This window comes from Podarcis muralis, chromosome 2 (genome assembly GCF_964188315.1).
Source record: "Podarcis muralis chromosome 2, rPodMur119.hap1.1, whole genome shotgun sequence".
NCBI classification, from domain to species: domain Eukaryota; kingdom Metazoa; phylum Chordata; class Lepidosauria; order Squamata; family Lacertidae; genus Podarcis; species Podarcis muralis.
In genome coordinates, this window is record NC_135656.1 from 55,515,744 (window position 1) to 55,654,635 (window position 138,892).

The 138,892-nt window shown below is 43.0% G+C and overlaps 3 protein-coding genes across 11 annotated transcripts; 2 read left to right on the top strand and 1 right to left on the bottom strand.

Moving 5' to 3' along the window:
• The first annotated feature begins 3,836 nt into the window (after positions 1–3,836).
• On the top strand, positions 3,837–54,464 carry SEPTIN8 (septin 8). Of its 3 annotated transcripts, none has more exons than XM_028717976.2 (10): positions 3,837–4,174; positions 26,829–26,943; positions 29,847–30,042; positions 31,793–31,979; positions 36,643–36,804; positions 38,947–39,043; positions 40,914–41,082; positions 41,360–41,492; positions 42,838–43,028; positions 53,614–54,464. In XM_028717976.2, exons 1-10 carry the CDS (start codon positions 4,145–4,147, stop codon positions 53,666–53,668), a joined length of 1,335 nt encoding a protein of 444 aa, XP_028573809.1. In that variant the 5' UTR covers positions 3,837–4,144; the 3' UTR covers positions 53,669–54,464. The 3 variants fall into 3 exon arrangements, with proteins under 3 accessions (XP_028573809.1, XP_028573811.1, XP_028573810.1); XM_028717977.2 differs by lacking the exon at positions 53,614–54,464 and adding an exon at positions 47,548–51,201 and having other exon boundaries at positions 3,842–4,174; XM_028717978.2 differs by lacking the exon at positions 53,614–54,464 and having other exon boundaries at positions 3,839–4,174; positions 31,799–31,979; positions 42,838–43,032.
• Positions 54,465–55,990: 1,526 nt separating this feature from the next.
• Positions 55,991–73,815, bottom strand: CCNI2 (cyclin I family member 2). 5 transcript variants are annotated; one of them, XM_077924512.1, is made up of 8 exons: positions 73,217–73,799; positions 70,435–70,449; positions 68,590–68,746; positions 67,817–67,951; positions 66,842–66,916; positions 64,362–64,502; positions 62,830–63,060; positions 55,991–61,147 (listed from the first exon to the last, which is right to left on the bottom strand). In XM_077924512.1, exons 3-8 carry the CDS (start codon positions 68,701–68,703, stop codon positions 60,740–60,742), a joined length of 1,104 nt encoding a protein of 367 aa, XP_077780638.1. In that variant the 5' UTR covers positions 68,704–68,746; positions 70,435–70,449; positions 73,217–73,799; the 3' UTR covers positions 55,991–60,739. The 5 variants fall into 5 exon arrangements, with proteins under 5 accessions (XP_077780638.1, XP_077780637.1, XP_077780639.1 ...); XM_077924511.1 differs by having other exon boundaries at positions 70,435–70,491; XM_077924513.1 differs by lacking the exon at positions 70,435–70,449 and having other exon boundaries at positions 68,590–68,742.
• Positions 73,816–75,987: 2,172 nt separating this feature from the next.
• KIF3A (kinesin family member 3A) lies at positions 75,988–104,434 on the top strand. 3 transcript variants are annotated; one of them, XM_077924509.1, is made up of 18 exons: positions 75,988–76,151; positions 81,759–82,032; positions 83,489–83,633; positions 84,305–84,389; positions 84,784–84,889; positions 86,200–86,339; positions 87,285–87,482; positions 88,619–88,793; positions 90,233–90,334; positions 93,520–93,591; positions 96,345–96,501; positions 97,849–98,029; positions 99,047–99,157; positions 101,404–101,529; positions 102,193–102,246; positions 103,147–103,215; positions 103,369–103,493; positions 104,229–104,434. In XM_077924509.1, exons 1-18 carry the CDS (start codon positions 76,146–76,148, stop codon positions 104,275–104,277), a joined length of 2,175 nt encoding a protein of 724 aa, XP_077780635.1. In that variant the 5' UTR covers positions 75,988–76,145; the 3' UTR covers positions 104,278–104,434. The 3 variants fall into 3 exon arrangements, with proteins under 3 accessions (XP_077780635.1, XP_028573803.2, XP_028573804.2); XM_028717970.2 differs by lacking the exon at positions 93,520–93,591 and adding an exon at positions 95,227–95,235; XM_028717971.2 differs by lacking the exon at positions 93,520–93,591 and having other exon boundaries at positions 75,989–76,151.
• The last annotated feature ends 34,458 nt before the right edge of the window (positions 104,435–138,892 follow it).

Below are 138,892 nucleotides of genomic sequence, written 5' to 3' on the forward strand. Positions count from 1 at the left end.
CTTACTGTCAGGAAGGTCTTCCTAATGTTTAGGTGGAATCTTCTTTCTTGACTAGATGACCTGAACATTGTCCAGGTTGCTACCCGTCGATGGGCAACTCTGAAATGTCCTCCTCTCCCTCCTTGTGAGTTTTTTTTTAATCTGCAATCTGAGCTTAGACCAGGCAACCCTTCAAACTGAGGGCTGACTATCCTCTGGCAGTTCTTCAGGTGCAGGACATTGCTCCGTAAAAAATGATGCATGACCACCCTAACTAGATAGACTTTCGTCTTACCCAGGAGAGTTCTTCTCATGTCCTTATCCTCTCCTGCAATTTACATGTGGAGCAGAGGGTTGGACAAGATGGCATTCAGGATTCCTTCCAATTGTATGAGTTGGAAAACACAGTGGAGCAAGCCCTACCTGTTGCACATTGGCCAGGTATCTAAAGCTGCCTGTTTGCAAAGAAAAGCCTCAGTGTAACTCTACACCGAAGTGAATGAGTGAGAGTCTGTCACAGTAAATGTTGAGATGCCTGTGCAATAATAGTTTGTGAAAACAAGTACCTCACAACACAAACATATTTGCTTTACAGATACAAGTACCTAACTTCACAGAAACAAACGTTTCCATTATTTGTATGCTCTCTACACTTATCAGTCAATATCAACATTGTGTCGTAACCATCTTTACCAAGTGATCTCCTTGACAGGGCGCCATGGTTGGAATGTACTGCTTTCTATGGTGCAGTGATTCATGCTTCTCCTCAGAGCCGTCTTTCCCATAGGGCTTAGTGGTGCATCGCGCCAGGGCGCCGGCCTCTCAGGGGCACCCCAGCAAGTGGGGAAACTGTGCGGCTTTGCCGGCGGCCTCCCCTTTCTCTGCATGCCTGCCAGCTGCGCCCCGCCAACCATAAGGCTGGCGGTCTTGCAGCTTCCCTCCCAAGCCTCTGCAGTGATCACTCTCCTCCCGAGGAGGCTTGGGAGGGAAGCTGTGCTCTCCTCCCACGGAGGCTTGGAAGGGACACAACTTCACTCCCAGGCCTCTGTGGGGATTGCTCTCCCGCAGCGGCATGAGGGAGAGTTGACCCCCCCCCCCAGATGGCTGGCATTGCGCAGCTAAGGCCACCCCAACACTATCTCTGTTAATTGGGGGGGGCGCTGGACGGATATTTGCACCCCGGTGCCGCATCTGCTAAAGACGGCCCTGCTTCTCCTTTTGATGTAAACCACTGTGTAAGTGACTAATCTGGTCCCATAAGAAAAAGCCTCACAGAAACTTCTTCAACAGATCTTCCTTTTGTAGTAGTGAAGACAGGGCTTATTTTACAAACGATTCTGTCTGCATCTTCCATCTCCCAAACTGAATTGTATCTGATTTCCAAACCCTGAATTCTGATTTTCTTAATTGCTTTTAGAGATGAGTGGCACATCTCTGGTCTTGCTCACTTGAAAATTATAAGGACAGTAAGTATCCAGAACAGATTAGTGCATGATCTTGCATAGTCTCTAACACTCAATCATAGGGAATAACAGGTCTTTCTTTCCTATTATTGTAAGAAAGGAGAATGGTTATGACATGAGTATCAAAAGAAAACCTTTCACAGCCATTGAAATGTAGCTTAAGGTTTACTTGTGGGTACAAAACTTAAGTGGAGAGAAAAATACCCTCTTCATTTATGTGAACAAGTGAATGTTATTACATGATATATTTATTTATACCCTGCCTTTCTCCCTGACAGGGACTCAGGCAGCTGGAACATGGTAACTGGTTATATACTCTGTGATATCTGGCCTGTTTTTTTTGGTGTTCATCTTCAAGTCTGGAGGAGAGGAGAGGTTTGGTAGGATTCATCCATTACTAGTGGATGAGCACTTTTAGGGGTTTTATTGTGTTTTTATTCAATGCATTTTGGTTTTGAATATCAAGGTGTTTTGGTTTTCATGGATTTGTAAGTGCTTTGAGACATCTTCAAGTGAGACGATTGATGAAACGTATAAATAACTCTCTTACATTCAAAGTGGATTTTGTATTTGACAAAATGGTATCTAATCTCATCTTCAAAGGGGAAGATGTGAACAAGCTCACAGTGTATGGCTCTCATCTCTCAACTGGACAAAGGATTAGGCCAGGCCAGGCCTGCTTTGTTAGGATATTAATACCAGCTTGCTCTTAATCTGCTTGCTTAGGATTTGCTAGTTTTATGGTTGTACTGGAAAGGTATTGGTTTTATTTTAAATTTTTCCATTGCGTTGTACACCACTTCATTATTTTTTAAAGTGTGGAGTGACATAAAAACAGCATTTAAATGTTTATATTTGAGGCACCCCAAGCAGCTGCAAAGAAGATGCTGATCATAATATCCATTGCTTGATTAAATGTTTTTGCTTTCCCCCAAGTTACCACTTGGGCTGGCTCCGGAAAGAAGGCCATTTGAGACCCAGATGGAAACAGGCCTCCCATGCAGTCTTCATGAAGTGCTTCCCCACCCCAACACCCCTGGGACTTATAACAGATATTCAGCACAAACGTATTGTGATCAGAATACAGTGGTACCTTGGGTTACAGACGCTTCAGGTTACAGACTCTGCTAACCCAGAAATAGTACCTTGGGTCAGTGGCGTAGCGTGGGTTGTCAGCACCCGGGGCAAGGCAAGTAATTTGCGCCCCCTAACCCGTGGATTTGCGCCCCCTAACCCTAACCCCCAGATGTTGCGCCCGGTGCGCCCGCCCCCCCCGCCCCCCCCACGCTACGCCACTGCCTTGGGTTAAGAACTTTGCTTCAGGATGAGAACAGAAATCGCGCAGCAGCAGCGTGGCGGCAGCAGGAGGCCCCATTAGCTAAAGTGGTGCTTCAGGTTAAGAACAGTTTCAGGTTAAGAATGGACCTCCAGAACGAATTAAGTTCTTAACCTGAGGTACAACTGTAGTAGGATGGGCATTCCTATGAGCCCACAGAACTTTTGAATACTTGGTGCAACATAGTGGCTAACAATAAGTGGAGTTGTGCGACTGTTGCAAATAAGTCAACAAATGGGAACACCCTTGATTGAAAACTTCCAGTCGCTCTCAAAGGCTGCCCTCTTATTCCAAATGAGCCCCCTTTAATTCATTGGGGCTTCCTTCAGGGGCGGACTTTGGTAATCTTTGATAATATGGTGCCCTGAGAGAGCCCAAAATCTGGCATCCCCCAAATGGATCTTCTCCATTTTGCGCCCCCTCAGCTCAGCACCTGGTGCAGGGGAACCACCTGCAGAGTGATGAATCCAGTGCTGCTTTCTTCCCAGGAAACATCATAGGTTTTGAGCTCCAAGTGACCCTCCAGGACGATTTGGTCCTCCACTTCCCACCAGTCTCACCCAACATGGCCAATGCTGAGTGATGCTGGGAGCTGTGATCTAACAAGATCTAAAGGACATCTGGTTGGAGTGGATGGTGTTGAGGTTATAGACAAGCCACTCTTCCCCTCCCAGCAAGATAGAGAAAGGAACATAATATCAAGGTGCTTACGTTTTATGCGTCTCTTTCTTTATTGCCTCTGTAGCCCACCTTTTCTTCCAAGGAACTCAAGGCGGCGTATATTATTATTATTATTGCTTATTGAATATTGTTTATTGAACCACCCTATACCGGGGGGGGGGGTCTCATGCTTCCCGCTCTCTCCCTGCTACCCCCACAACAGTCCTGTGAGGTAGGTTAGGCGGCAGTGATCTCTGCGCTGATACCTGAGAAACTCTTGGAAGGAAAGCTGCGCAGCTTCTCTCCAGCCTCGCCGAATTCCGCCCGAAAACCGCAGCGACCCAATCAAGCCCCGGACTACAACTCCCAGCATCCTTCTCCGGACCGCGCACGCCGGGCAGCTGCGGTTCGCCGCCGCCGCCTTCCCCCTTGCCACTCGCGGGGCGTTCTCCTGCCGGACGGCCTGGGCGTCGAGGCTCCGTGGGACGAGCGGGCTCCCCGGTTCCGCCAGCTCCGCGGCGCCCCGGGCGAGGGCGGCGTCCCGCGTCCTCCCCAGCCGGAGAAGGGGGAGTTTCCAGGAAGTGGCCATATTGGATTCATTCAGTTGCCTCAGCCCAGGGAGGAGGAGCAGGTTCCCGGCAAGACGGCTGCCTAGAGCCCCAGGAGCAGGAACCCCTTCGCCCTTCGGCCCCCGGATCTCCCTGCCATGGCTGCGACGGAGCTGGAGCGCTTCTCTGTGAGTAGCAGCCGCAGCAGCAGCAGCCTCGACTCTAGCCAGGAGGGCAGGGGCGCCGCGCGCACGCCGCTCCCTCCAAGAGCTTAGAGACCCCGCTGGCGGGGGCTGCGCCGTGGGAAAGGGCTCGCCGGGGGGGAGTTTAGGGACGGGACTCCGGGCCGCGCGGGGGCTGCCCGTCTGAATTGGGCTGAGCCTGGGGCATCAGGGATCTCCCGGGGAAGGGAGTCGCCGCCTTCTGCAGAAGAGGCTGCGCGTCTCGGCGCACTCTCCAGCAGGCAGGCGTGTTGTCACTTACTCACCGGATTGCCAGCTCCGCCACGAAACACGCGTTTGCCAGGGTGGGGAGGGGGCAGGGAGGGGGCTTGTGCCTTTCTGCCAGGATAGATGGCGATGGAGGGACTGGAATGGTGGGGACCTGTAGTCCTCGGCGCGACTCTGGGGGAGCGTGGGGGCTAAGGCTGCGTTTCCCACCCCTCTTACCTGGGGGTAAGCCCCGCCGAATTCAGTGGGGCTTATTTCTGGGTAGGGTTGCAGCCTCGCGGGCGGGGGGGGATCCTCTATGGGGTTTGTTTCATTTGCACCAGGTGCCAAGGCTGCCGCCGCCGCCGCGTTTTAATACATGTGGCCTGCACCCAAGGAGTGGACTGTCGTAGGGAGTCGGATAAGACCCACCAGCCGACTTTCTCCTTCCGAGGCATCGGGGATCTTCCCATTCCGATGGACTTTTTGCCCTGCCTTGCAGTATTTGTTTAGTCTCTGCGGCAGGAGATGGGCAGCTGGCCTTCAGGAATGGAAACAGCAGCTGCAATTCAAAAAAAGGGTCCTTGCAGCTGGGTCCTGTGCATGTCTGCATGGACTCGACTCTCACTGCTCACCTCTGAGCAAGTCGCACTGAAAACAAGGGCTGTTTCTTGTGGATGTTGTGTGCAGGATCTCAGAGAGATGAGCCTCTTTCATTCTGAACCAGCTGTCGCCCAAAGGGGATTCTTCTCAGTGCATTTGATCTTAATCGAGTGGGAAACCTTTGGCCCTCCAGATATGCTTTTTAAAAAACAAAAAACCCTGCTATTGTGGCTCATGATCAGGGCTCATGGGAGTTGGAGTCAGGAGGACCACAGGTTCCCTGTCCTTGATTTAAGAATTCCTGGGCGGGGAAGTCAGATTCTCAGCAGAAGTATTACCCACATAGTTGGCTGCCAATATATTGCTGCGATTACTTACGCAACTCGAAACTTGCAGTGCATAACAGAGAGAAGCAAAAGTGAGCTTTTTCTGTTTGCTAGTGGCTTTTACTCTGTGTTAGAAACTGGGGGAGAAAAGCTAGGAGCCAAATGGTTCCTGGGTTGTGGACGCCAAAACAGAATGTCTAGTTGCCGTTCAGCAACACTTTTTATTTATTATTGTATAAGCGTGAACTAATACGCAATTCACATAAGTGACATATTGTCAATATCACATTTCTAACATAAATTGTTAATACACGTTTAATTTGGTGCTTACAATAAAAATACTGGTATATATTTCAGTTTTCAAAACACTCTACTGTACTCTTAACATATTGCCTATCCTTAGCATATACTTTGAGGCTTCAAAGCACATACATTTCAGTAATCCTTGAGTGTCAGCCATGTGCAAAAAAATGGCACCCAGACTTTTTGAGCTGCTTGCTAATGGAGAATCTTTATGCGTGAAATGCACCTGGCTCCCTGCTAATTTCAAACCCTGCTTTTACTCCAGTCATGATGAGCAGCTGTAATTATGGGCCGGAACCTACCATTTCTACTGAGGCTAAATAGTATCTTCCTATTGACATAAGTTGATTATAGAAATGTGAACTGTCTGTTGGAAGTCCCATATGTGATGTTGACACTGCACACACACACACACACACACACACACATCACATTATCTTGGACGTGAGAGTATGCAAACACAGTTCAGCTAATAGTCCAACCCTCTACCAGCCTTGAATTCCTCAAGTCTGTGATATGCATTCGCGCAACATGCATGAATGAAATTTCATGTCTATTATGCATTTAACCACTCTGTGCTGTCTCTTTCAGACACTTTTTATCTAGCTCTGTGAAAGAATGAGAGATCTCCTTCCCCATAAAACCCTGGGACATACTAGTTTTATGTATGCCTTAGTATGCTTACTAAAACAAACAACAATTTTTTTCTTTCAGAATAATTTCTTTTTTGAAGGCTGATTGTCAAACCTCTGTGTGTGCCATTATCCTGTCTAGAACACAGTCAATGTTTTGTTTGAGTTGCCAGATGTCTCTGGCCATTGCAAATCCTTAATTGTGTAAATGTTGGCATCTAAACAAGACAGAAGCCAAGGAATGGCTTTCTAAGCCAACACTGTGGGTGTCTCTGAATGGCAACATCATTTAAATGCACATTTATGAGGCACAAACTAAGACTGTGCCTTGTAGTGTGTTGGAAATGTCAGATGGAAAGTTTGGGAAGTGTTTTGTATATTTATGTTGGGTCTGCAGGAACCTCCTGTTAAGAAGAAATGAAACAATTACAAAATGTACAGCTGCTCTTATATATACATTGTGTACATATAACTGTATACATTGTATAATCTCATTGCACTCTATGAAAGGCACAGGTTAGTTAAAACGATCTGATACTGCCTTGCATCTATGGGTTTCTAACTGCTCATTTGAGCTATTATATTGTTTCCTTCCTGGCTTTTAGCTTGTGCTAATTCACACAAGCATTTTCTGTGGCCATCTGGAGATTTATTTATTGTGTTGCAGCCTATGGCATAAGTCAAGTGGAACTCTGTGTTATGAAAGGAACCAACTCCGGGTTGGCTAACTCCTGCACTGGGATTTTCTGATGATGCAAATTCTTTAAATGAATGTAGGGTCATATTCAGAGGCGTCTTTCTGCTGGCATAGCAGCCACCCCACTAGCCGGAACCCTTGCTAATAGGGTAGTCAGTGGAACATTCAAAACCGATGGATGGTGTGCGGCAACATTCGCATGTGCAAAATATATAGTGCAACTGCGGCTGTTATATATGACAGTTGAGCTTGTGCACTGCTGCTGGCACTGTTAAGGGTTAAGTTTGTTAGGAGTTGCTGGGAATTGTAACTCTGTGAAGGGCAAACTCCTGTGCCCAGAAATATTTGAGGGCAAGAATGTGCTTCAAATGTGCTTTAAAGGTACGGTGTGTGCACAGCCTGGTAGTTGATGCCTCATAGGGGGAAATGAAAAAGGGGGAGAGGCATTGTAATGGGTGCTAGAGTGAAATTTATTTATTTATTTATTTATTACACGTCTATACTGCCCTTCATCGGAGGATCACAGGGTGGGTTATGCAATGTAAAAACACAAAAATACATAACATAGTAACAAACAGAAACAATAAAAACCAGGCATGCACACACAGTTTAAAAGGCCATAGATTGTTTAATTAGCCAAAGGCCTGAGAGAAGAGGAATGTTTTTGCCTAGTGCCTAAAGATATGTCACAAAAGCGCCCGGCGAGCCTCCCTGGGGAGAGCACTCCGCATGTGGAATGATGGAAATTGCATTCATACCCAAGATATACCCAAGAGACAAACACTCCAGTCCAGTAAACTGAGCTAAACGGTGGTGCCTATATATGCCGGAGGACAAGAGGTATATCGGGACCTTCCGTGGAGTTTTAGTGTGGGGGCAAATCAAAGTGGGAGAGTTGAGATTAAAGCAAGAGCACGGTTAATCTGATGCGGAAAGCAGCCTGAATCAACAGGGCTTGCAGCATTTCCTCCTGAATGGAAAGCTCTTCCATGGGGGGGGGGGGAGTATCATGTGATGATCACATGTCCGCTTCACTGATGGCATGCACACATGTACGGAAGCTGCACTTGCCCATGTGCGCGCAATGAAATGCACGTGTACACGTCACACTGTTGGTTGCAGTCTGCATGCAGTTCGCAAAAGAGAGCATTTGAAACAGTCAACAGAGGAAGACAATCCAAAGTGAGAATGAAAGCATGCAGTTATGCGCAGGAGCATAAACTGCTGTTCTTGGGTACATCATGGCAGGAGGGCAAAACCTGATACTGGAACAGGCACTGTGGGATTAATGGGATTTCCTCTGTCTATGCACACAGCCAAACTGCGCATCTTGAAGTGCCTGCAACGTGGACCCCCTCCCCAGTCCATCATAACGATGGGATTTCACTAGTTATAGCACAAATGCCAAATAATTGTGGTAATGCCAATTTTTTTAAGGGGAGGAATAACTTAAAAGTTCTGCTGTTTGCTGTTAGTGTTGAAAGTACATCCATGTAGGCATTGATACAATGGGAATAAAAATAAACCGAGTTGAGGGTTTTGCTAAAACAGCAAGCTCAAGTCATTTGTATTCCCTTCCAGCGCCGATGCCTTGAAACCTTGCCAGAAACTTGCTCTCAGTGGTTACTTGTGTTTCTATTGAGAGTAATTAGCTCGGAGGAAAATTGTTCCCGTGATAATGTTTGAACCACTCAGAATGCAAAACAAAGCACAAAAGGGCTGCTCAGGTTTTTGCTTTTGTGTGGCATCAAGAAATCTAAAACATCGTTTCTATTAGGTGAATGGTGCAGGCAGTATATGCTGTATAATTGCTACCAGAAGCCAAGCTGGATGGGATTTGTGTAGGTTTAAAGCTGCCATTGGCGGTGTTCAAAAGCTTATATGTTACTGCAGAGTTATTCAGGAGGAATTACAGTGATGACCAACACCTTTTATTTTCATGTATCAGGACTAGCTTAACTTCCCAAGCTCAAGTTGTCATAGTTTGAGCTAACATAATATAAAGAAATTCTTTTCTCTCCATGGTTTGAGTGCATCCCTCCCGTAACATCTCCTCCTTCCCTTCTCAAATCTCTGAACAAAAATGTTGAGCATTCTGCATTAGTTTCAAGCCCTTATGCAGCGCTGGCTATGGGGAGAAAGTAATGCATGAAATGAACTGGGCTGTGACCCACTTATCTGAGTGCTGCACAGTCTATCCTTGGAAAATGTTTTTTGATTCAAAACTGGGTGTCTGGTGATACTGGATTCAGCAACCTGGCTTTCGCTCCTGCCCCCCTCCGTTACTAGGACCAATGCTAGTTTGAACATTAAGCGCCATTCCCCTGAATTGTAATACGTTAGGAAGGCCCTCTGTCAAGCAAAAGGAGCTCGGTGTTTAGTTATTATGAAATATATTGTGGGAATTGTTCTGCATTTTGAAAATTAAATTTAAAATATTGTTCAGAAGAGTTTGTTTTTCACTATCATAAATTTCGGGTATGTTTGTGTAAGAAATGGAATGTGAATACCCTCCCCCAGCCCCTGCCAGCCCCAGTTGTTATGTAAGATTTTGCTGGAGCATCAGTGTGTTCTGTCTGCCTGTGACCTTAATGATGGCCTCTAGAAGGGCAGATCAATCCTAATTTAATTAGAGATGTAGCCAAACTGAACATCCATCCCTGCACGACCATGAAGCTTGCTAGGCGGCCCTGAGCAAGTCACGATCTCTCAACTTAACCCATCCTACAGGGTTTGGTTGAGAGGATAAAATATAAATCTCTGCCCAATAGTGGCACAGACATGGATTCTTTAGTTTTGTTACATTCTCAGGGCTGATAACCGATATCTGCTGGGTAACTTGGTGCCCCTGAAGATATACAGTATACACTAAATGAAATCCAAGGCTGCATTCCTGTGCACACTTGGAAGCAAGGTCTAAGGACCTCCATGGAAGTCACTAGAAAGTTAGCATCCATACATACAGTTTGGCTGCCCATTATGTTGGCCGACTTTGATTTAGGTGCTGAATCACTTTCCTATCCTGTGATGCCAAAAGGGAGGGCAAAGAGTTGATTTGGTGCTCATAAAACATGGTTGAATAGCTACTTCACAACTGCACACCTGCTCTGACCCTACGGGAATTACAGTGCAAGCCTACATTTCTATACAGAAGTAAGTCCCATTGAATTCATCGGGACTTGCTCCAAGTTAAGTGTGTGTAGGACTGCAGACTTAGGATTTCACATTTTGAATGTTTTCATCTTTATTGCAATAGCTGGTTTAAAACTCTGGCTAGTTCTGAAACCAGGTAACCAGTTTCCCAGTTTGGATGGAATGAGCAGGTATGGTTAGTTGAAAACTTTCCAGCTTACTGCAGTGTATGCCAAGGAGTGAAAAGGTGGCAAAATGACAGAGAGCATGAGCAGAGGGCTTGTGCATATATTGGCTTGTTTAAGCTGAGAAATGATTGTCAGAACCAGGCCATTATGTTACTTCTATGGGGGAGTTCTGAGCTTCCTTTTTAAATACCAGTAGTGATCATTGAATCCAAAGCTGTGGTTGGAATAACATTTGATTCTCAATACTTCCAGCACTCCCACAGAAACCCTGCATGACCTAAAAGCCAATGTCATATGGAATCCTGATGAATAAGGACTCCATCTCACACAAACACCCAGTAGTTAAGGTCTCATTATTAAGCCATTATTCATGGTTGCAGAACTGGAAGTGTGGAATGCATCTATTAAAAATAATTGTAATTTAAGTGTGATATGAAGAGTGTATCTCTGCTGCTTCTCTGCAACTCATCTTGGTCCCTTTCTCCTTAAAGCTTGGAGCAACTTGGAGCATAATTTTTTCCCTTGAGCCAGCAGTTTGTGTTTAAGCTCTGCCCTGCAGGGCTATAGTTGGGCTTCGGGATATTTAGCGACCCTTCTGAGCATGTGTGAAGTGCCTTCTTGGTGCTTCTTTCATAATTCACATTGGGGATTTTGTTCTGGGTTTATGTGTTCTGGGTTGTTCACTTTGAGATGGCTATATTGTGTGCCTGATGCCCTTAATACACACAACAGATGTTCGTTGGATTGGACACCCTTATGAAGCATGTCACTCTTCCTTGTCAACTGTTGACGTTTCTAAACCTCCATCCCACATTGTATGGGTTTGGGGTTTGTTTTTCATTTTTCTTTGGGAAGCTGCCTTCACTTCCCACACTATGTTTAAAACAAGCCAGCCCCTCTCCTCTCTCTACCCCCCTCACCCCCACGTTGCTAAATGCAAAGTGCGATGGAAGGAACTATTATAAGAAGCTGACAACTGATGTGGCACAATCTGGGGAGCTGGGCTTGTTCTGCTGGGTCCCCCCCCCCCCCCCCGTGCTAATGGTTTTATGCTTCACCCTCAGCTGCTGAGGTTTGATGTAAAGCTCTTGAGATGATAGGGTGTTCTTGGCAAATAAAGGAGTTAGAAAAACATTTCAGAAATGTTACCAATAGCTAAGGCAACAGTGTGAGAAGAGGTCATGTGTCTCTCTCTCATTTCATAACAGACCACAACTGTGAAATGTTCTGTGGAGGACTGCTGTGGGAAAGTTGATGGCTGTGATTTCCCTTTTGAATTGCCTTGGAGCTTCTTACCTCACAAAAGGATATAGGGCAAAGAAGCTTTGCAGAAAAGGGAGTTGAGCCAGAGCTGTGCTCTTAGATTTCCCACCACCACCATGGGTTTGGGATGACATGAGCCTCCCTAGATGGAAAGGTGCCATATGTCATGTCCCCAAAGTGCCTGTTCTCCAATCACCATCCAACTAATTTAATTTGTTGGGCTGACAGCTTCCCTGAAGGGATCTGCATGCATAGGCTGGTGCCTTAGCCAGATTAAAATCCATGGTTGCTGGGACCCTGTACTTCCCCTACAAAGGGTACAGGTCTTGTGACCTTGGGCCAGTCACACTTCTTTGAAGTTTCTCAGCCCCACTCACCTCACAGAGTGTTTGTTGTGGGGGAGGAAGGGAAAGGAGAATGTTAGCCGCTTTGAGACTCCTGAAGGGGAGTGAAAGGTGGGATATCAAATCCAAACAACAACTCCTCCTCCTCCTCCTCCTCCTCCTCCTCCTCCTCCTCCTCCTCCTCCTCCTCCTCCTCCTCTTCTTCTTCTTCTTCTTCTTCTTCTTCTTCTTCTTGTATTTCCTCTGATGCCTCTTAGTGCTTGGGCACCTCCTACCAAGGGCAGCATGAGGGCAGGGATGGGGTTATGTTGGCAGGGACAGATGGGAATTGTAAATCAAGGCATCTGGGCATCACTAGGATGGTGAAGGCTGTTCTATCCTCTTCTTGAGCAGGGAGTTGGAGCACAGACATGGATCATCCCTACAGTTGCAAAGCACTTTCCAGGTTGTCATAATAATAATTTATTATATGTACCCTGCACATCTGGCTGGGTTTCCCCAGCCACTCTGGGCGGCTTCAAACAAAGATTAGAAATACATTAAAATGTCACACATTAAAAGCTTCCCTAAACAGGGCTGCCTTCAGATGTCTTCTAAAAGTCTGGTAGTTGTTTTTCTCTTTGACATCTGGTGGGAGGGCATTCCACAGGGCGGGTGCCACTACCGAGAAAGCCCTCTGCCTAGTTCCCCGTAGCTTCACTTCTCGCAGTGAGGGAACCACCAGAAGGCCCTTGGCGCTGGATCTCAGCGTCTGGGCAGAACGATGGGGGTGGAGACGCTCCTTCAGGTATACTGGACCGAGGCCGTTTAGGCCTTTAAAGGTCAGCACCAACACTTTGAATTGTGTTCGGAAATGTACTGGGAGCCAATGTAGGTCTTTCAGGACCAATGTTATATGGTCTTGGCAGCCGCTCCCAGTCCTAGAACCTTAGAACTGCAGTGTGACTGATACAATGCAACTTTCAACTGCTCCTTTCCTATCTCTAAACTTAGGGTGGGGAGAAGAGAGACGAGACTGGCACGCATCATGTTTACCACTGCTTGAGTGAATTTATGGATTCATGGCCCCTTTTTTCCGCTGCTTGGCCCTGCGGATTTAAGGCACACATCACCTACATCTGAATGACTATGTTTTATTTAATTTATTCATTTAATATATTTATATCCAAGGTGTGTTAACTCCAAAGATTTTTCAGAACTGCTTATGAAACAGACATTGAGATTAAAAGGGAAAACGCCAGAATATCAGCAACACAGGTAGTTATTAAATCCACATTAGCCATCTTCAGGGCGGCTTACTCCTAGGAAACTTGGTATATGATTGCAGCCTTAGCCTACATAATTGATACAGGGTACATACAGAACCTTTGTCTTAGGCTGCAACAGGAGAGATTTATTTATATTCTAGTGCAGACTTGTCTAAACCTGTGCCTGGGAGAGAACTTGAGTGAACAGGAGATGAAGGGCAGGACTACTCTTCCCCATTTGCGCCAGTGATAAGTGGATAGTATTTTAGTCTTGGACCCGAGTCCCCACTTGAACACAGTGCTTACCTTGGACTGCTGCTTTTCTCTGACCTGCCCTACAGTTCTGCATGGATAAACCCTCTCTAGACCACTCACCTTGAATGTCTTGGAATGGTGGGCCTTGGGGGAAAATGTCTAAATTTCCAAGGATTTGTCTTAAGAGTTTTGAATGAACAACTGCTTAAGGATTTGAAGTATTTAGATTTCAAATGTGTATCCTTGTGTTATTCTGTTGCCGAAGAGCTTTGAGACTGGTGGCGAAAGGTGCTTTTCGCTCCTCTGAAACTTTGCCTGAGCAGGGGCTTGCTAACAGAACTGAATGTGGCCTTTCGTTTTCCAAACCAGACGCTGTTTATCTTTTCCAGCATGTACTCATTTGGGGAATGGAATTCTTGTTCTGCTGAAATCATGAACTTTCTCATCCTTAAGGTCATTCTGGAGGAAATGTCTTTCATTTTTTTGTTTCATGGTTTCCCTCTGTTTTTCGCTGACTTCTCCAAGGTCCAACTTAGGTTTGCAGGAGTGTGTTCTGTGCAGCAGTGATAAGAGGCCCAGTTAATTTGTTATAACTGTCTGGCCTGTGCCACTTGGGGCTTCAGATGGGAGAGTCCCCAGATTTCACCGCTCCTCCAAATAAAAATACAAATAAATCCCTGAACATGACCGGGGGAATAGTGCTGGTATAACGTTCTTCCTTGTATGTTATTTTTCTAAGAACCGTAAAAAAATAAATAAAGAGCCTGCCTGCTGAAGTGGCCCAGGTCCAAGACAGGTTTACCACTTTAGTGAGAACTAGGCCAGAGCAAACCCTAATTTTGTTCCCTTGCGCTCTCGCAACATTAGGCTGCCTTGTATAAATACAGCAACAGATCAGAAAAACCTGATTAAGTGCAACATTCTTTCACTTTGTGTAGGGTGGGGGAGCATCATTCCTGAAGCCTTACCCATCTATACAAATACTTGGATGGCTATTCTTGCAGTGTGCACACATTGACAGGGGTTAGAGTTTTGACCTGATCTGTTTTTCTTTGGCTTATTTGTCTGGTCTAGAGAAGGGAAGAGGTACCATAATTCTGATCTATAGATGTCTGTCAGGTTTTACCATGAATGCTTTTAGAAAACATTGGCGAAGATTCTGGCGAGGGGGGTGGGTAGTGTAGAGATATTTGACTGCTCTAAAAATGTGATTCAGGCAAGAGAACTTCTAGAGATATTAATTAGCACCTCTTGCAATTTGTGCCAGGGGGAACAAAGGCCAGGGTTAAGAGAGACCTGCATAAATGTCAATATATACACACAGGGAGTTTCATGTTTCCCCTGCTCCCATTTAATTCCTCTGCACTGTGTTGCTGTTCTCCTCTGGAGGGGTTTCCCTGGCACCTTCTTGAGGATCACATGGGGCTGTAGTGAAGGAAGGGAGCACACAAAAAGTCTACATGAACAAAATGCCATGCATAGCCTTTTGGATCCCATTTAAACTCTCCTCTCCAAATTTGGAGGAACTTGGAGTCTATCCTTTGTTTAGGTAAGGAAAATATTATAATGCAAAATTCCAAAGGGTTTTTTAACTACTTAAAGCATAATGTAATCCAAGCATGGCCAGTTAGAAATATGAGTTTGTATTTTGGTGTTGTATTGATGTGTACAATACTGTCCTCTTCTTTTATAGTCAAATACAGGTTTTTTTTTTTTACTTTGCATTCATGCCTGCTATTGAAATTAAAAGCTCACCAAATGTCCTGTTTGTCAGTGTGGGAAAGAGAGAGCAGCTCTCCGCTGTCATGAATGGGATGGGCAACTGGGAGAGCATGTGTTTCTGGACTGAGCAGCTATTTCTTACACAACGTAAGTTTTTAATACCTTGATCATCCTTTAGCTATGCTTGGCAATGAAGAAGTCGGAGATTGAGCAATCCAGCACATACCTAAGCAAAGATAAGTGATATATTGTTTGCTTTTTAAGGTGAGTCCAGAAACAGCATTTAGATAAAGAGGCTCAAATGTAAGATCAGCTTGCTTGGTAAGAGCCCCAGCCCATTGAATAGCCTTCCATAAATATGCTGGGACTGTTGAGGAGAAGGCATTTTTGCCTTCCAGAGAACCCCATTTTGTCAGCATCAGAGAAGTGCTTCTAAAAGGTCTGAGTGGCATTGCTAATAAAGCTCTTGAGCAGAAGCAAAGATTTTCCTCTCAATGTTTGCTGTTCTAATGGGTACAGCAGAATATGAGGACGGGGTTGTTGTTTTTGATGCCTTAAAGGAAAAGGAAATAGCAAAGTAATGGGTTGGAACTTGTGAGCTTGGTGGGCCAACGAAGAGGTAGATTATCTTTACATTCCTAGTGAATTTGCAACATTCAGTGTGCATTTAAAACACATGGCTTCCCCCAAGGAATTGTGGGAATGGGAGTTTTTTCCTCACAGAGACACAGTTACCAGCATCCTTGACAAGCGACATCCCAGGATTCTTTGGGGGAAACCATGTGCTTTAAATGTGCCTCAAGTGCTTAAAAAGTGTGGTGTGGATCTGCCCACAGATGCCTGTAGTTAAAGGTACAAGAGGAGTATGAAATTTCTGTTGATACATTGACTGGAGAAGGGTAGGGGGAGAATCAGAGGAGTCAATAAACATCCCACTCTGAAGTGGTTTACCTAGAGGCAGACCTTGGTCTTTCACATTTCAGCGGCACATCGTGAGAGGCCAAAAGTCGTCTCCCCGGCCTCACTCCTTCCTATCTGCTCATTTCACTACATCATAGTCATGGCACCCTGCAGCGCCCCCTAGGCTCAGTACCCAGTGCGGCGGAACCAGTCACGCTGCCCAAAATCCACCTCTGGTTTACCCATTTGGAAAGCTGTGCAGTTTGTTACAGAAGCTTGAAACAAAGCTTGAAAGGTTTGGTTGCTACACACTCCAGATCAACAGAAGCAGCATCGCAACGAAGTTGTTTGGAAGATTCTCCCTCCTTCATTCCTGATCTGCATTCTGGGATAGTACTGCAGTTTGCAAATGAAGGAGCTGAAGAGAATGTTACCCTTCCTGTGTGTGTGTCCCCCCCCCCCCCCCATCTGCTCAAGTTGGCTACGAGTGTTGCTTAGCACAGATGCAGTCTGGGTTTTTGATGCTTGAAAGCGTTTGTTCCTGAATGGTGAATGAACTGATCAGTGACGTAGCGTGGGGGTGCAGGGGGGGCTGGCCGCACTGGGCGCAACATCTGGGGGGGGGGCTCGCACTCGAGTGCTAAAATCCGCGGGTTAGGGGGCGCAAATTACTTGCCTTGCCCCGGGTGCTGACAACCCACGCTACGCCACTGGAACTGATTCTTAAACAGCTTCATCATCATCATCATCAAATGGCTGATACCTACTTAGTTTCTGACAGCAAGAGTTCTGCTGCACAAAATGAATGGAACTTTGGATTTCACTGAACAAGCTGCTGTAATAACGTTAGAGGGCCATTGAACGTCCTACCAATGTGAAGGTCACATTTGGCAATTCATTGTGGGCCGGAGGACCACAGCTAATTAGCATACATAGCTGCATGTAATTAATACAAACCATTGCCTCTGGGCCACCCAAATTCCTCAGTAGCTGCATGCAACAGTCCTTCTTATGAGATATGTTTCTGCTCTGCTTACGCACACCCTGCCTTATGAAACAGTTCTCAAACTATTCTTCCTCCCCACCACCCTCCCTCTCTCTGTGTCTCTGTTTCTGCCTCTCAACTCCTGTCTTGGATTATGATGTGACTGCTTAACCAGTGACAATATCTTTTGCCCAATTACTGTACAAAATACCCAATTTATCCTAATCCTGTACTCTTTTTACCAGGGTCTGAATTATCCCACTGAGCCACAGGACGGGATAGTTTGCTAAGCTGTTAAAACCTTTCATTCAGGAAGCAAAGAAGTCCTATTTAAATCAATGCCATTCCTTTGGAACAGAATCAGAGTGTTTGAGGCATGTGCCACAGAAGGAAATGCAGAATGACTGAAGTAGTTTCTCTCCTGCTTTGCAGATGTTGTGGGACTGGAGGAGATCCTTAATTTCCCACTGAGCATATAGTTTTTCCAGTGCCTTAGTCCAATGTCTCGAAGTGGTGCTCAAACTATTTGCTCATAGGCGCAGTCTTTGCAGCCTTTTTTCACATTGAAAGGCAGAAACTGGCTTCCCCTTGTGTCCTTAGCTGGTATGACAGAGGGCTTTCCCCTTTGTAGGTGCTCAGGCCACTACGCATGAGGTTTGTTATGAAAAATATAATGAAAACCTGGTGGTATATTAAGGTAGGGGTTGGCACACAACAGATTGGGATCTACTGGTGTATTTCCAGGGGGTTGCATTAGATCAGCAAGAGTTTTTCCTGACTCCCAGCTGTTTAAACATTCGCAACAACTAAATAACCCCCCCCAAACTAAATTAGGCTGCTGAAAGGAAGAAAACTAACCAGGAATAGATATTTGTGTGAAAGGACTGTGCCCTCAGTTCAGTTTAGTTCTGATATTGAAAAATAAATCCCTAGGCTTGGAATGTAGTCAGAGGCACCCTGGTTTTTTTTATTATTTTAACCGCGTGGCTTCCGCTGGTAGTTCTAATAGAAAACAAAGTTGATTTGACAACCATGAAGGCTTCCTACCCCTGCATAAAGGCATTCTTGACACCTCTATAAAAGCTTGACAACAGTAAATGCACTTGCTTCACAATCAGTTCTGAACATCATATATTTATTGATGCTGGCAGATTTCTTAAAATAAAAAAAAAGTGTTGCACATGCTCACCCCAATGTAGCCTAGCAAGTCCATGATTCTTGAGTAGGGCCAAGGCAACCCACTCTTCCTCCATGAGTTCCCTCCCCTCATGGAACGTGAGTTCCCTCCCCATGAGTTCCCTCCCCATTTGCGAACGTTCTTTGGAACCCGAATGTCCGACGTGGCTTCTGCAACTTCCCATTGGCTGCAGGAGCTTCCTGCAGCCAATCGGAAGCCGCACCTTGGTTTCTGAAAGTTTTGGAAGTCAGACGGATTTCCGGAACGGATTCCATTTGACTTCCAAGGTACCACTGTATAGTGGTACCTCGGGTTACATACGCTTCAGGTTACACACTCCGCTAACCCAGAAATAGTGCTTCAGGTTAAGAACTTTACTTCAGAATAAGAACAGAAATCAGGCTCCGGTGGCGCAGCGGCAGCGGGAGGCCCCATTTGGTAAAGTGGTGCTTCAGGTTAACAACAGTTTCAGGTTAAGAACGGACCTCTGGAACAAATTAAGTACTTAACCCGAGGTACCACTGCATGTTGCATTTTTATTTATTTATTAAATTTATAAACCACCCTTCACCCAAAGGTTGCAGAGCAGTTTACAACATAAAAATGCAAAATGCAACCACAAAATACATAATATACAGTGGTACCTCAGGTTAAGAACTTAATTCGTTCTGGAGGTCCATTCTTAACCAGAAACTGTTCTTAACCTGATGGGGCCTCCTGCTGCTGCCGCACCGCCGGAGCACGATTTCTGTTCTCATTCTGAAGCAAAGTTCTTAACCCGAGGTGCTATTTCTGGGTGAGCGGAGTCTGTAACCTGAAGCATCTGTAACCTGAAGCATATGAAACCCGAGGTACCACTGTAATAGCAAAAAACCCAAATAGCTTAATAGCTCCCCCTCCCACAAACACATTTTAAAGACCATAGATTGTTTAACCAGCCAAAGGCTTGCTTGAAGAGGAACATTTTCCCCTGGTACCATGGACGGGAGATGCTTCCCCCTTCAAAATTGTGGATATGAGAAGGTGGCTATAGAACATGCAAGTTAAGCTGTAATAGAGGACATGTCACAGTGCTCTTGATCTTGGGACTGCAGCCTGCCCTGACAATTCATGCCAACAGTTTAGTGGTCTGAATATTCTGACCTGCAGCTGTGCTCTAATTGGGCACCCTGAGTGACATTAACCGAGTCACAGATTTCCCTACCGGTAAAGTACGGTAATCAATGGATCCTATAGAGTGCCCTATATCTCAGAGATAGTTACTGTGCATTATGACATTTGAATTTACAACTATTTTTCACTTTTAAAGCCAACAAGCCTAGCTGTTCTTTATAAAAATGAATGTACGTCACGCTGTGTGGACTGTTCCATCTGTGCAAGCGTATCAGCTTGCCAGCAGAACAATGTCTCCCCCCTCTCCTGCACACTGTTCTGGGGTTCTCTTGACCCCCAAGGGTGACTGAATACATTCGGGCACCACAGGCAAACCAGAAAATGGTGCCTCCTGCCAGAGAAGAAGAAGAAGATTTCCACCAGGATCAAGGGGGAGAGTGAAGACCAACATTGGGAACAAATGGAGGAATCCAATCAACCTTACCTGGTGGTTGAAGTGGGAATCAAAATCTCTCATGGTGCAGGGGGGAAAGGGCCCTCTCTGAATCAGACTGGGCAGGTGGAGACCCCAGAGGGCAGCCCCTGCCACTTCCTGCCCAGGCATGGGAAGAGACCAGCAGTGCCTCCTGTCACTATAGATGTGGCATTGGATGTTCTGCTGAGGAGGTGGCAGATCTGACCTCCAAGGAGCACATTGCACCTGGCAATGCATTCCTTGAAGGCTGGATCTTCTGCCTCAATGGATCCTGCTGCCTGAGGCAGTTGCCTCACTTTGCCTCATGGGTGTGCTGGCCCTGTCTGACGCACACCCTGGCTCCTTTTGACCAATCAGAACCTATGCCACATTGGGCAGGTAACTAGTGTGACACCTGGCCAGGAGTTTGGAAGACCCAAGACACCCTCTGAGACAGAAATAGGGAGTTGATAGAAATGGCAACCAGGATTTCCCAAATTTTCCTGCCAGGCAGCACTTTTCCTGTGGATTCTGGAGATGATGTGCCTCACTCAAGGGAAATGGAGGCACAAGGAACCAGGCTTTTTCTTCACATTGACAACATGGGCATGTGACAGTTTCCTGTGTGCTAGGCCTAAAGCCTTGCCTAGAGAGCTTGCTTACTTGCTCTGGCACACCTTTTTAGAATTAAAGGCCCTACATGGGGTCAAATGAGAGGACACTTAAATGTCAGCTGTTGTTGTTGTTGTTGTTTAGTCGTTTAGTTGTGTCCGACTCTTCGTGACCCCATGGACCAGAGAACGCCAGGCACTCCTGTCTTCCACTGCCTCCCGCAGTTTAGTCAAACTCATGCTGGTAGCTTCGAGAACACTGTCCAACCATCTCGTCCTCTTTCGTCCCCTTCTCCTTGTGCCCTCCATCTTTCCCAGCATCAGGTTCTTTTACAGGGAGTCTTCTCTTCTCATGAGGTGGCCAAAGTATTGGAGTCTCAGCTTCAGGATCTGTCCTTCCAGTAGGAGACTAGATTTTTATTGGGCAGTGAGTAAAAGGCTGGAGAATCAAGGGCTTAATAACTAAAGGCTCTTTACAGCACAATCAACAAACTAATTAGGTGGGTCTGGTCTTGCTGAGGCAGCACATCTAAAGTAGCTTATAAATAAAAGGTCAGTCAGCTGATTATAGTCTTAGTAAAGATTTAAACACATTTCTCCCTTTTGTGTGGTTTAGTTCCTTTGTGCAGTGTGTCAAAGACTATCATTTTCAGTTCCAAGCCCTCCTTGATTAGTTCATGTGCTGCAGTAATTCAGATATGTTGTCTGGTGGTTTTTTTCCTGCCCAAGGTGTGTAAGGTTTGTTTATCTTACTTATTTGTTGCATTTGTATCCCCCCTTTCCAACAAATGGTGCTCAAGGCTGCTAACAGCAGTGGTAAATGTTGCAAGTATTGTGTTTCTTGGTATCCACCATAGGAGTCAACTCCTAGGGTCTGATGTCTCTTCACCCTGCCCCCCAATAAAATATTTGAAGGGGCCGACACACACACCCCAGAGTTGATGGGCACTGGCATTCAAATGTGCTGGGTCTTGTGATTGATTATAGTGACAGACAGCTCCTGGCTCATCCAAAGAGATGTCCATGCAAGAACTGGAGCGGGGTTTCTATCGCCAGATGTGACTGGCTCTCCCACGTGCAGGAGTTGATCCACCTGAATAAGTCTGTGGATTGCTGGACCAAGGCCGTTGATTGAGCTTTTATTGACAACTGATTCTTCTGTTCTTTCTACTTCAGTCACAAGAATTGTTTGTTTGGAGTCAGATGGAAAACTACAACAGTAAGGCCACCGTTGACTTTCTCGTTGGTTTTACAGTATTAATTTTTGAGAAATGGGCTGAGTAATGCAGTCTTCTTTTTGGCTGCTACTCAGAAGCAACTGTGAACATATTAGAAGAGGAGGGGAAGCATAAAATAACTCCCAAAGCACATATTATCTTTTCATCTTCCCGTTTTTGGATTGTCTTGGTTTTGCGATTTGGCTTGTCTGAGACAGAGCTTTCTTATAAACTCATAATACTGATTCTGGCTGTTGCCTAGGAACATGTCTCTGGTCTTTCGGGGCATTCATATTCTAATCATAGCTCTCTGGCAAAACCTTGTTTACTTCCTTTCCAGGCAGTGTCAATGACACAGCCTTCAAAGGTTTTGGTTTTATGTTTATAACTTGTCTTTCATTTATGCTTTAGAGAGGGTGGGTGTGAGGAACATATCAGCCCTAGGCAATTTTCATTAAGAATACAGACTGCCAGCTGAAGTGATTGGATAGTCCTTAATTCACATTTTGTATTTTGATAGTGAAAGCAGGCTTGTAATAAGTCACTCACCTGGCTTCCTCTGGTGAGGAGGAACAGACTTCAGATGACCGTGAAGAGAAGCTTCTGTAAAATGGAAAAGATCTGGTTCTTTTCTCCCCACCTCCAGCACAAATGAATTAAGGGCCAAACTAGGTTCCTAGGAAGCTGTCTTGTATCCAGTCAGACCACTAGCCTATCCAGCTCAGTACTGTATGCACTGAATGGCAATGGCTCCCTAGGGTTTCAGACAGGGAACCTTTCCCTGGAGAGGCCAGGGATTGAACCTGGGACCTTTTGCATGCAAAGCTGATGCTCTACCACTGAGCTACATGGCACAAGCGTGTAATAATGCATTTTTAAAAAGTTATTTGAATATTTATTTAGCATTTTGTGCATCCCAACCTTCTTCCCTTTTGGAGCACTGGGTAGCTAATGACACACAGTAATAAAAGCAGCATAAAGCAGAACATAAATTATAATGGCTAACTTACAAAAAGACAGTAGCAATACATATCTATAGAATGCATCAGCTGCTGAAGAGGAGTGAAATTGTGACTGCAACATATAGGAAGGAGGATTTAATCCTTTTCCTGTGTGTTGCAGTCCGGATAAAAACCTCTGCCACCATCCTTCCATCCCTCAAGCTGAAATTGGCCTTGGAACAGAAACTTCCAATCATGCCAGCAGTGAGTTTTGAGTGTGTGGCTTACATCAGGGCGGTTGTGGTTGGGGAATGGTTAGACACCCCCTCGCTGTGCAATATTCTCTCCCTGCCTGATGTCATTTTCTTGCTCTCCCATCTCCATCCCCTCCTTGAGATTTAAAGATATCTTTTTTAAAATGATACCTTAGTTAGTGGTGTCCAAACTTTTTTCAAAGAGGGCCAGATTTGATGAAGTGAAGGGCCGTGAAGGCTGACCAAAGTTGTTGACCTTTTTTAAAGGATTGAAGTTGTTGAGCTTTTTTTTAGAATTTTACCCCAGAAATAAACTGCCACAGGGACTGGATTAGGCCCCTAAAACAGATTTTGGACATCCCTGCCTTAGATGCTCACATTCATTTAATATTTGAGCCTACCATACGTATGTGGAGTAGGTTTACAGGCTACCCAGTTTTTCTGGGCTAGTAACCTTTGTGAACATGGGACGCGGGTGGCGCTGTGGGTAAAACCTCAGTGCCTAGGACTTGCCGATCATATGGTCGGCGGTTCGAATCCCCGCGGCGGGGTGAGCTCCCGTCTTTCGGTCCCAGCTCCTGCCCACCTAGCAGTTCGAAAGGACCCCTAAGTGCAAGTAGATAAATAGGGACCGCTTTATAGCGGGAAGGTAAACGGCGTTTCCGTGTGCTGTGCTGCGCTGGTGCTGGCTCGCCAGAGCAGCTTCGTCATGCTGACCACGTGACCCGGAAGTATCTCCAGACAGCGCTGGCCCCCGGCCTCTTAAGTGAGATGGGCGCACAACCCTAGAGTCGGAAATGACTGGCCCGTACGGGCAGGGGTACCTTTACCTTTAACCTTTGTGAACACACTTGTACTGTGCATCAGCCCCACTTGCCATGTATTTGTTGAACCCCTATATTATGTCCACACAAAGAAATTCTATGTACAAGTGTGTGTGTACGTGCCCATTGGCCCAGGTTCCCTTTTCACGCTGCTTAGGGAGGAGGGAGCTTAACTGCAACTTCCAGCTTGGGTGGCATGCTAAGTGATACCATAACGTGGCTTACTGTGTTACACAAACAGGGAGTCCTGAAGTGATTCACTGGAACAGCAGCATATAAAATATACAGCTTTGAGTGATGGCTTCAATTTCTGCTGACAAACACAGTAGGTGTAGATGAGTTTTTAAAATGTTGATGGTGATAGTGGAGTAAACTGTTGTGGTCAGCCAGGGCTGTCTTAAGCATATGCGGCGCCGGGGTGCAAAGATCCACTCGGCACCCCCCCCCCCAGTTGCCCAGTCCCAGGTGCGTAGGAGGGCAGAGCCGGCTGCTCACCTCAGCGTCTCACTGGCTTGGTCGCCCCCAAACTCACGGCACAGAGCCGCCTGCAACAGAAGACCCCGCTGCAGTGCTCCGACCGACAACCGGGCTCTTCCCCAGACTCTTAGGCCCCGGACTCTAGGCCTGGCGCCCCTGAGAACCCAGTGCCCAGGTGTCCTTCATTCCTAGCACCTATGGGAAAGACGGCCCTGTGGTCAGGATATTTCCCTATCCTGAAATCCTGTCTGGAGACTCTTTGTCCTGTTCTTCATTTGGTGGAGGAAAAGGGAGCGGGAGCACAAATGTCTATCAATATGTTCCGTAAAAAAAGATGAGATCATTTCAAAAAGAGAGCTTGAATAGCAGAGTTCTGTCACAGCCAAGAAAGTTGTTTTTGGTGTTTCTTCTCTTGCCTTTTAAAATAAAGGGAGTGTGTGCTTAGTCTTTTGAAAGAGGACATTAAAATGCTTGAGTTGGTCTTAAGTTGAACAACAAGTTAATCTTTTGTTTAGTAATCTAGGAGAGAAGTCTCAAGGCTTCAAAATTTATTCCACTGGAATAAATTTTAAAATTGGCAGCCAGTGAAGGTTTTCATAAACACTTAGCTTCTGTAGACTGTTCTGCCTGATGGAACATCAAGACAGGATTTATGCGGGTGGGAACGGAGAAACTCAATCCAGAAGCATCAGTGTTTGTACATTTCCTACTCTCAGTTAACCTCCATATAGTTTTGAGGGATTAGAAGCCTACCTCAGTTTTCACATAAGTAGACCCACAGGGTAGTCCTTCTGGGACAATTCTCCAAATTGTTACCTGTGGAGCTACCAAACCACTGTGATCCTGATAACAAAATTATCATTAAATGAAAGGTGTTTGCAGAGAAGTGGGTGGACAACTTTTAAAATAATAGATGAGGGAAGTTCCTCTTTTGATTTCAGATGGGAGTTGAAGTTCAACAACATCTGGAAGGCCACCCCTGGTTTAATGTTACAGATAACTCCTGTGTTGATTCAGAGGACAAGCACTCAAACATGTACAACAGGGGTTACCAACTGGGTGCCTGCAACCTCTCTGCTAATATGACAGTATGTGGAGATTTGTTTTGGGGTGAGGAACCCATTTCATCCAATTTTTCATAGTGCAAAAAAAAATCTGACTTTTGTGAAAGATCTGGAATGGATATACTCGATATTTTCAGTAGTGTGGCATGTGTACAAGCACCATCTCACTTTTTGTGGAGTGGGGATGGTTTAGGTGACGGTCTGTTTCAAGGCCACTTCCCTTTGACCAGTGCAAGCTGCTGGTTTGCATGCTCAGAGGAGAGAGATGGCAGATAGCGACAACAGCACAGAGTCAAAGTACTGCCCAGGACAGCGATCCTTATCCTCAGACAAAATTTCCTCACGGTAGCCAGGTTCACTATAGCTCAGGCAGACATATAGGTCTTCTTCTAATCCTCTATTCTCCCTCCAGATCAGTACTCCAAAATATTAGGCATTAAATAAATAGCATCTGCCCTCATGTACATGCTTCTAACTCCATTTACTGGCTGGAGAAGCGCAAGGCGGTATTAGGGGTGTGACCTACAGCCATGGAACTTTTCTCAACTTGGTCATAGCCTGCCTTTGGTGTAGAAAGGAAAACCTCGCCCTCTAATAATAGTGACATACAGTGGTACCTCGCAAGACGAATGCCTCGCAAGACAAAAAACTCGTTAGACGAAAGGGTTTTTTGTTTTTTGAGCTGCTTCGCAAGACGATTTTCCCTATGGGCTTGCTTCGCAAGACGGAAACGTCTTGCGAGTTTGTTTCCTTTTTCTTAACACCGTTAATACTTCGAGGAGCAACTCATAGAACGCGGTGTGGTAGCCTTTTTTGAGGTTTTTAAAGACTTTGGTGATTTTTGAAGCTTTTCCAAAACTTTCCCGACACCGTGCTTCGCAAGACGAAAAAAATCGCAAGACGACAAAACTCGCGGAACGAATTAATTTCGTCTTGCGAGGCACCACTGTATAAGCAAAGGTGCAGACAGTCAGCTACCAAACTCACTCTTTAAACCACCGGCTCAAACAGTAACTATCCCACTATAAATGGAAAGTGTGGAAAGACCCCCAAGATACCACCGTAACAAGAAAACCTAGTGCGGTCGCAGATGGTGAGGTGAGTGATGTGCAGCCCCCACCACCTTTGCTCCCCCCTTCAGGAGTGCGGGTGAACAAAGCTGCTTATGGCAGATTCAAAGGAAACAGATCAAGGGCTCCCAAAGCTGCTCCCCTTGGCTAACACGATTCAGATGCAGGAGACTTTAGAAAATGAAAGGATTAAGAAAGTAATAAATAAAACATGCGAATTTGTCTCTTCCCTCCCCCGCCCACTCCTTTGCACAGTGAAAGCCGCCGGATCCAATTGTGTGTTGGTTTTCCTTTTGAAATGGCTTCACAGTTGAAGCCTCCTGTCTCTTTAAGACGATTCCTTGTTAGATCAGGGAGAGTTTCTCTCTCCCCCCCTTTTTCTGATGCTTGACTATAATTACCAGTATGTCTGGAATGTGGCATATAAAAACATAATAAACCTCTGTGTGGGCAGTGCTAGGATTGCTTCTGTGACTAGGGAGTCTGCTTGGTTTCAAGGGAAATGGTAGTGTGTTTATGGCTTTTATATTTTTCACCCCCAGTCTCCAGTTTCTCCTAACTTCCTTTCAGAAAACCCCTGCTAAATAATAGCATTCTCTTTTTCTCCCCCTACAGAATGAAGAGAAACGGAATCTCGCTCTGGGAGGCCATGTTGGATTTGACAGTCTTCCTGATCAGCTTGTCAGCAAATCCGTAGCGCAAGGCTTCAGCTTCAACATCCTCTGTGTGGGTGAGTAAAGTGTGCACTGCAAACGAGAAAAGCACTTGGACAAAAACAACACGTAGAAGAAACCAACTTGTTAGAAGCCTGGGAGAGCCGGTTGCTTAGTGGAAGAACACATGCTCTGTATGCACACAAGGTCCCAGGCTCAATCCCTGGTGTCTCCAGTTAAAAGGGCCAGGAGAGATCTCAGCCTAAGATCTTGCCTCATCTAATCTGACAGTAGCTCTCCTAGGCTAGATGGACAAAGAATTTGACCTGGTGTAAGGTAGCTTCTTGTGTTTTTCAAGCACTGTTTTCAAACCACAGCCTTCTGCCCATGGTGGCAGGTGCCCATTGGGACTGGACTGGTGGGGTCAAAAGCAGAGAGCCCTAGCAGTAGGTGGAGTCAGAGCCAATGACAGGCCGAGCTACCCTCCTTCCTGGTCTGGTCGTAAGTAAGAAAGCAGGCAAGCAGGGGCTGAATGAGGGCAGGCTAAGTTTGGCAGATGCTTCCCCATTGCCTTAATAGAGCAGTCCCAATACCTTATACCATGGCTGATGTGCAGAGCTGAATCTCCCAAATTTGAAATGTGATGTACTTTGCTGAGGCAAGGCTAAAACTACTACAGTGGTACCTCGGGTTACATACGCTTCAGGTTACATATGCTTCAGGTTACAGACTCCGCTAACCCAGAAATATTACCTCAGGTTAAGAATTTTGCTTCAGGATAAGAACAGAAATCGTGCTCTGGCGGCGCGGCAGCAGCAGCAGCAGCAGGAGGTCCCATTAGCTAAAGTAGTGCTTCAGGTTAAGAACAGTTTCAGGTTAAGAACGGACCTCCAGAAGGAATTAAGTTCTTAACCCGAGGTATCACTTTAATAGGATTTCAACACCATTCACCCTTTTTTTTCTTTTTAGTGGGGTAAGGGCTTTGCTTGCTTTCTATATGACTGGGTTTCCATGTGATATTGATGAAGGCCATGAATTATACATTGCTTTCACAACTGTGAAAAAGTCATGTTAAGAAGCTGGATTTTCAGGTAGCTTGCATTTCTAATGGCTGGACCTGCTCCTACGAGATTCAGCCATTGGTTAGAATAAAACTCAGTGAATACAGGATTGGGTGGCTTGCACCATATGTTGTTGCTGAAGCTGCTGGCTTGCTTACTTGCCTTCTCCCTCCATAGTTTGATAGAGTTGTCTCCCCTATCTTATGACTTTCACAGGGAGCATTAAAGTCACGGTGGTTAGATTGGAATCGGATTGGAATAATTTGCTTCTGGCAATGATAATTGGGGCCTTTGATCTTTGTTTCAATTTTTGAAACATGCATATGATTGCTGGGGAACAGGTTTTGGTCTCCAGAAGGCAACCTACAAGGCCAAATTCTTTCTTTTCTTTTTGCAGATTTAGCTGCAGCAAAAATTCCATAAATGCTTATTGTGCTAATTATAATTTTTCCCAGTCCAATCTGGCGAGTACTGGAAAATACTTTTAAATACATTGTTCTATGTGCTCATGGTTTCTGCTTAGCAGAATAGCTCAGGAGAGAATTTAATATACTCCAGGTCTCTGCTGAGAGCTATAGGTGCGTACAAAAACTTCTGTGTGATTTTGTCGCACTCATTGGTATGTTTCCCCTTCCCCTTTATTTTTCACATCACATCTTTCTAATCAGCTAAGTTATTTAACCAGGGAAGCATCATTTATTTTCTGTACTAGAACAAATGGGGAGCAAATGATCGTAATTGTGGTGGGACTTAAAGAAACAGAGCGATGGAATTGGGATATTTTTATCCTTATTATTGGAATAACCTGTAGTTTTAAAGGTTGTTCAGACCTCCAAGGCCTGCTTTTCTGAGCCTGTAGCTGGATGGTATTTGGATATGTGCTTTCAGAAAAGAAGAGTTTGACCTTGATTTTAAGGAAACCCCCAATAGTGCTGAATTCCTTTCTCTGTTCTCCATTCACCTCAGATTAATGTAACAAAATAAAGATGATCGACATTGATTCTGACAGGAAGACTAAGCATATACTGTAGTTGCGTAGGCAGCAGTATGGGCAAGCAGGAAGGATTAAGGTTAAAGGCCATAAATCAAAAGAAATATATAAAGACCCTTTCTGTGGCTTGGAATGTCTTGATAGAATCTCGGTTACTAATAGGACTGGGCCAGCCTCGAAAGCTTTTTGTTAACTCATGTTTCAAAATATACCCACACTTCATTGCCTCTCTGACAAAACAGCTCCACTATTTCACAAGCTTGGGTAGCCGCCAGCCATAGCCAGGAGCAAGTATTCCCCGATTCACTTCCCATTTGCTCTGCCAGCTCTCCTTGCAACATGTCCTTGCATCATACACCAGCCCAGGGGTTTCTGGTGCTCTGCCATCTGTCAAATATCCAGACTAGATTGAAATTATTACACTATTCCACACTGACTCATGATCTCTCAAGGGGAGTTTGCCCATAATTAGAACATTGGAAGTTTCCTATAGGGTTGTGGAGAGATCGTGTTGACATTCTGTAAACCTTTCCCTTATTAGTCTTCACATCTCGCTGCTCTTTTCAGTTTTATGTCTGGAAAAGCAATGCTAGCCCGTGGCTGCTTAGCAGCACAGAGGATCGAACTTAAAAGAAAGTGGCATGTTTATAGAAAGGATATTGCCTCATGCTAGTAATACTGCCTTTTGCTCCTAAAACAAAGGAAGTGGGTGGGAGGTGGGAGACACCATCTGTGTTTTAACAGAGATTGAGGAGTTGCACATACTGAAGGTTTGTTTTGTTTGTTAGAAGCCTTTGAGGAGAAAGCTGTAGACAAATCAAAGGGTCTTTATTGCGAACTCCCTGAAATCCATTTGTTCTGAAATCATGAGAAATATTTAGCGGGGGAAAAGACAATGATGCATCTCCTTATTTCTGGAATTTCTCAGGTGAAACTGGCATTGGGAAGTCAACGTTGATGAACACTCTCTTCAATACAACATTTGAGACTGAAGAAGCCAGTCACTATGAGCATGCTGTTCGCTTGCGGCCACGGACTTACGACCTGCAGGAAAGCAACGTCCACCTGAAATTAACCATTGTAGATGCTGTGGGGTTTGGGGATCAGATCAATAAAGATGAAAGGCAAGTCACTTTCCGATTTGGTGCAGAAAAGTCTGCAGTGCTTCGACGTGTAGAGGAATGTAATGTCTTGGGAATACGCTGGGCCTCACATGAGAGTGGCCATGCATAATGTGATCAGCTGCTTTGTGCGGCCTTTGCCAACCTGGTTCCCTCAAGATGTTTTGGACCACAACTCCCATCAACCTCAGCCAGCACAGTCATTTTGGACTGCAACTCCTATCACTGGCTGGGGCCAATGGGAGTTGCGGCCCACAACATCTGGAGGGCACCAGGTTAACAATGGGCAGCTTAGGACACAATGATTTACTCAGCTTATCCCATTCACAGTTGGGCTTGGTGGGACATTATGTACTGAATGTTGACCCTGAACCACTGGCCCTTGGACATACCGGCTCTATTGATTATTGATTACTCAACTCGGTGGGTTACACCTAGATTGACGCTTGAGGTGCTATTCCTCCCTTCCATTAACTGCTTCTGCCTGTCCTCCCATTGCTCTAAACAGTAAGCTAATTGGTTCTTAAGTTTTGCCCTGACTCATTTGCAAAATGGCGGCTGCTGTGCCTCCTCCAGAGTGAGGGAAATAACCATTTGGAGGAAGGAATCCTAGGTCCATAATTGCACTGAGCATCAACAGGAGAGGGCCTTTCAGTCATGCTTGTGGGCTTCCCAGAAGCATCTGGTTGTTCACTGTGGGAAACAGGATGCTGAACTAGACGGACCTTTTAACCTGCTCCAACAGGGCTGCTCTTCTCTTCTTGGGCAGATGATAAACAATCAGTGCTTTCTCTGTTCCTTTGTGACCCTATCACTTTGCATGTAGCCCCCACCCTTCTCTGGTTTCCATTCTTAGAAACAAGTAGCTGAGGACAGTTGATGTCTGAGTAAAAGATGCATAATGTAATGCAGACTTGGACCCCCCTCCCATGCTCTTTTTCTTCTCCCACACTTTTTTTAAAACCCCGATAGTCTTTTTTAGGCTGTGTAACTGAAAACACTTGTTTAAAACTTCAACGTTTTAGTTTGTAAGGATCAAATCTCTTACCAATTTTTTACTTTTCAGGGCAGCTCGTGGTTCTCCTCAGCCATGAGGAAAACTAGCTGCAAAAAATAAATAAATACCCACCAGTTGGGACCTTATGGTGAAGAGTGGGTAATGAATTGAGTAAATGCCTATCAAATATTTATTGTATTATACATTAATTATGTATTTCTCAGTTATATTTGTATCCTGACCTTCATCCGGGGAGTGTGGAACAGTATTTTAGCCTTGCAACCACTCTGTACGGTTGGTTCAGCTGACAGATGGTGACTAACCCAACTAACTCTGTGAACTCCGTAAATGAGCTGCCATTGGATGCTCACTTGACATATGAACAGTGTGAACATCCTTGGTTATAACTCAAGTGTGTAGTGAGTAACTGTGGTTTCATGTTATCACTTCTGCTTTGTAACAAAGTTATCAAGTTCAGCTCATCAACATAACACCCCTCCCCCCAGAAGTGCTTTTGGCCTTATTTCCAGTTTCACTTCTTGTGTGTGCACCACCTTCTGCCTAATTTTAGCTTTACCTCATGAGGTAACCTGTCATCAGCTAGCACTAAAGGTTTTTAACATCTCTTGCACTGAATTCTTATCAAAACTTGGCAGATGGGGGAGACTGGGCCATTCCTTTCACAGCATCCTTGAAAGTGCCCAGTCATTCTTTGTTAACTTTAGCATTCAGGTTGCTAATGGAATTCGTTTTTAGTTACAGGCCGATAGTAGATTACATTGACACGCAGTTTGAAAACTACTTACAAGAAGAGCTCAAAATCCGGCGTTCCCTCTTTAATTATCATGATACAAGAATCCATGTCTGCCTTTATTTCATCACTCCAACTGGTCACTCGCTGAAGTCCTTGGATCTGGTGACCATGAAAAAGCTGGATAGTAAGGTATGTGCTTTACCTCACATGTCCTACGAGCATTGACTTTCAATTAAGTACAAGCTTTGGTTGGCACCTTCAACCACCAATCACTGTGTAATTTAATTTATTTGCTTTAGTTTTCTGTACGCCACTTAGAGATGGTTTTAAAATATTAAGTGGCATAGAAATGGTCTAAATAAATAAATAGAAACGTTTATTCACTTCTTCTGCCAAGGAGGTAAAAGATTCCCTGTTCTCAGCAGTTGCCTTAGACACTATCCTTCCCACTTCAGTACACTCACTCTAGGCCACTTCAGCATTATAAAATTTGTTGTTGTGAATGTCTCTCTTTGAGCAATCCAGAGTGCATCAACAGTGCTGAGATATGCATGGGTTGGGGAAATAGGTTAGGGGAAGGAAATCCTGTAGGCTCATGGAGTGTACGTATCACTGTTCTGATTAAAGTAAGACAGCCCTGACTATTGCGTGTGGGAAACAACTTAACAGAAGTTATAAGAAGATGGTCAATGCAGTAAATCAGTTTGTGTTAACGGCAGTCGTTCTGATGCAGTAGTCATTGGGATGCATTGTTCTGGTGAGTTCAATAAGGCAGCAACCATTTGTGGCTGTAGCCAGATGTAGACCATCTTAGCAATGCTGATAATTGCTTCCATGCAGCATGTGCTCAGCCAGCCAACTCTCCTCCTAGCTGATGACTAGGTGTGTGATGTTCAAAGTGAAAAAGCAAGTCTTCTGAAGTCCATGCTGTGAGGAGAGCTTGAGGCAGAGGGCAAAGGTCATTCACGTGAAAGGATTCATGTTCAAAACAAAAAAGTTCACATTTTTATTGGGTGACCTTTTTAACTTTAAGAACGTAAAACATTTTAAATGACCAAATGATGCACTTTGCTAAGGATTAATTGGAACACTGCATCTGCTGAGGAATAGAGACGAGACACTTACATATTTTGGCTCCATCAGCTTGAATCCTGAGCTGCATATGCTGAGCTTTGTCCACTACTTTTGTGTGTTGCCGTTTGGAGGGTATACTATATCCCCACCCCACCCCCCAGCAACCACTTATGACACTGGCAGAATCCTTTAATCCTGCATGCATAGATATTTGATCAGATGCATATGTGTTTAATGCTCAAGTATGCATATGTAATAGAAAGAGAGAGAGAGAGAGAGAGAGAATATCAATCCCAAGTAAACATTAAGGTCTGGTTGATAGCTCCAGTTTAGTCTTTGTTGGCATATGAAGTGGGTATTTAAGATATCGAGATCTCAAAGCATGGGGCTGACAATAAAATAGTAGAAATAACAAGTAGAAAGACAAGTGGCTAACTAGGATTGTGTGCTTCCATTGCAGAACTTTGTCATGTTTTGCTCTCTTTCATTACAGCTCACAAGAAGTTCTTTACAGGGGCATAAATATTAATATAATAATAAACAGTATGTTTCTGGTGGCCAGAGAGGTATCCTAATTTTTCAGAATGGAGTGCCTTGGTGAAGAAAATGTAATGATTAAGTGTAGTCTAAACCTCAGAACCCAGGTCTGTGGGATACGTAGGAAATCACGCTCTCAATTTCCAACTTGCTCTTTGTCCCTTTCCGAGAGCTGCTCCTGATTCAGATGTGGCTTGGATACTACATTGGCTTGAGATCAAACATCTGCTTAGCAAAGATCTAGGCATCTCAACTAGCTATGCATTGATGGGGAGGGGGGCAGCTGTTCAACAACTCTGCAATGTCAGCATGGTGATGTCAGACACTGGGTAGACTGTCTGGGTTTCCTGTGATATTAATGTATCTGGTTCATCCAAATGACTTCACCAGGCTTTTCCAGGGTGGAGGATCATTCTCCGCAGTTCTCTCTCCCATCATGCACTGGGGTGCAGCTGAAGTCATAACCAAAGGATCTGTTGCCTACTTTATCTGATTATTTCCAGACAGCCAAAAATGGTCTTCAAAGCTGAATTACTACATTAAATAATAGATGGCTGAGATTGCACCATGTCTAGCCGTTCATATCTCGACACTCACAAAAGTATCCAACCCTGTCTCATTTACCACTTTATCTTAACTCAGCATACATTTTGGTGCAGTAAAGTACAGCTCTGTTTTGGAAAACCACCTGTTTCTAAAAGGGCTTTTATGATACATGTATGTTTTATTACGTTGGCTTCAATATTTAGCATGCTGATGTTGCATATCTTTAATCTCGTTCCATGCTTGCTCTTTCCTTGTGGTGGCTTCACCTGATAATTCAGAAGAGAGATTCTGGCTTTGTTTCCAGCTCTGGAAATGGCATTGGGAGTGAAGGTCAAGAAGATGCAATTTTGGATGCAGTTTTGATTACCTGTGGGAATATTTTAAGAGAAATCCCAAGATAATGAAAAGTTGTCCAGCTTGCTCTTGCTATTCACAATATAGTGATGGGAGACGGTGGCTCGGCTCCAAAGAACTGTGTGGGCTTGTACAATTGGCTTGGGTCAGCCAAGTGGCATATTTTACTCTTTTCAGCAGCTGACTCTCAAGCTAGATCACAAACTGCTTTTACAACTCTTTCTTTTCCAAAGCAGTTCTTACTGAAGGAGTTACAGATGGGTAGCCGTGTTGGTCTGCCATAGTCAAAACAAAAAAAATTCCTTCCAGTAGCACCTTAAAGACCAACTTAAAGACTGAAATAGTGTGCATGCACACGAAAGCTCATACCAAGAACTAACTTAGTTGGTCTTTAAGGTGCTACTGGAAGGAATTTTTTTTGTTCTTACTGAAGGAGTGAAGCTGCTGTTTAAGGAAAAACAAGCCTAAAGCCTCCTTTGGGTGAACAGTCTAGTTTTGCAGTTATTTTAATCCAGGCCAGCACTGACAACTGTGTCTTCTCAATGACCCTGACAGTGCTTTGTTGTAGCAAAAGAGCAATAAGCCATGCACCTGCCAATTCAATGCAAATAGAATTTGCTGGGAACTTTGTTCTGTAGGCAGACATGGGAAAGCCATTGTCACTCAAGTACCTGTGTGTTGGTGGGCCACCAGGTATTCAGCTTTAAGATCCATTTCCCTGAAGTTGCCTGGCTTGCTTTTTCATGCTGCTTTTTCAGAGTGTGCGTCTCTGTTCTTTTTGGAACACATCCATGCTCCCCCCCCCCCCCCAATAAATTCACCTTTTTAAAAAATCAGCACCTCTGCATTTCTTCAAGCTAATTGCTGGAATCAGTGAATGCATGGTTTAGCAATTAGGTTTAAGAAATAACAACATTTTAATTGGCTGCCAGCTGCTTATAAATTCCATTTGTTCACAAAGCCTGCCAGGAAATTAAAGCAAGGGGAGGCTTAGATCTAAAGCACAACATGCTCTTTCCCAACAGTAGCATCCAGTACCTACAACCTGTGTCAAGTCTTACCTGAGGCAGGGAGCTCCCAGAGTTGCACCCAAGAGGTTCAAGGGGCTGCCGTGGAATGGAAGTATTATTCACACACATCGTGTGTTTTCTGTTTGTATGGAGGGGGTTATGAATCCCAGCCAAAATCTCTTTTCATTTGCCTCTTGAAAGCAAACTACTGTTATCAGACAGGATTAGAGCAGATCAAAGTAGATCTCTGCTTTACTTTATACCCATGGTACAGTCTTGCTCATCCAGATGTTTTGGAGTACAACTCCAAGCTAGCTGACTTACTGCAAGGCCTCAGAAAAAAATAGATTTTTGTGATAGAAAGTCAATTTTTTGACACTGGTTAGATTTAATTGTGTCACATTGACTTCACTCAGAATAGTTCTTTTCCCCCCTCTTGCTTTACTTTAAAGCAGTGTTTCCCAACCTTGGGCCTCCAGCTGTTTTTGAACTACAATTCCCATCATCCCTGACCACTGGTCTTGCTAGCTAGGGATGATGGGAGTTGTAGTCCAAAAACAGCTGGAGGCCCAAGGTTGGGAAACACTGCTTTAAAGGTCCTAATCATACTACAGTGGACACTTGGGTTGCAAACATGATCCGTGCAGGATGCACGTTTGCAACCCGCAGCGTTCACAACCCACAGCTGTGCATCTGCGCACGTGCGGGTTGCGATTCGGTGCTTCTGCGCATGCGCAAAGCGTGATTTAGCACTTCTGCGCATGCGCAACCACTGAAACCCGGAAGTAACCCATTCCAATACTTCCGGATTTCGGTGGTCCAAAACCCGAAAAAACGCAACCTGAAGCATCTGTAACCCGAGGTATGACTGTACGTACATTAATAATACTTGGAAGAATAATGTAAATTTCCTTGGCTATCCGAATGCAAGAGAATACACTGTGGCCAAGGGTGACTACTCCATGCTTGAGTGGTAACACTTGCTAGTTCAACTGTTTGATGTGACAGAATTGCATTCACAATGCTAAGCAACATTCTGCTCTTAGCTGGTGCTCCAGACAGCTTGTATTCAGTTAGCTTTTACTCAAGAGTAGACCTATTGAAATTAATGAACAGGGCTAACTTAATTTCAACTATACACACTACTAGGAGGTTTTGAAATGGGTGGATTGGTGGCACTGGGATATTAAAGAAGAGCGGAGACCTAATTTAATGTGCTTATACAAATGAGGTTGGGGGAGCCTGGTATCCCTAACACAATGCAATTAATGACAGGCCTCCAAAACTCTTTAGGGGGGGAAATACTTCCATTGGTTTTATTTCTTTTGCAGGTGAACATTATCCCTATAATTGCCAAAGCTGACACCATTTCCAAGAGCGAGTTGCACAAGTTTAAGATTAAGATCATGAGCGAACTGGTTAGCAATGGAGTCCAGATCTATCAGTTCCCCACGGATGATGATGCTGTGGCTGAGATTAACTCTGTGATGAATGTGAGTAATGTGCTTACTACAACAAGTTTTTATAGTTTTGTATTAATAGCAGTGACGTATCAAAACTGAAGATTGTGTGAAGTGGTAGACTCAGTTTGTAGTAGTGCTTTGGTGCTATTCCTCCTATTTCTCAGTGGAGCACTCCTTGTTGTAGAAGGAAGCAGTGGGATCTTGTTGGGTTGGCTATTGCGACAGTGCGATGGCCCTTTTTCCCCTGGCGCCATTGGGGCGCACTCTCTTAAAAATAGCGTGCATCCACCTCACAAAACACCACTTCCACAAATTCCCTCAAACTACCTCAGGTTATCTTGTGGGGGACTTGCGTGAGGTAAAACTTAATAATTAGGAGTCTCAGGAAGGATTTGTTCAAATAAACAATAACAATTTTATTTAACAAGGAAGTTTATGACACAAGTGGATAAAACGTAGGATATTTCAGTTTACAATGTTACTTCACTTCAATGTTTTCTCAGTTGTTTCACACTTAATACTTTGGTTCTTAACTTAATACTTTGGTTTGGTTCTTAACAAGGTGGTACTTTCTGTCAGTTACACACCCCTTAGACAACCCTACTCCTGAGGTTCTCCAAGTAATAGACCCACTGGTTTCACTGGTTTGGGAGTCTTCTCATACTTGAAGACTCTCTCCCTTCCTGACTGGAATGAGACCTAAGTAAATTGTCACTTTACAGCCTCTACTTTTCCTGTCTCAGCCTCAGCCTCCCAGTTAATTCCTGGCCTAATTACTCTTACAGGACACCACACACTGTCCTTCACACTAAGCTCAGAGACTCCTTTCTCTAGCTTGTGATACTTTCCTCAGAGTGGATGCTTCTACCCAGAACCAACTCTCACTCCCTCTCTTCCTGCCTATCCTCCCACCCTCAATCCCAACCTACTCCAAAACCTCCTCCCAACACTCCCTCCAAAACTCACTAATAACGTCTCTCCTCTCCTTTTCAACTGCCCCCCCCCCCCCGAACATTGGCCAGCCAGAGGCTGCCATACATTAACCCTTTTCTGGCATGGGGAAAAGGAAAAGGAAAAGAAAATACTTGGGGACCCAACCTACCCTAGCAAAAACAATTTTTTTTTAACACAGCTATCATCATATACAATAAATACTCATGTGTATTACCAAAATTACTTAGTACTTTCCCAGTAAATAGAACGCTGAAATGTGGTACACAAATAGTCCTACACAACCCAATTACCTGAACTGGACACTCTTTTTAAAATGCCTCTTACTTAAGCTTGCACTATGGTCAACTTCATAACAGCAGACAGTGCCAGACAGAGTAGAGATATGGAACATCCCTTTCACACTCCTCTTTGAAATGGGGAGTGAATTTGCAGTGCTATCTCTAAACATACTGTGTATGTGAAAGGATCTACAAATTGCCTCTTTCCATACCTGACTAAGCTGTGGATTTTGGAAGCCAAGTGAGTGGGAATACCAGACATCCAGAGTACCTTCTTTCTTTCTTTCTTTCTTTCTTTTTTTCTTTCTTTCTTTCTTTCTTTCTTTCTTTCTTTCTTTCTTTCTTTCCTTCCTTCCTTCCTTCCTTCCTTCCTTCCTTCCTTCCTTCCTTCCTTCCTTGCACCTTGATTTGCGTCCATATAAAGACCCTGTTGGGTGGATCAATATGATTACTCTCATATCTCAGACATAAGAGGTCATTGAGGCAAAACCTGTTGCTTGGGCAGTAGCTTGCCTACAGTTATTTAATACAGTAGTCATGATTCACCCCATGAGTCCCATCTGTGGAAGCCCTGAGCAAGCAACGTGATAGTATAAATCTGAGCAATGAAGAGTCAGGTGGGATATGGAATATATAATCTACCCAAAAGCATTCTTTTTGGCAAAGGTTGTTCGTGGAGAAAGTTACTGTGTGAAATCTTCAGTTCTTGGTTTATAGTTGAAAATGCTAGGTCCCCGTCGCCCCCTTTGTCTTGTTTTAGTGTAACAGCAGAAGTTTTTTCAGAATAAGTTTCTTTCTTTGCAGTTCTGCTGTCAGCAAAAATGCCAATACCACAGATGTGGGAAATGTGATTCTGTGCTATGAGGAGTTGAACTGAGGCTGAGGGCGCAAATGACATTTTATATTTTGCACTGAATTCCATGGTTATGTGTCATTTTAGGCTCATCTGCCGTTTGCTGTTGTAGGAAGCACAGAAGAGGTAAAGGTTGGAAATAAAATGGTGAGGGCTCGCCAATATCCTTGGGGTGTGGTACAAGGTAAGCCAAGCCTCTTGACAGTGTTGTGTAAACTTTCCTTGATTGTTTCCTGCTCTTGTAGCTGTATGGGCTGTAGTCATCATTATTTGTACTCGGAATAAACCCATTGAAATGAATGGACATGACTAATGGACCATTCATTCCAGTAGACCTACCCAGAGTATGACTAGCCCAATGGGTTTACTAATGTTCAGTTTTATGCCAAAGTCAGCTTGCCCTCAGCTCCAGGGAATGTCACAGTCCTCTTTCCTATAAAAGTCTTTCCTAAAGAACATTTCTATCATGTCCCCTTTAGATGACAATTAGGTTTCCCCCCCTAATTGTGCTTGGCACCATCTAATTTTTAGCACCTGGCAGTTTATTTTGATGGCTGTTCTCTGTTTTCATTGTTAGGCTGGTGTTTTATTGTCATTATACATTTTTTATTTTTACTGATTATTTGTCAGTTGCAGTATCTGTGGAAATGTTCCGGGGGGGGGGGGGACTTTAAAAGCACACACGAAAAATTTGCATGCTGATCTGGCAAGGCTCTGTGGTATTTTATTTTACATTTGTTTTGGTAAGCTGATTTTCCAACAACAAAGTTGAGCTAAAAGTGGTTCCCAAAGATAGCAAAGTGTATTAAAAACAGATGCTGTTGCTATTTTTTCATTTATTAATTGCTTCCTATGAAGAATCCCAAAGTGATTTTACAATACAATTAATACATTTATAAAACAATTGCATATATACATTACAAATAAATTATATATTAATACAAAAACAATTAAACAATACTTCAGGTGATCTATTAATATAAATCAAAAGCAGATGGTAATAATGCAATAAATACATCAATACACAATTAAAATACAGTTGAATACAAGGATACAAAAACACCCTCATGGTCGCCACAAATTCATGCTACATACTCAACTAAGCTGCTCCTTAAACCAAGGCTTTCAAGCATAGTGGCACCAGTAGTTTTAGAAGACTGTTCCTGATTAAATTAGACAGGCACCTAAAATTCTGGTGTTTATCTGTTAAAAACATTTTTGTTTCATCAGGTATTTTTAGAAAATTTATTCAGTTTATTGTTGGTTCTGTACTTTTTATTTTATGATGTTTTGATGATTTTATATTACTTTTTTGATGTGTACCACCAACCACAATATTTTTGTTAGAAGCTAGTGATATATAAATACCATAATAAAGAAATGAAAAACATTTTTTTAAAAAACCAGTTTCACTCAAATAGGTACCAGACACAATCATTTCCTGCTTCCAAATAAACAAGCCTAAAACAATAAATCACCATAACAATAATATGGATGATATCCTGCATTCCATATTTATTTATACAGAGGCAGCAATCCGAAATGCAATTGCTAGAGAGTAAGCCCCTTTTGTACCCAAGGGTGACCTCTGAGTAAATTTGCATAGGATTGTGTTAAAAGGTTTGCTAATCGGACGGCACGAAGCTGTTCTTCTCTTAACGGAGGAAACACTCCTTCAGTTCTGCTTAGAACGTTACACCAACAAAGGAAACCCCAGGATTTTGAGTCAAGTTGGTGTGTATAAACCATGGGTAGGCAAACTAAGGCCCAGGGGCTGGATCCAGCCCAATGGCCTTCTAAATCCGGCCTGCGGACACTCCGGGAATCAGCGTGTTTTTACATGAGTAGAATGTGTGCTTTTATTTAAAATGCATCTCTGGGTAATTTTTTGGGGGGGCCTAGGAATTCGTTCATTTTCCGCCAAAAAATATAGTCTGTCCCCCACAATGTCTAAGGAACAGTGGACCGGCCCCCTGCTGAAAAAGTTTGCTGACCCCTGGTATAAACCATCCATTTTTTCACAATGGCTACGCTCCTTCTCTTCATTTGCTCAGTTGAGAATGAAAGCCACTGTGACTTTGTAAAGCTGCGAGAGATGCTGATCCGTGTCAACATGGAAGATCTGCGGGAGCAAACTCACACTCGCCACTACGAGCTTTACAGGCGGTGTAAGCTAGAAGAAATGGGCTTCAAAGATACTGATCCTGACAGCCAGCCATTCAGGTGAGAGAGCATCATCCTCTCCATTCTTGCTTTCCGCTGGAATACCTGTACAGGTGTGTGAAGGCTGCAAGTTCTGTCAGAATCTGGGGCACTCTTGTAAGCAGGAAGACAGTAATGTGTCATGTCCTTAATGCCTCACCGCCTCCCTCTATGACACATGCATGCGCAGCACATGTACGCAAGTGTAGCTTTATATCTGCTTATTGTCTTCCGTTGTTTTTCAGCACCTTTTAACGTCTACGTGATTTGAGGTTTGTGTCTTTTGTGTCTTAACCAGCCTTCAAGAAACCTATGAGACCAAGAGAAAAGAATTCCTCTGTGAGTTGCAGAAGAAAGAGGAAGAAATGAGGCAAATGTTTGTGAACAAGGTCAAGGAAACAGAGTTGGAACTGAAAGAAAAGGAGAGAGAAGTGAGTGGCAGAGAATGGAATCTGGGCCACAGATTCATATGGCCAAAAGTATCAGGGGGTGGGTGGGTGTGAGTGTGAGTGTGAGTATGTATACCTATGACACTACAATTACAATATTCCAGCACTTGAGAAGCAAAGAAAATGAGAACTTCCTTGCTGGATCCAACAGAGGCCTGTCAAATCCAGCATTCTGTCTCCATTGATATGAGCAGCCAGATCCTTCTGGGAGCATTAAAGGGACATTCATCCTGTGGGGAATGCATTAGAGGGTTAGGATTCCTCCCTAATTGTTTAATCCATTTTAAAGGTCATCTAATCTATTGCTCTTGACTATACATTGCAGTAGTATATTCCTTACTTTTTGTGTGTGAGAAACTTCCAATTCATTTAATAGGCTGGCTCCAACTTAGGAATTTTTATTTGATATGAAGGCTGTGGGGGAAAGTCTTAAAACTTCTGAATTTTTGTGTTTGAATTTATTAAGATCTACTCCAGGGCTTTCAGTATCTAAAACCTAGATGAAATAATCCCAAAATGACTGCATCCATGTCATACCTCCAGCATTATCTTACCCTAGCTATGACCTGCTTCATTTTTTTTTTGTAAAAGAAACCTTTCAACTACAGTGGTACCTCGTGTTACGTACCTCCCCCCTTACGAATGCTGTGGGTTACATGATCCGCTAACCCGGAAGTAGATGCCCCTTGTTGACCTTTGCCCCAGGATGTGAGCGGAAGTTGCGCTCCGGCGGTGCAGAAGCAGTGGGAGGCGCCATTAGGGAAAGCATGTCTCATGTTACAAGCAGTTTCCTGTTATGAATGGACCTCTGGAACGGATTAAGTACGTAACACGAGGCACCACTGTAATCATGAAGGCATGTTGCTATCCTTCAGGAGCACAAGGGGCTAATCTGACACATGAAGGTCAGGCAAGTGGGTGTCAAATAATTGTAAACCTTTGTTCTTCAGCTGGAACTAAGGGCCAGGTCATATATTAATGGAGTGGAGGAATTGCTGTTTTCACTATAGTGGTCGCTCCACTGATGTCTGTGGAAAGAACCCGCACAAGTCAGGCAGATTATTCTTCCCATGGTGGTATGCAGGTGTATTGAGAAGCAGAATTAGTCCATCCCACATGGATCCATTAAGTAGATGTTAATCAGAGCAGTGCTGGATCCAGAAGGGACACCTGTGTTTCTCATTAGGGTTTAACTCTGCCCTCTGTGGTGACCTGTAGGACACACTTGTTTGGATGGTAGTGCCCTGCTGTAGATCAGGATTGGGTTCTACTTCCTGGCAGTGGAGGCAGTGCTGACTGGGTTTTTTTCCTCCCCTCCTTTGGCCAGCTGCATGAGAAGTTTGAACATCTAAAAAGAATGCATCAGGAAGAGAAGAGGAAAGTGGAGGAGAAGAGAAGAGAGCTGGAGGAGGAGATGAACGCCTTCAACAGGAGGAAAGTGGCAGTTGAAACCCTGCAGTGTCAGTCTCTGCAAGCCACTTCACAGCAGCCGCTGAAGAAGGACAAAGACAAGAAAAAGTAAGCAGTTTGACATGAGCTTCACTTTGTTTCCATCCTTTCCCAAGACATTCACACCCAAGTCAAGTCATCTAAAAATATTGCAACAGATGAGTTATTATTTTTTTAAAATAAAAAGTGGTGGGAAGGAACGAGGAGGGGCTCAAGAAGTGGTTTAGACAATTTCCAGAATTATAAAGAAGCCCCAATTTCCCATTCTAACAGAATAAGCCAAGGAAATGTTGTATAAATTTTAGCCATAGTTTCGCAACCATACCAAAGATTTAAGGAGGGAAAAGACCTCCATCTTAGACTAATGAAGACTGGCCCAATAAATGCCTCTTCTGGCCCTGGGATAGTCTTGTCACTTTTTCTTGAAGTGCATTAGCAATTAAAACAAGCATAAAACAATTTCATACAAAAACAAGTTCACACACACACACACACACACACACACACACACACAACTAGTATTAATTCTTTGTCTACTGGCCACCATGAAAGGGAAATAAGAGAGTTCTATATAAATAGATCAGTATTGTTTTATGTAGTGTTGACATTAAGCATCCCCAACAGGGATTCTTGTTCCATGGGATCTTGAAATGCAGTTGATTTCATTTTGGGTTAGAGTAGGTTCTGTTCTCCATGTAGGTCTACTCATTATATTGGACAAATTTAATGTTCAGGCTGCATATTGTGTCATACCTCCGCATGAACGTGTGCAGTTGCCTTGATACAGAGTCAGACCATTAGCCAATCCAGCCCATTACGCTGAGAAGCAGTGGCTGCCCAGAGTCTCAGGCAGAGATCTTTCCTACACTGCTGTGTGAGATCCTGCTAACTGGAGATCTTACAGATAAAACTGGGAGCCTTCCCTCAGGCAAAGCGTATTCTGTACCACTGAGTCATGTTTCATCCCTCCAGATAAACTGGTACATGGGACTCTAGCAGTTACCTTGTTGGAGCAGATCAAAGGTCTTCTAGTCAAACAGGGGCCACCCATGTCTCTGGGAAGTCTAGAAAAGAGGATATTGTGGAGATACCACTTTTGATCTTTGTCTCCAGTGTCTGTTAACTGGCAGACTAAAACAGGACTTCCATATTCAAAATATATTTGTTGGATCTCATTGTAAAGCTGTCTAAACCAGTGACCACACTGCATCTTGTGATACTGAATTCCACAAACGAGTTTTCAGTATCTGAATAAGCACATTTTTGTTTTGAATCAGCTGCTAAAAGTGTTTCTCCGATGTACTCTTCCGGCAGGTTATCACCTCTTTATAGCTGCTACTCGTAGTTGAGCCAGCTGCAATACAAAGTGGGGATAAACAGGGATAAAAACCATACTACTACCTTGCTACACCTGGTATTTTATACTTATTAAAATATTGAAGTTCATGGAGGTCCAGGCCTTGTTTTTGGTAACCATGCATCATAATGATAATGAAGGTGAGAATACAAGGCAAGGATTAGCTCAGTTCAAGTTTTAATTTAAGTACAGTTTCCTGCTACCTGTGCAAGATTGTTTGAAGACAATGAAATCCCTCCACTGCAAATTAATAATTTTCCTGCTTAGAATGTACTGAAACTTCTGTGGCATATTGTTCTTCTTCTTGCTAATACTTCTTTTTCTTGCTAATACTATGGAGGACGCCTGCCTCTCATCTTTAGCATCTCTTCTACTTGATCTAGGATCCAAGAGCCATAGCTTGTTTTATGAGATTCACGTCCGACAGTTTTCAGTGATCTGCTGTAATGCAGTCTTTGTTTCAAAGTGTTGCCATGTATGATACGGTTTCATGTCCAGCCTTTGAGATTAAAGGTGCCCTTTACTTTAAAAGGCGAGGATAACGCTGAAACGTCTTCCTCAACCTACGCTTGCCTATGAATACTTGCCAGCATTCATATGCATACCTAGCCAACCAGCTGCAGAAGCTGCATGTATCTTCTCCTTCTGGTCCATTCAAGGACTAGTACGACAGTTTTGATGTTTGTTAACTCTAGAGAATGTAACATGCATTCTAGTCTCTGCTGTGGTCTGTAGCCTCCTCAGACCTCTTCCCCTGGTTTTTCTACCCTCAGTTCAGTCAGAGGCAACACACCTGTTCAGGTATTCAGAACCACACAACAACAAGCCTGTGAGGGAAGAGAGCAGGACTGTCACACTCTGCTGGTACCTCCTGCCACCACTTCCCAATGCTGTCTGTGCATGTTTGCTGAGGGTTCTGGCTCACAGGGAAAGCCCACATGTCCATCAGGCTCCTGCATTGCAGACATGCCCCCAACACAGAGACAGAATTGGAGAGAGGCTAGCATGGATGTGGAGGCAGGGCAAGGGTGCACAGTCCTATTTTTCTTTGTCATGCAATTATAGTCATGGTTGTGAAGGCCTTTATAGACCTGAAGTTGCTTAGCACATACGTTGATATCCTCATTCTGTTGTTAGAGGTCAGGGTCCTAGATGATGCTCAGCTGATGCTAGCTGCCAGCTTTTCCAGATTCTTATTCCCAAGAGTGGGCTCACATGTTACTTTTGTAGCATGAAAGCCACTTCTGCCTGGACCCAGGGCACTGCCAGATTAGTGACATCTGTAAAGAAAGAACTTGCCTGTGTTAGGATCATGGTGGGGATCCTTCTTTCCTGCTGTTGTCAGGAAGTGGTGGTGACATCACTCTACCATGTGAATGACTCCTCCAATGATAATATTGTCATTGGACAATATAATCCGCCTTGGATCCGTGATCTCTGTTAGTTGCTTATTACTGCCCAGATACAATGCACGCAGCTTGGGCCCTAGGAGTAATAATGCAGGTTTTATAAGAGATTTTTAATGATCTGTGTAATACAAGAACTGTTGTCCTTGCAGCTACAGTGTAAAAGAGAGGAATGGATGACATTCTGCAAGTGGCATATAGTGTACCAGAGCTGGGGAGGGTGCAAAAAATGGTGTAGGCAAGGTTTTTTTTGGGGGGGGGGAACTCGCCTGAAGCAAGTTGATGTGAACTTGACAGCCAATGACTTTCTGAGCTAATGTGTGTTACACAATTCTAGCAAGTTGCTTTGCCTCAGAATGTTAGTAGTTTTGCATTAACTATTTAACTTCAAGGAAAGAACCCTAGTGTTTTTATGTGATTTATATTCTTTATCTTTTTTTAAAAAACGATATGATTGTGTGACTAAGCTACAGAACTGATCAACAACTACGTAGTCTCAGATGATGTAATATTTGCTGTGTAATACACAGTGCAATCTATTTTTTTCCATGCATACTTACCCTAGGTAAGTGGATGGTGGCGATTGTAAGATAAATTGCCCATCTCTTACTAGTAGTTCAAACTAAAACGTCTAGCACAAGTTGTAGAAAAGTTACAGAATTGTTGTGGGGGCTTCTGTCTCATATACAAGTGGCTTCTTTGTTCTTTACTCATGCTAAATTTCAGCCTCTTGTCTTTCATGAATTAAGAATGCTGGTGATGATTTGTGCTTGTGTTAAGCTTAATATAATGTCGTCTCCTCTTGACAGATGCCTGGTTATCATGATTAGTTCTATCTAACAGTACTAGTACCTATTTCTTTTTCTTTTTTAAAAAAATTCAGCAGTTTTGGTGAACAGTCTATTTATATTTCTGTATGAATCTTATGGAGCAGCAGTGTAACTATCCAATTAGCATGAGCAAGATGACTTACAATATGATGAGCTAAAGTGAGTCACAATAGCCTGTCTAGAACGCCTGTCAGCCACCACCCATCCAGGATCTTGAACAGACCCAAGTCCTTCTAACAGAGATCTTAAAAACCAAAAAGCCTGAGATTGAACTAGATGACTCATAAGTTTAAAACCTGTGGTCTGTTATACAGGTAAACTGATTAATCTTCTCTCTAGTGCAATTAATTAGATTTTTTGTTTTGTCTTTTTTAAAAAGTAAGGCAAGAATGATTTGATTTTGACCATGGAGTGGTCTGGTTTACATAGAACATTAAACCACGGTTTAACGTTATGTGGCCAAACCTTCGCAAGCCCAAGCAAAGTGTCCGACTCACTCACATCACTCTCCTCCTTCTCCAGCCAGGAGTGCGACTTCTGCTGAGCTTCGTTTAACTTGCAAATTAACCCAGCTTAGCATTACATGTGTACCAGCAATCCTGGTTGGAAACTAGTAATGGTTAGTGAAACAAGCCAGCTTCATAATCCATAGTTTGAGGTTGGCTTGTTTGGAAACTAACCATGGATTGATTTAAACCAGGATACCGGGTTCATATGTAACGCTAAGCCAATATTTTCTGGAATTGAAACTAAACTCAGCAGAAGTTCTATTGGCTGCACAACAGAGGAAGGGAAGAGAATACTTGCCTGATGCTTTGCACAGGCTTGGGAGGGAGGCTCCTTCACACAACACTAGACCTTGGTTTAGTGGGCATGTAAGTCCCAAAGGATCACATTGCTTTTTTGCCACTAACATTGTATATGATATTGCTTTACATTTTCGTTATGTTTGATTTTCTATGGTTTAATTTTTGCTTTTTATGTTTTCGTTTCAGTTGATCTCACACACAGACTTGTATGCCAGGAGCGGACTCTGTGCATTCATATGTTTTAGTTGCTTGCTTTTCCACCTTGTGAATCCTTCTGTCATACCATTGTGCAAGTGAAACAGCATGAAAGACAAACTGACCATCTGGTGCGTTTTTCAGTGACTGGATTGTGACTGTGCAGGATGTTAACGTTTTTAAGAAAACATTTGCCTTGTCTTTGCAGATTCCCTGTGGAAAATACTCATATTGCTAGTTCTGAAATGTCAGGGGTTTAATTTGTTTTAAACCCAATGAATTACTATCTATTTATAAAATGGCCCTAACTAGATCTAATACATTTTTAAAAATGCAATCTTGAAGAGTTCCATATAAAAGTTTCTGTTGGGAACCTGTTTATTTTCATTTTTCAAATTTATTTTAGGTTAAATATCACCAATATTTTATTTTTAACAAAAATTGCAATCTGAATGCATTACGAGCTTGAAGTGACACTTTAAATTTATTATTTGAAGAAGGCAGTTTCTACTTCATAACGTGCACACTAGTGTGCAGTTTAAATAAGACAAACATCTTGTATATTGTTCTGCTATTTATATTATGTTGCTGAATTGCAACTCCTTATTAAACAGTAGTTCCTTTTCTTTCACTAGCGTATGCTCCTGTCTGAGTAGATGTTCATCCTCAAACTTATTATTTTTAATAATAAATAAAATAAATTGCAACTCCATAATCAAAAGTAGAACCTAGAAAATTGCAGTTAATGTTTATAAATCACTCTCTGCATCCATCTCCACTCTGGATGCTACTTCTGCCTTTAATGCTGCTCCCATTTTTTAAACCTGTTGATTTTGACTATCCTAAAATGACTGTAAAAACAAACAGGATTTGGATATTTCAGTAGCTGGAAGGAGATGTTCTCCTTTTTATGGTGGCGGTGAAACAATCAGTAAAAATGGCTTTGATAGAAAGAATTCCCTGTACTTCTTGAACCGAAGGCAGCTATCAGTTAAAGTAATCCTGCAAACACCTAGATGTGAATATTTTTAAGACAATGTCTTTGTGCAGATTTACATTCTTTAGCCAAGCTCATGCACATGAGTTGACCAAATCCAAAAAAGCCTCTTTAGACGAAATTAAGAGGGCTCCTTAACATGATTTGCTTTTCCAAATGTATCATGCCTTTTTGCGGAAGGATGCATTGAGACAAGGGCTTGTGAAATGACTGCAACTTTTAGGAGCATCTTAGCCTGCCAGACAGGAAACCCTGAGATCCCGCAGGGTTGCTTGCTGTGAGTGGGGATGCAAATATATGTTGGACACCTTCATGAATTAAAAGTGAAGATGGCAAAATTCCACGTCCAGCAGATCTCCCTGTAGTGAGGAAAAATGAGTTGCATGGCCCACTTAACACTAATTGGGCTGCAGGGCAACGATTTCTCAGGTCATCAATGAACTTCCACAATGTTGTTGAACATCACATTTTATTCTTTCCATAAGCTTTGGTGAGAAAACCCATGTTCACGGCTAGCTGTAAGAGCTTGTTTGCATAGAGAAGTACAGATGGGAAGATGGAAGACTTACTTAGGCTTGTGTACACACTCCTCTGCATTCAGTGGGCTCCCACCACTGGTTTGGGAAGCCATGGATACACAAAGTTAGCCGCAGCCTGTAGCTCCTTGAGGAAGACTGCATTTTTATTCCTGCCCACCCCAACCCTGCCAAGCCAGCTCCGATCTGAGCTGAGAACTGCTCATTGGGTAAAAGTATCCCTTTCCTGTCTCCAACCTCAGGTGGGAACATTCAGGTAGGAACAATATACCAAGCCATGCTGATATGTAAAACAGCATGCAAATGCAGTTTTGAAACACAATGAAAAAGAACAACCCTCCATTTTAAGCCAGTAATGTGTACACAGCCTGAGAGTCTCCTGCCAGTTCTTTTCTGCTGTATTGTGCAAACCTGGGATGCACCTGTCACCCACAGGGAGACATGGACAAGCCAGGGGTCACACAGTTCCCCACCATCACCTCCCCCCATCTCTGTGTAATGTTAAGTGACAGTTCACATCTCTTTTTTGCTATGCAATTAATTTAACCTTCCACTTCAGTTCTCTTCAGTGCTGTAGCATAGCCTGTTTTTAATTTTTTAAACAGCAAAAGGCATATTTTCTTGCCTGTCTCAAAGTAGCATTTAGCTATAGTCCGGGTCTAAGGTTCCTCATCTTTTCCCACAGAAGCCCATTACACATGCTCAGATATCGAAACCCTGTCTTTGTTTGCTTGTTTGTTTTTCTCTTAAAAGGACAATGTCTGAATATATTGAAAAATATGTTACAGTATTACTTGATAATTGTAAAAAAACCTCATGAAAAAATTATACTGGTACTGTTTAATAGCAGACCCACCTAATGGTGGTATAGTGGATAGTTAACCATTTTTTAGGCGTTTGTAGTAATCTGAATTTAATAAATAAAAAGGCTGTGCCTCTATTAAGCTAAATATATTTTCTAAAATATTAGCTTTCAAAATAGTAGGGAAGCGGGAATGGTTGTGCACAGGATCAAATATGCTGCATTATGTACATGATGACAATCCTGACACACGATCGGTTAAAGTTGCAAAAGCAAACCATGTCCGCTTGTGTGAAAACAAGATTTCACATGAGCCTGGAAATTAATTAATATGAACAAAGCTGCAGGGTTGTGGAATAAAGGTGTGGTTTTTAAAATCAGATATGCAAACTAATATAGCATGGTAAGTTTTCCAGCAGTTGCATAAGGCAGCAAGAACATCTATGCAAATATTTTCTTTCTGATTGGCTTTCTGGCAATCACTTTGTTTCAGCCCTATTTGAAAGTTTATGAAAAAGTGGTAGCAATAATGAAAAGATAAAACATGTAGACACATGGCCATAATGGCAATATATTTCTGATGAAGACATTCAGAATGTATGAAACAATATATTAAATACAATTATATATATATATATATGTATGTTTGTGTGTTTGTACCTTTATGTTGTGCTGACCATTTTGTCATTTTTAGTGAAATACTGGCCTCAGCGTTTGCTGGCCTCAGTCTCTCTGTTAAAATTTCTGCAATAGTCTTCCCCAGTAGAAACCAGTATCATTTTTCTCAGCTGGGATAGTACTTGACTTTGCATTTTTTGTATGAGACCAAATTGCATATAGTAGGTTCTATATGTTATTTCTTATTTAATAAGTTCCTGGTTATTACAATGTGACACTAATCTTAAATTAATTCTTAAAACTAAGCTTGAAGATTCACCTCTTATGTGTGAGGTAAGAAAAACAGGAAGACAACAATCTGTTCAAATCTCTCCGTTCTGTATGTAGTTTGACGAATGGAAAGACCACTTTCCAGTGAACATGCATATTTTTCTGTTTTCAAGCTTGCATATTTTAGATGACTATTCATTTTGTAGTTTGCATATTTTGATTGGAGCAAAGCAGTTATTTCCACCTGGAAGATCGTACTGAATGAAACTTACAAGGAGGCAACAGGAAAACCTATGGAACTGATTTCATGAATTGCTAACATGTCACTCTCATTTTTGTTTTACAAGTTTTTTTTTAAGCTTTCACTTTTTCAGTTTCCTTTGTACTTCTTTCTTTTTATTAAATGTTACATTTTATTTTGAGTTCTGGTCTTTTTATTTTGATATATATATTCCTTTCAACCTATATCAATTAGACCAGTAAAATGGGGGGGGGGGGGAGTAATTTAACAAATCCAATTTGCATGTAAAGCTCTCCTCTATCATCTCCTTAAACTGATGGGATGAAACCATAATTTCACTGATCTCAGTGGGTCCAGACCATGTTACATACACAAACACTTGGAATTAGGGTTTGTCTGGGTTTTTAAACAGTTGCATTGGGTGATATTACATACTTATATATCATTTTGCTCCTAAGGGTGGAGCAAGTTCACACATTTGTTACCCTGCTCTGGTGTACATCTTGATCTTTACAGAATTGTCAAGATGGTCAGCATAATGCTATAAGGCCAAACTTGCTCAAAAGAAACACAAGGCTTCACTTCTGGTCAAATCTAAGTGAGATGATGTTTGGCTTGGACATGAGGCAAAGTACCTAATGTGCATGGCGTGTGCAAGGAATAATCTGGTTAGAGAGAAGTTTAAGGAAGTTGCATTGTCATGTATTGTCAGCATTGACTTCCCATGATAATAGTTTTAACTCTGAATTATGGAATGTATTGGCAACATAAAGGTGCCAAGGTAGAGAATCTGAAGAGGCCTTTCCTCTACAGGTAAAAGGAACTAAAGTAGTAGAATTTCAAATTTGCAGTTGTTGGGGCAGAAGAAGTGAGGATGCTTGCATGAAATCTGCTTCTTCACAATGAGCCAGCTAATAAAAATGGGACCAACAGGCGGTGAAAATACCTAGAAACTAGGGAATCCAACATATAGCCCACCAGATGGTGTTTTCTTCTTTCACTTTAAAAGGGCCTGAGCTATTCGCAGGGCAGGCCCACTCAAATGGATGCTGAGTCATGACAATGTGTTTTCTACCGACTGCTTCAAGTTATAGTGGGAGATGCATGCACTTTGTACAGGTCCAAGAGATTTCACACTTCATTCACAACACCTGAAAATACATCTCTAGAACAGACATAGAAGTTTTCTTAAGTAATGTCTTTTTACAATGATAACATGAGTAACTGAACTTTGAATGGCTTCTGAAGCATCACAGTTGCTACAGGTATTGCAATTCAGTATAAGGAATACACGTTTGGGGGTGGGGAAGACAGGGCAAGCATGTTAACTTTCCCCTCCTCAACCATGAAGGAGGATGGTGTGAAGCAGGTTCCCTTCCATATCTGTGGCAGCTCCCTGCATGTGTAGGAACCTTGATCTCATAGGGTTCCAAAATGCACAGTGCACCTCCCCAGACTTGTCACCTTTTGCTTGTTTTTACAATGTAATGTCTCAAGAGTCTAGCTATGGGACTTGCCTTCTTAAGTCTTACCATGGTGTCTTAAATATTGGAGTGACTTGGGCATGGCTTGATCTTCTTTTAAGAGGCAGGGACATTTGTGGCGAGTGAGGACAAAAACAGGCAGAAAGGTCAAATAGTTGGTTACAGTCTGATAAAGTTATCTGTCGGGCCATGGATCCTTCCGTCTTTAATGGAAACAGTAAAAGCAAATTAAGGGTTTTGCATATAGACTTTGTATGTGTAGTTAGGCGAGGAGAAATAGATGAGCCAGTTGGCTTCTTTTGGACTCTCCTTATGCTATATTCCAACGAGTGACAAGAACTGGGGGAAGGGCAGATGAGCAATAAGCTTCGCAGGTTGAAACCAGATCATGGCCAAATGTGTCAGTCAAGGGTTCAACAGAGTTGCTCAAGGCTGCTTCCAGATTTGGGGGCAAAGTGCATTCTGATATCATGCTTATTATACTGATGAACCCCTCATGCTTTCTTGGCTGTGGCGGTGGTGACAGTAGCAGCAGCTGTTGCCATTTTAATTTCCCAGAGTGCCCGGTGCTGTATCGTGTTGGGAAATTAAAATGGAGGCTTACACACCTAGCTGCCTGATGGGGCCCTGTTGGAGTACTGACAGCCCAGAGGCTGATCTAGGATTCTGGGTGGCAATATTGATCCGCAAGCTTTATTCAGGTTCTTTAGTTGTATTTGCTGTCTGTCCTCTTCTTTCATTTTAAGTCTGTTTGAATCATTGAGAGCAGGTTACTTATGAAAGTATTTTTTTGCATTTGAAAGTTGCTAAGTGTGGGATGCAGTATGGCTTAGCTGTTGCTGTACTATCAAACTTCAATATACCTAGCTGCGTACACTTTTCTTTTATATTTTATCTGTCTAGAAGGATAGTGACTACATATCTCCCTTAAAAGTTCAGCAGAAGGGTTAAATAGCCTTCTTCTTTAAACAAGACGGTAGAAATTTCCATGCATATAACTGGACTTCTATATTTCCTTGAGTTGCAACCATGTGGTTTCATGCTATACACTTGATGTAACTGAGTGAACCTGCAAGCTAAACACTGATTCTCTCTTGTTCTTTCTGTAGCTTCTTTAGTCTTCCCAGTTCGCGCTCCATAACATCAGGAAGATATGTAAATTAGAAGATTTATTAAGGCCAAAACACCTCATGCAGAAGAAATTTAATTGGTGCTTCTACTTTTTTTTATGCTTGCAATGTATTGCACAGAAGAGATTCCAAAGCGAGAAGTGATTTGGACAACATTGCCTTGACCAGGTTTCTTGATTAAGTACAGTAGACCTCTGATAATACAACCATAAATTGTTAATTCCAGCTAAATGCATGGCATGCACTAAAACCAAAGAACTAATCTTCTTACATGATGGGTGAAAGAACCCCAAACAAAAGTTTTCCAGTGGCAGACTGAACACACTTGGCATGTGTTCAGCATGAAATAGATGCTGCTTTAAACTGCCGTTGTAAATGGGAGCTTGATATGTTTGTCTATAAATTTGGCTTTGGGTCTGTAAAGTAACAGTGTGTCCTAATTATGCTTCATAGACAAAAGTCCCACTCCTTATAACTTCCTTTTGTGGGACTAATAATAACAGCCCAATGTATTTCAGATTGGGGCTTAAAATACCAAATTTTAACTATCCCTAACCTTCCCGTGAAATTTTAGAATCTTTTAGCGCTAACTATTTTGCAGAGGTTTCCCCTATATAAAATGTATTGTCAAGGTATTTTCTATGGAAGGAAAGTCACTCACTAGTTTCCTAAAAGGTGCCTAATTTGATAGAGGGAGGCTCCTCCTTGACCCATTTTCTTCTCCCTCCTTACTTCTGTATTTACATCTGTTTATTGTTACAGGAAATGGCTGGAGTGCCCCCAATCTTTTCCTATCTGCAAATAATAAATTGAACTTGATTGTGAAACCATTTTAAAAGGACAACTGATTGGGGAGGGGAAGAGGAGCCAGGAAGCATGTGCAAAGGGATTGCCATAGTGGAACTGAGAGGGTTGTGTTGTTGCCCATGCTCTCCTTTTAGCAAACAGGGTTTATTTTGTAACACAAAGGCCTAAATTCCTGCCCTGTTCAGAGATAAGATCTAAAAAGACACCTAGGAAGCAAAATAATGTTAAACATTCCATTAACAAGCTGTTACTTGGCTATCTCATTGTGTTAAGACAGAAAGCTATGTGGATAGGGACCGATATGAGCTTTGGTGTATTTTGTAATTTATTTATATTTTTAGCAAAATAAGTGAAACCCATAAATAAAATCTACACGTATTGGAAAGGCAAAATGTGAGAACAATTGCTGTAAAGTTGGTGCCCTACAGTATTCCTAAAATGCAGCAGTTGGCTCAATTTTCTCCAAATTTAGCAGTTCTCTGGGGGGTCATTCGCAGCATGAACTGGCCACTCTTTCCCATTCTTCCTGACCACGGGTGGGAGTTCCCACCAGTAATTCCATAGAGAAATTCCTGTTAATGGCCAACAGCACCCAGTGTCTCAATAGCTGCTTACTTTCTTAATCTCAGCCACCTTTCTTGGTATCGCCCCGAAATGTCTGAGGGATGCAAGCTCTATGACTGTATAGCAACTGTTTCCAGAGTTCTCATGTCCCTGTGCCCTTAGATCTTGATGAGCACGAATTCAAGGGGAGATGTTGTTTTGTGTCGTGAGGGCTACGAGTAAGGCATCAGAAGATGAAGACAGCAGCTGCAGTGTTTTACAAATAAGAAACAGCCTGAATTCTGTTAGGCAGGTGACAGAAAGTGGTGTAAACATGGGGTGCCTAGCTCTGGTTGTTTCTCCCGGCGCAGCCTGGTGCTTCAAGAGGGTATTTTTGCAACACCCTACTGCTCATGCTGGCCAGGCAGGACAGGGGAACGTGTCTCTTTGCAGTGCCAGCTTCCAGTCTAGCAAGACCAAGAGGCCCAGATCAGGTCTGTTGCCCACACTTGACAGCAGCACTGTCCACACAGGATCCTGCACTCCCACCCTCAATGCTGCCAGAGATGCCACCCCACGTGCAGTTTTGGGAAGCACACTGGGTGCTCATTGACGGCTCCCCCAATGAACAGCAGAGCTCCTCAAGCCAGAGCCCCAATGTAGGGCCACCTCCACCCCATCTGAACAAGTTCCATAACGGCGGATCAGGGGCATGGGTTGCTCTCCCCATAGCTCAGTTGGTGGAGCACGAGACTCTTAATACCATGTGTTTGAGTCCCATGTTTGGCAAAAATAAATCCTCCATTGCATGGGGTAGGACTGGATGATCCTTGGGGTCCCTTCCAACTCTATGAATATACTGCATATATTCCTATTATATTCCCATTATTTAATACAGTAAATATAAACAATCAATAGAGTTCAGTACCATTGCCATTCTCTGATCAGACTGAAAGAAACTGCAGAGATGTGATTCCGGGAAAGAAGAAGAAAAACAGACACAATATTTCAAGTACATTTTTATATAACGAAAAGGGAGGGGTCACCCACATTAAAAACAAAAAAAAATGTTTTCCTATATTAAAAATATAAACAGTCAAGTCACAGTTTGTGATCAAAGAAAAGGACAGTGCTTTTGGTCCCATAAAGAGAAAAGACCAAGGACGTTTTGTTCCAAGCTTTCCCTGAATAACTAGACTAGAGAAACTCCAACCGATTTTGCAGTTTAACATGCTGCATAATTAAATTCCTCGGTTCTTAGCTTATTTCCTATGTATCAGCACCACTCCTATGCTGCCATGCTGGCAAGGTACTGCTTTGAGTTCTTAAGCACTAAGCATAACATTCACAGTTTGGAGGTTTTTTTGGTAGCTTTCATGTGCTTTCCTGACGTATTCCAACACTTGCTGCAATGTACACCTGCAGGTGTGTTTCAAGGCCTCTTCACACAACCACCAGGCATGTGGTTACCACAGGAAGAGTTTCTGAGAGTGAATGGAAGCATGCACACTGTGGCAGAAACAAGGACTGCTAACAGAATGCAGATTTTGTCTCTCAAGCAGCTGCAGTGTTCTACCCACATCCATCTGGCGATAGGTTGGGAACCAGAATATCACCTGTGGTTTTTCCATAGCTACTGTGTTCCACAGCACCTGTGCAAAAGATCCCTTATTCACATTTGATCTTCACATTGGTGTGACTTTTTGCTGAGTCTTTAAAAAGACTTTATGCATATATTGCACTATTGATCCTTCTGTCCCTTACCATTAGGTAGAGAGCACCTCAGTAAGCACAGTTTGGGGGACCATGAGCAGAGAGAGCAAAAATAGTCAACAATGAAGCTGACTGTGACATTTTTACTATGTGCGAAGGGGTATCATTTGGTGCCAAAGTGTGTATCTGGGGCCATCTTCACCCTCACGTCATTCTTTAAAGGTAGGCCCAATGCGGTTGCACAAACAGCTTTTAAGGATTTGGGGCTAAAACATTTAAGGGGTGTCCCTATTAATGTGTTTAACTTGAGAAACAGTTTTTCCAAAATGCTAAAGACAATTGGCATAAGCACATGCGATAAATGCACCTCTGCTGCAGCATTGACCTGGTGTGGGATTCTTGCTGTATAGTTATTTATTGATTGTTACACCAAGTGGGACCAGGGAGAGACTGCTCATCTAGCAATACTGGACCTGCAGTAAGTATCTGTACCTGTTCCCTTATCTCTCCTTTCAACTGCTTGCTGCAGACTAGAGCTGCCAATGTGACATTGATCTACAGTCTCCTTGTGGTATCCAATCACAACTGAACTATTTTTGCTCCACTGTACCCTTCAGTGTTATAGAATCTGAGCCTATTTCTGTGCACAGCTCAGCACTGTGCTATTGTACATCTTCCTGCTGAAACAAGGGTTTGAGCTTTCATAGACAGGGCTCTGTATGCTTTTTAACATTAAAGCAACATGCTCAAGTTAATATGAACGCCGCATCAAGAAAAGCTAAAATCTGTGAGACACTTGAAAATGAAGCGTTATCACGGCTTATTTTGCACAACTTCTGCTTTTGTGGGAGGGCAATAGGCGATCCAGCTGCCTGAAATCCTCCTCTGCATCACTAGAAAACCTGCTTAGCTTCCAAGGAAATCTGTGTTCAGATTCCCACTTAGACTTAGTGACTTTGGGTTGCAACATTCTCTCAGCCTAACCTATAGGATTGTCCCAAGTATAAAAACAGAAAGAACTATGTGGGCTGCTTTGAGCTCTCTGAAGGAAGCACAGGATACCTGATTTTATCATTAAAAGACAGGGAATATATCTGTATAAATAAAAATCCAATAGAACTTCGGGAGACGTACGCGGCAATCCTGGAAGTATTTTTCCAGGTTTCGCCGCATGCACAGAAGCAATCTGGTCTACCGCCGCACGTGCATGCACAGAAGCGGTCCCTCCAGTTGCAGAAACCTTGGGATCCGACTGGAGCTCCGAAACAGATCCCATCCGCAACTGGAGGTACCACTGTATTGTCTATACCAGTCCTGAACTACATGGCCCATCAAACCAAATGCAGATCACCAGAGATGGTGTCCCTCCACAACAACAACAATTTTAATTGCCTGCCAGCAACTATAATTGTAAGAGGAATGAGAACTACCGTATTTTTCACTCTATAGGACGCACTTTTTCCCCTCCAAAAATTAAGGGGAAATGTGTGCGCATCCTATAGAGCGAATGCAGGCTGCGCGGCTAAGCCCAAAGCCAGAACAGGGAGACGGAGCGCTGCGGAGCGCTCCGTCTCGCTCTTCTAGCTTGGGGTTAGCTGCACAAAGCCTCTGCAGTGCAGTGGGGTGAAGGCACCCCGTTGCCCTGCGGAGGCTACAAAGGCTGTCCCCGAAGCCAGAACCGCAAGACCGAGCGCTGCGGAGCGCTCCGTTTCACTGTTCTAGCTTGGGGATGGCTGCGCAAAGCCTCCGCAGGGCAGCGGGGTGCCTTCACCCCGCTGCCCTGCAGAGGCTACAAAGGCTGTCCCCGAAGCCTCAAGCCTTTGGAGCGCAGAGGGAACTCGTGCTGCACTCCAAAGGCTTTGGGTGAGTGAAAGGAACCCGAAGCCTTTGAAGCGCAGCGCGAGGTCCCGCTGCGCTCCAAAGGCTTCAGGGATCTTTGAGGCTGGCGGTGGGGGAAAGCAGCGCTTCCTCCCACCGCCAGCCCCACAAGCTCGGGGGGCAACGGCAAGGCTGTGTGCAGCCTTTGAGCTGTTCCCCGACCTGTTCTTTGGGGCTGGCGGTGGGGGAAAGCAGCGCTTCCCCCCGCCAGCCCCAAAGAGCAGGCCAAAAGGAACCTGAAGCCTCCGGAGCCCAGCGGGAACTCCCGCCATGCTCCAGAGGCTTTGGGTTGCCTTCACTGAAGCCTGGAGAACGAGAGGGGTCAGTGTGCACCGACCCCTCTTGCTCTCCAGGCTTCCAAGGTAGCCGCCTGAAGCCTCCCGAGCGCAGCGGTAATTCCTGCTGTGCTCCGGAGGCTTTGGGTGAATGCACCTTGAACGCACCTTGTTTTAGAGGGGGAGAACAAGAAAAAAAAATTTTTCCCTGTTCTCCCCCTCCTATGGTCCGGTGCGTCCTATAGAGCGAAAAATACGGTATGTGGTAAGCTACAATACATGGATGGGGGTAATATGTTCAACTGTGTCACAAGTTGTGTGGGCGTATTTTATGTCCTTTCATAGGGCTAGAATCATATTTTAATTTTTTTAATGAAAAAGATTCTGGGATGGTGAATTCTGCGCCATTCCACAGTTCTAAGGCATAACTGCGGAAGTGTGGCTACAGCATCCTTCTCCAATGCTATGTGCAGAAATGGTTGCCCCCCTTCCCATAGATATGATAAGAGTGCCAGATGTTGCTCATCCAACCTCCTTAGCAAGCATATTTCACCTGCATCAACACAGGCCTGCCCATTTCTTGCATTTAGGAATAAGGCACCAAGTACTGGAGGACTTCACAATTATCTACTCAGATGAACTTTGCATGATGCTTGCAGTATTCATTCAGAGCTGGATTGCATGACCAGATACAGGTATGCTTCAGCTGAGCATGACATTAGAAAATAAACCTAATACAGGATGGTGATGGTGTCTATACTAATGGTTAGCTCAGTTGAATTTGAGCTGTCAGCCCTGACAACTGGAAAGGGAAGCTTGCTCCATACATAATTTTAAAAATGAATCATTTTAAATGCTGCCCCTCTTCCCTTTTTGCGAAATGTGACCCTTGAATAACTTTCCTGCAATCTCTCCTCTAAGGACAACTTCCTATGAACTTGTCGAAAAGACCTCATGGCGAAGAAGCCAGAGACACAGTGTGAAGAAAAGTTCCAACGTTTTAAGAATTGTTCCATAGTCCAGTAGGGTTGAAATCTGATGAGCACTCCAGTTGTCTTTGATTTCAGAGTCAGTCAGCAGGGAGAAAAGTTTCAATTGTTCAGCAAGGGTAAACTCTTCTTGTAGCACAATTTCACTAAGGTTGAAGCCCAGCTCACACACCTTTATCCAAGTGGTGTGCTATTTTATCAACGCCTGGAAAATGTCTTCATGCCGGCCCCTATCTAAGCTTAGTCTGAGCCTAGCTGCATGTCATTCGTCTACTCATCCCTACAACTAATTTTCAGGACTCATTCACGGCTCAGTAATGATGTACAATGGGTTAGCTTGTGCAGGAGACCACAATTAGTGTCTGAATAAAAACAAACTATCCTACTGTGTACACAAAAGAATGAGGAACCTAGGAAGCTCCCACTCCTTCCTGGAATAAGGCTTGATCTGTATTTCTAAGCACAGCACATAGCCCAGTCTGCTGAATGCTGATCCCTGAAGTTGTGTATTTCAGCTGCTTGTAGATCAGGATTTTGTTTTTGTGTGTGTTTTTAGTTTTCAGTCTCTCTTAGAGTGTGGCCATATCAAAACAAAGGTAAGAGCTGTTTGACAGTGGAGCGGTCTCCCTTGGGAGGTTGAGGACTCTTTCCTTGGAGGTTTTTAAAGCAGAGGTTGGGTGGCCATCAGTCATGGATGCTTTGGCTGAGATTCCTGCATTCCCTTGTTGGGGTCCCTTCCAACTCTATGATTCTATGAAAAAAGGCATGGAGGGTTGCAGAAAGCATTTTAAAAGGTTGAGAGTTAAAGGTTTCAAAAATAGGCAGTGCTTCTTATTAACAGCTCTACTAACATCTGAAATAGCCTTTGGAACTAACTGGTCCCATGGTGCTACACAGAAATCAGTCCATTTGAGGAACAGGCTGTAATGGTGGACAAGTGCTGTTGCTTTCTTCTTGCCTCTGATCATCACTGCCACCCATACTGCTGGTCTGCCCAGCTTCTGGGATCTCATCTTCACTGTACAGGTATTTGAATCCATCATAGAATTCATCAGGCTGCATGTCATCTTCATGGGTTTTGGCTCTGAGAAGTATGAAAGCTGATGGGTTTGGCCAGCTCCCTCTGGCTCCTGAGTTAATCTGTGTTGTTTGCTTCACTGTGGAATAACAGCAAGGTAACCTTTTGTCCAAGTGAGTTTGGATGTTTTGGTTTGCAGGGTTGAATATATAAACAGTATTGGATGGTTGGAAGCCCAGGAGGTGCTGATCAACAAGCTCTTTGCAGTGGATGAATTGGGTGCTGTCGATCTGTAATGCAATATATAACACAACTATTTTTTTCTCAACTTCTGAAATTATTAGCTGTCATCAATTTTCAGTTCCAGTATCTCCAGCTGTACTAAACTAATGAAGTCAAAGTCTATTTCAGGGGATATGCATAACATGTACTAGTTTCCGTTGCATATGGCAAATGTGGAGTCTGTGTATATCCTGGCTGGGTTCAAACACAACAAAAAACTATAGTTTGTTTTGATGTCAGCCTAACACAAACCATGGCTTGTTTGCTGCTCACAGACCAGGATCTGAAGCTACAGTTTGAAGCTGGTTTTCAAACCATAGCTGCATTAACTGTGGCTTGCTGTTTCTGAATTCACAGGCCATTGACAAAAGCACAAAGAGCCATTGCTCTAAGCTGATGCACCACAGACTGAAGTGCACTTATGAAGCAAGTCCTGAGCAGATGGGAACACAAAAGCAGACAAGCTGCTCAAAACCACTGTTTGTCCAAACTATAGTGGAAGTTCAGCCATTGATTAATGCTGTGTTTGAACCCAGCACGTGACTTACTGCTGCACAGGAACCTACCAAATGGCATTGTGCCAGTGGAGAAAAAGGAGGGAAATCGTCACACAGTAACTCCACTCAGATCATTGAAATTTGACTCTTGCACAGAAATATCCCCTAATACTTACTATAGAGCTTGAAGGGGGCAGGGAAAAGTTGCTATGGCAGAAAAGCCAGAGTTACACCTGGTCTCTCCCCTAAAGATTAGTACGGTAGGACAAGGAACTGGAGAGCAAAGCAAGGCTCAACGTTCTATGCTGTACTGTTCCTCACCTACCCCAGGGTGGTTTTATAGTGCTTTCATTCAGAACACTTGGGACTACTCTGCCCCGCTTCTTCACAGCAGGATTGCATTGGTGCCTAGTGCCAAACCTAATTACTCTTGAATTCTCTAGGTCCTCATTTAGAGCTTGGCTTGGGGAACTGGAGATAATAATAATAATGATGATGATTTTATTATTTATATGCCACCCATTAGACTGGGTTGCCCCAGCCACTCTGGAACGAAGTATTAAAACTGCAAACGTTTTTTAAAAACCTACATGTACAGGGCTGGCTTCAGATGTCTTCTAAAAGTCAGATAGTTGTTTATTTCCTTGACATCTGGTGAGAGGGCATTCCACAAGGCAGGCACCACTACTGAGAAGGCCCTCTGCCTGGTTCCCTGTAACCTCACTTTTCGCAGTGAGGGAACCGCCAGAAGGCCCTTGGCGCTGGACCTCACTATCTGGGCTGAACGATAGGGGTAGAGATGCTCCTTCAGGTATAATGGGCCAACCAACATGAGGCCATGTGAGTTATTAAAGTTTGGGGTGTAACAAACTGTCAGAATGAGAACAGTGGTGATGCTCTATTGTTTAGAACAGAGCATCTCTGGAAAGCGTGACCCAAATTAAGCACAATGTCATGGCACCGCATAACCCAATAATGGGCTTGGAATGGCTGCCCTTCATCCGGACCCTAACTTTCATTACACTAACATGGAATTTTGCATCCAGCAGTGGAAAAAATGCATCCTAACAAAAGGCACCCCAGCACTCCTGAGAAGTACATGAAAAAACGTACATTAAATGGCTTTAAAGTATTTGTGAAGTTTTTCCATTTTTCAGTCTTTGTGCTGGCCTCAGAGGCAGTTTGACTCCTACCTGTGCTTTTTTTAGCAGATCAGTAATTACAGGAAACCAGTCAGGAGTCAGCCTCTCCAACTCTAAGGTGATGATCACCAAAGCCAATGTGGAGCCCTTAAACTGCAATACTTGGTGGCATGCCATACAGTGCTGTAGCTGCTTGGTCAAGAATGCGGCGTGGCGGGAAGGATTCCTCTGAGGCAGCCCATTTAGTAGATGGGGCCACTTGGACATCACCATGGCATGGAACTGGAGAGAAGAGAAAACATTTATATCACACACACACACACACATATATATATATTTAAGCACACACGCACATTTATTTATATTTATTTATATATATACGTATATATATAAAAAAAACAGAACTGAGGTCAACTGTGAACTTTGTACGTTTTCATATGTCATTGACCAGAAGTGCAAACTAATCCTTATTCATGGCAGGAAACCTCTTACAAAGTTTTGTTATTATTTTTTTTGTCCTGCTGTTACCATTTGTGTCGTATTTGCCAAATATTGAAATGTTGAAGCTTCTACTGAATGTAACTTAATTCTGAATTCGTTGCATTGTTCGCAATTGTCAATTCAGAAGGTTTTGACTTCTCGTTTGTAAAACTGAGTAACGGTGATAATTCAAGCCAGCAAACAGGAGAGAGAGAGAGAGAACAACTGATGATGCTTGGAAGCAGAACTAATACAATCTCATCATCCTGGTTCTGATCAGACATTCCCCCCCAAACAATCCTGATGCCAGGATGACCCAGGAATCCACCCTTTGCTATATAGCAGGGATGGGGACTCTGCAGCTCTCCGGATACTGCTGGACTGTAACTCCTGTCACTTCTGACCACTGGCCAGGCTGGATGGGGTTGATGGGAGCTGGGGTCCAGCCACATTAAGAGAGTCACAGGTCACCCACCCATGCTGTGAAGAGATGAACTCTGAGAGACATTATCACACGACTTTTGCCTTACTATAGCACATGGTAACTTCTTAACGGGGAGTTTTCTTCCGGAAAACGTTTAGCAAATAAGATGTGACTTAAGTGCCAGATCAGAATGATCTAATTTGCCTAAAAATGAGGGTCAAATGTTTTTATGCAGGGTGAGGAGTAAAGAAAAGCTGATCTGAGATGCCCCATTTGTGAAATGTAGCAAAAACTCTGAAAGCTTTTTATGTACAGTATTGAGAGTGCAGATAGTTAGAAATATTTTTGCAGTGTATATTTAAAACAAACGGAACAAATCTCTAGTGGTACAGTATGAGCTCTTTTTAAAAGTCAATTATTAGTTGTCCTTTCAAAATGGGAGTCTACATTGTTTGTAAATCAAACTTATGGAATAGTTGGGTGTTCAAATGGAATTTCAGTATCTTGAACAGTAATTCACTTCAAAAGATTTGCAGATAGTTAAGAATGAGTGGTCTGCGAGGCTAACTAGAAGGGAATGTATGCGCACCATTGCTGTTTTCTAGTCTTATTTGGTAAAAACAACAACCCTAGTTTAGCCTTTTGCAAAAAAGAAAAAGAAAACATGTCTAGTGCTTACAATGTTTAAGAAATCGATTGATGTTGCTGTGTAAAGATCCCAGTGAAGTTTATTGAGTATAATTCTTTCCATTCTCACAATCTCAGCTGGAGAACATTTACAACCACTCTGCACTGCAAGCTTCTTTACCGATGGTATTATCTGTTTTAAAACAAAAGGAAAAATAATAATAATAATAAAAGAAGCCCAAATTCCTATGAAATTTTGTATGGTGTGGTGTGTGTGCCCTACTATCACATAAATGAAATGCAGCCTACTCAACTATCCTCTTTGGGGTAAAAACCAAGAGGTCCTTGAAATAATCCCAATATTCTCAGATTTTAATAAAAGTAATTCCCCACCCTTGTGAATTCCCTTATGTATGTGTAAGACTAATTCCACTGGTCATGCGTCTTGAGGATGTATGGAAACAACTTGCCTTCAACTTTTTTCGTGTTCTGAAACAATGGCTGGATTCTTCGAGGTTTTTCCCTCTTGCGATTTGGCTATCTTTATTGCATATTCATCTTAACTTCTAGAGTACTAACCTTAAAGCCAGAGAGGGGGACTTCTGCAGGCCAAGGGCCACATTGATCCACGGTCAACTCTCTGAGGTCCACATGTCAAAGTAGGTGAGGATGAAGTGTACAGTGAATGTGCCCCCACTTTTTAAAAAGGACCATGCTTGGGGTGGGGTGGGGGTGTCTTGAGCAAGTCACACAAAAAACTTTCGACACTCCAGAATCACAGTAGGAGACCTGCCTGAGTAATCAGTAATTTTATAATATGTATAAATACGTAAATATAAGGGCTTGGGGTTGTTAATGAACATATTTTTGAAGGATATTGGGAGGCACAAAAACACTTTGGTATTACAGTAGAGTATCCATTCTGTTAAAAAAAATGGTTTTTTTAATTTCCTTTTGGGTTTTTTAAAAAAGGACAAGTTTTGGGGTGGGGAGGGCAAAAATACCTCTTGGGGCCTGTGGGTAACAGATTAACCATCCCTGGATTAAAGTTAAGTTTGTGACATCAACTCTAAAACATACACTGAATGAAGGCCTGGCTAAAGTCCATTATGGACATTTCTGAGGAAGTTTACTCCTGAGCTTTAAATGTCAGAACTTGTTCAATAGCAGAGGCCTAATTGTATTCTAGCTTCTACAGGGACTTTGTACACATAGCATAAAATCAGGCCACTAGTACACAGTTTTTCAATGATTCTTTGAGAAAGGAAACAATTATTATTTAGAGCCTGTTTAACTAAACAACAGAATTTATAAGAACTTGATGACACAATCGACAATCTAGTGCTCAAAGCAGAGTTCAGGATTCTTCAGCATATCCAATGCAGAAATGCCACTTAATTTATTTATGCAATGTATTTATATCCCACCTACTCTCAAGTCAGGATCCAAGGTGGCTTCCAACATTTTAAAAGCTTCATTATAAAATACAGAGCAATAAAAATGAACTAGCTAAAAAGAATAATCAAAATTCATCACAAGACATTAAAAACCAGCAAGGGCTGGTTTTTGCATCAAGGGCTCTGCCACACTTCTGTATGCCCCATGCCCCATGCCTAGAAAGTACAGGTCCAAGCAGTTTTCTGTTTGCTCCACAATTTCTAAGCATGGGTCCTTTGCCCTGCTGCTTTCCCCTGGAAAACCCGCTATTTAGTGACAAATTGGACCAAACCAGATTGCCATGTGTTCCAATTTTAAGATCAGGTTTTCCTTGAGTAAGCAGTGAGGCAAACAGAGACAAGCACTTTGAAAACTAAGGCCTGTCTGAATAGGAAGGTCTCAGCTTGACTGTAGAAGGATAACAAAGAAGGAGCCAATCTAACCTCTCTTGGGAGCGAATTCCACAAAACAGGTGCCGTCACAAAAAAGGCTCTGTCTCATGTCACCACCAACCACATTTCTGATGTTGATGGGACTAAGGGAAGGTGCTCATTTTAGCACCTGAGCAGGTTTCTACAGGGAAATGCAATCTTTCAGGTAGTGTGGACCCAAGCCTTCAATTGCAACTTGGTGCACTGTTTGCAAGCTTGTCCAGGATACCATGTGGTCATCGAAGCATGGATCAGTATGATTGCATCAGCAACCACCACGCATTAATAGATGCAACATAGCAACGAGACAGGCAACTGAAAAACGGAAAGTGTATGATCCAAGCAGACTAAGGCAAGTCTGAGAGTGACTTACCTAGATGTTCTACAGTAGTTTTGCTGCCAAACATCCAACAATGTCACTGTAACCTTTACACACCTGATACACTGAAATAAGCATTCATAATGGGTTTAAAACTGACAGGTAGCCTATTGGGACAGACAGGCTCCCTCGGACACAGGTTGCCCATAAACTTTCACAGTGGCTTGAGCCATTCCAACTACACACATCCATAAAAAAGGGTGTGTGTCTGTGAAGATCCTGTACATGTCACTTTAATGGAAGACAAATCCTTCTCTTAGGTTGCCACGTTTAAAACATACGCACCTCATCTTCTTCATTGATTTTTGCTGCAAGAACCAAGCAAGCTGTTGCAATACATTGGAGATATTTTAACTGTGCCTGAAAGAGAAGAGTAGTAGTTTAAAGAAAAAGAAAAAGAATGGAGGAAAAATACCCAACTGGGAAAATAACTATTGAAAACTATCTATCTATCTATCTATCTATCTATCTATCTATCTATCTATCTATACACACACACACACACACACACACACACTCTCATGCTTCTGAGTTGCCTCACTGTGGTGCACCAAGCAGTAAGAGGAGTCTATCTGAGTAACTGGAACATGGCAATTTAGCAGCGGTACTCTTCAAAGCTATACAATGATACCTCGTTTTGAGTCCGCCCTGTTTAAGGTCCATTTTGTCCAATGTCTGCGGCAAACTCGGAGCGGGTTACTTCCAGGTTTGCCGCTGCGCAGAAGCGCTAAATCATGCTTCGCGCATGCTCAGAGCATAGCTTTGTCGAGCATCCTTTTCGTCAAGCATCTGGGGCTCTGGAATGGATCCCGGACGCAAAAGGAGGTACGACTGTATATGGTTTATGATGGAATCACTTCAAGTAATTAATACAAGACAGAAAGGGCCTGGCATGAAATGTTTAACAGCCACTGCTTTTTTAAATATCAGAATTAGGACAGGGAAGCGAGATCAATGTTATTCACGCAGAATGTACCTATTCCGTATATTCCCTTTGTTTTCATTTTAATCAAAGCACTTGGATGTGTTTCAGCCCTACCTCATGCTAACACTGATGGAGAAGCTCGGGTCACACTTGGAGCTGTGGTATACAAACAGCTTACAATTTAAGGCAGGCTTCATGGGGTACCAATAGGACTGCACTGCACATCTGGATCCAACTCTCTAATATTAGATGAGTGCATGCTGCAGCCCCAGCAAAATCCCCATTATTTTTTCCATTGATAATAAAAGGAATAGAGTGAGGTTGAAGCTCTTTACCTTCACTGATGCCAACAACCGGTTAAAAAAGCTGACAGCCAGAGCAAACGTTTCGGAGCAAAACTGGAAGAGCGAATTCGATTCCCTGATCCACAAAACAGCTTTCTCATAATAAAATGGAGATATGTCTGTGCCCTAAAATGGAATAATGGGGTTGGTTAAAACAAACACAATAATTTGGGATCTGCTGAAGTTTAAAGAACATAACTGAGAGCGAGGCTAGAAATATATTCCAAAAATTTTTAGGCACACATAACAGAGATTTTGCTCTAGCTTCTCATTGCTCACTGTAATCAGGATTGGTTATTAATGTCTAGATGGAAGAGTTTTTGTTAAAGACGAACAGTCTCTTACCCAAGTGTAAGAGGATGGTTCACAGGTGCAACTACTGAACATGAGAACAGAGCTCTTTGTTTTTACCCAGGCTCAGTCTTTTTACTTGTTTGGAAGGATTCTGTTGCTAAGTAAAAATCACTAAATGTATCCCAGGCTACAAAATGCCCATCTGTATAATACAAAGTGCATGGTGGTAGACTGTATGGGTGCATATGATGGGACTGGTTCCCTACCCACTAGAGCAAACCAATTTATATTCATTTTATATGAAGGAATTATAATCAATTTTTGAGGAACTCTTCTTTATCTCCCTACCCCGCTCAAACTGACTAAATAAGGTTGCCAATCTAAGGAAATTACTGGTCAAAGGTTGAAAAATGCATGCCATGTGGCTCTCCAACTTCATGAATCACAGTCCCTTTCTATGAAGAGCATACCTTCAGTGTGAAACCATGGAAGACTGGCACCTTCCAAGTCTCTGTCTCTCTTGCTAGAGCATGCTCCATTGCCAAGGCAAGTTTCTGGCTCTCCGGAGGTCCTGTGCACTTCATAGCGGTTACTGAATAGACCGGCTTCCTAGTGAGGAACCACTACCTTACAACCAGAAAACAAAATAGAACTATTACTATTATTTCTTACAGAACTACAGTCTAATGTGTAAATGGGTCTGCACATAGACTATATAAGTTGAGGCTATAAAACCATTTTGCCATGTACCTGTACATTGCAGGTATGTTTTGATGACCAAACTCTTGGCAGGCAGAAAATATTATCTAGACAGGTCACTATATCTACTAGACATGGTGACTAATAATTCTGGCTAGTTCTAACCTCAAATGCAATGTGTCATGATTAAGCAACTGAACAGAAGGCTACTCTTTTGTTTATTGTTTTAATCACCTTCTCTTCTGGCTTCTTTTTTTAACCTTCTTTTTTCATGCTTCCTGGATGGAGCCTATCCTTGGTGGGGACCAAAGAATGTGATACACCCACTATAAGGAAGGCACTTTAAATTACTTCGCATGAAACTATTTCCAGGTGTCGAGCTGTGTGCATTTAGCAGCTCACACTCCAAAATGGACCATTTCCTCTATGTGTCAACACAAAGCCTCTCCCACAAATAGGGGTGGTGACATGGAGAGAAGTGCTCTGTTCACACAGGGAGCTGTGGCAGACAGAGAGCTCGCCATTTAAAGCAGCATTCATGGGGTACCAATCATAATGTCTACTGGCTCAGGCACACAGGGAAACACAGCCAACTAACACCCTTTCCCCCCATTGCACGTGGAGAACTGCAAATCTCTTCTTTGGTTAGGGAGACCCACGACTTATGTATTCTACAATTTATATCTTGCACCTTCAACACTAGCATGATCCCAGAGCGGATTACAGAAATGTAATAAAAGCGATAAATAAGGCAATACTTAAAACAGAAAAAGCATACAAAAACTAAAAGTGGACTCATTTTGTGAGCCCTTGCCATAGAAGCAAAGACATTTGTTCTTAAAACAAACAAACAAAAACCCTGAGCAAACTAAATCTTTAGAGAATGGTTTTAGGATTATGTATATAAAGCACTACAGAAGGAAATTAATTCTCATGGGTGTGAACAAAAAGTGCCTGTGAACTTGTGCTTCTCTATAACCTTGATTTCAGTACATTTGTTTTTACATGTGCACACACATATAAGCTGACATGCATTCCCATGGCCAACCACACCCCAGTCTTGCATGTGAATTTGATAACTGGCCAGAATGGTAAACATGGTTCAATGCAAATGTCTGACATCTCAGAAAAGTGACATCTCAGAATGAATGGCATGGTGCTAATCAAGATTGGACAATACATTTGAATGACACATGTCTGGCACACACGAAATTATGGATGTACATTCAAACTTGCAAAGAACAAAAAAACGAAATGATGACAAAGGAAGCTAAGTGTACAAAATCATGTTGGATGTCTCACTCAAAGTGATCTAGTAGCTGTCCTGGATGGGTGAGAAGTGTGTTTAATTATCTGATCATGCTACATCTTCTGGGATTTTTTTCTCCTTCCCTTGTGAAATTCTAATGTACACACGCAGGGGGCACCTTTTCCTATTAAATTCTAAACCAACAAGATCCTTCACACAGCAGGATAATGAGAGATCAGATGATGTCGCACATGTCAGGACTCCCCTCAAAACAACAGCTCTGCAACTTTTTGTCTAGACGGATGAAAATGGATAAACAAGCAGTGATTACGTCACACACAGAGTCACATGCCCTATGGCACCCTACCTGACTATGCAAGTTCTGGATCAGGAGACAACAGAGACAAGGTATGTTTCCTCTTCCCTTGAAAGATAGAAGAGGAAAGGGCTGGTGAGGGTGTCCACAGGAGAAAGGCCTGCGGACAGCTAAAGCAATGGGATGAAGCATTATGAATGGCACAGACTCATATGAGAATGGACTGGAGTCCATTTGCACAACACTGCATTTACAGTGCCAGAGGATCCATGTGACTATTTGATTGAGGTGTGACTAGAAATTGTGTTAACTCATACAGAGGTTGTTGGGCTCCTGACCAGGCTTCTAAACAATTGAGAGCTTTCAATTTTCCAGTTAGAACCCCCCTTCAGACCTTCATGCCAAATGCACTAAAGCAAGGGATGGAATGGGATGGGATGGAGTTGCTCACGTGCCCATCCCTTCAACCCTTCAATAATTGTGCAACAGGATTTTCCGCTCTCTCCTCATGTACCCCCAACTTTTTGGACAAGATTTGGGGACAGTGCATGGCACACATATGGGGCATGGAGGAATTACTACATTGCATATCTGGAAATCATACTGCTTGCACAACCGTTTTGTTGACTGTCACCAAAATGAGTTCTAATAATTGTTAGGGCTTAAGCCCTGTTCATGTGAAAACAAACAACCCTGCATTTTTGCCCAAGGGGTATTTTATATGCATTTCTCTTCACTGGATTACATGCAGGCTCAAACTGTGGATGGAGCAGGGGCACAAATGCAATCACTAGTGTGGGGCAGGAAATTTTATAGTGCTTCATTCACTTTCTAAGCCACTCTAATTGGCATTGGTAAGTTTTCGGGGGGGGGGTCCCTATAATCACAGACAAGCCCCATCCCCAACACCTCTGTCTTCATGTATTTAGTGTGAACACCTGTAGTGAATTTGTAATCATGTTCATTTGAACACACTTATAAATCCTCCCACATCCTCCCAGTTGAGAGGTTCCAAGAGTTCAACAGAACATGCTTAGAAACCCTATTCAGAACTTCACACTGGGGACAAGGCTTGCATCGGCCCCCATTCACATTTTGAGCCCTTCAGTGTTCAGCTGAATGCCTGAACATGGCTTAAATTGCCAGGTTTTGTACTGCACCTCTCTCCTACTGTACAATCAGTCTCTGAATAGAAATCTGTGTTTCTGGAACACTGAGGTGCTGGGGTTAAACACACTGCATGAAACTGGACCCAAAATTAATAAACAAAGGACTAGCCCAATACCACAGGTCCAAGATGTTGCAGGGAGCAGAGGTTGTTGCAGCTGTTGAAAAACATTGTTCAAATGCTGATGTATGCAGACTGCTACATAAAGTACAAAAAAGTCCACAGTAGCTTCTACAGAATCCTAAGTTTAGCAACAAATCAGAAGCACTCAAAGATTTGTTACCACCCTCAAATTTGTTACTCAAAAATTAGGTTAGAGCACGGTTGTCCCAGCCTCCTCAGCTTGAAGAATTAATGGCTGCCCTTTTCGCCACTACATGTGGGGATGCACAGGGCATAATATCATGGAGTGGTTTGCTAAGCAGGCTATGAAAGTCTTGCAACTGATCCTAGATGCTAACAGATCATAAGCTGTGCCTAGGATCAGAAACCTCCAGGTGAGGAACCTTTTTCCTTCTTAAGGCTGCATTTCCTCATGGGCAACTTTTCAGGGTCTGCAGCCAGTTGTGGGCAAGGCCAAAGGCAAAGGTGTATGTGGTCAGAGGTGAAAGTTGGGTGGAGCAATACTATTACATTTTTATAGTAGTCTACCTTTCAGCCATGCAAAGTCTGATGTTCCTACATGCATATCTCTGCATCCAAGCAAGGAGCTCAAGGATACAGTCCAGCCAACAAAAAGCATGTGAGGGAAGAGTGAAAAAAATGACAGTGAGGGGTGTGGCCTGGGGAGAGGAGGTGTGGCTATCCCTTTAAGTAACCACAGCTAAATTTGACCAGAAAAATAACACAATTGAAAACCCTCTTCCCTCACCAAGAGAGGCTCCCCTGACACCTTCTTTTATGTTGTTTGCATAATAGGAAAAAAACCTTTTAAAATAACTTCCCCAAACTTTCTAATCCTCTGCAAAATTATTTTAATGCTGTTTTGTGCTTTGTTTTGCCAACCAATTTTATGCCGCTGTTTTCGATGGTGATGTTTTAATGTGTACCCCCCTCCTAGATTTATTGTAAACTTAATTTCATTTAAGCTGGCGGGTGACTTCGTTGAAGGGTAAGGAATGAATATCCTCAAGAGATAATCCCATCTGAGTGCGCCACTGCAAAAAGTTTGCACTTCTCATAATTTAGAAGCCTTTGTTTACAAACACGGATGCGTTTCGTTTCCTAAATAAAAGGAAGGCCACAAACTGTGGTTCTCCTCCATGTAGCACTGACATCGGGCACATCCTGTCTAAAACCTCAAAAAAAAACCCAGCCTTATACAACAGGGAGAGAAGAGACAGGAAAACAAAAAAGGCAGGAGGAAAACAGACGGCTGATAACCACACGACTGGCCTCCTTCCGTTTTCACGGAAGGAAACAAAACAGACGACGCTCGGATCACATGACTGGCTGGCACTTTAAAACAAAACACACACAAAAGTGCCCAGCTTTTGGAAAGCAAAACTCCAGGCGAACGAAAGTCAAGGGAAGAGATCGACATGGCTAGAGGCGCCTACCAGAGTGCCAGCCCCAGATCGGGACTTGGGGGGGGGGGGCACACTTGTCGGTCTCCAGAGAACGAGCCTCTTTCTTCCCCTCCCTTCTGGTCCGATGGGCTCTTACCTCTCTGCCCGGGGCTCTGCCCTTGGCGCTGGGGGCGCTCCTCTCATGCTGTTCGGCTCCGCGTCGCAAGCAAAGGCTCGATCCGATGGGAAGAGGAGGAGGACGAGACGCCTCCTCCGATCATAGTTGCGGCTGGTGAAGTTAATGGGCCCTGCTAAGTTCCAGAAGTCCGGGTGGAAGGAGCAGCGTCCTCCTGCTTCTAAACCCAGGGTGGAAAATAATAATACAATAATAATAAAGTAGCTTTAAAATATCTTTGCTGGCTCGCCGATGCGCCGTTTGCAAGGTTCCCCTCTCCGAAAGCGCAACAAAACGGCTGGGAGAGTCTTTGTGGGCGGATTCAAACCGCGGCAGGCTCCGCCTCTGGGCTTGGGGGTTGCTCACAGCGACAGCGCCTTTCCCCCGGATGGGTCTTGTGGGGGGTGGATGGGGCGAACTGGCTCAGGACGTGACGCCGTGCATGAACCTCCAAGGTGGGGGGCGGGTGGGGATCACTGGGCCAGGCGGATTCAACCCGCGTGCGCCTCCTGGCTGACTCTGGAGCAGGATCACCAGCAACAGCAGAGCGTCGATTCCTCTCCTGCCCCAGCCTCCTGGGGGATCGCTGGCCCGCCCCCAACAGTAACAATATGGCCTTTGTTTGGACTGTTCTTGGAAGAGAAAACTCCCGGTGATCTCTCCTCTAGGAAGAAGGGGAAAAAGGCAAGCAGTCTGGCAAATTCTTCTCCCTCTCTCATGAGACTAGAACTCAGGGCTAAGCAAAAGGACCATGAACAAAAGTACTTCTTTACAGAGGGAATTTGTTCCCCACAAAATCCACCAACTTGGAGGGTTTTAAAAGAAGATAAGTTCATGGAGGGCAATGGCGATGTTCTACCTCCCCTGGTGGAGGCAGAGTGCCTCTGGATGTTAGTTGCTGGGAACCTCAAGTGGGGAAAGCACTCTTGTGCTGGGGTCCTTATTGCAGGCTTCTCTGGGGCATCTGGACTGACCCTTGTGAGAACAGGGTGCTAAACTAGATGGGCCTTCGGCCTGATTTAGCAGGACACTTCCTAGGTTCTTAAGCAAATCACTATGAAAATTCATCGGAATGGCATACTTGCCCAAGCCCAAGACTGAGTTCTTATTCATACTGCAATTCTGGTGGCGAGATAGGAATCCTTTCTATAGGCAAAACAATTAAATGTATAGTGTAGATGGGGTCTACTATTGTGTCAATAACAAAAAAGTTCATACTTTTTTGGGGGGGGTGTCCCCAAAGTCTTCCCAGAAAAATCATCAAATCATATATAAAGAAAATGCAAATCTTGAGAAAATTTGGTAGATTTCATTTTAAAGGGTGAGAGATAATGTAGTTTTACAGTAGTAATCATCTTATTAGCTAAAATAACTTAAGTGCATAAGCAGAGTGCTGCTGAATTGGACCAAATGCCTATTAAGTCCAACATTCTGTTCTGACAATGGCCAATCTTGGGAAGACCCAAGCAGAACATGAGTGCAGAACATCTAGTGTAGACCACTAGGAGTCTTAAAGAGGTAGCTGGTGTTTGTTTGACATAATCAGGTCTCACCAAATTCCAAAATACTTTCATTTGGTGATTAACTTGTCCATAAACAAATGGCCCCACATATTGCCAAGGTATTTCTGCTGGAAGTATGTTCTTTGAGCATGTGAAGATTCTTGTTCCAAACGCAAATAACAAGATGGGGCATGAGACCTGCATGAAGAATCTTTGTTAGGCAATTTGTGAATTTGTCAAGTAGCACTCTACCTGGATCCATAGCAATGGGTTGCAGCGCTTAAGGCCATCACATATGCAAGAACATTCTCATTTTCCCACACACGCTCCAACAGTGGCACTCAGTAGAAAGCCCTGAAATGGAGCATATGGTACACATATCAATGTACGTGCTTGGTTGGTACGTTTATGAACATTTATTATATATATATAAGACCTTAAACTTTTTATTACAGCTCTCACAAGTTATGTGGCAATGGGTGCAACTTTCACTGACGTCATGCATTTAGCATGTTGTGCGCAACCAAGATCCACTGTTCAAACTCTGGGAGTGTGAAACCTGGGTGAGGGTGCGAGTTTTGGAAGGCAATTGTTGTAGGTAGCAGATTACACATACACACACAAAAGGAAAGGGGTTTCCTCTCAGTGGTAGCAGGACACGCATTGCAAGAAGGTTCAGTCACAGGCATCTCCAGGTAGGGCTGTGAAAAACCCTGGAGAGCTGCCCACCTGTGCAACAGACAGTTCCGAGTTACACGGTGCCTACAAGCCCTACGTGGCTTCAAATCAAGCGGCACAGAACACCTGCCCGCCATTTGACGCGATGGACGTTGCTCAAATACTCGCCTCCCCCGAAAGTTTTTGCTCCAACTGCTTCGGACACCATCCGGAGCTGGCGGAGCACATTGCAACGAAGGCAGTAGAATGCCTCTCCTCAGCACTCGAGCGCACTTTCGGCGGCTTCCATAGCTCAGCTGCTCGCGGACTGCCAGCTTGAATGATTGAGACCCAACAACGTGACCCAAGCGCATCCACACATTCTCTTCCCCGACGCCCCTCTTCCTCCTGGTCTCCCGCGTACTGCGCCGCCGCTCTGCCTTCCTTTCCTCCCATTGGCCGCATTCCCACTCCAATAGCCGCCGGGCGCCGGAGCGGCCGCTTCCTTATTGGCTGACAGGCCTCTGCATGACGCAGACTGAGGACCGGAGGCGGGGAGGAGCGGAGAAGGGTGGGCTGCTCCCGCTGTCATCCAGTCGGCGCAGGCGCACTGTGGCCGGCTATTGTGTTAACCATTATTGTAGCGAAGCGGACGGGCTGCTGCCGGCCTCCTGTTCCCTCAACGCCCCGCAGTCCCGGGCCGGAGCCCCTCCAGCCCCGCTGAGTCCAGCGCAGGCAGGCAGGCAGGCAAGATGCCGGTGAGAGACCGCGCTTCCCCTTCCCCGGCGCCTCGTCCCCTTCCCCGCCCTCCCTGCTTCCCTGCGCGCTGCGGGTCCGTTGCTAGGGGCGGCGCTGGCGGAGAGCGAGGCTGGGCGCCGGCGGGTGAAGGGCCGGGAGGGCGGCGGGCTGCAGGGCTTCTGCGGGGGGCGGGCGGTTCTGCAGGCTTATGGGCCGGGGGGCGGCGGCTTCGCATGCATTAAACGCGTTGCTGCTGTTAATAATGGCTACCTTACAGGAGTCAATAACATCTACCTCACCTATGCTGTTAATATCTATCTACCTTATGTATAATATCTACCTTACAGCTGTTTTTTTTAAAAAAAGAAAACGCCACCTACAGAACCGATTGGAAAATTCGCAGTAAAAGCATGTGGGCTGTTGTGAATATTATATATGTATGTGTGTTTGTGTATACATGCATACACATACAGTGCTTTTTCTGGGGGGGACGCATACCCCTAAACATTTTGGGAATCTTTGTACTTTTGTCCATTTACTGTATTTATTTTTCCCAATGTGAACGATGAAGTAGGGATTTTCTTGAATCAAAATGAGAGTACCCCTAAACATTTTTTTAAGAAAAAAAAAGCACTGTACACACACAAATATATATATATATGTAGCGCCCTGGGAAGATGACTTAGGTGCTGCTAACGCAGCCATTTGACTTCACATCATTGATGTCTCTCAAGACAGATGGATGCCAACCATATATGTATGTATGTATGTATGTATGTATACTAGTCATTGGGCCTGGGCCCTGAAGGCAGCTCTCAAAAGTGAGATCCCTGCAGTATGAAGCCGATTGAAAATCCAGAATGAAATCATCATGCGATTACTTGTTGTGATGCTGTGGATAGATGTACCTCGCTGAGCAGGGCCTTCCCTGAAGGCAGTTTTCAAAACAAGGTTTTTGAGGATTGTGGCCATGTTTAAATATGCAATAAAATCATGTGATTATTTGTTGTGATGTTGTGGGCATATGCCATACTGGGCAGGGACCCTTGAAAGGTAGCTTTCAAAATGAAATCCACAATAAAATTGTGTGATGTCATATGGTGATCACAGTCAATGCCTTCATCCTTAAGGCAGAGCAAGTTTTGGTATTTACTACTGTGTGCATTGGTGACTGTTATCCTGTGTTGAATTAAGCCCTGACTCGGTTTTGTATGTTGGGGATGTCTGTGGAATAAGTGTTTTCTGGGAAATGTGATTGCAAAAATAAAAGTAAAATATATTTAGAAGATGACCCCAGAAATCAAATTTAGCCTGTAAAAGTCATTGAAATCTCCTCAGGTTGACTTAGTATGGCTTATGTTAATTTTGCTTGCATTAGAATATCATGCCTTATACCTACATCAGTGCTGTGAACTTTTACTGAGGCTGTTCATTTGCTTTTTTTGAAGCAAAACAACATTTTTTCCTGTTGTTACAGATGTCACAATGTATGTAGTTGAACTTAGCACTGAGTCAGAGCCTTTTAATGCATTCTGTTGTGTCTAAGTAAAAGCCTTCTGATGTATTTGTGATTTCCTTGCTGTGAAGTCATATGCATCCTCTGTAAAGCTGTAGCAACTTTATTAAATGTGTATGCTGTTCTACAGCAAGACTTCCTAGGCAATTTAGCGTGAAAGTCTAGACATCAGAGTTGTCTCAAAATTGGTTAAACTGTGGCTCTCCAGGTGTTGCTGGCTTTTAATCCCCCATCATCCAATGGGGGTTATCACTATCCTAACAATGGTAACTGAATTTGATGTGAATTGTATTTAGCAACGTTTGGGTGGAGTGTGGGTTTCGACTTCTGATAAGTAGGAGTGGTCAAAGGGTTTACGAATGCACACACACACACACAGGGAATTTTGCAGGACCCTGCCAGATGGCACCCACCAAAGTGGATGCAAGCACATAGGTAAATATTAAGGAGCGGATGAAAAACCTTCCCAAAAGCTGCTATTGCTTTTCATAGAAGAACCATTTGCCTATGCCTTTGCTCAGATTTATGATTCTGAGATATGTAATATAGAGAACCAGGCCTTTGGCTGGTTGACATCTGATGCCCTTTTGAAGGGGGAGATTATTGGATTGTCTTCGTTTTTGCTTTTATTATGTATTTTGTGTTTTTTATATTGTAATTTTTAGTTGTGAGCCACCTGAGATCTACAGGTATAGGGTGGTATACAATTAATAATAATAATTTAAACAATACATCTTGGTGGAGGATGACATGGAGGCTAAGGCTTCAGTCTTAACTCCACTTACCTGGGAGTAAACCCTATTGAATCAATAGGACTGACTTCTAAGTAGATATGGTTAGGATTGTACTGTTGGTGCTTAAATTGCCCATATACCACCTTGTGTAAATGCATCTCTGACTTAGAATTGTAGAATTGAAAGGAGTCTTGCAGGTCATCTAGCCCAACCACTAAGCTTGCTGCAAGAAATCCAGAACTAGACCACCCCCTACAAGTTGCTGTTCAGCCTCTTGCTTGAAAAGGCAAGCAAACAAGCAAGACCCCAACCCTATTCTGGGTAATTGGTGCTAATGTCAAATTGCTCAAGCTGTTCTGCTAGTGTTCAACTATAAGCCCATTTGAGCTAGTGCCTGTGGCAGCAGATAACAATCTTTGCCCTCTTCTATGTGATAGCCGTTCAGTTTTTTGAAGAGTATATAGTCCCCATCAGTTTTTCTTTTCTTTTCCAGGCCAAATATACCCAGTTCCTTCAGTCTTTCCTCATAAGACCATCTTTGTTGTTCAGTCTTTCCTCCTGACCATCTTTGTTGCCTTACTTTGAACCCATATTTCAGTTTGTACCCTTCTTTAAGCATGGCACCCAGAACTGGACATGGTACAGTATTCCAAATGAAGTTGGACCAATTAATGGAGTTTAAAATCACATTTGCCTTGTTTGCAGCTGCATCACACTACTGACTCATGTTCAGTTTGTAACCAGCTATAATCCTGAGATCATTTCACCTGAACTGCTGCCAGCGCCAATATCTTTAATCCGAGACCTGTATATTCGATTTTTTAATTTTCTTTTCACTTTTGCATAAATGAAGAACTTCGCAGTTTTATTTTGTTAGCTTTTAGTTTTAAATTGTTTTGTTTACAAACATATCAAAGAATATTGATATTGACAATGTTCTTTCAGTGCATGGTATTTATAATATGGTTCACATAGAAAAAGCATCTCAGTGTAAATCTTTTACTTGGCAAATGTAACACATTTAAATATGGTGTAAACCCTTTTGATATTTGGGGATTTTACAAAAAAATCTGCAATGCAGTTTGACTTACTTTTGAAACATGTATGCTGCAATCCAAAGAGATAATGGTGCGCCAATATTCTGGCGTCACCCTCTTTTTTTGGTCTGTTGATGTTCTCTTTCCCTTTGGAGAATCTGGGGAAGCATCTTTGAACTCAGGGAAGTTTGGGAAAGGGCCTATAGTCCCTCTCACCATGGCAAGTACAATAAGTTCCAGTCTTCCCCCTAACTTAGCTGGAAATGATCCCTGACGTTGTGCTTTGAAGGTGCTTGGAAGTCTTTGGAGATACAGTGGTGCCTCGCAAGACGAAATTAATTCGTTCCGCAAGTTTTTTCTTCTTGCGAGTTTTTCGTCTTGCGATGCACGGTTTCCCATAGGAATGCATTGAAAATCAATTAATGCGTTCCTATGGAAACCGACTTCAGACCAGGTCCGGGGACAATCTGTCCCCCGACCTCTTCTGAAGGCTGGGGGGGGGGCGAAAGTCTTTGCTCCCCCCCCCCACGGCAGCATTTTAATATTGCCCCGGACAGCGGAGGACTTCTCCGCTGTCCGGGGCGATTTTAAAATGCTGCCGTCCGGGGGAGCAAAGACTTTCGCCCCCCTGGGAAGGAAGGCAGGGGGGACAAAGACTTTTGCCCCCCACCCGCCTTCAGAAGAGGTCCTGGACCTCTTCTGAAGGCTGGCGGGGGGCGAAAATCTTTGTCCCCCCCTGCCTGCCTGCCTGCCTTTAAAAGCCCTCTCCCGGGCTTTTTTCTCACTTAAAAGCCTTTAAAAGCCGCTCTCCCGGGAGGGCTTTTAAAGGCAGGCAGGCAGGGGGGGACAAAGACTTTTGCCCCCCGCCAGCCTTTAGAAGAGGTCCAGGACCTCTTCTGAAGGCGGGCGGGGGGCGAAAGTCTTTGCTCCCCCCCCCCCGCCTGCCTTCAAAAGCCGTCGGGGAGAGCGGAGCGTTCTCCGCTCTCCCGGGAAGGCAGGCAGGCGGGAGCAAAGTCTTTCGCCCCCCGCCCACCTTCAGAAGAGGTCCAGGACCTCTTCTGAAGGCGGGCGGGGGGCGAAAGTCTTTGCTCCCCCCCCCCCGCCTGCCTTCAAAAGCCGTCGGGGAGAGCGGAGCGTTCTCCGCTCTCCCGGGAAGGCAGGCAGGCGGGAGCAAAGTCTTTCGCCCCCCGCCCGCCTTTAGAAGAGGTCCAGGACCTCTTCTGAAGGCGGGCGGGGGGCGAAAGTCTTTGCTCCCCCCCCCCGCCTGCCTTCAAAAGCCGTCGGGGAGAGCTGAGCGTTCTCCGCTCTCCCGGGAAGGCAGGCAGGCGGGAGCAAAGTCTTTCGCCCCCCGCCCGCCTTCAGAAGAGGTCCAGGACCTCTTCTGAAGGCGGGCGAGGGGCGAAAGACTTTGCTCCCCCGGGACGGCAGCGTTTTAAAATCGCCCCGGACAGCGGAGAAGTCCCCCGCTGTCCCGGGGTTTTTTAAAAAACTCTCCGCCCCCCTGCCAGGCTTCGGAGCAGCCTTCCGAAGCCTGGCGGCGGGAGGAGGTCCGAGGACAGTGGGGAAGACGCGCTTCCCCGCTGTCCCGGAGATTTCCCTATGGGCTGTCGTCTTGCGAAGCAAGCCCATAGGGAAATTCGTTTTGCGAAGCGCCTCCAAAACGGAAAACCCTTTCGTCTAGCGGGTTTTCCGTCTTGCGAGGCGTTCGTCTTGCGGGGTACCACTATACAGCGCAAGTGCACAACAACTGTGGGGATGATGATCCTCTGCCTCAATTCCAAGGTTGGGACAAAGGTTCAGACCCTCATCTTGGAGCACTGAAACAAGCCCCAGACCAGGAGAGGGATGAATAATTCTTCCAGTGACACAGGGTACCTCTTAATCTGCTGGGTAAATGCAGAGGTAATCCCTGCTCCCTCCCCTGCTTTTTTAAAAATATCTTATATCTAGAGAATACAAGTCTACAAGCATCTGAAACAAGCATCTACAATAAATTTAAGCAAAGGTCGATTTTTCAGTTTCATGTGGACCTTTCTCCAAGCTTAGAGCTGATACGGGAAGCATGGGAGAGCCTTTGAAGGTGTGGTGAAGTTAGGGTCAAGTCCTTTCCTCACAACCACTTTGGGTACGGGGCACAGGCAACCATAAATTTTGAGCAGGTACCAAGGCACACAAAAAAGTTGAAGGGCCTTGAATTTGAGGGTTCAGTGTAACAGTATGCTGTTTCTCTGCCATCAGAAGTAGTTGTTATCTAGTAGGTAGTGATTACAGATCACTTCTTTGCTTTACAGCTTTGTTTCTTTCATGAATTATAATTGGTTATTTTCTTTCTTTATGTAGATTAACAAATCCGAGAAGTCGGACAATTCTGATAATGTTAAGGTTGTTGTTCGCTGCCGGCCTTTCAATGAACGGGAGAAAGCAATGTGTTACAAGATGGCAGTTAATGTTGACGAAATGCGAGGCACTATTACTGTCCATAAAACAGATTCTTCCAATGAACCTCCCAAGACATTTACATTTGATACCGTTTTTGGACCAGAGAGCAAACAACTTGATGTTTATAATTTAACTGCAAGGCCAATTATTGACTCTGTTCTAGAAGGTTATAATGGTAAGTGCTTCTTTGTTGCATAAAAATGATGGTATAAGGGACTTCGTTTTGTAGTAAACACCCTTCTAGAGCTGACCCTTGTTTTATTAAGAATTGCAAATATCCCGTGTTGTTTGCACCTACTGTTCTGCTTAATTACAGAATGCCAACTGTTCATAAAGTGTTCTGTTTCTGAAAAGTGCCTCTGTTTTTCTAATTGCTAACATAATCATCAGCAACATTTTACTGTGATTAAGACCTGTTCACACACTTACATAATATTCATCCTTCTGCATTATAATCTCCCAAGTCCTCTTAGAATCATATCTGTGCCCCATCAGACAGCATGTAGATTTCCTCTCCTTGTTGCAGAGGCAACTTTAGTTTAGAGAAATAGTTGTGTCCAGGGATAGCCAGCATGGTACCTTCCAGATACAGTTGGACTACCAACACCCATCGGCCTGTTCAGACCTTGGGCTCTATTGCACTCCTCTTTCCCCTTTCTTCTTTCAGTGATGCTGCAAGGAGGAGACTGCCAGGGTCTGCTTCCTGTTAACAGCAACTGCATCCCACTCACAGTAAAAAGTCAGGATCATAAAACACAGGTCCTAGCTTTGTCCAATAGTTTAAACCAAACTACTAATATTTCCACAGCTGCATTAAAGGAAGAGATGGGCAAGGTCAAAGTTTTAGCAAGCTCATTGACATAGCACTGGACCATAGTTTAGCATTGTGTCCATGCCAGGACACGACACCATCCCTGACTTTTCACTTGCTGTTTCCCCAATTCCTGTTATAGGCCTGTTCCCACATTATGTATATATATATGTATGTATGTATACGTACATATGTATATATGTCTGTCTGTATGTATGAATTTGGATACATATACTTGAGTCTCCCACCACCTTCTGATGTGTAAGTTGCATTCATATAGAAACCTTGAAGTTTTGTTTTGTTTTTAAGGCGAGAGAGAGAGACCTAATTATGGAACCATGCACCCTTCGTAGTAAATGGGGAAGGTGTCTGTTTTGCACTTAGTACAGTAATGTGTATCCTACTATGACAACTTGTATATGGAGGCTGCTAGCTAATACTGCTGAGAAAAAATCCATTACAAATCAATTTTAATGGGTTTCCCCTTCTGTGCTAGTCCTAGTGATACATGCTTTCTTGGTAAGTAACAATTTTCTTCCCCAGTCTAGTGAAACTGACCAGAGGTAATGTTAAATTCCAATCCTCAGTTTAAATGAAATATGAGGAGATGGTTTAATGAAGGCAAAACTAAGGAGGTGGGAGTGTGTTGAGTCTTAGGTTCAACACACTCCCACCTCCTTAGTTTTGCCTTCATTAAACCATCTCCTCATATTTCATTATTATTATTTAATACCCAACCATTGCTATTTACATTGTATTGTCTTAATAGTGCTGGTGGTGTCCAAGAAAGGATTAACAACTTCTCTGCCCTATATTGCAGGCACCATTTTTGCTTATGGACAAACTGGAACGGGGAAAACATTTACTATGGAAGGTGTCCGGGCTGTTCCAGAACTCAGGGGGATCATTCCAAATTCTTTTGCTCATATTTTTGGCCACATTGCAAAGGCAGAAGGTGATACAAGGTAAATCACTTAATTGCTTTCCTCACCCCCAAACCCTAAAACACCAGTGCTGGGTGAGGCCAATGGCCAAAACTAATCCATCAACCTGTTTCAACACATTCTCAGCTTGATGCTACCTGGAAGCCCACAATCAGGGCAGTCTGTTGCATTTCCCCTCCATCTGGTGTTTAGAGTTAGGTTAGACTGAGGTTTGGATTACTTGTGAATATGGAGGTTGCAGTTTAGCTATTTGTGCTATTATGTCTACCCAAAACCATCCTCCGCGAATTTGTCTGCTTTCCTACTAAAGCCACTGGCCATGGTCACATCCTGTGATGGTGAATTTCACCAGTATGTGTTATACAAAGAAATATCCTTTGTATGTGCTGGATCTACTGTGTCTCAGTTTCATTACATGGTCACATTCTAATGTGAGGATGATTATTTTCTCTCTCTGTGACATCATTGTTTTATAATCTTGCATCATGTTCCCACTTTGGCTGCATCTTGTCCCCCAAAGTCAAAAGTCAAAAATGCTTTCACATTTTCTTACAAGAAACATGCTCCAACCTCCTGATTGAAATAAGATCCCTTCATTATTAGTTTTACATAAATCTGGTGTTTTGTATACTTGCTTGTAAGATCAAATTAATTCTGAATATGTTCTTTTTTCTGGGTGCATTAAACTTCAGGTTTTTGGTCAGAGTCTCTTACTTGGAAATCTACAATGAGGAAGTGCGAGACCTGCTGGGGAAGGACCAGACACAGAGGCTGGAGGTAAGCACCAATAACTTTTAAACTAGTGAGCAAAGGGAATAGTATAACAAAATTACTAATGGGCAAATACAAAGTGTTGTCTCCAAATGTCACTCCACTCATCAGAAAACTCTTTACCCCAGCAGCAGCTTCTGAGAATGAAAGAGTGAAGGAAATTATTTTTTTGCAAATTCTCACTTTCTTCTTCACCCTCTCTCATGGTGTTCCAAAAATTCCTTAACCCTCTGGAATTTATTTGGTGAAAAGTAAGTGAAAATTCTCTTCCCCCCCCCCCTTCCATTCTCAGAAGCTTCCACTCAGAGAGTCTTCTGTGAGCAGAGGGACACAGGGCAGTATTTCTTTAAAGGCTGTTTTTAGGCGCTTTCCCAAAATGACTGCCTGATTTGTCTTCTAGGTTAAAGAACGACCTGACGTGGGAGTCTATATCAAAGATCTTTCAGCTTATGTTGTAAACAATGCGGATGACATGGACAGAATTATGACACTTGGTCACAAAAACCGTAAGTTGCACATAGTCACCTAGCTGTTCTTGCCTCCATTATGTGTGGTCGACACATTATGTCTCTGAGGTGGGCAGGGCTGCAAGTTCCATTGCACAGTCAGAAATCCTTGGGCTGACAGAAAGAGTTAGTTGGATACCATCCAATTGTTGTAGCTTTTCTAAATTAATAATTTGCATACCAGCCACTATCCAAGCAGTTCACAGTGGATGCTTTTATTTTTGTAATTACCCTATACATCAGGTTAAACTGAGAGATAGGTTGACTTTCCTAAGTCTGGTAAGGCTACTCAGTTAGTTTCATAACTGAGGAAGGATTTGGTTCAAATCTTATCACTATACTACACTGGCTCTTCAGCTGAGCTCTTATGCTCTTGTGGAAAAGAAGAGACATGCCACCCAATTTAGGAAAATACACAATACCTGAATGGAAGTTGGACGCCGACCACTCGGGGGTTGCATAACTAGTTAGCATGCCAGAGTCTCGATAACGAACGAGACTCTGGCATGCTAACTAGTTATGCGACCCCCGAGTGGTCGGCGTCCAACTTCTTAGAGGGACAAGTGGCGTTCAGCCACCCATGATTAAGCAATACCTGAATGGGTAATTGAAACCTGTAAAAATTATGTATTTGCTGCATGTGGTTGGCTGGTAACCAGCTGAAAGAAATCTAAGCTGCATAATACCAATTAAATGTCACTAAAGTTCCTGATGTTTCCCATTGGCTTATTTTTCTTCATTACCTATGCAAAAAATGCTTGCAGACTGAAGACAACTGGGATGCAGATTCTTGATACTTGAGTTGTTAAAAAAGAAATATCATTCAGCTCTCAAAGTGAGAACTAAATCTAAATGAATTTCTGTCTTTCCCTATGACTGCATTTGCAGCTGAATCAAAAGCTGTAAATTTGGAGCACCAGAAAACATTGCTGCTGTTCACCCTGGGCAGTGTTTTCTTTGACTATCACAGCTGATGTGATAAACAGATGCATTATAGATGTGTATTTGTTTTTAGAAGTAAGAAGCTGTGATTATTATGCATTAATTTGATAAATAAGGGCCAAAGACAACATGTGTGCCTCGGTATTATAGTTTTTGAAACAATCTGTGCAAAGTGTTGCAGTTGCTCTGGTAGTGTCAGAACAGTGTTATTTCAGTTCGGGTGCTGTTATTGTTTCATATGTTATTATTGTTATGCATCTTTGTGCATTTATATTGTAAACTGCCCTGTGAGCCTCAGATGAAGGGCAGTGTAGAAATAAAAATTTTTTTTAATGGAATTGTTAATGTAAGCCTTTACTTGTACATAGGTTCTGTTGGTGCCACTAATATGAATGAGCACAGTTCCCGTTCCCATGCTATCTTTACAATTACAATTGAGTGCAGTGAGAAGGGTGTTGATGGGAATATACATGTGCGCATGGGCAAACTGCACTTAGTAGATCTTGCGGTAAGTTGCTACATTCATTTCTTGCAGAGAAGTTGTTGCATGCATTTCTGATGCAGCTGTCTTGGGCTATCTTAACACGAGGGCTGAGATACCATCACAGGAGACCCTTCTTTCAGAGCCATCTTGTGCGGGTACTCAAAAGCAAGTGTCTCTGTATTAAGTGGTGCTTACTCACCAAGGATTGCTGGCTCAAAGCATTGGGACAACTTGGGCAAATTCACCCAAGTTCAGTTGCAAGGAAGAGGAAGACCATAACTTTGCAGGAACAGTCTTAAAAGCTTTTACTGTGTAACTATCATTAAAATTGTGGAGGATGAGATTCTGTGCCATGTTTTCTTCTAGGAATTGATTCTTGGTTTGTTGGGAAAATGTAGTAGGTTCCCTTAGATCAGTTGAAACTTCTGTGCCCTAGCTGGACTTTTTCTCCCTACCAGTGTTTAAAATACAGTGTCTGTTCCTGAAAATCCTCAAATACAAAAACAGTATATCTGGAACTTTATTTGCCTTTTAGCTTGTGTGCCTTTTATAACCCACAGCAATCATGATCTGCCCCTCTGGCTCTGCAATAATGAGGCCTAGGGATGTTTTATTTAATAAAAATGATCCCACTGTTCCCTCTTCCTGCAGTGCAGTAGCTTTGTAATACTTCTTTTTCTTCTTATTTTCAAGTCTGGACCCCAAGGCATTGCTTGTAGCAGTTGTTATTTTAGGGATGTCATCTGCCCTAGGGTTCCTTGCAGTGTTTCTGGGGTGCAGCTTTTGAGTCAGACACCAAGTATGAACTTCTTGATTAACTGAAGTTTCCCCTTTCCTCATTTTATTCAAATGGGCAACCCCATTCTTTCCTTTTCTAGCTGCTTTGCAGTGTTCTGTGCTCTCATTTGCAGAAAATGCTTGTGCTGGAATTTTCCACCCCTTCTCAATTTCTCCTCTCTCTTTTTCAAGGGATCAGAGAGGCAAGCAAAAACTGGAGCCACTGGGCAACGACTAAAGGAAGCTACCAAAATCAACCTTTCCCTCTCTACCCTTGGGAATGTCATTTCTGCATTAGTGGATGGAAAGAGCACTCATGTGCCTTACCGGAACTCTAAACTGACTCGACTGCTACAGGATTCCCTTGGAGGCAACTCTAAAACTATGATGGTAATGACGAGAACGTCACATTCAGTTCCATAATGCTTTAGTGAGCCGAGGCAACAGCTTGTTGTAATAGCTGCTATTGCTACTTCTCCTTTCTGCTGCATTCTCCCATGCTCCTTCCCAAGGAGTTTCCACACAGCACTTTCTCCCTGCTTCCCATTTTGTCCTCACTTAGCAGGGATTTCAGTTGGACAGCTTGTACAATATGCCACACCAGCCCTTAATGGGAATTTTTTAATGTGTTTGTTTTGCTGCAAAATTGTGTGTGGGATTCAGTTAAGTTGTTGTATACATGGAACAATGTCTGCTAGTACAGCTGGACTCCCTCCCCCTTATGTGCTCCCATATACCTTAAATCTACTCTGGTTCAGGTTTGGGGGGCATGTGGGGGAAGGAAAGGGGGAAGGAAAGTCTTGTTGCACAAGTGAGCTTCCGTCTGCATGCATACCCCACTTAGCGCTACCTTGAATTCCACCCTCTATAAGTAATATATACAATATGGGGTGTGTATGTGAAGTTTTAGCTTTCCACGTTTGGGGTTTGGGTTAGCATAATTCTTGAAAGCATGATAAAGCAGGCAAATACATACAGAAACATTTTTTTTAGCCTGGTGTGTTTAGTATAATGTAGGAAGTGTTACCAATTGGTGAAGCAGACACAAACCACATTGATAAATAACTTTATACATTTCTATGCATTAAAGGAAAGGTGCTAGTTCAGGCGGTAGAGCATGAAACTCTTAATCTCAGGATCATGGGTTTGAGCCCCACGTTGGCAAAAGATTCCTGCATTGCAGGGGGTTGGACTAGATTCTGTGATTCTATGGAGCCACCTCTTTATCTATTAGGCTTCCTAACTGGAGTTTCCCCTGTATAAGTTCAGGCCAAATCCGGGCACAGGAATTTGTGAACCAAGTAGGGGTCTCTAACAGCCGGACAACAGACATTTGGCCTTCTGTTATGCTTTGGGCTGAGATCTGTAGAGCAGCCCCATGGCCAACAGGCGACAAAACTTTACCCTAAATGTCATCACTGTGCTGTGCAGTCTGTAGAATTGACTTTGTTTTTCTTCAAACTGTAGTTTTCTAGACTCTTGCTTCCACCCAGCTTTTTGTACATAGCTTTATTCTTCTTTCTTAGTGTGCAAACATTGGTCCAGCAGACTACAATTATGACGAGACTATCAGCACTCTGCGATATGCCAACCGTGCCAAGAACATCAAGAATAAGGCTAGAATTAATGAAGATCCAAAGGATGCTTTGCTTCGCCAGTTTCAAAAAGAAATTGAAGAACTTAAGAAAAAGTTGGAGGAAGGTAACCTGCCAACTCTTTTCTACCAGTCCTTTTTTAACAGAGATTACAAGCAGGTAGTAGAAATAGTACTGAGTGTCCAAATTACCTTTATAACTTTCCAAATGGCAGAGAAATTCTGATTGTTAAAATGCTTAAAGATTTTGAACCTGTCCTCATAGGAAAGCGTGGGGAACCTTGGGCCCTCCAGGTGTTGCTGAACTACAACTCCCATCTGCCCTAGCGAGCATGGAGAATGGCCAGGGGTGATGGGAATTGTAGTTTGGCAACATGGAGGGCCAAAGGTTCCCCACACCTGCTGTGGGGTATACAGAATGACACCCCCTTTAATCCTCACAACCTTTTGAGGTGGGTTAGTGAGAGTGAGCAACTGACCCCAAAGTCATTGTATTAGAACCCGAATATTCTCAAATCTAAGCCAAGTACTTGAACCACTACATCATACTTGCTCTGAACTTCAAATTAGTGCTTAATTCCTTTCAGTAAAATATTACATCTGCCCACTAGATGGTACCTGGAGCTAAGAGTAGATTGCCGGTCACTTGTTTTTCTTTGTTTAGGCTTGCCTGCAACTAGTGTTTTACTTATTTAACAAAATTTATATGCTGCTTGATTGAAAGTAGAACCTATAAGTGGTTCACACACAAAAAACAACATTAAAATTGTTAATAAGTGTTAAAAAAGGTTTTTTTAATAATTAAAATTGACAGTTAAGCTGAAAGCAGATTAAAACACATGTCAACTATTACATGTCTGGATACATTTGCCTAAACAAAAATACTTTTAGCAGACACTATAAATAATAATACAGAGGTTCCCAAACTGGTCTACAGACAACCAGTAGTCTATGAGTTTCATTCAAGTGGTCTAGTGAGCAGTAGCTGAAAATGGTGGGTGCAGCGCACTAAACATACTGATTTCTAATTATATTTTTATTGCTTCTCTTATATTGTATTTTATATTTTATTAGTTCTATGAAATTCTAATTGTAATACAGTAAGAAACAATATAATAAATAAAAAGCAATAGAAATCACACAGCATCTAGCACAGCTCAATACAGTTGCTACAGTAGGTAGAAAAATCATTAAGTGGCTTGCCAAGATTCTTTGATATTTTCACGTGGTCCACCTGGAAACTACTGGAGGCACAGCAAAGGCACCTGCCTGATGTCAAAGGATACAGCAAAATCAATTTGATAAAGACCAGGCCCACCTCCAGCTGCTAATGGTAGTCTGTTTGGCAAAGTTTGCCAGGCTCCCTTGCAGTCTGATTTTCTAGGAAGGGTGGGAAAGGAAAATGGACGGAACTAGGGTGAGTTTTAAATTAAGATAATGAAGTGTATGGGTGCCTCGCTGATGTAACAATAAGCTGTAGCTGAGCACTGACTGAAGAGTGTCTTTTTCTTGGATAAGCCACTAACAAAACACAATAATACCATAGGGGAAGAGATCTCTGGCTCTGAGACGAGTGGCTCTGAAGATGATGATGAAGACGATGATGGGGAGATTGGAGAAGATGGAGAAAAGCGAAAGAAGCGAAGAGGTAAGGTGCTGAAAAAATAGCTGCAGTTCGCCTTTTAATTATCTGTATTTTGCTGTAATTATCATGGCTCTTTTAGAAGTGTTGGAATTGCTTACTTAAAAGATAAATGCTGTTTCCGCTTGCACAACACACTTGTGCTAGCTTTCTTGAATAACATGGCTCTTAAGTGACAGCATGTTCATAGTTCAGGAATTCACAGGTATTTGAGTTCTCGGTTTATGTTTTTCTCAGCGATTGTAACAGGGAGGGTGCATGGGTAGTCAGATAATCTGGGTTGTATGAAATGCTATAAACTGTCAAGGGTTGTGCATATCAAGGTGGTCACTGTCTTGTCTCAATACTTTGGTGTGCTTAGTACAGGCTTTTTATTTTAGAATATACACTTGACTCTTGAAAATACTACTGGAAAGCAAGCTCCACTGAACCAACATGTTAGTGCCTGGATTTTTGATTCTGTAGCTGGAGAGATGTAGCTGTGAACATATTTGATGTTCAGCCACGGTTGCCAAGGAGTTTGCTGTATGGGCCTCTCTGTGTTTATGGCGTGCTCATTCCTAAGAAAAAACCTTGCCACATCTGCAAATCTGTTGCATCCTCCTCTTATCTTCCTTTTGGGAATGTGGGAGCAGTGGTGATGGGTCTTTTAATCATTTCTTTCTAAAGACAGTTGCCTTATACTGAGAGACCCATTGGGCCATCTAGCTCAGCATTGTGTGCACTGACTTGCAGCAGCTCTCCAGGGTGTGACTGAGGTCTATCCCAGGTCTCCTTGAACATGCTAGGAATTGAACCAGGGACCACTGGCATGCAAAGAAGATGCTCTGCCAGATTCTGTTTTCTCTGTAAATAGAAATCCATATATTTTATCCATAACAACATAATCCAAACAACATAATCATAAACCTGAAATAATTTCATCCATTTAAACCACATGCAAAGTCATGATTTTAACACTGAGCCCCCTCAGCACATTTTTAAATTAGTGCGAAAAGAAAATTGAAGTTCAATCCCAAGTTATCAGCATAACTTGATGCATTCTGTAAACTAATTTCAGGCTTACATGCAAACAGATTGTGCTAAAGTGATGCTCCCATCTATACTTTTTACCTTTGGCCAAAGAAGTAAATAATTAAATTGATTTAAACAAGAATCAACTGAATACTTTGAAGTTTTTGCAAACTTTTTCTTCTTCTTCTTCTTAAATAAGCCTCTTGTAGCACCAAGGATATTGACCAGATCCTCACGCTCATGCGTTTCCTCACTGTGACACCCCATGCTGGGAGGTCTTGCACTTATTTGAACATATTTAAAACATATGCAGCTGCATATTGGACCTGCCAGAGAACAGGGCAAGGAGATTCTGTGGCTAACTGAATGCAGAATCTCTTGGTTGGAATGTTGTCATCTTCATCAGTGTTGGGGAACCTATGGTCCACAGGCCTAGTAGGGCATGACAGTGGTCCTAATTAAGACTTTAAAACTGTTTTCCCCAAGCCGCACCCACCTGCCCAACACTTGACATCAAGTGTGGGACACCTAAAGACATGCTTGGATTTGGGTGCGCTAGGCAGTTTCCCATTAGTAGTTTTCTAGTGCAGCCAATGGGGCTGTGCTCAATGCCCATCAGCTGATGGGTTTCTTCACCTTTGAAGGAGATGATCTCGGTGCCAGCTGGGAAGGCCCTGCCAGCATTGAGCCATGGAGGGTGGGGGAAGTAAAGATCCACTTCCCAGCACCCAATCTATATGCATTAAGGTGATACACGAGCCTGAATTTTCTTTATCTTTACCATGCATGGCAGAGGGAGAGAATGCCTGAACAGGCCTTGTGTTATGTCTGTTTAAATCACGAGTAGCTCAATGGGTCTAAACCCTCCCTGCATTAGAAAAACAAATAGGTGTCTGCTCTGTTGACATTTCTTCACTGTTGACATTTCTTCTGTTTTCTGCTTAGATTGGTGTATGTTTTTGTGCAACTAGTGTTCGTTTATGGGTCTGAAAAGCTAGTATGCTAGATGGTCTGTCTGATCTGTGCTCTCATTCTGAAACAGTGGGTATCTAATAAAAATCCTGACAATTTCCTTGATTACAGTGAAGAGGAGCAGGCTTATTTATGGTCAGGCTGCCTCCAGATTTGTTCCGGCTTCAGAGCAGTGTGCAGGCTTGTTGCAAGATCTCTGATCCTATTCAGTTCTGAGCGGAAGAGTCACTCTCATTTAGTAATAACAACTGCTGGTTTTATTCTTAGCCAAGCTGGTTTCTTATTGTTGGGCAGCTAAGATGAAACTAAAATGTTTCTGAGGGTGAAGCTACCTGCCTATGGCATCATAACAGTAATTTTGAAGCTAGTTTTTCAAAAACTGCTTCATTGCCCATCCGTCACCCTGCTTCACTCATCTGCCAGAGTTTTGTGGGAACAAAGAGGTTCTAAAGTAAGTGCTGGTGCTGTTTGAACCCAATTAAGCACACAGCTTACCAGTTATCCCTGTACACGTGAAAACATGCACAGCTATTCATTAGTTTTGTGACAGGAATTGGCATGGGGAAGATGGATGTGAGGCTCAAAATAATGATCCGAAGAAGGAAATTATTTAACCTGTTGGATGGGATATGGTGCCTATTGCATTCTTTCACATTCTCATGAGATATAATTCAGAAGTGCAGTCCCCCTCCACATGCTCAATTCTTGACTTGAGGTTAAATGTAAATCTTGGCTCCATCCCTTTGAGCCATAGACCACAGGGTGCCACCAGCAGATGTCTTCGTTCCAATGTTAAAGGTCTGTGTCCTTTTCCTTCTTCCAGATTGCTTCCTTGTTCAGTTTCCCATTTATCCATTGCTAGTCACAGTTAATAAGTGATGCAACACTGAAACTCTTTTATTGAAAATACCACGTTGACTGCCAGAAGGAGTGAGAGAGGCACACATTCCCTGAGACCAAGGCAACTGTCAATTGCCTCAGTTGATTATTATTATTATTTATCTAAGCCACTAAGATGACTTGGGTCAATCAGTCATGTGCAACACTGCAGCTGTACACAGGAAGACAATGAAAATGGGATTGTGCAACATGAAACCAGTCTCTCTGAGCTTCTTGTCCTTTAGAGCTAATGCTTAGCATGTGTTTCTTTCATCCTGTTTCTTCTTTCTTGGGTTTTCCATGAGGCCTGCTTCTCTGTTTTCCAGGCAGTAGCAGCAGCAGTAGTTCAGACTCTACATGCTCTGTCATAGAGAAACCTCTGGATAAATCCTTCACTAGTGAGTGGGAGCTCTTTGGTCATCCAGTGAAGTTTTGGCCTTTCCATAACCTTTGCACTCTTTGTTTTGATGCTGCATTTTGCTCCCTGTCCACAACATTGGTTTTGTTCAGAGTGAAATGTGGATTCTTCCCCACCCACCTACCCAAGTTAAAGCATGTTTTTTATTCCCCTTTGCTGCTTCAAACTTCTTGTGGAGGGTGGTGGGGGAGAGAGAAGTGTTTGAGATTAATCTTTGGCTAAATAGCCGAGGACCGCAAGAATGCATGTTAGTACTGGTCATATAAGGTGGCAGGAAACGAGTGGATTTTTTGGCATTGCGTGATGTTCTCTAAAATCATAGCTTTATACTGATATACAGTCGTATATATTTCAGTAGGATGTTAACAATCTTTCTCTAGAGATATATATTTTGGAAAAGTTGCTAAGCAAGTGTGCATAGTTCTGTAATCTTCCAGAAAACTGGCTGAAACTCTTTATCGCTAAACAAGGAAAAACTTCACACTCCTTTCCTGGGCCAAAAAGCTCTGCTTGCGCAGAGGCCACTTCCCATCAGCCTCTACAATATGCGTTGGCATTTCTCCTTCTGCACATCAGAAGGAGTGACTGGGAAATCCCTGCACCTGTGGGACTTACTGTGGTATCTTGGAGCTGCTAAGTTGCAGCATTCAACTGTTGTGGGTAGACATGTCAGTTTTGGTGCTGATGAGGTAGAACAAGGTTCAAGGGGTTTTTATTAGCCACTTTTCATTAACAGTTGGAAACAAATGAGCTGCATCTTCTGCTTCTAACCACTGCTCTTAATCACAATGGGATGTTCTCATTTGAAGAACACTTTCGGTCCGCAAAATAACCTTGAGCTTGAAAGGAGCGTGTGGCATAGATTGGGCTTTCAGGTTTTAACAAAAACTATTCTTCCCATTCTGTGACTTCTTTCCCCCTTTCCTGTTCTTTGCATGCTGCATGTTTTCATTGCATTTGTTCCTTCTCCCCCAATGCTACTACTTCTCTTTGATGGCACCAGCTAAATTTGCCACTTTACCTCTGTGGAAGCACCTGAGTTTCTAGAAACAAAACTATGCAACTCCCAGCTGAAATTAACACTGAAATCTTATGAACTCTCCTACATGTGTGATTGGTCATGTGAGACGCAACAGCCGATTGGCAATTTGCTCAAACGCCAAGTAAGCTTAACTGGACATTTATGGCAATTGGCTGCGTCAACATGCTCTGGTTTTAATTGAGGGTAGTAGATCACCCTCTTGGATGTTTCTTAGAGCATGATCTTTGTGAGAGGCTTGCAGCTTGAACAGCAGAATTTAGCATAATATTGTTGAGAGAAACAATGTTCTCCTCCAATGTACTGAAGATTAATGATACTCTTCAGTATAATTTGGGGCAGCGATGATCACATTTAATCTTGCATTTTGGAGTTTTAATTTGCTGGTTTTTCTTTTCTTTTTGTCTATGGAAGCATATTTTGATGAATGCTTTTACTTAAGATCTTGTTTCTTTTTTTTCTTTTTGTAAAACAAATCAAGCCAATAATGTGTTTCTTTTTTCCCTCCCCACCTACTTCCTTTGTGCGTGTGCTGCCTCTCTGCGATTTGTTTGCCTCTTCCTCTTAATATGCAAGATCAATCAGGTTGGTGTGTTTGATTTGCACTCCATCTAATACAGTTGAAACTGCTTAATATTTTGTTAAGAATGCCTAGCTTTTTCTCTCAGACCTCCATTCAAGATGCCCCTCAAATATCTTAGACAGTGTTAATGGATCCAATGCAGTTCTACACTGAACTGTCACCACTTGAGCAAAGCTTTTCTGTGTGTGACATTATCCAAATGTAGCTGTGGGAAAGAGCAAGGGTAGTCTAAGGGATTTCCCCTTACAGCAGCAATAAAACTGTTGCTCCTTTCAAGATATAATCACTCTAGATGTATCCAGATAGCCTAAGATGTGGGGGCAAGAGAGGGGAGAGCAAAATGGGGCAAACAAAATAATGATTATCCCCCCCCACCCTTCTTTTTCTTCCCTTGAATCGCAGTGCAAAGCGTTTTCTTTTGGTTTTGCAAACCTGCCTTTAGCTTTTGTACGCCTTCTGTCATGTTAATTTTGTTCCTTCATACATATATCTTTTATTTTTCTGTTAATCTGACTATATACATTCTAATTATTAGTTTTAAAGTCCTGGCCTCTTTAGGTACATGTGGCTCTTGTGTGTCTTTTAAAGTAACTTCCAAATTGATTGAGTTACAGAAAACATCCTGCAGTTAATTTGATATACAACTGTCCTTTTCTAAATCAGCAATCTATTCCCTATGTTACAATACTTCATTCCAGTCACTGATTCTCAGCAGATGATTGTTATGATAATTATTTGGGTTTTTTAAAATCACTCACGCCTCTAAATAAATTAGAATTCTGCTATATGGCTGGAGGACATTTTTGAGGGAAAATGCTCCAGGGGTGACTATATTAGCAAATATTTTGATAAAACTTTCAGCTCCTAGTAAATAATTAAAAAACAATCACTAAGATGGAGCAGGGCTATCACCAGAGTGTTGTCCTTTCTCTTACAGTTGTGTATTCCTGTAGCTTCTGAGTTAATAGTAGCAGCTGTAGGCTCTTTAATTCTTGTTCTAACAACTAATCTAATTTTTTAAATGATAATTCACATATTGGGACTATGTATGTATGTACGTATGTATGTATGTGCTTGATTTATTTAAACCTGCACTTGGCTCTCCTGAAAGGAAAGAAGAAAGTTTCTCCTGACAAGATGATAGAGATGCAAGCGAAGATTGATGAAGAAAGGAAGGCTCTTGAAACAAAGCTTGATATGGAAGAGGAAGAAAGAAACAAGGCCCGGGCAGAGCTGGAGAAGCGGGAGAAAGACCTGCTTAAAGCACAGTGAGCAATGCTGAAATTGGAATAGAATCGTGTTTGCCGTTTGTGTAGAATTACATGGTTGTAATCCTGTGAAGCAAATCGGTATGATAGTCGGGCTCAGGCTGAGAGAAAGCGGCCTGCCTAAGGCTCCATCGTGATTTTATGGCAGGAGTGACATTCATATCCAGGACTTCCTGCTTCATAGCTCAGTCTCTTAGGTGGCACAGCTCACTGGTGAAAAGGGCATGTTGAGATTTGGTTTGAGATGTGGTTGGGGGCATTTCAAGGGCATTTGGGATCTTGGCAAGGTCCCCAAAGTGGGAGGATTTGAACTGTACGTACACACTCACACACTCACACTGCTTGCCTGGCAAGGTATAGAAGTTAACTTCTGAAAGATCTTGCTCACAGTGGCAATAGACCAGGCATGGCCAAACTCGGCCCTCCAGATGTTTTGGGACTACAACTCCCATCATCCCTAGCTAACGGGACCAGTGGTGAGGGATGATGGGATGATGGTGAGGGCCGAGTTTGGCCATACCTGCAATAGACCCTGCCTTGCAACAACTCATTGACACTTTGGGCATGCATACTTTATCATGCACTCTAAAAACGCCCCTTCTTTGGGAGACTTGCACACTCCAAAGACCCCAAATGTAACTGGAATGCTCATGCATACACCCCACACATACAGTTGCATTTTTCATATTCCTCTTTTGTGGTTGTTCACAGGCTAAAGAAAGCTTTCTCTCTTCCTCTCCATCCCACCCTCTACAGACTTTCAGGCCTTGCATTCCAAACATGCATTCCTTGCCTACATGCAGTTCCCCAATATGTACAACTTCCCCCGCACCACATATATACTGTGGGGCTGTTCAGATGTTAGTCTGTACCAAGGAGAGTTGACAGGGTTTAATAAAGCCTCTGTTGTCTAATGCTCTCTCCTGCCCCCCCCCCCCCCAGTTTGTACAGTTCTACAGAAGATGCTAAATAACTAAAGAGAACTGGGAGTGGGGACAAGATCTAGAACCTTCTGTCTTGCCCTCTTTGCAAACATCTTGAGAGCACAGCAGGACAGCAAACTAACAGAGATTTTTGAGAGAACAGGGTGAGACTGTCTCCTTCTAGCAGCCCCTAGTGGATTGAAAAGTAGGCCCTGTTCAGCCCAGCTAAATTTAAGCAAGCACTAGGAAACAGGCTTAAGTCTTCCTACAGTGGTTGCTTGTTTTCTTACATTTATTTATTAGATTTAAAGGAAACTGACTGGGATTTCAGGCATGCAGTGTGTGGGCCCCTCAGCTGAAGTTGGAGATCTGTATGTAGCTTTAGAATCGTTACGATTCCCCCTCCCTTCCTGTTTTTATCCAGGCAAGAACATCAGTCTCTGCTGGAGAAGTTGTCAGCCTTGGAAAAGAAAGTGATCGTGGGAGGTGTGGACTTACTGGCAAAAGCAGAGGAGCAGGAGAAGCTTCTAGAAGAATCCAACATGGAGCTGGAAGAGCGTAGGAAAAGAGCAGAGCAGCTCCGGAGGGAGCTTGAAGAGAAAGAGGTTGGATCAAGCTCTTTGCTGCCCTGTTCAATTGCTGTGTTTTGAAAAGGCATTCACAGTACTTTTCTTTACCTGCATGTTGTGCATGTGCAGGCAAGACAAAGGCACATTTGAAATGAGAGGCAGTAGATGGTATCTACATTTGTAGAACATGGTGATCCCTGAAAGATTAGATATCTTCCGCTTTAGTGTGCTATCACACTTGCTCAAGATATGTGTTTCTGTTTGGTGTCTGAAAGATTCCTGTCCATGTTGAGGGAATAAGCTTGTCCAGATTGCAAACGAGAGAATTTGGCTCTAGTGCCAGGGGAAGCTTTTCCGTCTACACGCCCTGGCTGTAGAACTGGGCCCAGAAACTAAAATGTGCAGGAGCTCAGCATGCATCACTGCAAGAACTTCAGTAGAGGTAGCAGAGGCCCTTGAGTGGGAGCCACAGAAATGGCGTCAAAGCTTTACAAAGGGGAGAAAAAAGAATAGTGGGTTAACTTCCATAAAGGCCGTCCCAGTGAAGGGAAGGATAGAGAGGAATGGGGAGTAAGAGAACAGCAAGCTGAAAGAAGGCTGCACAGTGATGCTTCAGACTTTGCAGGGCTTGAGGAGGTAGAAGCTGGAAAGCTGGCAATAAAGAAAGAGTGACACCCTTTTCTCTCCTTGGCTGCTTAAGCATCCTATGGTCTTTTAAATGGGTTTGTGGAAGGTGGTTGTTTGTTTTTGTTATGCATTTTGTGTTCTCATTTTGTACTTTTATGCTGTAAACAGCTCTATGATGAAGAGCAGTATACAAATTTAATAAATAATAATAACAACTTGCCTGTAGAGACTTTTGAACCAAAGTGATGGTGTGGGGACAAAATGGAGGTGAGATGGGGCTGTGAGGCAGCCATTTACATAGGATTCCTACATACACTTGTTAAGTGAATCATCCCCAAAAGCCAGGACTGAATAGCACCCTCCCACCAGCACATCAGTTTGGACAATTCTGTCTAACTTGTGGCATTTTTAATAATTTGCAAACAGCAAGAGCGTTTGGACATTGAGGAAAAGTACACCAGCCTTCAGGAGGAAGCACAAGGGAAGACCAAGAAGCTGAAGAAAGTCTGGACAATGCTAATGGCAGCCAAGTCAGAGGTCAGTGTCATAAAGTCTTCACGCTTGTTCCCATGTAAAAGGAATGGAGCAACCCTGTTTCTGAGCCATGTTGAAGGCAGATAGGAACATGCAAATGGCCCTTGACCCTTGAACAAAGAAAAGGTGTTGTTGTTCACATGTTGGGAGTAAGAAAGAACCACAGAAGGAAATAGCATAGAGTGTGTGAGAGTCATATGGCTGTTTTGGAGTATTTGGTTATTTACGTAAGTGAACACATATACTGTTAGTATATGCTAACAATGCACACATATACAGGGTCATCAATGTGCAGTGTGCCTTACATGATAACATAAGCATTTTTTAAAAATCTTGGAAAGAGCTCACTTAATTTTCCTTGCCAGGTGAGAGAAGGTTGGTGGCAACTGGGGAGAGGGCCTTCTCAGTGGTTATGTCTCATCTGTGAAATGCTTTCCCCTGACTGGTACAAGAGTTACCACCCATCTTTTTGTTTTAGAAGTCAAGTAAAACTTTTTTCTTCTCTCAGATTTTTGATGGCTTCATTGACTTATTTAATGTTTTGTTAGCTTTTAATTGTTTTTATAAGTCTTATGCTATTACATTGATTTTATTTCAGTTTATTCTTCTTCTGCTTAAGTTTTATTATCCTCTGAGTGCCCCTTTAGTGAAAGTGCGCAGCACAGCAAAATGCTCTGCCATTTGTAAGCCTCAATAATCAATAGCTTATAAAAATGGCACCTAACTTGAAACTTGGCATACATGATCTGCCTGATGAGGTCTATGAATGAGCTGAATTTCAAATTGATTCAGTAAAAATTTCCACAGAAAAGCCAGCTTAAGCAAGCTGAAGATGAACCCTTTTTACTGCTGTGTTTATTATACCAGTATATCATATGTTGTTGTTTTTTACAATTTTGATTAAAACTACTGGTGGACTTTATTCAGACTTGTCAAAGAAGATGCACTTTCATTGGTTTGGTGAAGTTCTGAGAAGCAGTTCAAAAGTAATCATTTTTTTTAAGCCTGTGGCAGTAACTAAATTTTGAAGTGAAAATTTACCAGGGCTTCAGTGTTTGCTAAGGGAGCCACCTGGTGGATAATGTAAGCAATGCCTGTTTCTCTAACTATGGGATATACAGCGGTACCTCCGGTTGCGGACAGGATCCGTTCCGGAGCTCCAGTCAGATCCCGAGGTTTCCACAACTGGAGGCACTGCTTCTGCGCATGCGTGTGTGTCGAAACATTTCCAGATTTGTCCCTTTCGCAACCCGAAGTTTACATTACCCGAGGGTAACGCAAGCCAAGGTGCTACTGTAACAGAAAGGTGCAATGGTTAGGTAAGGGATTGTCAATCTTTTTAGGCTTCTAGACACATTTTGAAAATGATAAACTGTTGTGGGGGGTCACAACACACAACCATGTGTGTACGTCCCCCCATGCCCCACTCAACACTGCAGCACCCTCCTACACACACTGACACAAATGTGCATACACCTCTAAGGATGGCGAAGGGTGCTAGAAGAGGGTCCCTCTGCATAGTTCCTTCTCAAAATTTCTCTAGCAATACAGTAAGCTTGGATGCTTTATAAGATCATATGAGACCCAGACAACATGGGACATCTTTGTTGGTCCCTTCATCCTCCCAATCTGGCATTGGGCCTGAAAGACCAAGGAAGTGAGCACTATTTCTGTTGATTTTGAAGAACAACCGTTTGCAGAGCGCATCTGTTAAGACATCAGCATAAGCTTCCACGCTTAGGTCAATATGAAAGAGCCTTAATGCTGGTGCTAAACTGGCATGCTTTTTGTTGATCAAGTCATGCCTGTTGGCTTCATCATTGTTTTCCTTATTCTTCTGTGAGCTAATTTGAATGTCCTTTTAATTGAAAGTGGCCAAAAAAATAAATAAAAAGTAGGTTTCCTTAACTTCCTTAACCGGTAATTTTCATTTGCTGGAATTACTTTCCACCAAATGGTTAGAATGGGGAGAAAGAATAATGGAGAAGATGAAAACAAATTAATGCTGGGTTGGGGCCTGTTCATTTTTAAAACCACCAGATGGAAGTGGCTTTGACAGGTACAAGTTCATTCTCTTAGAATGAACTGAGCATGAAAACACTCTTTAAGTATGATGCCAGGTTTGGCATGGCATGATCACGATTATCTTTACACCACGAGCTTTATGTGTCTGGTTGAATAGTCCATTTCTTAGTGGATGATCCTGGTTGTCGCTTCCTGATGGCTTGCTTTATAATTGGTATTCATAGATGGCAGATTTGCAACAAGAACATCAGAGAGAAATTGAAGGCTTATTGGAGAACATTCGACAGCTCAGCAGGGAGCTTCGTCTTCAAATGCTTATCATTGACAACTTTATACCTCAGGATTATCAGGTACAATAATTGAAGGAGCCCTGTATTTGTTTTGAGAGATTCAGCAATGATGACCCCGGAAGCGGCCTTTTTTACCCTCGGGACCGGTTGTTACGTTAACAGAAGCTGTATACTTGCACCTCCCTTAGCATAGTTTCCCAAGCTGCCCTTGTTGTGTCTGAATCTCAGACAGGCCCAGCTTAGCCTTAGGTGCTAGGGGTGTGGAGCACCCAGGCGCCAGGCTCTCAGGGGCGTCAGGCCGAGAGTCCAGGGCCAAGATTTGGAGTCCGGGGATTGAAGAGCCAGACCAGTCAACAGCCACTGCTGAGTGGAGCAGAGCCCTTCAGAGCGCCGCAGGCTTTTATGCTGCAGGCGCTGAGGCAGCTGGCCAGCTACGCCCTCCTGTGTGTCTGGGATTGGCAGGCTGTCGAGAGGCCTGCCCAGCACGTGTACACACGCTGCTCACATGAGGCACACAGCTTCTCTCACAAGCCTCTGTGGGGTTCCTCTCCTCCCTCCGCCCACAGTGGCATGGGAGAGAGTTGCGTGCCTCCCCCAAAAAGCTCAACAACTTGGGGGCGCTGGGCAGTTTTTTGCACCCCGGCGCCGCTAAAGATGGCCCTGATCTCAGAGGTCATGCACCTGTGTTACTTTCCCCCCTTCTCTTCTGATTTTTCTTTCAAGGAAATGATTGAAAACTACGTTCACTGGAATGAAGATATTGGAGAATGGCAGCTGGTACGTAAGCACAGCTGCAATGCATGGGGACAGTGATGTGAAACCCAGTGGCGGTCAACAGGGTGGTGGCAGCACATACCTAGTCACCTGTCACTGCATCTGTTGGTGTGGCTTACTGGGATGTGGAAGGACAGCAAGGTCCATATTCAAACTATAGGCACAGCTACTCAGGGCTTCCATCAGTGCATATGCACTGCACCAACTTCATCCCTCTCCAGTAAGCCACAGCAGCGCTGGTGATGGGAGGTCAGGTAAGCTCCATTGCCCTACCAGCTGCTACTGGGGCAACAATAGGACAACCTGAAGGACCTTGATCTTTTATGTTATACCCCCTTTATTATCAGGACTTCCCATATTGTGTTGCTAGGCACAAAAGCAGTAACCTACCTGTGTCAGTTTCTCAATTTCCAGTTTAGAATACGTGGTCCACTCTTTCCATTAGATGGAATATCTGTGTCTTGCATCTGCTTGTGGAATGCTTTCGCCAGGGAAGCTCACTTGGCGCCTTCGTTACATATCTTTAGGCACCAGGCAAAAACACTTCTCTTCTCCCAGGCCTTTCCAATCTATGGCCTATTTAAACAAATCTATCTGTGTGGGGTGGGTGTTTTTATACTGTAAACGGCCCTGTGATCCTCAGATGAAGGCTGGTATAAAAATGTAATTAATAAAATAAAATGAATAAGCACCCGAGCCCTGTCAACACTGACTTCACTGATTTTGGTGCGTGGCCAGGATTGCACCCTTAAAATACTTCTGGGCATATTGAGGACAAAACCCGCCTCTTTTCAAATTGCCGAGATTGCCCTCCTTGCGACAAAGGAAGCAAAAGACCTCCCAGCAGTGTGGTTACTTGGTGCAATATCTAATTTCCTGCCTTATCTTCTTTTTTCTTTTAAGAAATGTGTGGCATATACCGGAAATAATATGAGAAAACAGACTCCCGTGCCAGATAAAAAGGAAAAAGATGTAAGTGATCCTTTGCAAATGTAGGCTGCTGCAGTCCACACTTTTCCAGCTTTCTACACTTGCATTTTTTGTATAATTTCCTTCAACTTTGATGCTATATTTTGGTATGACCCACAAATGTCCACTCACAGTGTCTGTTTTACCCCTCCTCAGCCCTTTGAGGTGGACCTTTCCCATGTATATCTAGCTTATACAGAAGAAAGCCTGAGACAGTCTTTGTTGAAACTAGAGAGACCAAGGACTTCCAAAGGCCGATCAAGACCCAAAACTGGCAGAAGGTAAGGACTGCTATAGGATATTGTGTTTTGCACCATCTTGAAACGTTGTCATCACCCCCATTCTGCTCAATGCCAAATAAAAACTCAATGAATGCCCATGTTGCATGTCTGAAGCTGTCCTAAAATTGTAAAATTGGGGGTGTCCTTGCTGTGTGCATACCAGGGCCAAAGGGTTCCGTTTGTGTATGTTGTCAACATTCACTCTGCTTGGGGAACCAGTGAAAGATTATAGAAGTGAAATAAATAAAAGTAGCTCTCAAATGGAATGTGGTTGCAATTAGGAGAATTGAAGCCACTGGCCACCCACAAGTTTACAAGTGGGCAAGAATCTTTTCCCTTCCAAGAGGATATATTTTTAGCCCAGGGCAGTACTGAACTTAAAGCTGTATTTAGGGACATTGCTTCCCTAAAAGTATATTAGATTAATCTACGGCAAATTATACTCCCTGCCCCCCGCCCACAAACTCTTTCCTCTCCTTGCCCTTGAATCCATGGTTGCTATTGATTACGACAAAATTTAGACATGTTTAACATGTTTTAAGCATTTTTAAAAACATGTCAGTGTAAGCACCTTTTAAATGTTTCGTTGTGACCATGTGCATACCTTTAAAGAGGGTATCTTAGCCTCCTCCTGAGATCAGCCTGGTTTCTAGATTTTGTTGTCTGTTATGTGCACTTTGATTTGACAGCATTAATTTCTCTCTTCATATAACTTTCTTTCTCCTCTCCAAACAGAAAACGTTCTGCCAAATCAGGCGCTGTGATTGAGTCGTTGCTCCAGTAGACTCTGACAGTGGTGGGACTACAATAAAGATTAGTATGTGGCTTAATACTTGGCCCAAATATGCAGATTCTCGTTTCTGGAGATCGCAGAAGAGTTTTGATGTTTGGTTGACACAGAAGTAGCTATAAAGGGCTACACTTGTGTCTTGGAGACAACAAGACAACAAGAAATACATTTGTTTCCCTTGATTTGCTTTCATGTCATCTGTATATTATGTTCAATCTAAACTAGATTGTGACTGTAAATTTGTCAATGTTACTAATCCTGCTTCGGGCATTATGCAGGTGAAGCTGTTGAGGATATATGGTGTGTTTAAAATGAGCTGAATTGACTGGAAAAGGTTTTGTGTGTGACTGAATTTTAACCAGAATAGCCCTGTTGTGAGTAGATAACCAGGATTCCACATCCTGATAGACCTGTTTTGCTTCCATTTGCCTCTTGTGTTGTTCTGCCTTTGCGCCACTGCAGACTTATTCTGGTAGCTGCAAGTTCTTGGGATGCTCTGAATCCCCTTCTGTCTTAAGAATCCCCTATCACATATGTGCAAATAACTTAGTAATTTCTTCAGCATGTACTTCATGTGCATAGACTTTTCTCCATATTGTTATACAAAAATGGACTGTTGTAGACCTTAGGTGGTGATGGGACATGTTTTGGTTTAAAGGGTAAAGACTGAGAAATCCTTTAGACTGAAGTTGCAGCATGCATTCTACATCAAGTGCCCACTGCTTGATTATTCCCCCCAGCACTTGCCTCAGTTACTAACACTACACGTTCTCCCTACCTGACGCCATTTCTAGTCTGAGTGGACATTGTCATCTCTCACTCTTTTTACTGTTGAATCTTTCATCCCCCTTAAATTAGGTTGTGATGACTTTCAGTGAGAACAGTTGCTGTTGGATAGCTGTGGCAGACTGAACTGAAAAATGAAATCCTGTGACATTATTATAGAAGGGGCTCTCATAGTCTTAAATGTAGTATCGTGAACAAAACATGCTAGGTTTTTCTTGCATTCGTGAACCTAAATCATCTGGCTACACTAGTTTTTGGATAAAGCAGCTGAGTCTGGGAACATTTTAGAAAGCTACCTTGGGCTTCATCCCTTCAGTGTTTCAGTGGAGGAACAATAAATTTTGTGAAGGATGTCATGAACTGCTCCATTTCCAATTACCAAGTGACAATTTACAGGGTGCTTACGCAATGGAGTTACGCTAGAGTCAGCAGCTTGGTGCATTCTTACCATCTCTTTAGTTGTACAGTGGTACCGCGTTTTGAGTCTGCCCCGTTTAGGGTCCATTTCGTCCAATGTCCACGGCAAACCTGGAAGTACCAGAACAGGTTACTTCCGGGTTTGCCAATCGCGCTTCGCCTATGCACAAAGCGGCGCTTTGTCAAGCGTCCGGGGCTCCGGAACGCAAAAGGAGGTACGACTGTACCTGTTTTGAGTTTAAAAGAAATAAAAGTTTTTCCTTGTTCATCATTCCAGATATTTAGTTGGCACCCGGTTATTTTTCCAATCTGTTATTTATGAAGTGGTGCCACTACCATACACATAATATTGTTAATATTGTTTCTTTTGTAACTAAGTATATTGTGTGACAACTGCTGGAGATATCTGTTACTGTATGTATTTTGTAAGTCTTTAAATTAAACATGACACTAACTGTGCGACTTGTATTCTAAAAACTGTGTTGGTTGTTGTGAAATACTCCAGTGCTCAAAATAATAATAGTTTGTCATAACAGGATTTGCAATTGGACACTCTTGAGCCTTACTGATTGTGCTAAATTGCTATAGGCTGTACCTCTCTCTCTCTCTCTCACTCACACACACACACACACACACACACAAACACGAAAACTACTGACAATTTCAGCTAAATGTCGGCTGTAGGAAAAATTTAGTATGAATATGGAACGCAAACTTGGAAATGGGGAAAGGCGAGTTTTTTGTTCATAGTTTGGTTCAACCCACTTATATAGGCATAAGGATTGGAGCTGATTTGATTCTTTTCATACATAATGTATTCCTAACTCTCTGCTGGATTAGGAATAGATCAGTGGTTTCATTTCTAATCCATACATTGTTGTAATGGTCGTTGCCAAAGGAAGGAATCTCCACCCAAATGCTTACCTGTCTGATAGCCCACAGGTGAGTGACTCCACAATTGTGGTGTTATCAGAAGACACAAATTGGGCATGCAAATTGTGTCTGAAATACAGTGTGATTGCATCATCTAATGAAGAAATGTGAGAGTTACAATCGACCAATTGGAACGCCAATGCATACATTGACCTTTGATTACTACTGAAACATTTGTCTTTCTCTTGACTAGCTTTAGTTTTGGAGATTTAAAATTCCTGCTTGTCAAGAGGTAGGCAAATTTCAAATGTTGTCCCTCAAAAGTAAGTTTTAGGAGGATCCTGGCAGACTTGACTCTTCCGTTTTTAAAATAACATTTTGTCGTAGTTGTGGGCACTGTTTTTATATAGCTTGGGCCAGTTCTTTAGTCTTAAAATGCTAACAAATCTAAAATAGCACACAGGTTTTGTTTTGTTTTTCTCAAAAGTGGCATTCCAGGTTAGACACAGCCTTAGGACCATTTTGAACGAAGGAGCAAGAGACTCTTAACAGCAGCTTCAGTGAAAGTTCACAGCACCACAGTACAGTGCTTCATAGTCCTTTGTTGACTCATGCAATGCAAGTCCAACCTTGCTTGTGCACACAGAGATGCCTCTCCAGCAGAGCAATCGTCTTAATTTAGGAAAATTGGCCCAAAGCCTTTAATTTTTTCCTTAGTTTCAGTGTCAACATCTGAAATGGTGTCTGCATGGGTTTTGTGGAGTCGTTTTCTTTAATGACTTAACCGGTTCCTGGACTACAAGAATAGAAGGAGATGTCTCGCTCCATGCCTTTGGAATTAGTTACCCTGTGTTCTTTACCATTCTAGCAACTGCTTATTAGTCCATGCCATCAAGTCTGTATATAAGGGCGTAAATACCAGATGTAAAATTGGTCCCTATTTATTGTTTTGCTAACTTTTTTGAGAGTTAAAATTTCTGGTTGCATTGTGTACAAAGTGTGTTCCTTATGTTGTATATAGTGACACAATGTCTTGACATTGAGCATGTTGATGCCTAGAAATAAAAGAATTGGATTCCCAACATATTTGTGCAGTCTCTCTCTCTGCCAATTCACACATCACAGTGAGCCATAGCTAATATCTTACAATGAATGAGCAGAATGCTATCATTTCACTCCTCCCCTAGCAAGAGTGGAAGCAACAAGTTTTGGTTTAGCATTATATCCAGATTGGGTATTGTGGTCTGGAAGCCAAAAACAAACCTTTGATTCAGAGAATGACGATGATGTATTATTTATATGCCACCCATCTGATTGGGTTGTGTAATGGTTCTAGGGGTTGCTTGTGCGTAAATCGGCGCCACCCTTGGTTGGTTGCCTTAGTGAACCCTTTCTGTCTGGACAGCCACGCGCCCGTGGCTGTCTCAGTCGCTGGCAGAATCCGTTAGTGGGCGTTTCTTGAACTTCTTCCAGCATAAAAGCTCTTTGACGCCTAGTCTCCGCCTACTTTCCCTGCGCGGAAGCCTTCTGCGCAGGGAGGGTGTGGGCATCGGAGGACCCGTGCTCTCCCCACTGGTCCCCGGCGAGGAGTCTTGGAGCCACCTTGCCGATTCCCCCATCTGCCCCCCTTCTCCACTGGTGCTACACTGATTTCCTTCCCCAGAAGATGTGCTGCTTCTCTCCCTCCCGGGACGCTCTCCGGCATCCCTCTGGAGCCCTCCCTCTCCCTCTGGCTCCGATGGCAGTTCCCTGACAGGTTGTGATTTTGTTGAGGTTTTAAATTCATCAGTTTTGTGGAGAAATGCTTCAGTAGAGAAACACATATAGGATACTAGGCTCTCAAAGGCACGGAGAAAGGTTATATACATGTTGTCCGAATCCCTGATTATTATCTTCCAAAGCAACTATTCTATTCTCAACTTAAGAATGGAAATCGAAATACTGGTGGACAACAAAAGAGGTTTAAAGATGCCTCAAGGCAAATCTTTACAAATATAGTATGAGCACTGACAACTGAGAAGCACTGGCCTGCAAGCGCTCCAATTGGAGAACTGCATTTACCTAAGATGTCATGGACTTTGAAGAAACATGAATCCACAGTCACAGACTCACTGTTAAGACCGTTTTCATGGAAGACAATCTATGAACGATCGCCAGAGATAAGAGAGATATACCATATACATGGGGGAAAGTTACAAAAAGCAGGGGAACTACCCCTTAGTGAAAGGCAGCTTCTTAAGGATTGTGCTTTGCTGGGAAGGAACAAGGTGGTAGTGATCAACACATTCACAGTAACCCATTAATCACACACCTACATCAGCACAACCGGATGCCTTCATCTGTCCCAGCTGCAACTATGCGTGTCTCTCCTATACCAGTTTCTACAGCCACAGCAGGCGCTGTGACTCCAATGATTTGACGTTACCCCCAAAGGCACACTTTTCCAGATGGATGTGATCTTCCCGGGACCTGCTGAGAAAGGGCAGGTAATGAATTAATTATTATTATTATTATTATTATTATTATTATTAAACCAAATTACTCTATTTCTATCTTTTCTCCTTTATTCTTATATATTGGATTACCTGACTTAATGGTATGTATTTGTGTGCCTGTTTTATAGTAAGCCACTTTGAGGGTTTGGACAGACATAAACGATGATTTAGAAAATTTAAACACAAACATTTAATCAGTACGGATTTCTCTCATGCTAATATTGCTTTTTCATCTCTACAATAAAAAGCATAAACTGGAGTATGTGTGTGCATGAACCGTATGAGGCTTAGTATTTCTGTTTCCATCATAGAAATGAAAATGGCCAAACGTGGGGAAGCAGAGATGCAGACTATGATTTGGGACACAAATAGGGGTAAAGGTGTCTGTCATTTTATTTCTTGTTTGATGTTGGTGTTATCAAGAAAAAGGGTTAAGGGGTAGAAGTGCCACTTCAGAAAGGGGGAGAGATAACAGATTTTTATCACCGTGACGGTACCAAAACTGCTAACACGAAGCAGAGGAAATGGTTATGATTATGTGAGTGGAGCAAATTCATAGGAACCATTGGAGAGGCATTCTCAGAATTTGCACCAAACTGCAGTGGGGGTGTAGCAGCCCTGTCAAAGGAAGAATTGAAGAATCATCTGCTAGTTTACAGGGGGTGGAAAATCAAAGAAAAGATGAATTCATTCCAAAATGGTATTTCATTATTCAGCAACATAGTATAACTCCACAACCACTGTGGTGAAAGGACGGAAGAGGCATAAAGGAGAAGAGAACAGTGCCAGAACACAAATGAGTAAAAATAATAATAATAATTTGGGGGGGAGCCTCAAAACAATGCTGAGGTGTGAAGTACTATGTGCTCCCCATTTCTCTGAACAATGAGACTTAGGCCTCATCCACACTGTCATTTAATTAGGATAGGGAGCTAATAATAATAATAATAATAATAATAATAATAATAATAATAATAAATTTATTATTTATACCCCCGCCCATCTGGCTGGGTTTCCCCAGCCACTCTGGGTGACTCCCAACATAATATTAAAAAGAGGATAAAACATTAAAAGCTTCCTGTACCTCCATTAATTCACCACTGTCCATATGACGTTCTCCTTCAATCACCGCCTTCCCATACTCTGCCTTCCCTCAATGTAGATTTTCTCAATCAGGATACTCTGTAAAGGGGAAATTAGGAGAAAATTGGGATTGAGCAAGGGGAAAGTGTAGGAAGGCAGAGATTTGGAGAACATCATATGGACAATGGAGAATTACGGTAATGGAGGTACAGGAAGCTTTGTAACCACATTAAACAACAGCAGGAATGAACCATCAAACTATTCCTCTGAAATGTGGTTTATTTACAACAGTACAAGTAGATCATAAGTAAAGGACCCCTGGATGGTTAAGTCCAGTCAAAGGCGACCATGGGGTTGTGGCGCTCATCTCACTTAAGGCCGAGGGAGCTGGCATTTGTTCAAAGACAGCTTTCCAGGTCATGTGGCCAGCATGACTAAACCACTTCTGGTGCAATGGAACAACATGACAGAAACCAGAGCACACGGAAACACTGTTTACCTTCCTGCCGCAGCAGTACCTATTTATCTACTTGCACCGGTGTGCTTTCAAACTGCTAGGTTGGCAGGAGCAGGGACAGAGCAACAGGGGCTCACCACCGTCATGTGGATTCAAACCACTGATCTTCTGATCACTGACCTTAACACTCAGTGTTACCAGAGGATAGGTACATTGGAGAATTCTGATGAAAACGGGACCAGAAATTGCTAATGTTCACACATTCATCCAACATCCAGAATGGAATGGAAATCAATCCAGCAAATACAGTTTGTATGATTATGTACCATTCCCCCTCCATTTGCATTGCATTTCCTTGGCAATGAAATGAATGGGGTGCAATAATGTAATTCAATTTTAATTTATGTGATATACGTAGGTTATATAGTTTCACCACAGCAGATGGCAGAAGAAATAATGTAGGTTTTGGTGGGAGTCAAACTGCAGCATAATGGAAACTGTGTTGCATGAATACAGGGCAGAATGGAAAACGACATTACATCCCAGGGGTGATGGAAATCTTTCATCCCGGGGTGATCATGAAATCACTCTCTAAGAGTTAAAGAGATGCATCTACCACCTATCCTGGACCATTCACAGTAATTTCCCTTTTCAAAAGAAAAAAGAGGGGAAGAGATGTTAGGTCTTGCTTGGCCAATGGAAGCCACATACCATCCTCAACACATTTCATTTTACACCTTCTGCAGGTATAAACAAATGTAACTTCTTGGAGTGCTTCATTCTTGAGACATGCCAGTTGAAGTAGTCCAACACTGGATCAGACCATACATTCACAAACAGTTTTTAGAAGCCAGCCAGGGCACCAGTGAGATTAACTGAATAATGCCTTTTGTGGACAATGTCGTATGCCCGGTCTCCAATCAGAGGGAAGATTGTAAGCATGTTCAGCTGCATGTGATTGCAGTCCTCCTTCAGGTCCCCCTATTCACTGTGGAGATGGTGGGAGCCAGGCTTGTGTGACTCTGTTGCCTTCTTCATGGGCAGTGGTTGTGTTTGCAGCTAGCATCTGAAGAGGCCTATAGAAGTTTGATGTTTACCTATTTCATAAAAATGTATATACTGTTCGATTGTAGAAAGTCAATCAAAGCAGTTTACACTGATTGTTCATTGCAATCAATCACCTACAGAGGACATTTAGACAGGCACCTACAATCCTGATAGTTTGCCACCTGCTGAAAACAGATTTGTTTCACCAAGCGTGTTCAGAGAATTAATTTGATTTCATGTTGGTCATTCGTTCCTTAACCTATGATGTCAGAGTTTTATGATATTTTAATGATTTTATTGTACAACACCTTGATAGTTCTTTAAGATGAGCTGGAAGTTTTAATAATTTTTTTAAAATAATGAGAATAAATTAATATTCTTTGTGTGGAAAGCATTCTTTCACTTTGTTGGTTCTTTTGAGATAATTAGTGTGGTTGCTGGAGATGCTCTTGATTCAGAGGCTTGAACTATAGAGAATGTTTCTTTTGGAGTGTTTTGAATGTCAAATATTAAAAAGGAAAGAGAATTTCTGAATCAATGTAATTTTAAGCCCTGAATTTAGCGGTTTTATAGATGCTCCCCTTTTAATAGGCAATGTTTTACTTCCATTGTGGAAGTGAAACACATAATTAAGATTTCTCCCCCTATACCCCACCCTCCAATTTAATACTTTTCTATATTCCTGACATGGCAGCTCCAGGTGGACACCCCAGTTGCTATGTCTAGCAGGTCTGGGAATGTGGGTCCACATTTCTGTAAAGGCCTGTCAGGCAGGGGTGGGGGTGGGGGAGAGAGCTTACAAGTGGAGCGGCTCCTTTATGAAGAAAGCTTGCAGTATTCGGGACTTTTTAGTTTAGAGAAAATATAAGCAAGAGGTGACACGGCAGAAATTCATAAAATTAAGCATGCCTTGTAGAAACGTTTTTATGCCTCTCTCGCAACACTAGAACTCATGGGCCTCCAAAGAAGCTGAATGTTAGAAGATACAAGGCAGATAAAGAAAGCACTTCTTAGTCTATGGAACTTCCACAGGAGACAGTGAGGGCCACCAAGTTGGGATGGCTTTAAAAGAGTATCAGGCAAATTCATGAAGAGGGCTATCAAAAGTTACTAGCCATGATGACTATGCTCTGTCTCCACAGTTGGAGGCACTAAGGCTTCTGAATATCCTACAAGCATCATCTGAAGCTCTTCTTTGTGCACCCTGGACACAATGCTGACCCGTGCCTCCATGAACAGCTGAGAGCCCAAAATGGCCCCCAGGCTGCACACCTGGTCCTTTAGGGCCACAGTTACCCCATTCAGAACCAGGGAGTCATCCACACTTGCCTGCCCCCTGTCCCCCAGAAACAGAACTTCTGTCTTGTCGGGATGTGACCTCAATCCGTTAACCACTCTCCAAACACCTCCAGACACTCACACAGGACACTCACCGCCTCCAGTGATTATGATTCAAACTAGAGGAAGAGCTGGCACCCACAGCACGTTTATCAAGATATGAGTACCTGTACCTCATTTTTTTTTTTACCAAAAAAAGAGAGCACTGAGTTGATTAACTCAGTAGGTGGCAATGGGGACCATGCTGTAGGGGACAAGTCAGTATCATTAGTCCCCATGTTTCCTGAGGAGGAAAGGTGAGAGGCGATTTATGAAATAAATGCTTATCTGTTGTCACCTACTATGCTCTTTTTATTAATCTACATCACTGGGTTGTCACATACAGTCTGGAAAAATATATGTGTAGCTGGAACAATTACAGTGGTACCTCGGGTTAAGTACTCAATTCGTTCCAGAGGTCCGTTCTTAACCTGAAACTGTTCTTAACCTGAAGCACCACTTTAGCCAATGGGGCCTCCCGCTGCCGCCACGCCGCCGCTGTGCAATTTCTGTTCTCATCGTGAAGCAAAGTTCTTAACCCGAGGTACTATTTCTGGGTTAGCGGGGTCTGTAACCTGAAGCGTATGTAACCCGAGGTACCACTATACTTCCTAGTCCTGAACATGGTTCAGCAGTTTGTGTAAGCTGCAGTCGAGAATCCACAAACAGCACTAAGGACCTCATTCCAGAGGACTTGACAAAGCCCTGGGACATGATGTTTTAATTTCAGGGCTATTCTAAGACTTGAGAGGCCTCTTGGCAAGAGTCGCCTCCTCGGCTAATAGGCATCCCTGATGGATTTACCCAGCAGCAGTGACAGTGCTCCTTTGACCAATGACACTATAACTGGCACCAGACAACTGCCATTTTAATTTCCCACAATGCCCCACTGTATTGTTGCTGATGGGTTTCCCCAGCCACTCTGGGCGGCTTTCAACAGAATATTAAAAACAGAATAAAATTTCCAACATCAAAAACTTCCCTAAACAGGGCTGCCTTCAGATGTCTTCTAAAAGTTGGATAGTTGTTTATTTACTTGACATCTGATGGGAGGGCATTCCACAGGACGGGCGCCACTACCGAGAAGGCCCTCTGACTGGTTCCCTTAACCTCACTTCTCGCAGTGAGGGAACCACCAGAAGACCCTTGGAGCTGGACCTCTGGGCTGAACGGGCTGAACGGGCTGAACAATGGGGGTGGAGATGCTCCTTCAGGTATACTGTTTAAAAAGAAAAAGGTGGGGGAATAAAGACCCTGTTTAACTGCATATGATTTTTAAAAATAAATAAATGAAGTAACTGTGCATACAGTGCTATCTGTATCCGGATGACCTCATTATAAGGAAGCTTCCTATGTTCCTCCTACTTCAGAAGCAGAGAAGGGGCTTTGAAGGGCATTCTGCTGAGATCTAGATGTTGCTACCACCTCTAACTCCTAAAACCAGTGGTCTCCTTCTACACAGGTCCTTCAGTGAACTGTAACTCCTAATACAATGTGAAGCATCAATGGATTGTGTGGGTCTGTTTCTGTTGCTATTTTTATTTTATCTCATTAATAATTGGCTTGTATGGAATTTCCTTGAGTTTTTACACAAGGAATTTGCCGACTTGTTCTTCTGATTTCCAGTACGCCAGGCACATGCATGGCATGAGATAATCAGCATGCCGGACATTATGAACCTAATTTTATTACAAGAGCAAGTCATGAGCAAAAGGTGTTTTATATAACTGTCCAGTTTGTCTTTCCCACTGCTTGATCTCCATATGCATCAAAACTTTGAGTCTCTCCTTGCTATTAAGGCTTGTGAGATTACCTTACGCCATAAGTATGATTTCAATACATCCTATTAGTAGAGGCTGTTCTATTTCAATAAATTATTGTATGGCTGACAGAAAAATGGCGTCCTAAGTAGGAAGGAACTGAGTCCCCACTGGTGAGGCGAGTCATTTCAAAGTGGCTGTAGCACTAAACTGACTGGGGCATGATCCAAATTGAGAACTGGTGCAGTCATAAATCTTATGATCTCTGACAAAGTGGAGTAAATACTAAGAAACAGTGTAGCCTCCAGCAGTTCTTACATACACAGGACATGGGTGGTGCTGTGGTCTAAACCACTGCGTCTCTTGGGCCTGGCTATCAAAAGGTCTGAATCCCCATGATGGGGTGAGCTCCTGTTGCTCTGTCCCAGCTTCTGCCAACCTAGCAGTTCGGAAGTACTCCAGTAGGTAAATAGGTACCGCTGCGGCGGGAAGGTAAACAGCGTTTCCTTGAGCTCTGATTTCTGTCATTGTGTTCCATTGCGTCAGAAGTGGTTTAGTCATGCTGGCCACATGACCAGTGAAGCTGTCTGTGGACAAACGCCGGCTCCCTTGGCCTTAAGTGAGATGAGCACCACAACCCCATAGTCGCCTTTGACTGGACTTAACCATCCAGGGGTCCTTTACCTTTACCTCTTGTTTACATACACAGCAAAGAGGGAGCAAACAACAATAGTTCGAAAACTTTAAAAAAACAACAACATATTTTATGAAAATGATATATAGGTAGTATCTGACACCTAGTAAATTAGCAAAGATGTATAAGTCAGAATCAGATATTTGTTGGAAATGTAAAGAGAAAGAAGGTACTTTCTATCATATGTGGTGGACATGAAAAATGGCTAAGGGCTTCTGGGAGATGATACACAATGAAATGAAGAGGGAGGGAAGACCCTTTGTAAAAAGCTTTTCTTTTAGGAATTGTTTCAGATGTACCTAGAGATCGGGGGGAGGGGAATTCCTTAAAAAAAAGGGGAAAAGGAAAGGAAAATCTTTTCATGTATGCAACTATGGCAGCCCAAATGGTATGTGTTCAGAAATGGAAGGAGGGTAAACACCCACAAAGGAGGAATGGCAGATGAAACTGATGGACTATGCAGAAATGGTAAGTTTAACTAGTAGAATAAGAGACCAGGAAGAGAGAGACTTTCAGGAACACTGGAAAAGATTTGAAATATTTAGAATATTTGAAAAAGACTATTGTAAACCAATTAAAACTGATTAGAGAAAATTCAGAAGTATAATGCAAACTGAGATAAAAAGGGGGAAAGAACATGAAATAACTAGAATATGCAGTGGTAAAGGGTAAATAAAATGAAACATGGAACAGGGGGAAGGGGGAAGGGAAGTCAAGGTGAAATGTATGGTTTGTATTTTGGTGACTGTAAACGTGTACATTTTGTAAAATTGGGGGGGGGGGAATTAGGGAACCACCTGGACATTCTAATTTGGGCCGATGAAGTCCTATCAGATATAACTTGATAGGATTTCCATTGAATAGCAACAATTGCTCATTATGACCATGATGTCAAGATTGATGTGGTTTTGCGATTTTGAGGAGGGTGGAGATTCTGCACATACTGACAGCTATCTTTTTTTCCGTTGTTACACATATAAATATTCAGCTTGCAAAGGAGCAACAAGCAGTAAGGATTGTTGTAGTGCCTAATAATCAAAAGGACGATGCCCGTGTTTCTGAAAGCACTCCTGGCAATCTGCTTGTTGGTAGAAATTGTCTCTACCACTCCATTAAGACAACCAGAACAGATAGATGATATAAAATTTAAAAGATATGTTGCAAACTTAAACGCCAGCCTTCGTCCAGCATGTGAGAGCTTACAGGTAAGTCAAATATCATATTTGTTTTTATTGTCATGTCATTATGTATTGTGGCCAATTTATTGCTTATTGAACAATCACAAAGAAGGCAAGGAGGGTGTTTTGTTATTAAAACAACTTCTGTGGGCAAAATGTGCTAACTTCTTCTCTCTCTCTCTCTCAAAATGTGCTAAGAAGAAGAGGAGAAGAGGGTTGTACTTTTTTACAGAACATAAATGGTTCAATAGGATGTATCACTTTACTCAATATTCAGATTCATTCCTTGGAAGCATAAGTGTTTTATCTTTCTAGGAAACCTTTAACAGCAGCATGTTGATGATGCTACTGATTCAGAATCTTTAGCATGATTGCCACTTTAAAAAAGAAATATATTATTATTTCACAAGTGTATAGGTACTAGACAAAATCTTCATTATCTTATTAATTCTAAACCACATCAGAACTTTCCTTTCATTCAACAATGATTTCAGTAATTATTCATTGATGTATGCTACTTTGAGCTCTTTGCAGAAAGGTAGGATAGAAAGTGTAATAAGTAAATAACTATTGGATAAAAATTGTGCTGCTGAAAGCTTAAGATATTTGCGAGTTGCTCTTAGTAGACCGGGCTAGTATCTAATCTGGAATCATAAGCATTAATATAAGCAGAAACCAGTAACAATGATTTAGTGAATATGTTCTCAGCACAATGAGACAACAAGAAAATCTCCTTTCTTTGTAAAACCTAGAACTGAAAGTTACCGGTCACACATTCTGCTCTGCCCAGGGACCACAATCCAGAGATATGATGCTGAAGTCCATGGCTCTAAAGTATCTTAGAGCAACTGGCACAATACACATGATACTGGTCCACCTATTACCCCTTTAACCATGTTCCCTCATGCTGGTAGGCTTCTGTCCATGAAATACATAGGAACAGGCTGCCTGTAGTAGATTGTTTTCACAAATGGATTCAGGTTTGTTCTATATGAGGGCAAATGTGTTCCCCTCACTCAGTTCAGCTTGCATGGTTTACAGTTTTAGGCTTTTTAAAAAAGTCTTCCTGAAGTCCTTTGCAGAACATCATTTTTTCAAGAACACCCAGCCTGGTATCTTTGGCAAGCCTACAAATGAGCCATGATGCTGGCAATTGGTTGTCCCCAATATCTGCTAATCGCACATACGCTGCCTTTGCAGGTGAAGACTTCATGTTGAATTACTATAGCCATTGAGAAACTCCTTATCATTGAATCAGTCTAGTCCATGTTTGAAGAAGACCAGCATGCAGTTCCTTCCTCTAAAATGGAAATGAGAGTGGGGGCAAGAAACAGTTGCCCAAGGTCTAGCCAGCAAGTCAGGACTCGCTTGCCAAAGTTTCCTTCCTTAACCAATTTACTGCCTTTTGTTTTACAGAATTCATCTTGTGGTAATGCAGAAATAAGAAAGGTTCGCTTTGAACCTAATGCTGAGAAAATTGTAAGTGAATAGTTTATGTCCTTAACCCAAAATGTAAAGCTTGAAAGTGTTTAGCAGCAAAAACCGAGCTGTTTGGGGCATGTGGTGGGTGGGTTGAACAGACATTTAGAAAATCTTCCGTAATTTTTAAACAGCCATGGCTACTTTACTGAGGAGTGTCCACAGCTGGCATCAAGCCATTCTTTATTCATTATTTTGAAAAGCTACAGATTGCTGTCCATATAGTCAAAAAGTTTGTTGCTATGGCAGGGCAGTGGAAGGGACACTAAACTATCAGGTTGCGAAAAAGCAATTCCACTGAAAAAGTTCTCAACACTTGGGAATTGCAACACAATTTCCCAGTACAGGATAAAATATAAATTATGCATTGGAGAAAATCGCATTTTTTCATAAATCAATATATTACTTTTTATTTAATTTTCTGCTTTCCTCAGTTATAAAGGTTTTTGGATGTGCCACTTCTCAGCCTGATACTTCATTTGATTCAGGCAGGTCTCTTCACAATATGTGATATGGTTCAGGCTCATAGAACTTTAAACCACTATGAAAAATGTGGTTGCAGAAATTTACAAACTATATAATGCCTTGTTAGGGACGCGGGTGGCGCTGTGGGCTAAACCACAGAGCCTAGGACTTGCCGATCAGAAGGTTGGCAGTTCAAATCCCTGTGACGGGGTGAGCTCCCTTTGCTCGATCCCTGCTCCTGCCAACCTAACAGTTCGAAAGCATGTCAAAGTGCAAGTAGATAAATAGTTACCGCTCCGGCGGGAAGGTAAACGGCGTTTCCGTGCGCTGCTCTGGTTCGCCAGAAGTGGCTTAGTCATGCTGGCCACAGCTGTACGCCGGCTCCCTCAGCCAATAAAGCGAGATGAGCACAGCGACCCCAGAGTCGGTCACAACTGGACCTAATGGTCAGGGGCCCCTTTACCTTTACCTAATGCCTTGTTATGACCAACCAGGGGTATGTAGGAAAGGAGCCTTGCTTCTGCAAGTGTTGAGGCCTTCTCATTAAATCTTTAAGCCTGTCTCAGTCTGGAGTACAAGGAAGTACTTAGTTGGGAGAGAAACAGCAGAATCCTTGCCATGTCTATTCACAAGTTACGTAGTCCTACTTAATTCATTAGGCTTTACCCCACTGTAAGTGTGGTTAGAATTGCAGCCTAAAGCTGTATTGTCATACACTCTTGCCTTGAAGTAAGTCCTACTGAACTCAGGAAGGCTTACTTCTTAGAAGGCATGGTTAGGATTTCAGTCTTACAATCTTGGAAGTGACATCCTTCTAGAATGACATGTGCTTTTTTTTGAATATTGTTATTACACTTCAAAGAACATGTTAAAAGACACACATGATTTTTGCAATTATGTATGCCATGCAAGTAGCTGACCAAGGGAAAAACATCGGGGATTGATCCGCTATAGCATGAAACATAAAGAAATTAGATTATACATAATGATAACGAGTAACTTGAGTCTTGAGAACATTATCTCCCTAAACAAGTAGTTCAGTTAAAAAAAGTATTGTGTCAAGTAAGAAATATGAACAAACCTTGTACTCAGTATGTATTGAAGTAGTCATTCGACATTCAACTTTGAACTTTTCTCAACAGTGTCAAACTTACAAAAACGTATTCTTGGATGTCCACTGTGCCCTCGATAGAGTTGCAAAAAGCAATCCAACTGAATGCAACAAAACTGTGTCTAAGATCCAGCCACACCCAGAGCTGTTTGACAACCAAGTGAGTATTCTCTGAAAATATGTTTTTCCCATCAGTGAAAATCTTGTGAAAATCCAATCTTATCCGCTGACTCAGATCTTATCAGATGTGCAGAAAATCTGAAGAGAGATTTGCTTAACCAAACTTCGATCCAGCAGGTCAGATAGGCCTTATGCAAGGCACAGCTGCAGAACGATGAGAGAAGCTCTCAGACCTGTGAGAATTAATCAGTACTTAAATACGATCAGAATATGGGCCAAGAAAAAGTGTGGTTGAGCCTGTTGTAGAGAGAACGTTTGCCCCTGCCCCTTTCTTTAGTTCAGAAACTATTGGGGAGGGATTCCTGTATGGGATTCCAGTATGGGATATATTTTTACAAGCATACAGTGGTACCTCAGGTTACATATGCTTCAGGTTACATACGCTTCAGGTTACAGACTCCGCTAACCCAGAAATAGTGCTTCAGGTTAAGAACTTTGCTTCAGGATGAGAACAGAAATCGTGCTCCAGCGGTGCGGCAGCAGCAGGAGGCCCCATTAGCTAAAGTGGTGCTTCAGGTTAAGAACAGTTTCAGGTTAAGAACGGACCTCCGGAACGAATTAAGTACTTAACCTGAGGTAACACTGTATTTATAAATTGCTTTATCTTTACCTAAGAGATCAGCTCTAATCATCTGTCTCTAAAACAATACTACTACTACTACTAATCATCATCATCATCATCATCATCATCATCATCATCATCTTCTGAATGAGCCAAAATTTGTTCAGGCCTACTTCTACAAATTACCGTTTTGGTAGCTTTGTACTGTTGGAGCTGTGCAGCCTTATCAACTCTCCTTTTGTCTCCCTTTAAAGACCAGCTGCACTTTACCAAATGATGTCGACATGCTGATGAAGGAATTCTGCTCAAAACTGCAAAACTACGTCAGCCACTTATATGCCAACTGTGCGAAGAGCTAAAAGTGTACATCGTAAGGAGTAAGAAGATTTTTGTTTCATAGGAAACCATGGCATCTGACATTGTCCTGGAAACCAACACTTCATTTGTGTTTGTTATTCTTAATGTCTGCTATCGAAAGGGTAAATGCAATAATTAATTTCTTCAGCCAGGAAAAAAAGAAAATCAATAATAATACAAACTACCCACAGCAGTGAGCTCAAAGACCCTTTGAGCGTCATCCTATGTATTTGGAGGCTGCTACTGTGGGCAAAGATTTGAGGACCAAAATCAAATCCACACCATTCGTTTAAAGTCCATGGCTTTCTTCCAAAGAATCCTGGGAACTGTAGTTTGGTAATGGGGCGGGGAGTTGTCACCTTGTGGTGGGTAAACTACAGTTCCCAAGATTATTTGGGGTCGCAAAAGAACATCGCCTTAAAAAATGACTGGAACAAAGAACAAACCCTCCAAGTGCCCTATTTTCCAGGGACATTCCTGATTTAGAGAAGCCGTCCCGGTTTCTGATTTGATCCCAGAATGTCCTGCTTTTCCTTAAGGCATCCCTATTTTCATTGGAGAAGTGTCGGAAGGTATGGAGTCTTCCGACCCCCAAACTGTCTGAAAGCAACCCTGTACTGTATAGGAAAGTTTTCTTAATGTTTCCTGTATTATTATATGTCGGAAGCTAGCCCAGAGTGGCTGGGGCAACCCAGTAAGATGTGTTGGGTATAAATAGTAAAATTATCTTTCTGGAATGGGACGTCCCTATTTTCATTAGAGAAATGTTGGAGGGTATGAAAGAAGAAGAAGCTCTCTCGAAGTCTGGTTGTGCCCAAGTCTGGCAGCAGCAGCCTTTAAGTGCCCATCTAGGAACTGAAGGTGGAAACAGGTTGAAGCAAAAAAATTAAGGCAAATATAGTACAGTACAGCAATATTCCTCCCTCTTCTCCCACAATAGAGTCCATGGATTTAGGGCATTTTCATATGAGACACTTTTTCAGACTGCAGGCACACTGCACATTTCAGTCAGATGGCTTTCCCCAAAGTATTCTGGGAATTGTAGTTTGTTAAAAGTGCTCTGTGTGGGTTGCATTTTCTATCAAGGCATGCCTTAACATCAGCAGGGACTCCATTTTTATTTTATTTCTTAAATTCGTTGTTATATAGTTGCAACTGACGACTTTTTACCAAGCAGTAGTTTAACATGGTGCATGTGCGTATGTCACTGCTGTCTGGTTTGTTCTGTCAAGTCCTACAGAAATGGTAGCATAAATCATGGGCAGATGTGTGGTAAAGTGGTTGTCTACATCTATGCATCCATTCATAAAAATGGAGGGGTGTGTGAAAGCACTGAAATAGTGTTTATTGCCTCTTAGCAGTTTCATGACATTGGGTTGAACTTATTTATTTCTGTTCTATTTAACATATTTAATATTTTATATTATAAATATTTTCTTATCAAGATTAGAAAACAAACCTGTGCTTAAGTGATGCAATAAATGAGATATTTTGTTGAAATTAGTAACCGTAAGAGTTATGACCATTATTTAATATTTAAAACCATAGTTATATATTTTCTTGTTTGTAGTTATGTAATTGGTACTGTTGTTGTTTTCATAAACTTTCCTCATTTTGTACTGAAGAATAATTTTATACATGTTTGTACTGCAATTGCATTTATTCTGTATTTAAACTGATGCAGATTTCTTATGTGCTGTTTTTATATTAAGTTAATAATGAAAATATTTAAGTTACCAAACACACAATAAAATCTTGAGCAAGAGTGAAGTGTTTTCCTTTGATTTTAACATATTTTAAGAATACTTGGATCGAGTCATTTGTGAAGTGGTATGAATTGGGCTTGACATTACACTTTATTGGGTAAAGCTGAACCAGCAACAAGGATTACAAACCCAATAAATTTGTTCACCTCACACTTTTCAGTGCATTTGCTCATCACTTTCCTAAGCACAAAAATATGTATTTTTTAAAGAAGATTTATTGTGCTAGGGTGATGGAGTGCTTTAATTCACTGTAATTGTGCACACTTAAAATTCGAGTATTCTTTTTACTAAGACGAGCCCAGGAAGGGAAATATATCTACACTAATACAAATAAGACTTCTAGGAACAGTTTAAAACAACCTTTTAAAACAGCTTAAAGCTCTTCAAAGCAATCACCTGCTCTGCAACTACAGTAAGTACTATGGACTTGAATCCCTTGTGCAAAATTGTGACCCTCTGGAGAATGATCACATTAAGCCTTGGCATAATCATCTTCAGTATTCCCATTTGTACAGTGAGATGGAAGGTGGACTGTGTTTTACAAGGCCTTCCGTGTGCTTAATTCTGTAAATACTTACATCAAATTTGTGAACATTTGTTTCTGCTTGTGGCACATCCCTAATTGCACTGGACTCAACTTGCCATTCTCCACTAGCCACCCTGGTCTCACCCCTGGGCCATTGCCAGGCTTCACCTCAAGCCCCACTCCTGATAGCAACACTTTGTCGAAAACACTAATAAACAATTAAAGAGAAGAAGAATTGCACTGGTATTGCACTGAATGGATGAGTGGGTGTCTATCACTGTGTGGAAATGCTGGAATGGTGAGAAGAGTTGGACTCACCAGCGCCACCTAGCCGCTCTTTTCCTCTTGAGCTAGCTTCCACATTCAGCACCAAACAGTTATAATCCATCAGCGCTCTCGCTCTCTCGCTTTCTCTCTCTCCCCCTCCCTCCAACAACAACAATATCATCACCCTCAACATTTTCCAGTGTTTTCTAATTGCCTTGTAAGTCGGAACTGTCTTATAAACAAATGTTACCACGCCTTGTCATAACTTGGACAACTGCTGTCTCTCTCCTAACAAAAGTCTTTCTCATTCTCTCTTTCAGTTAGTGAGACCTTTCCCATCCTTATTATCAACCCATGAGAACTTTCTCAGCCTCGTAGCTGGCACAATCTCATACACAAGCATCTTCCTGGATTGTCACAGGTTTTATGGGGTCCTTCAGATGTTGTTGGACTCCAACTCTCAACAGCTTCAGCAATCGTGGCTAACAGAGTCACAGTCACAGAAACATCTGGAGGCAATGCTTACCTTTCCAACACTGAAGTCAGTGCTAGCTCATCAGGAGAGGAGAAGGGTGAAGTAGCAAGTGGTGCAGAAACAGTACCAGAGCCAATCCAAAGCTCTTGTCATTGTGCCAACATGGCACCAGACTGCCTGCCGCTTCACTCCCCTCAATCTCAGGAATTGGCCATGGCCCCCCTGGCTGACTTGGGAAGCAAGCAATGCCACCCTGCCCTGCCAACCCCTATTGTCTGGTGGAAGGCACTATGCTGGCTAACACTTGAGCTTGGTTCTCATTCACACAGTTTCATTGTCTCATGAAAAGTCACTCTGGCCGGCAGAGTAGATAACAGTTACAACACAGAGCCAAACTATCCTCTTGTTTTGATCATCATGGCTACTTTGGAGTTTGCTCAGTCCAGTGGTCTAGTGTAGCTGAATTAACTAATGGTGGCAAAATACCACCGTTTTGCAATAAAGTCATGGCGGTGCCTGTCTTGCCAAGGGACAAAATGGTTCTTTTTGAATGCAGGTAGGCATGAAATGAAAATGAAAAGAAAAACCAATCTGCAGTTTAACCAGATTTGTTGGCTTGGCAAGAATACTAAGCAAATCACAAAAACAGAGATTTCACAGATCTTAGAGTTGCTGGGTAAACCTCTCTGGAGCAACTGGACATCCTTCCACACCTTCTGTCTAAAGCTGGCATTAGGATCTTTCTCTAAACAGAGACTACCTGGCTTTATATATCGTTGCATGCCACCCCAAACTAGGTGGTGCGAAATTCCAGGGGTTCCAGGCGCTTACCCAGAGTCTGGCTTCCTTAGAACAAGGGAGAGCTGAGACTGTGGTGTCTTTATGATATATGGTATATTTACACACATAAACAACCAGAGCCTAAGATGAGGGGGCTCACAGTATCAACACCCAAGGCGGTCTTGCTTCTCCCAGTGCTACAGCCTTAGATTCCAGCAGAGATCAGGCCTGGCTCTCCCTCTCTGGCTTCGGCCTGCTTCTAGCCCAGCTGTCACACACTGGTTTTGTCTTTCTCACTACCAGCCGTGTGAAGGGAGGCCCCCCCGCCTCCATTTGTCCTCTGGCGCAGAGCAGCCTCCTTTCTTATAATAATGATCCCACGGTAACTAAGATGGCAACTGCGGCCTTGTCTCACAAAGGAAAATGCCTAGCTAATACAATGAGGGACTCCTCCATTACATTTTAACCCCTGCCGAACACAGGACCCCAGAAATGAGAAGGGACACAGGCATCATGCAGCCTAACCTTTCCCCTCAACCACAACCCCATTAAATGATGTCTCCAAAAATTTCCACACTCCTGGCTGTTGACTTCAAAGGACAGGTTACTGGCCAAGTGAGATAGCTCAACAGTCAGTCCTGTACTGACCTGCCTGTCCAATGCCTTACCTTGATGGCTTATAAGGAAAGCCCACCACCCTTATTACTGTACTTTCTTATGCTGCAGTCTTACCCAAAGCCCACATCCCTTCTCATGACATAACACATTCCTAAACACACTTAACTTCTAAAAGGACACTTGAAGGAGTAATATTAACTACACAGGTTCAGGTTTCTCTGCAGTCCTTGCATAGCCTACAATTGCCACGCAAATGTTGGGACCTTCGCAAAAATGCTTAAGCCATCACGGCTTCTCACTTTGTCATACAGAGTCCCAGGGCTAGTACACACCAGGGCAAGCTGGGAATGGGGAAGGAGTGATTGGTATAGGAAGTACTCACAGGGTGATGGAGGATGGTGAGGCGATGGGACACAGGAACCAGAGCAGCAGGAACCATCTCCAGGGACAGAGGAGCCCCTATCTCCACAAACACAGCAGGCTCTGAGGCATAGGGAGCAGAAAGCAGGGTACTCCTGAAGGCTGAGGCAGTCAAGGCCCTCTTAGCCAGGTGGGGCTCGCTAGCTCTGAGAGGAGGTGTGTGATTCCTTAGCTGGAGTAGGCTCAGAACAGGTGAGGCTCACTTGCCTCATCAAGCCCAGATGCTGCAATCAGCATGCAGAGTACACGAGGGCAGCAGAGCTAAGGTGCTGTGTCTGCTCAACTGCTTGGATGCTTCAGGATCTCTGTGGGATTGTGCTTTGCTTTGGTTTGGACTTTGGCCATGTGGATTGACTCCGGACATACCTGTCGTACTGTCTTGCTGCCAGGTAGGCCTGGGATTTGGGACAGGTGTGCAGGTGATTCAACCAGGATTCACCACAGCACCAGAATGCTGCAGTTGCTTACATAGTCCTAATTTGCTCAGAAGTTTGAAACAGTAAGAAAAAGGGAAGCTTGTGTATCCCTGAACTCATGTCCCTGGTCCCCAAAACAAACATTGGGGTACCCCATATCATACACCTGTGCAGTTGCAACAATAATAGTCACATACTATAGTCTATACACACACACACAACCCTATAGTTAGTTGTATTATTGATTTGGTGTTTTCTTTTGCCCTCAGGCTTCCTTGCATGCAATACATAAATTCAAAGACTTCTGTGCTTAAAATGCTGCAGTTTTGGGTGTTCACTCTAATAACTTTGGTACCTGACCAGGAGAAAATGTCCAAGCAGTGATACTAATGTAGAACAGAGTTTGCACCTGAGGAGTATTGGAGGTTGAGGCCTGGCACAAAGTATCTGAGGGTTAAGTTGTCAGATACCACTCTCTCCTCATTGTAATATCTCTTTCGCATTTCCGTTACGGGGGCCAGGCTTCTGTCATACTCGTGGGCCAAGTCCAGCTGCAATCACAGTTGCAAATAAGGACCCTCCCGTGTAGAAGTTCCTGAGGGGGGCTTGAAGAGGAGCTTAGTGATGGTGCAGAGGTAGCCATACAGTAGGTGGCTGGTGGATAATGTGAAGTCAGGGATAGTGCAATTTAAGATGTTCCACGTGCAGAAACAAACGTTCATGAGATAGACCAGATATCTATGGAATTAAGAACCTGAAGGGCATTGTAAAAAGTACTCTTTCCCAACGGTCCGTACAAATGGTAATAATGAGGGTGAGTAAGTTAAGGCTTAATGTGATCATTCTATGGGTACCTCCAGAGTCCAGGCTGTCACTATTTTGCAGGAGGGATTCAAGTGCATAGGATTTAGCTTGGAAGTAGGCCATAAACCTTATTTGAAACTTGTATTAGTATTGATATATTTGCCTCCCTGGGCGCCTTGAAGTGAATGCAATACTGGAATTTTAGGTTTGCAGAATGAAAGTGAATTAAAGCACTCTTTCTCCCTAGCACCATGAATTGACTTAAAAAGCAAAGGCTAGTGTGAGGTGAACTAATTTATTTAGTTTGTGATCTTTGTTACAGGTTCAGATTGCCCAACGGAGTGTAATGTCAAATGGAAATGTATACTGTTTCAAAAATGACTCTATTTAAGCTTTATGGAGATATTTTCATAAATATCAAGGGAAAACAATCAAGGGGAAACAGGAGTCTTGCTTGATATTTTATTGTGCGTTTTGTCACTGAAACATTTTCATTCTCAACTTAATATATAAAAGGCACATAAGAAAACCATTATCAGTTTAAATATAGTATTAATTTAATTGTAATACAAACATGTATAAAATAATTATTTAGTACCAAATTAGTAACAGTGTCAATAATATAGCTGAAAAGAATACAATATGTAACTTTAACCATAACTTTAAATATTAAATAATGGCTACAACCTAAAAGTCTTACTGTTACAGATTTCAATAAAATACTTCTCTCTAGATGTGCTTAGCATTATTGCATCACTTAAGCACAGGTTTGTTTTCCAATGTTGATCGGAAAATACTTAGAATATGCAACATTAAATATGTTAAATAGAACAGAAATAAATTAGTTCAACCCAATGTCATGAAACTGCTAAGAGGCAAAAAACACTATTTCAGTGCTTTCACACACCCCTCCATCATTATGAATGGATGGATAGATGCAGACAACCACTTTACCACACATCTGCGCAAGACTTCTGTGCACATCTGTGCTGACATTTTCTGTACTACTTGACAGAACAATCCAGACAGCAGTCACATACACACATGCACCGTGTTAAATTACTGCTTGGTAAAAGGTCATCAGTTGCAGCTTAATACTAAAAACAACATAGAATAGCAAATAACAAAGAATAAAAAATAAAATAAAATTTGATTGCCCTTAGATGCTAAGGCATGGCCATACAATGGGACACTTCTCCATTAGAACAACCCGATTTAGGGAGAACTGTTTCTTCATGGTTCCAGTGGCATTTTTTAGTTTTAGGAGATGTCACATATCTTCGCCCTTTCTACACTCCAGCCCCCACACCCAAAATTCCAGGGAACTGTAGTTTACCCATTACAGAGCTATAATTCCCAGCCCCTAACAAACTGCAGTTCCCACGATTCTTTGGTGGAAAGCCATGTGCTTTAACTGTGCTATAAGTGAATGGTGTGGATGTGACTCAAGTCCTCAAATCTTTGCGCAAAACATCAACCTCCAAATACATATGGTGACGCTCAAGGGGTCTCTGAGCTCGCTGCTGTGCGTTAGATTGCATTATTATTGATTTACATTTCCTGGCTTAATAAATTAATTGTTGCATTTCCCTATTTGACTGCATACATTAAGAATAACAAACATGAATGAGTTGTTGGTTTCCAGAACAATGTCGGGTGCCATGGTTTCTTATTGGGAGAAAAAGAGATCCTCCCAGTTCTTATGATGTACACTTTTTCTTGTCCACATAGCAGACATATAAACTTCTGACGTAGTCCAAGAGAGCTGGACAGAATTCCTTCATCGGCCTGCTACCAATGTTTGGCAAAGTGCAGTTAGTCTTTAAAAGAAGATGGGGTGGGGGGAGAGTTAAATTGACCATACAGTTCCAACAGTACAATGCTAATAAAATGGTAATTAGGAGGAGGAGGCCTGAGCTTATTTTGGCCCATTGAAAAGATTTATTTTTTATTGGTTTTCCTGACAGTTGATTAGAGCTGACCTCTTAGGTAAAGTAAGTTAAAGCAATTTGTAAATACATTTGTAAAAATATAGCCCAACCCACCAAGAATCCCTTCTGAACATTTAAAAAAAGGGGGCGCAAACTATTTCCCTACTATGTCTCACTAATGAGAAATATATACATTTACAAAAAATACTCACATGGTCTTCATACAGAGAGTCGGGTGGAAGCATATTTGATACAGTGCTGTTGCAAGAACTTTGAGAGACATTTTTCAGAGCCTCGTTGACTTGGCAAAATACTCTGCCGTAAGTTTTGCACTGTTGAAAAAAAGGTTTAAAATTGAATGCAGCATGACCGCTTCAACACAGTTTGAATGCAAGGTTCATTCGTTTTTTTGTCATTTGAGGTGATACTTTTTTATTGCACTATCTGTTTAGGAGGAAAATGTTCTGTAGAATTTATATGAACAGTCATTCCTCGGGTTGAATGTGCTTCAGGTTGAGCACTTTCGGGTTGCGCTCCACAGCAACCCGGAAGTAACGGAGCCCATCACTTCCGGGTTTTGCTGCTCGCGCATGCGCAGACGCTCAAAATGACATCACGCGCGCATGCACGGAAGCGGCAAAACGCGACCCGCGCACGTGCAGAAGTGCCTTCGCGTCTTACGTTCCATTCAGGATGCGAACGGGGCTCTGGAATGGATCCCGTTCGCATCCCGAGGTACCACTGTATGTTGATCTGACAGAATGGTGCATGTTACTCATTATCGGTCCATATAATAATGCAATAACAGATCTATTCCTGATGCTTTTCCTTAGGCAAGCCAGTTGCATTGTATACACATTTTCAATTATGCTGAGTATAATTTAATCTGGTTTTTGAAGTGCAATAGTGCTGTTCAGAAAAAGCATGTGCCCTTCTAGCAGGTTGCCAGCCAGACACATGACATAATAACTATGCAGGTGGCCCTGCAACCCCAGAACTCTGAGTGTCCTCCGGTATGCACAGCTCTGGAAAAGACATTCCCCTTCTTCTCCAGTGCGCTTCAGCAACATATATCAAATGATACATTTACACCAATCTTCTAGCACAACACAGCAAGAAGCGTGAGACATCATAGAGCTAATCTATGTATTTATTTACACACTATGTACAGACAAAGGAGTCATGGCGTCCTCTTTCTCCAGCTCCGAGAGAAGAAAAAGGCAGAAGTAAAAGCAGAAGTACAGTGGAACCTCGGGTTAAGAACTTAATTCGTTCTGGAGGTCCGTCCTTAACCTGAAACTGTTCTTAACCTGAGGTACCACTTTAGCTAATGGGGCCTCCCGCTGCCGCTGTGCTGCTGCTGCGCAATTTCTGTTCTCATCCTGAAGCAAAATTCTTAACCTAAGGTACTATTTCTGGGTTAGCAGAGTCTGTAACCTGAAGCATCTGTAACCTGAAGTGTCTGTAACCCGAGGTACCACTGTACAGTACAATAAGTATATACAGTGGAAGAGATAAGACTGTCTTCCATTCCCACACTCTTCCCAGACAGGCATGTGATTTACACCAATCTCTTCTGCAGCATTGGAGGCGTGAAATGCTAACCAGATGAACGCCTGGAGACTTCAAGATTGAAGACTCCTTAGAAAAAGCCCCAGTGAGTTCCATATGACTTACTCCAAGGCAAGAATGTATGACAGCAATAGGCTGCAATTTTAACAACATTTATCTGGGAGTATACTCCAATGACTTAAGTAAGACTAACTTCTGAATAGACATGGTTAGCATTGTGGCGCTTGTCTCCTAACCAATGACTTCCTTGTACTCCAGACTGAGAAAGGCTTAAAGTTTTAATCAGAAGGCCTCAGCACTTGCAGAAGCAAGGCTCCTTTTCCACATACCCCTGGTTGGTCATAAGAAGGCATTGCATAGCTTATAGATTTCTGCCACCACATTTTTCTTAGTGGTTTAAAGTTCTATGAACCTGAACCATATCACGTATTGTGAAGAGACCTGCCTGAATCAAATGAAGTAGCAGGCTGAGAAGCGGCACTTCCAAAAACTTTTATAACTGAGGAAAGCAGAAAACTAAGTAAAAGTAATGTATTGATTTATGAAAAATGCTGCAATTTCCCCCAAAATGTAATCTAGCATTGTGGGTCACCCCAACAAATCTCCTGTACTGAGAAATTGTGTGGTAATTTCCAACTATGGAGAATGTTTTCAGTGGAATTCCATTTTTGAGATGTGTTTTTCATTTAGTGTCTCTTCCATTGACCTGCCAAAGCAACAAACACTTTGACAGCTTAGACAGTAATCTGTAGAGAAGTTCTCAAATAAAGTGTACAAGTTGTGAGACTCCTATGGTCCTTGAGACTCTCAAGGTCCAAATATAGCATTTCAAAATAATGAAGGAAGAATGGCTGGATGCCAACTGTGGACACTCCTCAATAAATTTGCCATGGCTGATGTTTGAAAATTACGGAAGATTTTCTAAGTGTCCATTATGTCAAGGACATAAACATTTTGCTTACCGTTCGCTCAGCATTAGGTTCAAAGCGAATCTTTCTTATTTCTTCATTACCACAAGATGATTTCTGTAAAACAAAAGGCAATAAATCGGTTAAGGAAGGAAACTTTGGCAAGCGAGTCCTGACTCGCTGGCTAGAGTTTGGGCAACTGTTTCCTGCTCCCGCCCTCATTTCCATTTTAGAGGAAAGAAGCAGGAGAAGTGCATGCTGGTCTTCTTGACAGCCTTTAAACATGGACTAGACTGATTCAATGAGAAAGAGTGTCTCAGTGGCTACAATAATTCAACATGAAGCCTCTACCTGCAAAGGCAGGGTATGCTCAGTTGCCAGATGCTGGTATAGTGGTAAGTATCCCCGCCTGTCACGCGGGAGACCGGGGTTCGATTCCCCGACGGGGAGCCATCCTCGTTTGTACAGATGCTGGGGACAGCCAACCTGGGATGGCAATTGCCACCATCAGGGCTCATTTGTAGACTTGCCAAAGATATGAGGATGGACGTTGCTGTGGAAAGGATGTTCTGCAAAGAACTCCAGGGAAAACAATCTTTTTTTAAAAAAAACCAACAACAACCCTCATGCTGTAAACTTTGCAAGCTGAACTGAGTGAGAGGAAACAAGAAGAAGAAACAATCTTTTGAAAATAATCATCTACAGGCAGCCTGTTCCTGTATATTTCATACACAGAAGTCTACCAGCATAAGGAAACATGGTTAAAGGGGTAATAGGTGGATTTGTATCATGTGTAATGTGCCAATTGCTCTAAGATACACAGGGAACACTATGGAGCCATGGACCTCAGCATCATATCTCTGGATTGTGGTCCCTGGGCAGAGCAGAATGTGTGACCTGTAATTTCAGTTCTAGATTTTACAAAGAAAGGAGATTACTCTGTGGTTTCCTTGTTGTCTCATTGTTCTGAGAGCATTCACAAAATCACCATTACCAGTTTCTTCTTATCTATGATTCTAGATTAGATACTAGCCTGGTCTACTTATAGCAACTAGCAAATATCTTAAGCTCTTAGCAGCCTAATTTTTATCCTGAAAATGTACAGAGTTATTTATTCATTACATTTTCCACCCCACCTTTATGCAAGGAGCTCAAGGTGGCATACATCACTGAATGAAAGTTCTGATGTGGCTCAGGATTATAAAGTATTGAAAATTTTGTCTAGTAGCTGCACAATAACAAGATAATAATGTATTGCCTTTTAAAAGTAGCGAACGTTTTAAATATTCATTTTGATTATTTCAGTTCTGCAACATGTACAATACCAAATTGGGTATCATTGTCAACATGCCTGCATTTTAAGTAAAGCAATACATCCTGTTGAACCATTTCTGCTGTGTAAGAAAGTGCTCCCTTCTCATTCTTAGAGAGAGTGCACATTCTGAGAGAGAAAGTAACAACATCTGGCTCCCATTAAGTTGATTCAGTAATAAATCTTTCCTCCTTGCCTTCTTTGCAATTGTTAAACAAGCAATAAATTGGCTGCAAAACATTAAAAAAATTAAAAATTTATGTACCTCCAGGTTCTCGCATTCCGTAACGAGCCGTTTCTGTAATATTGTTAGTTTTCTTTGAAATCTGCACTTGTCCGTTTTCTGTACCTCTCTTCTGAACTTGCCTAGTTGTTTTAGCGGAGTAGTAGAGATAATTTCTGCCAGCAAACAGATTGCCAGGATTGCTTTCAGAAACACAGCCATCGTCCTTTTGATTATTAGGAGCTACAGACAAGATCCTTACTGCTTGTTGCTCTTTTGCAAGCTGGATATTTATATGTGCAACAGGGGAAGGAGATAGGTGGTGTGGAATCCCCACTATCCGCAAAAGCGCAAAACCACATCTATCTGATTATGTGGAAGATCTCTCAATGCAAAATGAGTAATTGCTGCTGCTTAATGGAAATCGCAAGCAGGGCTTGCGTGAATAAGGTTGTCTTTGCCTTGGCCCTAAAGTTCAATTAGAATGTCCAGTGGGTTTCAAGGTCCAGTTGAGAGTTCTGGTATTATCTATCAAAGCCAGGATACCCTTAAGCAGGCTCATGTGGGGCGATGAGGAGCTGGGCACACTTGACCCAGGCCTTGGAGGGCTAAGCTGGCAGGCAGGGGAGGGGGCGCCAGGGACCAGCTGCTTTTCTGTTTGAGTTTATAAAATATCTGCATCGGAGTCCTTTTCAAAATCTGCCTGCCTATTGATCTGAGGTGGGTGGTAAGGAAAGGGTCTTCTTGGTGGCAGTGGTCTAGTTATTGAATGGTCTCCCACAAAAGGCTCACTTATGTTTGGATTTTGGTCGCAAACCTTTTGTTTTCCCAGGCCTTTTAGCAACTATTATTTTTACTGCTTCAGTTTTGACTATATATATGTACAGTGGTACCTCGGGTTACAGACGCTTCAGGTTACAGACGGGTTAAGAACTTTGCTTCAGGATGAGAACAGAAATCGTGCCATGGCGGCAGTGTGAGGCCCCATTAGCTAAAGTGGTGCTTCAGGTTAAGAACAGTTTGATGTTAAGAACGGACCTCCAGAATGAATTAAGTTCTTAACCCAAGGTACCACTGTATATGTATATATATCTTTGGGATTTTCTTGTTATCTCATTGTTCTGAGAGCATTCCTGTCTTTAAATATATATTATTTGCTGCCCTTTTGCTGGGTTATTGTTTCTATATTGCACATGGGTGTGTGTGTTAGGGGAGTGACAGTACCTTTGGTAGGGGACATGTTGTGCTCCTTCTGAGGTAGTTTGTCCATCTTTGGTCCCCACTCTGCATTCAGCTCTCAATTGTGGCTCTTGGAATCTGTCAGCAAGCAACACCCTTGGAAATAGCTTTGACTTGCCAGCTAAACCAGGGGAGGGTAGCTGGTGGGTCTCAAACCCTCAGTGAATTAGGAATTTCCCCTGCATACGAAGACAGGCTCTGAGTAGATGAGAACAATAGTGGGCCCTTCTGTCTTGTCAGGATTCAACTGCAATCTGTTAGCTGCCATCCATCCTTCAGCTGCCTCCATAAACTCACACAGGACCTTCACTGCCTTCACTGGTTCAAATTTGAAGGAGAGGTAGAGCTGGGTATTATCCACATACAGGTGAATGCCCAGCCCAACCCCCCAGATGATCTCTCCCATCAGCTTCATATAGATGTTAAAAAGCATGGGAGAGAGGACAGAGCCCTGAGGCACCCCACAAATGAGAGCCCAGGGGTCTGAACACTCATCCCCCAACACCACTTTCAGGACATGGCCCAGAAGGAAGGAGCTGAACTACTGTACAACAGAAGATTTGAGACTGGGTGATAGTTGATCATATTGGCCGGGTCCAAATATGTTTTTTTTTTAAGAAGTGGTTTAATAACAGCTTCTTTAAGCAGCTCTGGGAAGACTCTCTCACAGAGGGAGGCATTCACCACCCTGCAGTCCTTCCCAGCTCGCTCACCTGGTCCTTCCCAGCTCGCTCTTATGAGCCAGGATGGGCAAGGATCAAGAAACAGGTGGTCGGTTTCACTTGTCCAAGCAGCCTGTCCACATCCTCGGAGGTAACAGATTGGAATTGATCCCACACAATTTGACCAGACAGGACTCTAGCACTCTCCCACCCCAGCCCCACTACCACAGTGGAATCTACCTCTTTCCGAATCTGAGCAACTTTATCTGCAAAAAACTTTGCGAAACCATTGAGGAGATCTTTGGGTCTTCACCAGACCCCAATGGCGAAGGTGGTTCTGTTAGATTGTTGACCACCTGAAAGAGTCTCCTGCTGCTGTTTTCTGCTGATGCAATAGAGGCGGCAATGAAAGTCCTCTTCGCTGTCGCTATTGCCACTTGGTAGGCTTGACGTGGAGCTCTAACCCGTGTTTGGTCAGATTCAGAAGGACTTTTCCTTCACTAGTGCTCTAGCCGTCTCAGTGATTGTTTTATCGCCCTCAGTTCCAAGGAAAGCCATGTGGCTGCCAGGGCTCTATGCAATCGGAGAGGGCGCTTCTATACTGTCATTCACAGTATAGTAAACCTTTCGTTGGGACACTACAACATGCTTTATGTATGTCTGATTTTGAAGGGTGTTCAGTATACTGTGACCCAGTTGTTGATTTCAGCTAATCGCCATAATGCAATCGCCATACGTTTCTCTTCTGATTGTAGCATAGCATTTTTAATGCTGCCCAAGATTAGCAAAATGAAAATGACCACACTGTGAGAAAAGAAAGTTGTTTCTTTCTTTGGCTGTTATTTGAGGGGGGGGGGGGAGAAAAGGAGCATGTCATTTTAAAAGATGCAACTTAATGTGGATATTGGTAGGAAACTGGAGTGTCAGTTATTAAAATAAACCACCATGGGACAAACAAGCAAGAGGTAGATAAAAGATTTTATCACAAAGTGACGCTTAAGAAAAAATGATGATACTAAACAAAAGAAATGGTTATGATAGTTCACGTAGCATGAGTGGAAGGCAGGTTCGTAGGAGCTAGCGGAACCTCATTCTTAGAAGTTGCCCCAGGGATTTTACACGTATAAGCAAACTAAGAATTAGTAATTGGACTCGCGGTATCAGCCAGAATACATGGGGTGGAAAGTTGTAGCATGAATTAGTTGTCTCTTCAAGTGGTGCTAATTATTAGTAACTTGGGCTTCTGATGCTCAGTGCAATATAACTGCCACTATTTAAAAAAATGGTAAAACTAATGTGTCATCCGATATCACTCGCTAACAGTAGAGAAAGATTTGTAGACACAGATCCATCTAAAGCTGAGCACCATCTGTATGGATAAGGGATATGTGTGATCCCTTAGAAAGCAAATTTTAAAGGCTGGAATAAAGCTATAGTCAGGTCTTTGTATATGTGAAAAATGAATAACGTAAGAGAACTGATGGGTCAACCAAAGGCCAATCTAGCCTAACAGTCTGTTTCCCATAGTGGCCAATCAGGTGCCTATGGAAAACCCATGAACAGGTATGAGACAATAGTTAGTTGGCATCCATTTGTCTTGGGGCACAATGGAGGAGTGCGCCTTTGGGGGTGAAGTCAAACTATTGGATGGTTATAATGTGTCAGTAACTGGTATACAAAAGCATGGCGCCTCTGATTTTGAAGGTGGGGCGGGAGAGCTCAGTTGGTAGACCATGAGACTCTTAATCTCGATCTGCCTTATGTTGGGCAAAAAGATTCCTGCATTGCAAGGGGTTGGACTAGGGTGACCTTTGTGGTTTCTTCCAACTTGACAATTCTATGGTCCATGAGGCAAGGTGAGGCAACTGCCTCACGTAGCAGGGTCCACAGGGGCGGAAGATCTGGCCTCCAATGAATGCATCACACAGCGCAGCTGGCGTGGCAGGAGTGTCAGAGACTGCTGTGACACCCCTTGGGAGGCTGGATACACCGCCTCAACAGCTTGCAATGCTCCCCACTAGGAGCGGGGAGTGACCTTCATCAGAGCCTCCATTTTGCAAGGCCACTATGCAATGCTGCTGATCTCCCATCCCTAGGAGGAAATGGCAGAGGCTGTCCTCTGGGGTCTCCTGGGCTCTGCAACCACCCGGCATGATTCAGACTGGGCCTCTTTTTCCTTCGCAAAGGCCTTTGATTCCCACTTCAGCTGCTGGGCAAGAATGATTTGATTCCCCCACCGCATGTTTCTTGTGTAGATCTTTGCTCACTGGCATTTTCTGATTCGCCTCAGGTGCCAAAATGTCTTGGATCATCCACATTGTGGATTTAATTGTGGAGTTTTAATGTGGATTTCAAGATGGAGAGGGGGAATTTCCACAACATCCTCTCGATCCAAGTGGACACCTGTACCGTCTCCCCACTAAACTTGATTTTCCCAAGTTAAGGATAACTTAACACCCACGTTGCTCGACTGTGGATGTACTGAAGTGAATTGTATAGGCAGGCTTTTTCTTGTTCTAAAGATGTATAGTGACATTTCCCTGGGTGCTATTATCACACACCCAACTTCAATTTTGTTTCTATCAGCCCAAAGGAAAGGAGGCAGTTTGCACTTCTGTTGCTGCTGAAGGAATGGTCACAGTATTTTTAAAGCATCTGCTTTTGCACAGAGCAGCTATATTAACAATAAACATAAAATTTACTCTTGCAGGTATGAGAGGCAGGAAAGGAGCGGGAGAAGGAAGTGGCAGTCTTTCATAGGAGTGATACCACTGGAGCAACACACAACTATACACATGTAAGTATATTATTTTTGAGTGTAAATCTGATTTCCAACTTATGCTGGGTAGGGAAATACTGAGATCCTCAAATGTCTGGCCACTTCTCTTAATATGGAAGTTGCTGCAGCCCCCAGATATTTGGGTTGCTCTTTTTCACACCTTTCTCAGTTCTGCAATATCCTTTTCAAGTGTGATGGTCCGGACTGTAGAGTCTTCGAAGTGTGCTACATGCTTTAACTAAAACCACCTGATTCAAAGGAGGCCCCTTATTCATAAGCAGCCTGGTTTGGGGGGGGGGCAGGCTTGAAGGTATGCACCCAGTCCACACCTTTTGATGCCAGAATTTCCTGGGGCTGGGAGATAGTTCAATTGTCCCCTATGATTCCACAGGCAATAGTTTTATTACTGAGGGGAGGCTGAACAAAAAGTGTATATAATATGTGGAAAATTGTACAGAGAGGCTTGGCTTTCCTAGGTCAGGCCTACACAGGGGGGAAGAGCCTTATCATGGGTGGAGTTTTGGGTGGAGTACCCAACATGGTGCCCTTCAGGTTTTGGGACAAGTCACACTTGGCCACCAACCAAGCAATATTACACGCCAGTGCCGTATTAAACCCCGTGAGAGGCCCCTAGGCAGTCTAAATCTCAGGGGGCCTCTCACAAATTATCTCAAAGTTTCTACTCAACTACTTGTGAATATTCTACTAGGATCTGGCATCTGTGGGAACTCGTCACACACTAACCCACAGAAAGCTTCATATCAGGTTTCTCGTGTGAGCACATAAGAAATTGTAATTTTCGTCAAAGATCAAATATTGTTTTGATCCGTTGTTGCAGAGCCCCTAAAAGGTGTGGGGTCAATAGGCTGCTGCTGCTGCTTACTCTGCCTACTTGGTAATCTGGCACTGTTATAAGCACCAATCAGCCAGAAAACCCTCTTACTTGTGGGCAGGCAGCAATTGCACCAAGAAAGATCAACTCAGATGAAGGAAAAATATATACAATCAGACCAGGCAGGTAATAACCAGCCTCCCTGGCCTGAGGGGTGATTGGTCCTATAGTAGGTCTGCTCCTACAGACCTAGACCAAAGAAAGCATTCCATATGGCTGGAAACTGACAGAATTCTGGTGTAATACATGGAATAACTCGCAAGTAAGGACACATGCAAGGTCTGGAATTGTCCCTGATATGAAGCTAAAACATGCCCAACATTCAGTTGCCTGCCTTACTGTTTAGTTTGGTTAACAGTCTTGCCTGCCTAGGAAAGTAGTTTGATGGTGGGAGTAAGTAATGTAAGAAGCAGGGATAGTCCACTCTAACTTTCCCCTTCCATATTTGTTTTATAAGGATGATCTCAGAAGTATATTTTAGGAAGTACACAGTTAATACAAAGGGTTTTTTTAGAAGAGTAATTCAGAACAATGGAACATTTTTTAAAATAGTCTGTATCAGTTCACAGGATGAAATTTTTGCATGAAAAATTGCACCCAAGTGCCTGTTGCTAAGTATCGTTTCATGTTAGCATGCACAGTATCTTGTAATCAGTGGTTAAATTTTGAAACCATGTGTTTCAATTCTTATTTTAGAT

Bases quoted from the DNA above. Each gene is read 5' to 3' on its own strand.
- SEPTIN8 (XM_028717976.2), top strand. From the start codon at position 4,145: ATGGCTGCGACGGAGCTGGAGCGCTTCTCT. The intron at 4,175-26,828 runs GTGAGTAGCAGC...CTCCCCCTACAG, and splicing joins CGGAGCTGGAGCGCTTCTCT to AATGAAGAGAAACGGAATCT. The intron at 26,944-29,846 runs GTGAGTAAAGTG...GGAATTTCTCAG, and splicing joins CTTCAACATCCTCTGTGTGG to GTGAAACTGGCATTGGGAAG.
- CCNI2 (XM_077924513.1), bottom strand. From the start codon at position 68,703: ATGAAGTGCACAGGACCTCCGGAGAGCCAGAAACTTGCCTTGGCAATG. The intron at 64,503-66,841 runs GTGCGTATGTTT...GTTTTAAAACAG, and splicing joins AAATCAATGAAGAAGATGAG to ATAATACCATCGGTAAAGAA. The intron at 61,148-62,829 runs GTAGGAGTCAAA...ATTGCATTACAG, and splicing joins ATCTGCTAAAAAAAGCACAG to ATCGACAGCACCCAATTCAT.
- KIF3A (XM_077924509.1), top strand. The intron at 96,502-97,848 runs GTGAGCAATGCT...GTTTTTATCCAG, and splicing joins AAAGACCTGCTTAAAGCACA to GCAAGAACATCAGTCTCTGC. The intron at 101,530-102,192 runs GTACAATAATTG...TTTTCTTTCAAG, and splicing joins TTATACCTCAGGATTATCAG to GAAATGATTGAAAACTACGT.